Source organism: Mauremys reevesii, linkage group 2 (genome assembly GCF_016161935.1).
Source record: "Mauremys reevesii isolate NIE-2019 linkage group 2, ASM1616193v1, whole genome shotgun sequence".
NCBI lineage: Eukaryota > Metazoa > Chordata > Testudines > Geoemydidae > Mauremys > Mauremys reevesii.
In genome coordinates this window covers 224,028,949-224,150,844 of record NC_052624.1, presented here as the reverse complement: position 1 = coordinate 224,150,844, position 121,896 = coordinate 224,028,949, and the positions used below count along the sequence as shown (strand labels likewise).

At 42.0% G+C, this 121,896-nt stretch overlaps 1 protein-coding gene across 1 annotated transcript; it reads right to left on the bottom strand.

Annotated features, from left to right (window-relative positions):
• Positions 1-23,550: 23,550 nt before the first annotated feature.
• On the bottom strand, positions 23,551-105,156 carry RAB2A (RAB2A, member RAS oncogene family). Its single transcript, XM_039523538.1, has 8 exons — positions 104,814-105,156; positions 81,147-81,218; positions 77,507-77,574; positions 59,557-59,639; positions 53,957-54,049; positions 48,624-48,735; positions 33,984-34,052; positions 23,551-25,172 (listed from the first exon to the last, which is right to left on the bottom strand). The coding sequence occupies exons 1-8, from the start codon at positions 104,857-104,859 to the stop codon at positions 25,077-25,079; spliced, it is 639 nt and encodes a 212-aa protein (XP_039379472.1). The 5' UTR covers positions 104,860-105,156; the 3' UTR covers positions 23,551-25,076.
• Positions 105,157-121,896: the final 16,740 nt, after the last annotated feature.

Below are 121,896 nucleotides of genomic sequence, written 5' to 3'. Positions count from 1 at the left end.
CTGACGGCAATTTCCTCGTCGCGCTGATTGGCTGGAATCTCCGGCCAATGGGAACGGCGCAGCCCTCCCCCCATCCCGTGCTGGGCTGGTGCAGCGCGGGCAGGTTCTCCGCTCCCTAGGGAGGGGGCGTCAGGCGGGAGGGGCGAGCGAGCGAGCGAGCTCAGGCACCAGGTGGCCCAGGCCTAATCCCGTAAATGCCCGAGCAGCTGCCCAGCGCCATTTAAAGCGACAGGGCCGCGCCGCGCGTGAGTGGGGCAGCGAGGGCAGGACAATGAGTCTCGCTGCGGCGCGCGGCCCGGGGAGGTCCCGCTCCGCGTGGCGCGAGCAATTCCCGCTGTGCCCCTCCAGGCGTGGCGCGGAGCCGTCCCCGCGCTGCGACGGTCCCCTTCACTGTACCCCATGGGGACGAGTCAGGGCCCTGCGTCCTTCCTCCCACTCCTGCGACAGCACCTGGGGGAGGGAGCCCGGCCTTTGTCCGGCTCCGGCCCTGGCCCTGGCAGCCTGTGTGCATCCCTTGGCGCCCTGAGCCCCCCTGGCAGTGGGGAGGATAATACATGATAGCCCCACCCCCTTCCCCAGTCTATTCAGACTGAAAGCCCTTCCCTGTGCCTGTGCCCCATGCAGGACAACAGGCCCTGACCTCAGCGAGGGCCTCCTGCAACTGCCTAGGCCAGTGTCTAACAACATAATAGGAGCCTCCTCCTTCAGCTCTGCCAGGAGGGAAGATGGCCCTCGTGCAGCCAGGGTCCTTTCCTTTCCTGTGAGGAATCCTAGCGGGGGGGGGAGTGAGGCCCTGGGGCTGGCACCTACGTACTTAATGGGAAAGAAAAAACAGGAAACGACACGTGGGGGAAGACGAGTTCACGTCTAACCAGGAAAGCAGGATGCCACAGTAACAGGGTGCCACAGAAACAGGGACCTTAAAGACTTAAAAAGCTAAAGTAGGGTGACCAGATGTCCTGATTTTATAGGGACAGGCCCGATTTTGGGGACTTTTTCCTATACAGGCTCCTATTACACCCCCACCCCGTCCCGATTTTTCACACTTGCTGGCTGGTCACCCTAAGCTAGAGACATACTCTTACTGCCCGTTAGTCTAAACCTGGTCCTAATCAGCCTAAGCTAAATCAAATGAAAGCAGCTTTAGATCATTCTAAGAGTGCCACAGAGCCGTCTGTACCAGGTTAACTAAACTGATTTTAAATCTCACTGTTAGTTTAACTGCTGCAATTGTGCATGTAGACAAGTCTGTGGTCCCATTTTCTCCCATCCCACAAAAGAGATGGTCAGGGACAGATAGTTTTACCACTCCACCTACCAGGAAGCAAAGGAGGGAAAAACTGGAATGGATTTATTGTATATAAACACAAGTCCACCCCTTCCTCCTCCAATTATCTACTGCTATAGTAATAAGGTAAAGAAAAAATGGAGAAGTATGCAAAAAGCAGCAGCACCCTTCCTTGGCAGGGTGTAGGATGGAAAAGAAAGTTATGGTAAATGGAAACATTGATTTGTAATTTTTGCTTGTCTCATGTTTCACTTTTCTGACTTTATGAAAGTCCATCAGGAACAGATGATGGATGTAAGAAACATCATGTAGGAGAAGGAATTATTTAATGGAACTTAAACACTTTCCAAGTAAAGGTGGGGTCTGGAGTTAGCACACAGCAGATCCAGCTGATAGCATGTTATAAATGTATGGAGTGTCACTTGCCACTTTATATACCTCAAAGGAGTGGCACTAATATGAGGGTTGCTTCCACTTCTGCCCCCAGTGTTTTTAAGCTTCTCAAAGTTGCTCAAAGTTCCATAGGCTGTGTAGCCAGGGGAGAGGAAAGCACATGGCCCATCCACTTTCAATTAGCAGTCCCATACTAAATCAGTATGGGTGCTGTCAGAGTGGATTTGCGCACTGTTCTGGCTGTGTGGTCACCACACTGTACAGATGGAGGGGCAGTTGGGCCAGATTTCAGTGAATGGTATTGTGATCTGGCACATGAGGAGTCTGTTCCTGTATGATGGCACATAAGAGGGGGAGGGATAGCTCAATGGTTTGAGCATTGGCCTGCTAAACCCAGGGTTGTAAGCTCAATCCTTGAGGTGGGCCATTTAGGGATCTGGGGCAAAAATGTGTCTGGGGATTGGTCCTTCTTTGAGTAGGGTGTTGGACTAGATGACCTCCTGAGGTCCCTTCCAACCCTGATATTCTATGATTTCTAAGAGAGTCTGCTGAGAACTTTAATTGCTCCCATGGCCCTGCTTTGAGACTATGGGAGCCAATTCTTTAAAATCTATTACTATCAAAGATGTTTTGGGGCTGGCGGTTACTAAGTCCAGAAGGACTGAAAAATTGGGCTCTCTCTCACCAATACCTCTCCATATCTACAATTCTTTCCAGGCAAAGTGATGCTTTTTTAGCCTTTTTCACAAAGATAAACACAAAATTTCATATTAATGAACATATTGTTCTTCCAGACTTCTATACTACTCAGGACACAAAGCTATTTTCTTGGATGTCAAATTAACTAACTGTGTTAATAGGGTAGTGCTAGACCTTTATATTAAGAATGTAACAAAGATGGGAGCTAATAAGGCCATGTGAACCATGAGATGGCTGAGGCATGAACTCTTAAGTGCTCTAAAGTCCTTTCTTAAATCTTGACTTCTTACTGACAAGGCCATTCTCCAGGTTTAAGAATGAGCTTCTCTAGAGCACCACCCAGAGTGGGTGGGACTTAGGGCAGGTCTACACTATAGCAGGGATCGATGCTCTGAGATCGATCCACCGGTGGTTGACTTAGCGGGTCTAGTAAAGACCCACCAAATCACTCTCCAGTCAACCCCTGGGCTCTACCCCCAACAAGAAGAGTAAGGTAAGTCTCCCGTCAACCCCCCACGGTGTAGACCCTGCGGTAACTCGACCTAAGGTATGTAGCTGGAGTTGCGTAGCGTAGGTCGACTTACTGCGGTAGTGTAAACCTAGCCTTGGTAGGAGTTTAGAAGGGAGGAGATGGCAACATTCCTGGAAAGACGGGGGCTAGAGGTAATCCAAGATGACAATCTGGGAGCAGAAGTAGACAGAGGTTTCTGAAGGAGAAATCACTGCTCTTCTCCAAGCTCCGCCCTGCAGAGGATGCTATTACAGGAAAACTGAAAGGTTAACAGGTCCCTGAGCAGACAGAACAGCTTGCTCCATTAGCAGATGTGAGATCAGACCCTGCAACAACCCAGAAAAATGAAGATTGGTACTGGATCCCTAAATTGCTCCCTCTGTGAAATCCGTTGCTCTCAGCAAAGGACTTACATCCAGAGTGAGTACCAGCTTCCCCATATGCTTGGATCCTAACTGGCTTCAATTGGGGGTAGGGGGGAAGGAAGGAGGTTCTGGAATACCTATTCTCTCTCTCTCTCTCTCTCTCTCTCTCTCTTTCCTTTAAAACTTATAGGGGAAATAAAAAAGAATGCAAATCAGAAGGAAGAGAGTAGGCAGAGCAGGAAAAGTGAGGCAAGGGCTCCTTTCAAGTTGCAGGATGCACAGGAACTGGAGGGAGGAAGCAGATGGGGGCTGTTCTCGGGTGAGTTTCACTCAGAATTTCTTTGCATCATTGCTTTCTGATAAATGGAGTCCTAATATGTATATATTCCTGACAGTATCTTATGTAGGATGAGAGAAGATGGATACCCAACAATTTTGTATATAGAATCTGCCATGCAAAGTATCTTTAAGAAAAAATGCTCTATATAGATTGCAAAACAAAAAGATGGAATGGAGTAAAAAAAAACAACTTGCACACAGACAACTGTGACTTTAATGAAGATGCAGATATGAACTATTAGAGAGAAGGCAAAAATCACATCTCTGTAGGGCAGGGACTGTCCTGTTATGTGTTTGTACAGTGCCCAGCACCACGGAGGCAAGGACCATTAGGTGCTACAGTAATACAAATAATAGTAGATTCATAGATTCCAAGGCCAGAAGGGACCATTGTCATAATTTAATCTTACCTCTTGTATAACACAGGACACATAATTTCCCCAAAATAATTCCTAGAGAATATATTTTAGAAAAACATCCAATCTTGGAGAATCCACCACAACCCTTGGAATATTGTTCTATTGGTTAATTACACACTGTCAAAAATGTATGTCTTATTTCCAGTCTGAATTTGTCTAAGTTCCAGCCATTGCACTGTGTTACGCCTTTCTCTTTTAGATGGAGTCCATTATTAAATATTTGTTCCCCAGGTAGATACTTAAAGACTAAGCAAGTCATCCCTTAACCTTCTCTTTGTTAAACTAAATAGATTGAGTTCTTTGAGTCTATCAATATAAGGCATGTTTTCTAATCCTTTGATTATTCTCATGACTCCTCTCTGCACCTGTCCAATTTATCAACATCCTTCTTGAATTGTGGGCACAAGAACTGGACACAGTATTCCAGAAGCAGTTGCATCAGTGCCAAATATTTCTGTTCGAGATTCCCCTGTTTATACATCCTACCCAGTACCCAATTAGCTGTTTTGGCCACAGTGTTGCACTGGGGATTCATATTCAGCTGATTATCCATCACGACCCCCAAATCTTTTTCAGAGTCAACACTTTCAAGGATAGAGTCCCCCATTCTGTAAGTATGGCCTACATTCTTTGTTCCTAGATGTATACATTTATATTTAGCCATGTTAAAATGCATGTTGCTTGTTTGTGCCCATTTTTCCAAGTTATTCAGATTGCTCTGAATCAGTGACCTGTCCTTTTGATTATTTACCATTCCCCCAATTTTTGTGTAATCTTTATTCGTGATGGTTTTCTTCCAGGTCATTAATAAAACTGTTAAATGCCATAGAGCCAAGAACTTAGCCCTGCAGAACCCCACTGGAAACACCCCTACTTGATGATTCCCCATTTACAATTCCTTTTTGAAATCATCAGTTAGCCAATTTTTAATCCATTTAATGTGCAATGTTAATTTCATATTCTATTTTTTTAATCAAAATGTGTAGCACTAAGTCAAACACCTTGGAGAACACTAATACCATTATCAACCAAACTTGTAATCTCATAAAACAAAGATATCAAATTAGTTTATCAGGATCTATTTACCATAAAATCATGTTGATTGGCATTAATTACATTACCGTCCCATAATTCTTTAATAATCAAGTCCCATATGAGCTGCTCCATTATCTTGTCCAAAATCGATGTCAGGCTGATAGGCCTATATTTACTTGGGTCATCCTGTTTACTCTTTTAAAAATTGACACAGCATTAGCTTTCTTCCAGTCTTCTAAAAGTCTTCCCCAATGTGCTAAGACTTATTGAAAAGTCAGCATTATTAGTTGAGTAAGCTCCTCAGTCAGCTCTTATAAAACTCTGGATGCAGGTTATTTGGATCTGGTTATTTCAAAATGTCTAACTTCAGTAGCTTCTGTTTAAGATCTTCCAAAGATACTAGTGGAATGGAATGTGTGTTATCACCACAAGGAGACTATATCATCTGTTTTTCTCCATATACAGAATATAAATATTTATTAAACATTTCTGCCTTTTCTGCATTATTATTGATAATTCTGTCTTTTCTATCTAGTAATGGACTTACACCATTGTCAGGATTCTTGTTCCTAATATATTTAAAAACCTCTTTATTGTTTTTATCACTGCTGTCCCTATATGTCTCCTTTTATCTGTTTGCCTCCCTTATCAGTTTGCTACAATTCCTAACTTCTGATTTATATTCATTACTATCAACTTCTCCCTTTCTTCCATTTGTTACATATTTTTCTTTTTTATTTATTTTTATAGCTATCTTCACTTCCCCTCTAAAGACACTTGTGGGATTGTGTCTTTTTGGGCAGCTAATAAGGTATTCTTAAACGATTCCCAATTATCATAAACATTTTTCTGATTAAGTTCTTCCTCCCAGCTGATTTGGCTTATAATTGGTTTCAGCTTTGTGAAATTGGCCCTACTACACCACCAATTATATATATTACTGGTCTGGAGTTCATTCAGGTTGCAAACTATAACTGTGATCAAGTCTCAGAGTAGCAGCCGTGTTAGTCTGTATCCGCAGAAAGAACAAGAGTACTTGTGACACCTTAGAGACTAACAAATTTATTTGAGCATAAGCTTTCGTGGGCTACAGCCCACTTCATTGGATTCATAGACTGGAACAACAAGTCATGATCTTTGTACCTAAGTTACTATTAATATTTACTTCTGTGATTGGAAATAAATGGGTGGAGGAAGAGAAATGGCAGAAGTCCCTCACTGCCAATGTAAAACCCACAGGAAAGAAAAAGAGGAATCAGAAAACTCCACAAAATTCACCCACAGGAGAGATGGGTTTGTGGTTTCACACAGGACAAGGGATGTGCCTTTGAATCCCAACCTTAGAAATCCTAGAGGATGTGTGTCAATGGGCTAACACCTTCAGCATTGTTACTGGGTACCTTACAGCACAGCTTCATCAGGTGCTGCTAATTACTAGCCCTTGTGCCCTACTCCCCCCTTTGAGGTTTTGTCTATAATTTAGACTTTCATCACAGTGGTAAGACTGCTAGTGCTTACAGTGCAGCTGCACTGTTGCAAAAAAAAAAAAAAGAGGTACCAATTACTCTCATGTATTCACAACTTGAATGAAGTAGGCAATGCAGTTGAATACCCCTAGATTTGGAGGAGAGCAGACTCAGGGTTTTCTGAGGGGAAGAAGAACAGACCACTTTGGCTCCAAGTCCTTTGAACCTTTTAATCAAGCATCTTTTCTCCTCTCCACATAGCAGAGAAAGATGGGACCCCATTCACAGTGTAAACTAAAAAGGTGTTGTTTCGTGTGATATTGGAATACAACCCTTTCAGAGAGCTAGGGCACTACAAGTAAAACCCCCTGCCCCGTGTTGCCTCACTTCTGCCCCCTGTCCTTTAACAACCCCCTCCAAAAAGCAGTTGGACAGAGAGGGTCCAATTGACAGCGGACAGGGGAGAGCAAATAATGGAGAAGAGTGACATGCAGAAGATGCAATGGGGAACACAGGATGAAGAATCTTTGGAGTTTGGAAAACCAGGAGGATCATCTGAGTTAGATTCAGAAATGCAGATAAAGCCAGTGAAAGTACTAGAATTATTTAGTTAATCAGCACCACAGATCACTATTGTTTCTGCCTTCCATGAAGTGCTGATGTAGCAGGGCAAAGCCCACCCAATCCCCTGCCATCTCTAGGTGCAGTGGGATGTGTGTGCTCAGCCCCTTCCTATAGGTGCTGGAACTAAGGGTGCAGAGGGTGCTGCCACACCCCCTGGCTTGAAGTGGTTTCCATTATATACAGGGATTACAGTTTGGTTCAGTGGCTCTCAGCAACCCCACTGTACAAATTGTTCCAGCACCCCATCCCTTCCCCTCTCTGCGTTCTCCACTGTGGCATGAAGCATCTGGTCTAATGGGACTGCAGTCTGCATTGAGCTCCCTGGATCGGGCTCTTTTCCATCGCCACTCCCAATTTCACATCTGCCTGTAAAACAGCTCCTGCCTACCTGCCTCGCCCAGCCAGCCCGCTGGCTGGTCCCTCCGCAGGACAGGATGTCTCCTGTGTGAACAGCTCTATTCCAGCTGCCAGCCAAAGTCAGCAAGTAAGTTTCAACTTTCCCCATGTCTCTCTCCCCCGCATCCCTGAGGTGATGTGTGGGGTGGTCATGTGCCCCCCCAACCTTTACATTATGGCCTCCCCACCATCAGGATTTAAGCATCGTCTCTGCTAAAAGGTTTTCGGTAGTAGAATTTGGCATCTGTATAAAGTTAGCATAGATTTACAAAATAAATAATCTTATTCTTTTATTTAATTTTAAACAGTATGCGCCATATCTTGTCTCATGGACATCCTTTCCCTCATAACATATACTACATCCCACTTTCCCAAATCAAACCAAAATGAAGGTGGTACAAGAAGCCATTTACTGCCAAATACATACAAAGCAAGTAAAACATTACAGTACATGGAAATAAAATTACTTTGTAGAACACTTTGAAAATGTAAAGTGTTCTATAAGTATAAGTATAATTCATTCTATTGAAGCTTCCTTAATTTAAAGTAATGAATTTAAGAAACCTTTCTTAGATCATGACTAGATCTAGAATTTAGCTTATGAACATTTTGTGATCAACTAGTTGTCCAACTTTTTATGAACACATGTAATATGTTCATATGTTTCTTTTTCAGGAAGCTATTGGAAAAAAGAGGTTACTTATTTTATGTAATTGATGTTCAAATGATTGTCTATTTGTATTCCAGTCTTGGGTATCTGCACATCCCTGCACCAGGGTTTAGAATTGTTTAGATCAGCAGTGATTGTTGGCCCATGTCTGTGCCCTACCTGCCCTGATGCCCCTCTACTGAGGGTATAGAGGGGCAGGATATTTAAAGGGAGTATTGAACTATTGGAATATCTGGTTTCCAGCCACTCTGCTGCTACCAAAGAAGGCGAACATCCTTGAGTTTAATATAACATGGCACTCCTGTTTCCATTAATTAGTATGGCTACAGATAGATCTGCTAAAATGTTTCCATTGCTATAATTCTGTAAAGCTAGCTTTGTGTTTATATCCTTCTAGGCCACAGCTTTCTATAGTGAAAATGATTTCAAAGGTTAAAAGGGGGGAGAATACCAGTGTAAAGAGAGGTCAACACGTTTTAAGATAGAGTGGTTTAGAACTAAAATACATTTATTTATATTATATATATTTTTCTGACCACAGACTTGTACAGACTCTGCCCCTGAAATTCTTCTTGCTGTCAAGCTTCACAAACAAACAAGTACCTAGAAATTAATTATGCACATCATCACTTGGATGTAGAGGCCAAGTGTTCCTCATGCACTTTGCTATTTAGAGCAGTGGCTCTCAAGCAGGGGTACACGTCCCCCGGGGAGGTACTAAGAGGTCTTCCAGGGGATACATCAACTCATCTAGATATTTGCCTAGTTTTACAACAGGCTGCATAAAAAGCACTAGTGAAGCCAGTACAAACTAAAATTTCATAGGGACAATGACTTGTTTATACTGCTCTATATACTATACACTGAAATGTAAGTACAATATTTATATTCTAGTTGATTTTATAATTATATGGTAAAAATGAGAACGTGAGCAATTTTTCAATAACAGTGTGCAGTGACACTTTAGTATTTTTATGCCTGATTTTGTAAGCAAGTAGTTTTTAAGTGAGGTGAAACTTAGGGGTATGCAAGACAGATCAGACACGTGAAAGGGGTACAATAGTCTGGAAAGGTTGAGAGCCACTGATTTAGCATACTTTAGTACATTTTTTCAATATCCTCACCTAACTTGTTCACAGCTGTGCCTTTTTAAATGGTTCCAATGCTTGAACAGAAAAAATTCAACAAGTCCTTTTTTATCTTTTATTAAAGATTTTAAATAAATTAGTTTAACAAAACTCTTTCAATAAAGAGTTGATCTCTTCCATCTTTTACTTATCTTCTCTAAACGGAAGCTGTTTCTGAGGGCCCAGGAGCGCTAATCCTTCCTTAGGGTACGTCTACACTACCCACCAGATCGGCAGGCAGACATCGATCCAGCAGACTAGACACGATAAAATCGACCCCCGAACACTCTCCCGTCGATTCCTGTACTCAACCACCACAAGAGGCGCAGGCAGAGTCAATGGGGGAGCGGCAACAGTCGACTCACTGCAGTGAAGACACCACGGTGAGTAGGTCAGAGTACGTTGACTTCAGCTACATTATTCACATAGCTGAAGTTGTGTAACTTAGATCGATTCTCCCCTCCTCACCCCCCAGTGTAGACCAGGCCTTAGTTTCAGTTTCTGCCTCCAGGAGTAAGGAGAAAGTTTAGCTACAGTGTTGTCCTCTTGAATACTTTTCTGTTAGCCACCTTTATACACAATCTCATATAGGTGAAGGATGACCTCTCCTACATCTAAACTTAGTTTCTGTAATTGCTCTTCCATTATCCCGTATCCTGTCTGCTCAATTAATAGTTCCCTCATAGTTGCCTTAGTTTCTTCTGATCTGTTCTCTTTAGCTTCCTGCCTCCTAATATGTTTGTGACCAACCCTGACAAATAGTGAGCACCCTCAGTTTCCACCAAAGTCAGTCCATATTTGTGGGCTTTCCTTAGCACACAGAAATGAGGGGGGACCATTGAGGCCTAGCAGATTACATTAAGTACACCATAACCCTTCCTACTCTCCCTCCCACAAGAGATGAAAGACTGACTTCCTCCCCATTTATAAATATGTCCATCAGTGGCTCCAACCTCTATGGGAGGTATACTGTGAGCAACTCCATCTACATTCTAGAAAAAATAGGGCTCTGTGAATTCAACACACATTGATACATTGCTTCACATACACCTGCATACTGACAAAGATGTAGTTTTACAGATAAGAGAAACAGGTAAGGTACCTCCAAACTAATTTGTAACAACAGTTTGAATGGGGGGTGTTGATCTAACTTACACTACACGCTGGTTAAAACTATAATGATTTTCTCCTCTCCTTATTTTACCTCTTTCAAAAATATAGGATCAAATTATTATCTGTCAAGTCAGGAGATCAGACATATTCCATTTTATTTCCTATAGCAAGTTTCAGAAGTATTCACTACCCTGATAGAAAGGCCTAAAGTGTGAAGGTTACAACCAAGGGCACTATTTTTTAAGTGAGCAATATATCTATATAGAATAGTGATTTCCTTAATCAAAGCTCCCCTGACAGCAGTATACTCCTTTAGATTTAGATAAAGCTGATTGCCTAGTGTGTCATTTTACCTTCCCCAGCTTGGAGTGCCTGCAATAAGGCTGTCATAGTTATAGTCTCTTTCCTCAAGCTGATCCTCCAGCAGAACACTTTTTCAGCTGTTAAGGAAAGCAGGCAATAAATGCCTGGCTTAGCCCCTCCTTTTCTGGAGCCAGAGTAGAGTAATATGCTGTAATTGGTTTTCCACGTTTGCCAAGAGTCTGTTTCCTCTTATCCACAATATTTAACACAGGTCTTGTAATAGCTCCAAAAATAATAAAATCTGTCCCAAGAATAAAAACGATAGATCGACAACATGCTGCTTTTGTCATGGTCTTGGTTTGGTTAGATTCTGTTAGTAGTTTTTATTGCCAAATGGTGTGGTTTCTTTCATGCTCAGCAAGCCTAGTAAAGACATTTCATCAGCTACTTATATGGCAGTGACGTGGATTATTTACAAACTGAGACTTCAATACTATAATAAAACAAATTACTACTGTATATTGTTAATAAGGTTAGCACATAGCTATACGGCAAAGGAATTGTAGTTTGGCAGGGGTCAGGGAGGCATTAACTCTCTAGGAATATAGGTGTTTATAGTGTAGTCTTCTGCATGGTTCCTAACAAGTAACATTAGTGCAGGTTTACATTAAAGAAAACTCTGATCCTTCCAGTACTGAATGGGAAAAACAGAAGGAAATAGATTATGTTCCACACACAAGCAAAATCACGCATACATGATAGGAGAACAAATAGCATCTATGCAATTCTTTATCTGCTACATGATTACAACCAGGAGGAGAAAGGTGCATTCCTTGTCTCACATGCTAAATTGGAATATGGGTAACGTTACCTACAAAGCATAGGTGTAATTGGTTTATTGGAGCAGGGTTGTAGAATAACATTTTACTGGTTGGACTCCAGCTCCCTGGCTCTGGTGTGGGAGTTCTTATACTTCCCAAAAATCAGCCATTTCAGTGTCTTCTTCTGACTGGCTTTTAGAACATAAGAGTATAAGAATGGCCATACTGAGTCAGACCAAAGGTCCATTCAGCCCAGTAGCCTGTCTACTGACAGTGACCAATGGCAGGTGTCCCAGAGGGAGTGAACCTAACAGGTAATGATCAAGTGATCTCTCTCCTGCCATCCTTCTCCATCCTCTGACAAACAGAGGCTAGGGACACCATTCTTTTCCCATCCTGGCTACTAGCCATTAATAGACTTAACCTCCATTAATTTATCTAGTTCTCTTTTAAACCCTGTTATAGTCCAAACCTCCTCAGGCAAGGAGTTCCACAGGTTGACTGTGGGCTGTGTGAAGAACTTCCTTTTATTTGTTTTAAACCTGCTGCCCATTAATTTCATTTGGTGGCCCCTAGTTCTTATATTATGGGAACAAGTAAATAACTTTTCTTTATTCACTTTTTCCACACAACTCCTGATTTTATATACCTCTATCATATCGCCCCCCTTAGTCTCCTCTTTTCCAAGATGAAAAGTCCTAGCCTCTTTAATCTCACCTCATATGGGACCCGTTCCAAACCCCTAATCATTTTAGTTGCCCTTCTCTGAACCTTTTCTAATGCCAGTACATCTTTTTTGAGATGAGGAGACCACATCTGTACGCAGTATTCAAGATGTGGGCATATCATGGATTTATATAAGGGCAATAAGATATTCTCAGTCTTATTCTCTATCCTTTTTTGAATGATTCCTAACATCCTGTTTGCTTTTTTGTCTGCTGCTGCACACTGTGTGGATGTCTTCAGAAAACTATCCACGATGACGCCAAGATCTTTTTCCTGATTAGTTGTAGCTAAATTAGCCCCCATTATATTGTATGTATAGTTGGGGTTATTTTTTCCAATGCGCATTACTTTACGTTTATCCACATTAAATTTCAGTTGCCATTTTGTTGCCCAATCACTTAGTTTTGTGAGATCTTTTTGAAGTTCTTCATAGTCTGCTTTGGTCTTAACTATCTTGAGCAGTTTAGTATCATCTGCAAACTTTGCCACCTCACTGTTTACCACTTTCTCCAGATGATTTATGAATAAGTTGAATAGGATTGGTCCGAGGACTGACCCTTGGGGAACACCACTAGTTACCCCTTTCCATTCTGAAAATTTACCATTTATTCCTACCCTTTGTTCCTGGTCTTTTAACCAGTTCTCAGTCCATGAAAGGACCTTCCCTCTTATCCCATGACAACTTAATTTACGTAAAAGCCTTTGGTGGGGGACCTTGTCAAAGGCTTTCTGGAAATCGAAGAACCATAATAGATTAGTAAGACATGATTTCCCTTTGCAGAAACCGTGTTGACTTTTGCCGAATAATTTATGTTCTTCTACGTGTCTGACAATTTTATTCTTTACTATTGTTTCAACTAATTTGCCCGGTACAGACGTTAGACTTACCAGTCTATAATTGCCGGGATCACTTCTAGAGCCCTTTTTAAATATTGGCATTACATTAGCTATCTTACAGTCACTGGGTACAGAAGCTGATTTAAAAGGACAGGTTACAAACCATAGTTAATAGTTCCACAATTTCACATTTGAGTTCTTTCAGAACTCTTGGGTGAATGCCATCTGGTCCCAGTGACTTGTTACTGTTAAGTTTATCAATTAATTCCAAAACCTCCTCTAGTGACACTTCAATCTGTGACAATTCCTCAGATTTGTCACCTACAAAGGACAGCTCGGGTTTGGGAATCTCCCTAACATCCTCAGCTGTGAAGACCGAAGCAAAGAATTCATTTAGTTTCTCCGCAATGACTATCGTCTTTAAGTGCTCCTTTTGTATCTTGATCGTCCAGGGGCCCCACTGGTTGTTTAGCAGGCTTCCTGCTTCTGATATACTTAAAAAACATTTTATTACCTTTTGAGTTTTTGGCTAGATGTTCTTCAAACTCCTTTTTGTCTTTTCTTATTACATCTTTACACTTAATTTGGCAGTGTTTATGCTCCTTTCTATTTACCTCACTAGGCTTTGACTTCCACTTTTTAAAAGATGCCTTTTTATCTCTCACTGCTTCTTGTACATGGTGGTTAAGCCACGGTGGCTCTTTTTTAGTTCTTTTGCTGTGGTTTTTTTTAATTTGAGGTATACATTTAAGTTGGGCCTCTATATGGTGTCTTTGAAAAGTGTCCATGCAGCTTGCCACTTTGCATAAGTCACATAGGAAGAACATTGAACAGAGGTACGATTGGAATTGCAGAGCAGTAGGTGTGTGAGCAGGGCAAAAGCTCCTAAGCTGTAATAAGGCAGGATCAGCCAAAGGAAAAGGACTATTTTTGCAGGGGAAAGAAAGGGGCTTGAAGGAATGGTAGAATGGGGGCAGAATGGAAGAGGATAAACAGAGTAAGTTGAAGATGAATAGGAGAGTATGTAGGAAGAAAATAAAGTGGAAATAGGAGACAAAACAAGAAGAAAGCGGTGACTAAATTCATCCTGCCGGAAAAAGAACCTTTAGGGTAATTGACAGAAGTGCCACTCACACAAAGCTAATTGAGGCCCTGGGAACTGTGGGAGCACTTGACCCAAGGTAAGAAAACGGAAGGCAAAAAGTAGTAGGGGTACAGAGTAGTTGGGGTGTTCTTACATTTGGATTAAAATGCTTCAATTGTAATCAATTTTTAAACCATCATCTACTTCAGAAGCCACTATCCCTTCCCTAGAAAGCCAACTCCAGTTCTTCTGTTGATATTTCTGTTTTCTCTCCTACATATCCTCTCAGTTTTGTAATTATAAGCAAGCTACACTGTTGGCGTCTGAGTATAGCTCTGCCAGCCTAGGTTCCCATTTCTTTCCAAAGGGGGATTTGGCACCCCAACTCTATCATAATTTAAGACTACTGTATACAAGAATTCAGAACACCCTTCTTAAAGAGTGGGGCAGTGATTGAGCATTGTCAGTCTTCAGGAACTTCACCCTTTGTTGAAATGAGGCTGAATAGTTTGCAAAGGCGCATGAGTGTGCCTCTTCCTCCATGTTTTAACACTTCAGGTGGTATGCCATCTGGACCTGACTGCAACTTCAATTTCCATTTCCAATACGTGCTGCTGTTCTTCATGGTAGCCCTCACAGTTGATGGCCTCAAGGACCTAGAAATTAAATAGCATCAAGGGGCTGGGGGCACATTTGGGTAAGGAATGGGGTATTCCTTTGTAATTGATTTGAGATGGATTGAAGTCATGAGGGCCCAGCAGTAAATACTGACACCCATTTAGTGTAAAAACCTAAATATGCAATTTGATTTTACTCTGTTATGCATGGGATTATAAGTAGGACAAACTACTTCACAAAAAAGCAGCCTCTCCTAGTTATATCTATGTATCTCTAACCAAAAGTTTAGAGACAGAAGAGCCATTCTATTGTAGAGATTGGGTTTGGGATTAATCTGGTGGTGTGTGAAGCTTTTAAAAACACGTTTGCTCTTAAACTGAAAACCAGGAGCAGGTTTGTTAGTTTGTCTTAAGTAAAAGTGAGTTAGCAAGCATGAATTATGAACAGCTCAAGAAAGAGCAGCTCCTAGGCTTCTGTGTGCTGTGAGATCTGACAGCTGATGATCAAAAGAAATCAGAGCTGGTGACCATGCTGCACTTGTATATCATGAGTCATGATGGAGCATGTGCTCCAGATATTGGGCCAGAAGGGGTCCCTTTTTCTCCTGAAGGGCTTGCAGATGAAGAGGACAGGGCCACAAAGGATCTAGTAGATGTAGCAGTGATGGTAAGAGGTCCAAAGCAATGGAGGCTGGAGTAGAAGGGTGGATGGAGCTGGGGGCCAGACATCAGAGTGAGCAGACAGAGCTGGAGCAAGAGAAGCTTGCTAACCAGGACAAACAGGCTGCTCAAACAGGAGAAGACAGTCAAGTCATGCCCATGGGACCCAAGACATAAGGGTGTGCCTGATCAGAGGCTAGCAAGCAAACAGCTATGGGTATAATACCTGCAGCCCTTAGTCAACGTGTACACTACAGAAGGTTCTAGGATTCTGACTGTAGGAATCTGGGGAAGTTATTTTTCTTGATATTTAATTTTCTGTAATTATGTAACAGGGTGAAACCCTGAGGGCTCTGGTGGAAACCCGCCATAGTCAGACTCAGTGGCCAAAGGGGCAAACTTGATGTCTACCCTCACCAGGGAAACCGAGTCAGTGCTGAATGTTTGTGGCCAAGAATCCTGCTAGGAGCAGTGAGATAGTGGTTCAGCTAAGATGTTATGGGTAAGGCTATGTTTTGGTTATGGGTATTTTTAGTAAAAGTCATGGATAGGTCATGGGCAGTAAACAAAAATTCACAGCCCATGACCTGTCCATGACTTTTACTATATACCCTGGATTAAAACTTGGGTGGGGGGGAGGTATGGCCCTGAGGGGCACTGTCAGTGCTCGGGGCGGGGAAGCCTTGGTGGGGACTGGGGCAGGGTTTCCTACCTAGCACCTGGGAAGCAGCCACCTCCAGCTCCTAGTTCCAGATGCTGCCTCTGCTCCACCCCAACCCTGGTTCTGTAGCTCCCATTGGCTGGGAACCGCGGCCAATGGGAGCTGCAGGGGCAGTGCCAGATGCAACAGGTGGAGCTAGGCACTGAGGGAGGGGAGTTTCTGTCACCCAATGGGTAAGCACTGCCCCATATCCCAATCTCCAGCTCTGAAACCCCCCCCCCCACTCCTGCTGTGGGGCAGGAGGGGCCCAAGACTGCCCCAGCAGCAACTGGTGTGGCTGGCCCAGGGGCTGCCTGAGCTGCTCAGGTAGCTCCCAGGCCAGCCGCATGGGCCACTGCAGAAGTTACAAAGGTCATGGAATCCATGACTTCCAAGACCTCCGTGACAAACACAGAGGCTTTGTTAGGGTTTTTTTTTCCGGTTGCACAGTTCCCTGCCTACACAAGAATATCTCCAGCAAGCCACAATGCCTAAAAGGCCAGTGTCTGTGCTTTGTTTTCTCTATGAAGGCAGTGAAGAGGGTAATTGCCCTCGGCTACAAGTTAACTCACAGCTCTTCCTAAGTACACACAGTTATTCTTAAGGTGAAGGCATTAAAGGAAAAACATATTTTAAAAAAGTGTGTTCCTATATGCATGTTAACAGCTTACAAGAGGTCATTGCTCAGTCTTATGGGACCCCAGTAGCTCAAATCCTTCCAACCCCTCTCCAAGGTTTGGGATCCCTGGGACAGAAGGGCCTGTTTGCTGGATCAGAAAGAAAGCCCTGAGTCAGTGTAAACTCAGGCTATTTATCCAAAAGGCCTGCCTTTGTCTATTGGTCTCTGCAGAATCCAGTTTAAACTAGTATATGCAAACCTCTCCAGGTGCTGCTACTAGTCTGGTGGTGTTACAACCTGAGTCGTCTTAGCATATGCCCAACATGCCTCAGGTGACACACAACCAGCACTCATCACTGAATTTGGTGCAGTGATTGAATCATTCGCTTCCCTGGCTTGGGCTGGGTACTGATGAGGAGTACAACATGAATGCTGATCCATGCCCCGCACAACCCGAGTCAACGTGCCTAATCACCCCCAATGTGCAGAGTTCCTGACAGAGCTGTTCCCGCCTGGAATACAATCCCTCATCCACAATGATAGAGTAACTTAATGCAGTAAAATCTTCCAAAGATATGCAGGAAATTGCCATATTGTTCACAGGCCAGAACAGGGAAGACTATAGCACAACCAGAAGGTGTGGTGGCCAACAATCCTGCTGGGAGTGGTGAACCACTGGTACAGTTAGAAGATGCCAGAACTCCACTGGAGCTGAGAAAGTGGGTACAGCTAAAAGGTGCTGAGATTCAGATTTCCACAGGGAAAGGCAAAGTGAGCCAGGGCCAAAAGATGATGTATGCCAGCGCTCCCCTGGAATGAGGGAGACTCTGGGTAGTAAAGAGTGCTAACAAATTCATGATACCTGGCAAAGGATGGAGGAAGCCCCAGAAGGATGTGAGGCAACCGTTAGGGGAAGTTTAGATGGAAAAGATGCCTTTTACTTACTGAAACTTGATAGCTTCAGTGTGGTCATTTGAGATAATAATTAAACCTGAGGGGGATGGAACACATCTCACCTCTCCCCACAGGGGTATGAACAGGCACCGACCTACAATGGCATGAAACTGCGTATTGGAATTGTTTAATGCCTGAATGAACAGGCATTAATAAGTAGTAACAGCAGATGCTCTGTCTGGAAGTAGAGTGCCCGTTCATCCCTGGGATACTTGTCACATCCCCTGCTTTATTCTCGTTTGAAAGGGAGAGAAAAGTGACCAATTGTGGGTTTTGTCTGGACAATCATAATAGTGAATGATTTTATGAAGTTGTGCTATGATAGAAAGCAGGGGTACTGGAACCAGGGGGGCCATGTTCCCTCCTTTAAAAAGTGGGAGAGCCGTGCTTATACAATTTTTAATATGGGCATAGTTTTGAGGGCACAAGCTGCAAATCTCAGGCAGGAACAGAGCACCACTGGCAGCTCCTACACAGTGCCAACCTCTTCCTGGTGTGCATGGGGGGTGAAGGGAGCCTTATGCCCCCCACGCCATGAGGCCCAGCCCCTCCTTTTCCACCCAAGGCCAGGCCAGAAGCTGGAGCTGTGCAGTGATAAGAGCTGCCCAGGGAGCCCAGGCTACTGTAGGGAACCCTGGACCCTCCAGCTGCTGTGGGTGGTGTGCCTCAGGGGGCCATCCTCCATTAGAGCAGGTGGAGGCTCCAGGGCTCCCCATAGCAGGTCCCTGGGTGGCTCTTACCATGGACCAGCTCTAGCTTGCTTATGGCTTTGGGGGGGGGGGAGGAGGGGGAGGAGGAGCAGAGGGTGGGGCCACAGAGAGGAGCAGGACATCATGGCCTTCCCCCGATCAATATTCCAGCCATCTTGATAGAAAGCCTATATGTACGTAGATCCACCTGAGTTAGCAGGATTGCATCATGTCTCTGCCAGGCCACAGCTAATGATGAATTATCAGCATTCAACAATGGTCCATTCAAAGTAAACCACTTTGGCACAGTGGGTTTGCTGCAGCTGGGAGGAGACACTGCCTCTTCTTAACTGAAAGGAGATGGGGTTGGAATGTAATGGAAAGTTAGCAGGTGACCACAGCAGGAGTCTATAAAGGGACTCAGAGGTGAACAGGGGAGAAGAGCCATTATGCCCCAGATTAAGATGAGGAAGGCTAGTGCAGGGGCAGAATAGGCAAGGGAACTGACAACCCTGCCTGCCTACTATAACAGATAGATGCCCCAAGGAAAGGCTGGGCTATGGAGGGGGATTGCAGTTCTGAATGTTTTCTGTGATCGGTACTTTCCTGTGCTTTCCAGGATTAAATATAACACAGCATGAAGACTGGGCGAGGTGCACACCTGTGCTGTTTCACAACTACTACATGCTCCTGCCAGAGTTACACTGTAAATTAGAAGCTTTGCACCACTGGGTGGAGTTCTGGGAGGTATGTGTAAGTAACTAGGTAGTCTGTCCCCAGAGGGCTTATGGAGCTAGACAGTGGGTTCCAGCAATTGGAAGGGTCTGTGGCAGAGACTGTGCCTAGGGCCCCTGAGATCAGGGCAGGGGCTGGACTTTAATCAGCCTCAAAGATCTTGAAACAGTCCTGGGAATCCAGAGCGCAGCAGCTTAGATGCCCCTCACAGCAAACCCAGGGGGTGGCCAAGAAGCAGCTGAGACAGAATGGTGATGAGGAATTAAAAAAAAAAAGTAAGTCCCTTCCCCCCCCTTTTAAAAAATAACTGTTGTGAGGTAGGTGCACCCCGTTGCAGGGTGTCAGGTCACACAGTCAAAAACAAGTGAGCCTGATTAAAAGCAGGGTAGTATGGTCCAGTGACCAGAGTCCCTTGGACTGCCCTCACTCAAAGGGTAGTGGCCTGATGGCCCAAGTCAATAGGGGATCCTTCCTTACAGGGCTGAATGGCCAGAGTCATTACAGCGGCCCATCCTTACAGGGCTGCAGTGGCCTATTGGGCGGAGTCACTAAAGTTACCCACCTCTGTGGGGCTGTGTGGCCTATTGGCCCATCAGGGAAGTGGGACACCACCTAGGGAATTGTGGCATCTGGAGTAGAGGGACTCAGGCCCTCCCTGCTTCTCCAAGTCCCATCCCAGGGACCTGGCAACAGCAAGGGTACTCACCAATGAGTCAAAAGTAACCAGAGCAATGTCTAAGTCCCCTGGGCTGCTTTCTACCCTGTCTTCCGCTGCAGTGGTCCACAGTTCCCCTGGGTCTCTGGGGTCCTTAGCTGGTGCAGCTCCTGACTGCTTGGTTCCCACTCTGGGTTCTGCAGGCAGGCTAGGATTTCTCTGGGGCTAGGTCTACTTTGGTTCTGTGGTCCAGAGGCTGTATCAGCTCCTGGGAGAGAGCTTGTAATCTGCATATTTCCCCTACAGCAACCTGCCTAGAGTGACCTGGGCTGCTTCCTTTTATAGCCTATCTCCAGCCTGAGCATGCCTAGGAGGGGTGGAGGGGCATGGCCTCCTCAGCCTGCAATGCACAGTTAACCCTTTCTGGGACAGGGTGGGGTAGGTACACCCTGTCACAATAACCAAAAAATCAGAAGAACAGTATTTTTCTTAGAAGTAGTATTTTAGAATATCACTTAATATATTATCAACATTCACCAAAAAGGGTGGGGCTGACGACAAAGAAAGGAATGACACAGAATGCTCCTCTAACCAAAATGAAGTTACTAAGCTGTATGAAGAAGAAAAAACAAAGACTAATTTTGTGAGGAGCTTTTGTTCGATGAAATTGACAAAAGCACCACCCTATGTTTAAATAAATGTTTGCAATATTAAATCATTTCTAAGGAACTCTGAGAAAATTATTTGGCAGATCACAGGTTTCTTCATCTATTAAATGCTACTTAAGCCATGTCTTGTACAACAGCACTGTTTAAGACACCTGTAAGGGTTCATGCCCCTCACTGAAGGGCAGTATGGCCTAGTGGCCAGGGTCTATAGAGTTGCCCCTTGTTGTGGGGCAGCACAGACGAGCGGCCAGAGTCCATAGGATTGCCCCAGGTTACAGGGCAGCATGGCCAGAGTCCATAGAATTGCCCCTGGTTACAGGGTGGCATGGCTTACCAGGGACTAGGTACCAGTCCATCACTCCCTTCCCTGGGTCGCTTGCTACCGGGTTGGGAGTTGGGGGCTCCCATGAAGCCCCAGGTCCCCCACACGTCTCCAGGTACACTGCCTTGTCTGGCTCCTCCTGGAATATGTCTTCGTGCCAGCAAGGAGAAGCTTCAGGTCTCAGCAACTTCAAAAGTGGTGGCTGGTCCTTCCCCTGCGGCCACCAGCCCAGATGGAGCTGAGTTCCCTCCTTTTATACTCCCAGAGCACTTGGAGCATGCCCAGTACGAGCGGGGTGGGACTTCCGCTGCCAGAGCTACTGGTCTTACGGTGCTGGAGCTAGTGCCAGGCGGGGCTGCCCCATCACATAACCCATAAAAGACTCCCTCTAAAACATTTTGTACTAATTAGTAGAAGCAAAAGCCATTAAAAAGTGGTGTCTATCACTAAATTCTATAATGGTATCTACTGAAAAACTCCATGGCACTAACAACAGAGCATAAAAACAGTATACCACTATGGAACAAAATGTAATGCCTGGTCACTGTGTGAAGCTACACAAAGTTTCTATAAAACAGTTGATGCCGATCCCTGGCAGAGTCATACTTGAAGTGTTTTTGAAGCAGACCTTGCTATTCTAGAACATCCAGAGTCAACTGGCTTTCAGGATGCTTGCGGCCTCATAACCTCTAACTTCCTTAATTTGTTGTCCTAACCTCCCCCCCCCCCCACCAATGTATAGACTATCTAGAGGTCAAACTTTTGGAGGTAAATGTAAAAGTATACATGTGGAATAAATTACTTAGAGTTATTTTCTTTTCCTGGTAATTATTCAGCAGATGGTCTATTCATTGACATCTATAACACTATTCTCTGTAACGAATAAGCCCAACAATTTGGTGTATTTAACAGTGTTGAGGGAACACTGCTACCTTTAACTAACAAAGGGCCTGAGTCTGATCTCACTGTGGTGTAAAATCAGAGCTAACTATTGAAGTTGTTGGAATTACACTGGCATAAAACCATTGTGGGCAAGATCAGAATCTGTGAGTGTTCCTAAACTCCAGGAGGTTGGTTACTATTTGTATTAGGAATGATATAGAAGAGCCTAGAAGTTGCTTGAGGGAATTTGCCATCCTGAATTTACCATTTCTGTAATCAGCAGTATTTCTACTCCATACTGTAAGTTAGGAGAGGAACAGAAATAGTTAGCAAGTTGCATAATAGTGTACCTTGGTAGGACTTTTCCATGGCTAGTAGTGGTTTTTCCACTAGATTACAGCAGCTGTTCATGTCCCTGGTGTACAATGAAATATTTAAATTCTATTGTCATCCAAGCAATTTCTTGGCCATAAAAAGGCAATGGGTTTCTTGAATGCAACTAGGAAATTAGACAAATTATCACAGCCAATACAGTGTAAATAAAGTTGCAAAATTTGCCACAGAGTTGTCATAACCTTGGTAAAGTGTGCTGTGGAATTACAACCACCATAGTCCAGCCTACTGCTGGTGGCTCACTCCAGTAGCTATACTTGGAAGTGTTGAATAGCCACACACACACAAAAAGATAATTCCTCAAAACAGAAAAGCAACAAAAGGCTGCAGATGGTGTATTACAGTGCAAAGTATTTGTTTTAAGGATAAGTTTCACACTAAACTGGTGGCCAACGCAGGGCAGCAGGACACCCCCCACGAACTAACATCCCTTTTCTAGCGCCTCCTTGAAAGTACCAGATTATGAGCAGTAACAGGCCTAGGAGAGGAGTGGATTCTGTAGCAGAACTTCTACTACATCCGTCTACTGGAGTAGTATTAGCAGCATGATCAAAGTGAAGATTTTATTCCAATCTGCAGCCTTCTGAATACTACTACTATAGTCTGAAAACTAAGGTTGGCGCTCTGCAAGAGTGGCTGATTTCCAATCCTATAAAATGGAGAGTCCACTAAGCCTTCAGCAGGTAAAATGGTTGTCAGATGCTTCTTTAGTTCTATCCCAAAACCTATCACTCATAGAGGACATTATCACCCCCTGCCCTTTTCCTGGGGGTAAGGCTGTACTGGAGAAGGGGAATCTCTTGTCCATAAGACTTAGTATACTAACAATTGCTATGGCCAAGGACGGCTGGCTCCAATTTCCAAAATGGCCTGAGGTTACTATGGAGCACAGTATTCCTTTCTCACATCTCCAGGATCAAGCATTTTATCTTTGCAGCACTGGCAGCCCCCAATATCCTGGGAGCAAAAGACTCTTGGCTCACATTAGGTAGCAAATTGTACTGCTAGACTACCAGTCAGATCCAAGGTAGATGTTTATTCTTAGATTTCTTATGTAGCTACCCAATCATCACATTGAATCCATTCTAATCAGTTATATGGGTAATGGTGGTAAACAATCACTGTAGTACCTCTGAGTCAGCACAAGTGAAATCTTTTCTTTTGTGTGCTTTATAAATGCTTCAAGTTGTACACAATTTTGGTTTCAAATGTTATATTACAAATAATTAATATTCATAACTGAGATAAGTATGAATGACATTATAATGGTCTTACAATGTTCACTAGTTGAAAATATAGGTGAAGGACAATGTATTACAGACAGATTCCAATACTTCTACAACCATAATTGGATAGAAAGAGGTCTAAAATTAGAATCAGTGATGATCATTTGCTCATTAACAACACCCCCCTCTAATAAAAATTGCAAAAGACCCCACATACTTTTAAACTTTATTTAATCTCAGAACCATTGCTATGTTACACTTCTCAGGTTGAGCATTACTTTTGATGTTAATGTTCCCTTTTGTAGCTTGACAGTAAGTGTAGAAGAATTGAGGGGGACTCCGTGCCCCCCGATTTATGCCTCAGTCTCTCCTGGTCCACTAAGACAAAACTTGTGGCTGAAATTCTTTTCTTTAGAGAGGTATATGAAGCATGAGCTAGCATCAGTGTCACCCCTTTATTTTTGAATGTGTGTGTGTGTGTGTAAAATATATATGAAAAATAATGGGAAGTTGTTTCCTCATTTGCAGTCAGACCAACATTAATATTCTGCACCTTAACCAATTTAAATACTTAAACACAGAATTTTATTTTGCACTATTAACTATTTCATTGTGAGAAAAAATAAAATAAACCACCACATTGAGTAAAGTACCAAAGCATTTCCAGTTCTGGCTTTTATCAAGATTTTCAATCTGGCTGATTTATTGTCACACCTCTTTCACAACAGAGAAGATGCTTACCATATATTTAGGATTACAAGTTGCCACTGAAAGAAAACTTTACACAGTCACTGTACAACTAGGTTGAAAAACTGTCCTGCATGAAAAATATACTGAGAAATCAAGCAGTAAACAAGAAAAAAAATAAGAAAAGATCAGTCTTCATAATGTGCCATTTTAAAAGGGTATCAATTCCGCCTGTATTTTTCATTCATTATACTGTGTTTTTACCTACAGTATTCATTAAGGCAAACAACTATCCATTTCCGAAGAGGTGCTGTGGAAATTGTGGACAAACAGCAAACATTTGGCATTAAAATAGTTAACACATATGTAGCTTCCAGTAATATACATTAAGCATTTTTCTTGGACTTGAGGATAATGGCAGGAGGATGAACATGCTAACAATGTCAAAAAGGTTTAAAATTCAGCATCCAAGCGATTTCTAATAATGTTTCTGTAGTTTTCAAGCTCTAAATAGTATAGAATTTATGCAAATGCATTAAAGAATTCTAGCTTGGCAAATACACCCAAGCAGGTTATTAAACTATATATACAGAAAGTAAATGATAAATACAGAATTAAAAGAGTCCTTCTGCTTTTCTTTATAGCCTTGAAAATTGACAAAAACTTGGACAGCTCTACAATATTAAACATTAGGTAACCACAGTAGCTGGGAAACCTAACTACACAAACTGATTAAAATACTCAGATGACTTTGTAGTGTTTAATACAATTCAGTTTGTAGTCAAGGGCACAAGACAACATTTAACAAAAATAATCACATCAATTGAACTAGAAATCAAATGTAAATAGATATGAATACAATCTCCAAAATCTGTCTTTAAGTGAACATTAACCATTTATTCAAAGTTATACAAGAAGTTGAAGGATAAAGTCTTCTTCTGCCACATGAAACCAACTTACAATAGTTTCATGTCTCAGTTGAGCTGCAGTGGGGGGAGGGTGAAAGAACAAGTTAGTGGGCCCCATTTGGGCAGCTAGAAAGTAAAAATAGGTTCAACAGCAGCCTCCACCAGCTTGTTGTCCTCCCTGATTGCCTGCAAGTGTTGCATTACTAGCAGCATGCTGAGGGCCAATTTTAATACCATTTGCCTGAAATAAAGTTGAATACACAACAATTATTATTTAAAAAACATTTCAATATGCTAGAAAATACTAAAATTAGTCCATTAATTTTTGTTTATGCACATGTCTAAAAGTAGTTCTCCTTTTAGTTTCACATACAATAAACCACAGAAAAAAATCCTATTTAAAACTGTGCCTGGATGCAAATAAGGAAGTAAAATTAAGGGAAAGATGCTTTTTCTTGTTTCAGTTTTTCTCCATTTCATTGCTATAAACAGAACTCTGCCTGTTCTCAAACTGTTAACATAAACACACAGGAAGAATAGTATTTAAATGCTATTCCACATAAAGTAGCAAACTTTTAAAAATACATATATACATTTCTAATACACACTTGAGAGATTCAAAACCTCCACTGGTTTAATACAATGTAAAAACTTTCCCTCTCTAGACAGCATTTATTTCCATGTTGAATCAGCTGTACAGGCTAAGGGCATACGAGTGTTCTGTGTCATCAATAATTTCTATGATCCCCAAAGACATGGCAACTTGCCAAGAACCCACACACAGCGTAGCTCTTTCATTCATCAAACTCACACTTATATCTTAACCCTCACTCCCTCAAGTGGATTTTACCTAAAAATACAGCACTTTGAGAAAAGTAATACAGTAGCTTCAGAAATTAAGCTCTTAAGGAAACTTTGCGTCACAGTAAATCTCAGATTTATAGTGCTTGGCAGTTGTTCTGCAACAGTAGTAGCCTTGGGGTTTCTGGCACTAGCTCAGTATTGACAGCAGCTGATGTGGTTTCTTTTCGCTCTTTGACTCCTCTTTAATAAAAAGCATGCCCTATGGCTCATTGGTTTTGCCCCCTCTGGGCTGGTAGCAACTTCTTGAAGAATCAAGGAGCCAGACTTGGCATTAAGCCAAATAAATAGCATGGACTGTTGGCTCTTGACAGCATATTGCAATCAAAGCTCCATAAGGCACAGTAAAGCAGTCAGCTAGTATATGAAACTCGACAGATACAATGAGCATGCCTCTTCAGAGGCCCTGATTACTGTCCAATTTATAAAGCATCAGTTTCTAACTGAATGGCATCTCCTTTAAACCAACTCAAGACTTTGTTATATTACCCCTGAAGAATTTTGAAAAACTGAACAAGCTGGATGAAAAAAGGATATTAACAATGAAATATTAATTACAATTTATAAATAATTTGAGAAGTTGGGATCTTTTGTTTTAAGAACCTATGCTTAATACTGAAGGTCTTAGCTACAGGTCACAGTTTAAGCAGCTGGAGTGGTAGTGAAGCTTCTCTCTAATGCCTTACTAATAATGTCTATTACTATAACTAGAAGTAACTTTTTACTTTTTAATGCAGTTCTGCTAATTCCTTTGCCCCATCTTCCCCAACAATTCAGTGACTTTCATGTCTATTAAAAGCAGTCAGATTGACACTGCTAGAAAATGAAAGCCCTATTCACAGAACAGATACAGAATGGCTGGTGGCAGTGCACAATCCTCTGTGTGGTTCCAACCAACTGGCCTTTGCACTGATCTCAAGGGACACCTCTATGGGTGAAAGAAAAGGCTATGTGACAAGGACTAAAAGGACATCTCAGACTGCCAACAAGGTGCCCCATTAGTGCTGATTGTGCTGTTGCTTTGTGATGTGGACATTAGTCCACCGAGAACATGACTGATCCCACCAACTTACTTCAAAAGAGGAATGAAGAGCTATATTAGATGATAACTTTGATTACTAACCTGTACTGAATTTGAACCAGTGATCAGACATGAAAGGCTCTATCTCCCTGAGCTACTCAGAGTACTCTCACATAGTCATTTTCAATGTAAGGGCATATGATGTATTTGAGAATTTAAGGACAAACATCACAAAGATCTACTCAGACAGTACACATCGATCCAGAGCAGAAATGTTTAGTTGTTCCAAGACATAAAATGGGTTTTTTTGGCTCTAAGAATTTCTTCACTACAGAACAAGAACAAGCCATAATCTTTACTTTGCCTACACAAATTCCTAACAGTGGGCAGTATTTTACTCCTTATAATATCCAGCTACCTAAATCTGATTATTTAGTCATATTTCATGTAGTTCTCAAAGTTAATTCTCCCCCCGCCCCCTCAGTCTAGAAGTACATGAAATTACTGGACAAATTATAGGAAGGTGTAATTTGATTTTAAAAAATCTACAGAATCATAATTTCAGTGGTATCATCCTATCCTGAGTGAATGGGTGTATTTGCTAATCCCCCGGTTGGTGGAAATTACCACGTCAGCAGAAATGGGTCAAGCTTGGTAACATTCAAAAGCCCTGTCTCCCATTCTGTAGATATACATTTGAGAAAATGTTAAAAAAAAAATCAATGCTTTTTAAATTATACTTTAACAGAGGTGTGTCAAACATGCAGTCCTCTCAAAGTTAAATTGTGGTCCTGGACTAACAGTACTCTTATCAGTTAATGCTCAGAACACGATACCCGATTATATTTTTTAATGTTACGGATTACTAGAAATGGAAGAAGTATCTCAAGTTTATTTGCTATCATTGTTAAAAAAGAAGCAGTTCAGTGGTACTGATTATCAGCTTGGTTTATTATGCCAACACAGTTGTAATGAGTAAGGCTTCATGTTTATCACTGATTCTGTGACTTTCCATGACGTCCGTGACTTCTGCAGAAGCTGGTGCACCTGCCCCGGGGGCTGCCTGGCCAGCTTGAGCAGCCCCTGGGCGAGGCACACTGGCCACTGTTGGGGCAGTCTCAAGCTCCCCTGCCCCCCCAGCAGCAGGAGTTTGGGGGGTCTCAGGGCTGGGAGCTAGGGTGCGGGTCAGTGCTTACCTGGGTGGTGGTGGTGTCTCGCCAGAAGGGTGACAGGAACTCCCCATCTTCAGCTCCTAGCTCCACGTGCATCTTCCACCTGCAGGCACTGCCCCCACAGCTCCCATTGGCCGCAGTTCCCAGCCAATGGGAGCTGCAGAACCAAGGCTTAGGGCGGGGGCAGCACGTGGAGCCTGTCCCCCCCACCCCCCAAATCAGCCCCTCTCAGCACCCGCGGCACCTCCCCCTGCTCCCCAAGTTTTAGTTAGGGGTATATAGCAGAAGTCATGGACAGGTCATGGGCCATGATTTTTTGTTTCCTGGCCGTGATCTGTCCATGACTTTTACTAAAAATACCCGTGACTAAAACGTAGCCTCAGTAATGAGACACCGGTTAAGATGTCAGCATCCAGCCAGAAATTACTGGAATCCATCTGCAAACGGTATGCACATAATTATATAACATAATTAATTACAATCCCGAAGTAATTTATTACAAAATCCTTGGTTTTACTTTGGTCTTGATCATTTTTAGGCATCAATGGGGAGATGAAGAGTAGCTGACTCTTTGGAGAATAACTAGGTCCTCTGCAGTGGTAAACACAATGCTCAGTGGCACCTTACATGCTGTAAGAAGTGCACCCATAAAGTGAATCTGACAATGTTAGAGAGGAAGTACGTTGAGCATCAGGAAAAAGTTGAGGATGCTGGGACAAGTGCCAGTTGTGGGCGAGACACCTAATAATAGGTCCCAAGACATACTGTATATACTCGTTCATTAGCCCGTTCATTTATAAGCTGACCCCCCCAAGATGGGTAAGTAAAAATAGCAAAAACTGCATGAACCTTTCATAAGATGACCCTATATTTCCAGGGATTGGAAAACTTTGGCTCCCAGCCCGTCAGGGTAAGCTGCTGGCGGGTCGGGATGTTTTGTTTACCTGGAGCGTCTGCAGGCATGGAGCCCCTCAGCTCCCTGTGGCCGCAGTTCGCCATTCCCAGCCAATGGGAGCTGCGGGAACCACTTCCCATAGCTCCCATTGGCTGGTAATGGCAAACTGCAGCCACAGGGAGCTGAGGGGCTCCATGCCTGCAGACACTCCAGGTAAACGAAACAACAATGTATTAGATATTCAATTAAATGATTCCATAGAGTTTAAAATCAAATTTTGGTGTAGACCCATTTATAAGCCGACCCCCACTCTTTGATGGGTCACTTTTTCACCAAAAATATTCAGCTTATGAATAAGCATATACGGTACATTTTGAGAAGAACAACTACTTCTTCTGCAGTAAGCTCAAAGGCATCCCTTGAGCATGTTTCAACAGATGAGAAACTACATGAAGGAGTCACTCTTAGCACGAGCACTGCAGGGAAAGTAAAGTGGGTACATTGACCCAAAAGACACCCACGCACATGACATTGCATATCACATCCTACGCCAGAAATGTATGTAATGTGTTACACCAATCCCTACACCAGTAATGTATACAATATGTTATGTCAAAAGGGCGAAGCAACAGAAACCAATACTGATTTTACTACTGCAAACTGTGCGACTCAGCTGGAGTTCATAAATTGCCTCAAAAGGGCTGTAATGGATGGGAAAGTGGTGCTGATGGCCAACGCAGAGCTAAGTAGAGAGTGTGCTTTGAATGGGATTGAAGAGGCACAAGTGCTTAGCAGAAAGGCTCTTAAAAAGTTATTGACGATGAACAGTGGGATATGGACGTAGTTTTTGCAATCCTATCCGGAGAAATGAATCATAGCACATAGCACCACATCTTTTGCAGCTTTTAAGGATACCAAAAGCAGAAGAAAGCACTGATGTTAATTGTAATATGAAAACTGTTTGCAGCTGCTAAATTTATATGGAAAACTATTCTGTCCTGGAGTATATGGGAGTTTCAGGGATCCGTAGTGGATGACAAACCTAAAAAAAATAGTGTGACCTGTTCTACTTCTTTAAGAAGTGCATCAGTAGTTTCAATGACTTCAGCACAAGTATATTAATAAGCAAGCATAGCACAAGCCTCATGTACGTGTGTTTGAGTGAAAGGCAGGTTTCCAACACATGCATGACAACTTTGAGACATATAGTGGTATATTACACATAAGTAGCTATTGGTTTATCAATTCATTCCAAAACAGAGTACTTCCCCTGGAGACTGCAATTGAAAATGAGGTTCTTTGCCACATGGAACTGAATGAAGAATTGTGTCTTCCTCCAGACCCTGTTTAGGACAGTTTTATATTTAGTGCTGTTGAGAACTTGGACTTCCTTGAAGATACAGCAGATGGCAAAGATATTTTTTATGCTACTGTGATGGTCTGCTATTAGAAGTGAATTAATGGGGATCAGTCCCCTCCTCAAGTGCTATAGGAACCAGCAAAAAACTGTGTCCTTGAAGGAGCTTACTAACTTCCTAACTCACTCACTTTCCTATCAAGATCCAAAAATTCTGAAGCCAAGGAGTCCAGTTTTCAATGAAGTAGCAGTTAAATAGGCTATAGCAGAGTTTTCTACATTGACTAACCTTGACCTCACTTGGTTTGTGCTAAAGTCAGATGCACTTCAAAGGCAAAAAATCATTGAGTACGGCTTTGGCTGAAGAGATAGAACATGCACCCTCAAATGAGTTGGAAACCCAGGACAGCATACCACAACATTTCAGGAGAAAGATACATTCTCCAACATGGTCAGCCTTTAATACGACATTACAAATGGGGCCAGAGAAAAAGACCCACGTATGCATCCTGCCAATCATAACTGAGCAATCAGTGGGCCAGCAGGTAACATTCTTTATGCAGCTGGAATACATGAACAAATATTTGCATAACTGAATCAAATGTGTCATGACATTAGACATGGGCCTTTACAGGCCTGTTCGACATCAAATAATGTCCTGTGATGATCTTCGAGGATGGTGGAGTCTGTCCTGGTGAATCGTATATATTCTTTACAGTGATACATATAATTGGATCCTTTGTTGATGGCACTGGTATTCCTGAGATCTGGGGGGGATTTTGAACAGTGACAGTACTGTAAACCAAATTTTTGCAGGGCAAATGATGTGATGCGCTATGGAAGCACACACCCGAATGCTTGTTGCCCTTCAAAAATGCTACTTACATGTCGTCTTTGAAAAGCATACTGATGTGTCTGAAGTCATTTCCCAATGGATACAGGACTTGCAAGACCAGTTCCACAAATCCAGTGCACATTCTGCTCATAATGATCTATTGAGCACAATGGAGAGCTGCAACATCATCACAGAACAGATGAAGCAATTCAATGAGGTTGAATTGATAACAAAGCCAACTTTCAGGATGGTGCAGCAATACATGTAGATGATTGAATCTTTGCTGCTCTAGTCAATATCTCAGGACTTCTAATTAGCATGTTCACCTTGCAGTACTCCAAGATGTTGTGAAATACTTTTTTGCTTCGATCTAACCAACTATTCTGTGATGATGTCCTTGGTACCTTGCTGAAATAAAAGGTGTAGAAAAACATCTGACTGACATATGGGAGGAATTTTGAAAAGGAAACTGGGTTGTTAAAAGGTCGCCAGTACCCTTAAGAACATAGGAACAGCCATACCACGTCAGACCAAAGGTCCATCTAGCCCATTATCCTGTCTTCTGACAGTGGCCAATGCCAGGTGCTTCAGAGTTGCTTCTGTGCACTTGGTTCAGATGAAGCACTGGAATGCAAAAATAGAGCAATGAAAATAATTGGGTGGTTGGGGAGGCTGGTGGGCGTAACACAGCTTCCAATTACTCTTTCCCAGTTTTTCCTGACAACCCCAGAGCTCCATCAAATTTAAAATGACACATTAAGCATGGCTAGGATGACTTCCTCAGACATATCCAAGATTTCAGTTGAATGGATACTTTGGGTCATGACTTGTATGTGGCCTTCAAACCCCAAAGAATTATCCAAGGCTCTGTCAATCTATGGGCTCCAATCAAGGAGAACAGACTAAAGCTGTGCTTGAATGCAAAGAAAGTCAGAGTGAAGGTGGCAGGGACTATTACAGAGCTAACTACAGACAAGTCACTGTTTGCTCATCTCCAGATCATGTCCAGATTGTAGCAAGATGTTGATCTGTGTCAGACACTGGAAAGTATGAGTTCTCTGTGGCAGCATGATGGATGTATATGGTCATAGAACAATGCATGTGCATCAGGCGAAAAGCAAATGAACAAACATTTTGCATGGTCTTCCTAAGCCAGCATCTACTGACAATGTGACTGACAGCTTATGCCAGCAGAAACCTTTCAGATTCATAGATGGTATGGTTGAGGTACAAGCTCTAGATAAACCTGCTGAGACTTGGCTGAGCACCTCATTATGAGGCTACAAAGAAAAATACTGTACCTATGACGAAGTCCACCTCATGTTTGACACATTTGCAGAGGAGTCAACTGAAAATATTACTAGAAAGAAGAGACTTCAAGGTATTGCACTGCCTTGTACAAAATCTGTGACTCCACAAACATCTCCAATGTCACAATGAGTGTGAGACACTAGCTTCTTCACATGAAGGATGAGTTAACCGAATACCTTGCAGAAAAATGCTCCAGCATGTGAAAAATTATTCAACAAATGCTCTGTGAGGATGACACACTACTGGAAGGTTGGCTGGAAAGAGGAAATTCTCTTACTGAAAGGCATCTGATTCAGCCTTTGAAGACTCTCTCCTCATTGTGAAGGTGCTCAGAATGGCTGAGCAGTCATTGGTGAGGTCATAAATGGACTGGAGGCGTTCGTGTACCAAGTTTACCATTTGAAGACCAACATTATGACACCTTGCAGAGCTATGTCGGTGAATGTTTTCCAAGAAGCAGACAAACTGACCAAGGGTGCATTTATACCTGCTATGAAGAGAGCAAATTATCAAGTAATAGAATGGCCAATGGAAAATTGAGCACATCCAAAACTACTCTCCCTATTACTCCTGGATGGGTCTTGGAGGATGGACTAGTCACACCAGTTATGTGTGAAATACCACGTGCTCATGAATCAATTCTTCAGCTAATCAAATGATTGTGTAAAACACCAGATGCTCATCATGCTGCACGTGTTTGGCCAGCAGCTTGTCTTGTACAGAGATGTGCAAGTGTAATGTGGATGATGATCAGTGTGACCTGTGTCTAGCAGTGATGTCCTAGATAGAAACACTGATGATGACTTTGAAGAATAAATGTTTTCAGTCCTACATGTCAAGACTAACTTCCCTAGAATTAACAAAGATCAATGTCTTTTATGTGAACAATGCATCCCCATGTTAACAGAGTTAACAAAAAAAATTATGTTTAAACATTTTCTCAAACATAAATTGTTCTAGGTTTGTCATGTGTGATACCACTGTTTTCATTGGAGAAATGGCTTTTGAATGATAGACAACTTGACCTATTTCTGATGACACTGTACTATCAAAATTTCCACAAATCGGAGGACCTGGAGCTGGGAGGGCAGCGAGTCCCCATTATTGAAAATATGATTCTGTAAGATTTTTACAAATCAAATGACATCTCTCCCTTATTTTTCCAATCACTAATTTGCCCACGGAATGAGATTTTACTACATTATGCTCCACACCAGCTCTTCCACATTGGACAGCTCATTTAGTATATCTGGCACATTAACATGGTCTCCCCGTTTGCATAGTGAAAAATTATCTTTGAAAGCAGATGACACCATATGGGGAAGTGAATGAAAGTGGATTTTCTTCTCTCTTTTGGGGATTTACATGATTTTGTGATGCTTCATGAACGGATAGGGTCACTTAATTCTAATCTGTTTTCATCACAATAGTAAGTGAATCTGTGTAAAAACGGGATGTACAAATGTTTTACTGCAGTGTGTGCAGAATACTGTAATACACGTGTTACAAAAAGCGATCCAAGGTCTTGTAATTTTGTGCTTTTTAAAAAAATAATAAAGTAACTCACTAGAGCATGCTATCAGAATACTATAAATGTTACCTCATTATTAATATCAAAGACTCCTTCTTGGATTTTCTCATAGATTTCTTTTGCTGTATTAATAAATGCCTGAAATGGAAACAATATAAAATTAGATCATATTAATGAGACAAAACAAATATGGACATAAGATACTTTACAAATCCCAATACTCTCATGAAAGGTCAAATTCTGCTCCCACTAAATTCAGTGGGAGTTTTACCACAGACCTCAATAAGGTATGAAGATTTGGGCTGTCAAGTGATTAAAAAAAATTAATCACGATTAATCTCACTGTTATTGTTTAACAGAATAACATTTAATTTTTTTGATGTTTTCTACATTTTCAAATATAAGTAATTTCAACTACAACACAGAATACAAATATCAGAGGGGTAGCCGTGTTAGTCTGGTTCTGTAGAAGCAGCAAAGAATCCTGTGGCACCTTATACACTAACAGACATTTTGCAGCATGAGCTTTCGTGGGTGAATACCCACTTCTTCGGATGCAAGCAGTGGAAATTTCTATAAGGTGCCACAGGATTCTTTGCTGCTTCTACAGAATACAAAGTGTACAGTGCTCACTTTTTATTTATTTTTGATTACAAGTATTTGCACTGTAAAAAAACAAAGAAATAGTATTTTTCAATTCACCTAATACAAGTACTGTAGTGCAATCTCTATCATGAAAGTTGAACTTACAAATGTAGAATTATGTACAAAAAATGCATTCAAACATAAAAATATAAAATTTTAGAGTATGCAAGTCCACTCAGTCCTACTTCTTGTTCAGCCAATCGCTCAAACAAGTTTGTTTACATTTGCAGGAGATAATGCTGCCCGCTTCTTGTTTACAATGTCACTTAGAAGTGAGAACAGGTGTTCTCCTGGCAGTGTTGTAGCTGGCGTAGCAAGATATTTATGTGCCAGATGCGCTAAAGATTCATATGTCCCTTCCTGCTTCAACCACCATTCCAGAGGACATGCGTCCATGCTGATGACTGGTTCTGCTCGATAACAATCCAAAGTAGTAAGGACTGATGCATGTTCATTTTCATTATCTGAGTCTGATACCATCAGCAGAAGGTTAATTTTCTTTTTTGGTGGTTCAAGTTCTGTAGTTTATGCATTGGAGTGTTGCTCTTTTAAGACTTCTGAAAGCATGCTTCATACCTCATCCCTCAGATTTTGAAAGGCACTTCAGATTCTTAAACCTTGGGTCGAATGCTGTAGCTATTTTTAGAAATCTCACATCGGTACTATCTTTGTGTTTTGTCAAATCTGCAGTGAAAGTGTTAAAACGAACAACATGTGCTGGGTCATCATCCGAGACTGCAATGTAAATATTTTGTGATGCTGCCTACAACAGTGCTATGTGAACACCTGTTCTCACTTTCAGGTGACATTGTAAACAAGCAGCAGGCAGCATTACCTCCTGTAAATGGAAACAAACTTGTTTGTCTTAGCGATTAGTTGAACTAGAAGTAGGACTGAGTGGACTTGTAGGCTTTGAAGTTTTACATTGTTTTGTTTTTGAGTGCAGTTATATAACAAAAAGATCTACATTTGTAAGTTACATGTTCACAACAAAGACTGCACTACAGTACTTGTATGAAGTGAAGTAAAAAATACTATTTATTATTTTTACAAATATTTGTAATGAAAAATAACGTGTACCTTGATTTCAATTACAACACAGAATACAGTATATATGAAAGTATAGAAAAACATCCAAAATCTTTAATAAATTTCAATTGGTATTCTATTGTTTAACAGTACGAATAAAACTGTGATTAATAGACGGCCCTAATGAAGATCATGTCCATTACCCATCCGAAATAGCATGTATCATATACACAGCTTACAAAAAACAGTGGTTTTTGTAGTAGCACATGTAGCCCAAAACCTGGTGTCCAATAATTACTGAGAAAAGTTGTTTTTAAAATATATATAAATTACTCTTAAATAATTTATTTCTGACCCTTATGGACAGATAATGTGGCAGATGGTTCTCCCACCCTTAATATCTTTGTAATATTCCACTCTAGATTAGAGTGCTTAGCAATGTAAAACTGCAGGGTGCTTACGATATGTTGTAAGGATGCTTTCTGCCTGTTGTACAAAACCTTATACTATCATTTAATATTCATCCAATTTTAAGTTTTTTCTCTTAATTAATCTTGTACTTGGGAGGCTATAGGCAGTCATTTGAATATTAAAAAGCTAAAAACCTGGGCTTTTTATACTGTATTCAGAAAATGTATCTTTGAATTCAAAGTAATGACTTAGTTATACTACAGTTAAGGTCAGAACTAACACATTAGTCAAATGAAAGGGAGTTACTGGAGAAAGATTAGCATTAGTATTGAGATACAAAATGTAATCTTGCCCTATTTATCTTTATAGGGCAAGTAACTCCTGAAAGACAATGTATAATTTAAGGTTTGATTGACGATAATATCTACAATCAATATTACAAATCAAATTCTCTTCAGCTTGAAACACCATCACTGTACAATCATAAAAGGGATTCTGTCTTCTGCACAAGCCCACCACAGCTGATGTGGATCTAATTCAAATATAAAAAAGTAAACAGGGTTCATGGAGAGGAACAAATCATACCTTTCCTCATTTCTACACTGGAAGCATTTGACTGCTGAACTTGCCACCAGAGCTTTGTTTCCTAATTAACAGGACTGATATGTTTTCACCTTTAAAGGCCTTACAGCTCCCCAGAGTAATCAATCTACTGCAGCTCAATTACTGCACCAAGCACACACCACAGCCAGTGAAGGAGACTTGAACGACTGCAGCAGGAGTGGAAAGATATGAATATGCATAAACTCTAAGTGGGTGATCGAATCATCACAGAGGGTCATGAGAATTTGCAGCAAAATAATGAGAAGAATTAATCATTGCAGATTCACAAGGCACTTAGGAAGAGAGTACGTTTTTCAAACATGTGTTAGAGTTGAGGAGAAGAAACTGGCTTTCAGCCAACTATGAACTGATTCACATTCCTCAGAAATTGAAGTTTTCAATATAAAGAAGAAACTTATATTTGTTTCTGATAACGGACCAATTATTGCAATGGCCACATACACTGGACTAATTGAAAACAATTGTCAGAGCTTGAGAAATTCACACAGCTGGAAGCTCTTATGCGGATATTCACTTGTTCCCATTAAACTAGAACATTAAACAGAACCATGAAGTCCTGAAAATGTGTTATGATAACTTCATGTAAACAAGCACTTAACAATTGGAACATACAAGACGACTAGTCCTAGAAGTCACTATCTGAGCATGCCTACCTCTTACTGTTAATTCTATTAAAATAAAAGGTAATCTATCAAAATTAAGTTCCAAGGGCTTAGTTTATTTTAGACAAAGAAAACTGCATTGTAATTTATGAGCATAAAAGTTACAAAATACAGTGGTAAGTCTCTCTAAAGAAAATACAGATATTTCAAACTTAACATTCAGCAGATAACTGTTTTAGGAGTACTTTGTCACTCTCATGAAATAATCAAAAATAAAACATTTTTGTTCAGTGACCTTGCGATCCGGATCACAACCAGGGCTCCTACTCAGCAAGGTACTTAAGCATGCGCCTAACATTAAGAATGTGAGTAGTCCTTTTGACTTCAATGTGACTACTCATGTGCTTCACGTTAGGCACACACTTGCTGAACTGAGGCCTACAACAGTGTGTGATTAACAATGGTAGGAAAAAGTAATAAAAATATTCTAATTCAACTGGTTATCTTTAGAAAAAATTAAGTAACAGATTAACCACTTGGCACTGGTGGTTCTGCAGCACCAACTATTAGTGGTAATACATTGCAGCAGGCTAATGCACATTGGGAAATAACCACTTCTATGAAGTTATATATTAACTTTAATCCTGATTTGAAAAAAAAAAAAGTTGTTTTTTCATGTACTATAACAATACTTGGTAAGTTTACTTTTTAAAATGTTCTTCACTGGCACTGATTCTGAAAGAACTAGTCAGCTATGGAAGTGAAACACTTCATATCTACCACTAAAAAATAAATAAAATAAAGAAACCTACAATTTTCAGTTAGATTCCTAGAAAATCATACTTTAAGTCAGCCCATGGTTCAAACCATAGGTTGACTTAAAAATATGAGTCTTAAAAAAAATTAACTAAAAATTGTAGTTGACTCACATTAAGAACTCTATACCAATTTCAGTATTCTATAGTGCCCCAATTAGCAAGGGAAAGTGGGTGAACTCGGCATAACTGACTTTCTACCAAAAGTCATTTATATGCTGATTGTACTATGTGGAACATTTAATATATATTTTGAAATTTCATGTATTTATGTAACCTCCATTTGACTAAAATGTCCCACAACTATTGCAAAAATAATTACAACCAGGGATCTCCATGTGCAAGTTTAAGCCTCAGTTTTTCATCTTCATAATTAAGCATGAAGTCATCAGTGAGATTATTTGAACAGTGTTAGTTTTCCAATACAGACTGATCTATCTTGGGGTGAAAATAAAAAACAACAACAACAACAACAAGATATTTCATGAATTTATGGAGCACATTGACCTTCTGATTCCCTTAAAGCAAAACACACACAAATGCTTACTGGATAAGCAATGTGAGATCAATATTTCCAACAATCCAACTCACCTTAATAATCATCTAGGACATCAAGTGCAATAAGTATCTACACTCTGTCTACCACACACAAGCAAGACAGGTAGCCTTTGCTCACTGGACCCTACCACTAACAAGCAGGAAGCATGAACTCGCTCTGCCTATTACTAGTGGGAGTCTAGATCTGGAGTAAGTAAATAGCTTGCCTGCAGCTGTCTTAATACTTCATGAGTCCACAAATAAAGAAGAATCCATTAATTGAGAGATCTTGAGGTTAAGGCACTGACTGGGACTCAGGAAATCTGGATTCTATTCCTAACTTTGCTGCAGCTGAGAGATACATTGGGCAAGTCACTTAAAACAGTGCCTTGGTTTTCCAATTTGTAAAGTGGAGATAATATCACCTCTCTACCCTAGAAGTTGATGGCAAGGAAAAATCCTGCATAGTGTTTGTGAGGGTCTCAGATGCTAAGATGAGAGCTACAGAAAAGCCTATAAATATATGAATCAATCACTGCTGATTTTTGAAGCTTCAAGAACACAAAAGTAGTGGAAAAATTAAACAGAAATACAGCAGTAAAAGGAATCAAACTCTTCCTTTGCTTAAAACTGAAATACATCAACCTGTTTTCTGTTCATGTAACATGCTGCCATCTGGTGGCCACATTAAAGGTATCAATTGTTAATTCAAATTTTCAGCTGACCGGGTCAACAATCTGATATACTGTCAAAAATGTATAGGTAATGTGCTATTAAATTTGAGAATATATAATCAAGAAAATTTAAAAATAAAGTCGGAATTTTAGTCAGCCAGAAATAAATGTGAAATATGGTATTCATCTCTATTCAGCCAATTCCTGGAATTAAAGTTTCATTCTTATTTTCCACCATTAAATAATAAGATGCAATTAAGCACAGATTGTCATACATTAATTCTAGAACAAAAGGGTGTGCTTGGAAGGAGAAGTGAAGTCAAATATATCTTCATATTGGAAATCGAGATAACTTGTCAATGAACATGCGTATGCATTGTCACTACAAATCTTAAGTGTCCCCTATTCTGTAAAAAGTGAATTTAGTATGTCTAGCTATGAAGTTTAAGACCCCTAATGTTAGCATGGGGTTCTGCAAGTTACATTAACTAGAATCTCTGCTAGCCAAATCAAGATGTCTAACAGATGTTTATTACTCTCTGATTAAAGTTTAAAAGACGTATCCTATCACCCAACCAAGCAAGCTTAACTGGCAGAAGTGGAATATAGCATGCTTTTAAAAAATAAGTTTACTTTGGAAAAAGACTCATTTCTGAGAGCAGTTCAGTCTTGTTCAGGGGTTGTCAATTTCCCCCTCTTTTTAAATAATATGCATCACTTCTTAATGGAGAGTTTCTAGGGCCACCTTCCAACCCATTTGTTATCAGATATTATCCTTGTGGAAGCTACACTAATTTACTTACATGGATAATTAATATTAGAAAAGAGTAAGTTTTTTTTAAGCTTCCTTTAGTGCAATTTAAAAGCTGGAAACAAGGAGAACCAGCATCATGTGACCAGTCAGTTCTCCACTATCAATCTGATAATTACCCAGGTGATTGGTGCCAAGATCTGAGTACCTGGGTTAGACCAGCCTGAGTATGAGCATTCCCACAGCAAAGCCCTCTCCATGTTTCTGTGTCTGGGGGCATATGCCATGGTTCTCTGTGTTGAGATAGTCTAGGATTCTTTCCAGTCAATTGTCAGTTGCAGGAGAACTTGCCTGAGCTCCTGGGAGAGGGGAAACAGTATGAAGGGCACTGGAGGACTGGCACTTGCCTGCATTCTCACTGCAAAGTAGGCGCATTCTGGCCAAAGCTAAAAAGTGCAGTTTAGGCTTTTACCCCCAGCCATGAAAGCAAGCATGGGTTCAAAGCACAAATGAGCACATACTCGAAAGTTGTGTGTGTAGACAGAAGGAAAGTTTGCGCAAATACATGAAGGAGCGCAGGCTAAGACTAAAATGCAGACATACCATGCACTTGATCCTAGACAATGAATCCACTAATAAGACGTTACTGATACAAAACAACCTCTGAAAAGCTGACTGACCCAGCCTGGAACTCAAGGTCTATTTCCCTTAAACAACTCCTTAATATTAACTTATTAACACCCCCAAGAGAGACAATCCTTTACCTTGGGAGACTTCAATATCCATATTGACAAACCACTTTGCCTTTAAAGTCTATTCCCACTGGACACTGGGTTCCTCATAGTTCATCTCCAACTCCCCTATCTACTCTAGGAGGAATATATTCCATCTAACAATATCAAATGTTACTCTCATCTTGCCCATCTCACTTGCAACTCACTCATTTAACTTGGGGGGAGGGAAAGGAAGGAAGAAGGGTACTAGCTTAGGATGAACAGTCCCTTTATTGTCCCATAAAATAATGGAACCTAGAACCTGACATCTCCATAATTTTCTAAATATGAAAGTAGTACTTGTGAAGACAGTTGGAGCAGCAGCTCTGGAGCCAGAAGTACCCATAAAATATGACCAGCATAGACAAATCTTCAATAAACATCCCTATTTCACCCTGTGAATGTGCATCAACGCTGTCCCCGTATACTTCAGAGTGAAAGACAGTTCAGTCCCCAAGACCATGACTCATGACTGTGCCCTCTCTCCCTGCACCGTCCACAAGTGTACTGTACTAGTAGAAGCAGCAAAGAGTCCTGTGGCACCTTATAGACTAACAGACATATTGGAGCATGAGTTTTCGTGGGTGAATACCCACTTAGTCGGATGCCAGACTAACACGGCTACCCCTCTGTACTAGTAGGTGGCGATTGCAATTCTTGTGATGACCTTAACAGGAAGTACAGACCACTAATTTGTTTCACAGTAGCCACTGTGCAGAAGTAAGATACTAGCAGCTTTTGGACATTAATGAATTGGGTTGTGTTCAAACAAACTAGATTTTGTACGTGTTACTAGGCCACTGAACCATCCATTCCTCCCTCACAGCTCTGCTATTTGTCTCTCAATGAATCATCTGCTGATCCCTCATTTGCAGATACTATCCCACCATTCGATATGTCAATAACTGCTGTAAAACTCTATCCCTTCTTGGGCTCTGCTAACTTTGTCCCCCTTCTTCCTTACCACCTGATCATGGTAACATGAAGAGACAATGGCATGAGACAGAACGTACCGTTCGTCATTACTTGGGATTACCCAGTGCACTAACCAACACTCTTGGGAGCAGAGACCCAGTCCCTTGAAAGTTCAGTTGGTGTGAGAGACTCAGTATGTTCAGGACTAAACATTTCTCTCTCCATTAGATGCTAGGAGGAATTTGTTACTTCACTTTTTAAAAAGAGAGGATATTTAGTTCTTATAAAACACTTTTCACCTATAGCTCTCAAAGAATTTCAAAGCAGGGTAAAGCATTATCTCCTTTTTACGTATGAGGAAACTGAAGCACAGAGAGGTGAAGCAACTTGCCCAAGATCACACAGTAGGTCAGTAGCAGACCAGGAAATATAACCAGAGTCCCCTGATTCCTAGTCTAATGGACCATGCTGCTTCCCATTAAAATGAGACTATTACTGCTTACTGCTTACAGCTAAGACCAACAACTCAACCTGGTGCTCCCTTTATCCAAAATTATGTTAAATGCATAATGCCGTGCTAATTCAAGATTATAGCTGTACAGTGCACACTCAAGAAGGTTTGAAGTTAAATTTTACCCTTTGAATATGTGCATTATATACACGTTCACACACATATCAAAGACCACAATACATATCTAAGGTAATGTGATCAAGAATTGAAAGATCCAGTTGTAATGCATATGTGAGGGAGGAAAAAAGTTAAGGATTAACATTACATTTTAACACAACTGTATGACCTTAATGTGGCATTAGTGTAATTTTTTTTTTTTTTAAAAGGGAAAACAGAAAACTCCCTGGCTCTATAACTAGACAAAGGACAACTAGTACATTAGTATAGTGGACTAACTGTGCATTTCCACACCTATGTGGAAAAGATGGTGAACCACCTCTGTAGGGGCTACAATAGCTCTTGGCATAGTTATGGTTAATAAGGTAAAAACATATCTTGGTTCAATAGTCATTTTGACAATGTCTCTGATAGACATAAAAAGTGGAAAGAGTAGTGTAAATCTGTTTTGACACTTATTTGATGTGAGTTAATTTGGAAATTAGACGTTACTGTAACAATCCAGACACTTAAGGAAGTTAAATGTGGAAAATCTGTTAGGTCATCACATCCATCTCTCTGTCAATGCAGAACTGTTCCAAACAGTACATATACTAAGGCATTTTATAGTCCAAATTTATTTTTCAAGCAATGACGTTTCCACTATTCCCTTTGGAAAAATAATCTATAGGTCACCATTAAGATAAACATTCCTGATATCTGGCCCACATGACTTTTGCTTTGTTTCATCTCATTAATTCTAGTTGGATCATCTTCAAATACACGTAAACTATCATTTCACCACCTTTTAGTTGTGAAGTCAACTGAAGTCAGTGGGAGCTCTGAGTAAAGAGGGCTTGCAAGACCTTGTCCCTCTAGTTCTTTATAATTCCTTCCTCATAATTTAATCCCTCCAGGCCAGAAATACCACCTTTTTGGACACCCTTCAATTTCTTGACATCTTTTTGTTACTGACTGGTATCTAGAATTGAATGCAGATAAGTGCAGCCTCAACAATGTTTTATGGAAAGCCATTATTCACCTCACTTCTTCATAATGTGACACCTTCTGCCTATGCAGCTCAAAACAGCACTGCATGCCCATCCTTCAACGTAAAATCTAATTTTACTTGTGTTCACCATCTCATCTAGACTTATTTTAGCATCATGCTTTCTTAAGTATTTCCCTAATTTTTCCCATATCCATTATCTTGTGTGTTATAAGCCAAAGTTCATTATTTCCTGCTTACAGTTTTAACTTCTCTAGATCCTTTGGATTATTTCCTGTTCATGCCACCTCTTAATTTAGTACTGCATGAAAAGATAATTTAAAAGTGTTCTTTATCTCCTTTAGGAAACTCTGCAAAGCCTTCCTATTTCATAAAGCATTCCTATTATAACTAGTAGTGTCAAGCGATTAAAAAAAATGAATCGCGATTAATCACGCTGTTAAACAACAACAGAAAACAACTTATTTAAATATTTTTGGGTGCTTTATAAATTTTCAAATATGTTGATTTCAATCAACACAGAACACAAAGTGTACAGTGCTCACTTTATATTTATTTTTTATTACAAATATTTGTGCTATAAAAAAACCAAAAGAAATAGTATTTTTCAATTCACCTCATAAAAGTCCTGTAATACTATCTATTAAAAAGTTGAACTTACAAATGTAGAATTATGTACCAAAAAACCTGCATTTAAAAAAATGTAAAACTTTACAGCCTACAAATCCACTCAGTCCTACCAATTGAAATTTAAAGATTTTGGATGTTTTTCTACATTTTGACATATATATGTGTTGTAACTGAAATCAAAGTGTAGATGTTTTATTACAAATATTTGCACTGTAAAAATGATAAACAAAAGAAACAGTATTTTTCAATTCACCTCATACAAGTACCACAGTGCAATTTAAGTTAAGTAACTGCACTCAAAACCAAAATAATGTAAAACTTCAGAGCCTACATGTCCACTCAGTCCTACTTCTTAGTCAGCCAATTGCTCAGACAAACAAGTTTGTTTACATTTGCAGGAGATAATGCTGCTCACTTCTTGTTTACAATGTCACCTGAAAGTGAGAACAGGTGTTCACATGGCACTGTTGTAGGCAGCATCACAAAATATTTACATGCCAGATGCATTAAAGATTCATATGTCCCTTCATGCTTCAATCACCATTCCAGGAGACATGCATCCATGCTAATAAGGAGCTCTGCTCGATAACGATCCAAATCAATGAAGACCAATACATGTTCACTTTCATCATCTGAGTCAGATGCCACCAGCAGAAGGTTGATTTTCTTTTTTGATGGTTTGGGTTCTGTAGTTTACACACTGGAGTGTTGCTCTTTTAAGACTTCAGAAAGCATGCTCCACACCTCATCCTTCTCAGATTTTGGAAGGCACTTCAAATTCTTAAACTCTGGGTCGAGTGCTGTAGCTATCTTTAGAAATTTCACATTGATGCCTTCTTTGCGTTTTGTCAAATCTGCAGTGAAAGTGTTCTTAAAATGAACATGTGCTAGGTCATGAAATATATGGCAGAATGCCCATAAAACAGAGCAGGAGACATACTATTCTCCCCCAAGGAGTTCAGTCACAAATTTAATTAATGCTCGTTTAAAAAAAAAAAAAAAAAAGTATCATCAGCATGGAAGCATGTCCTCTGGAATGGTGGCAGAAGCATAAAGGGGCACACTAATGTTTAGCATATCTGGCACGTAAATAGCTTTCAATGCCAGCTACAAAAGTGCCATGTGAACGCCTGTTCTTACTTTCAGGTGACATTGTAAATAAGAAGCCAGCAGCATTGTCTCTCATAAATGTAAAGACACTTGTTTATCTTAGTGATTGGCTGAACAAGAAGTAGGACCAAGTGGACTTGTAGACTCTAAAGATTTATATTGTTTTGTTTTTGAGTGCAGTTACGTAACAAAAAACAAAAACAAAAACACAATTGTAAGTTGCACTTTCACGATAAAGAGAGTGCACTATGGTACTTGTATGAGGTGAATTGAAAAATACTATTTCTTTTGTTTCTATTATTTTTATTACAAATATCTGCACTGTAAAAATGATCAAGTGAGCACTGTACACTTTGTATTCGGTGTTGTAATTGAAATCAATGTATTTGAAAATGTAGAAAAACCATCTAAAAATATTTAATACATTGGTATTCTATTGTTTAACAGTGCGATTAAAACTGCAGTTAGTTACGATTAATTTTTTTAATTGCGTTTTTTTTAGTTAATTGCGTGAGTTAACTGTGATTAATCGACAACCCTAATTATAACCCTGTTCATCCTCCTGACCCTTGAAGACAGACATCCTGACCCAAACAGAAATTTCAGAACTCAGAAGGACATCTGCAAAGGAGTCCACAAAGTCCTCTAGAGACTTTGCTATTGCCAATCTATTTTATGTGGAAGGCATTAAGATGCTATAGTGAGGTGCAACATTAAGATAGACAGATGGAGATACTCACTCTTCTAAAGTATCTATAAATGGAAGGAACCCTAATCTACCAAATGTGGTTGTGGTAAGGGAATAGAATGAGGGAAGGGTGTGCTCACTCCTTGGCACCTCTCCTTCTCTATTTTTGACCCACAGAAGGATAATTGGGAGCTCACTGAGTTTCTTGTGCAGTTCCTCTTCCCCAGGGGTTGATTGAGTCCATCAATAAAGATTGGGCCCAACCTTGATGCCCCACTAGATTCCTCCTCTCAATTTGATACATTACAGCTTACAACTATAATAATTTGACTTTTAGATAGAATGAAAACTATGTATTCTTGCTCACATCCAAGTCACAATGAAAATATTTCTGGTACGATTTTTGAGACCATTTACTAAATTCTACGGGTGTCAAGCGATTAAAACCATTAATTGCGATTAATCGCACGGACAGACAATAGAATAGCATTTATTTAAATATTTTTGGATGTTTTCTACATTTTCAAATATATTGATTTCAATTACCACGCAGAATACAAGGTGTACTGTTAATTTAATTAACACTTTTTAAACAAGCGTCATCAGCATGGAAGCATGTCCTCTGGAATGGTGGTGAAGCATGAAGGGGCATACAAATGTTTAGCATATCTGGCATGTAAATACCTTGCAATGTTGGCCACAAAAGTGCCATGCAAATATCTGTTCTCACTTTCTTGGTGACATTGTAAATAAGAAGAGGGCAGCATTATCTCCTGTAAATGTAAACAAACTTGTTGGTCTTAGCGACTGGCTGAACAAGAAGTAGGACTGAGTGGACTTGTAGGCGCTGAAGTTTTACATTGTTTTGGTTTTGAGTGCAGTTATTTAACCAAAAAAACCCTACATTTGTAAATTGCACTTTCACGACAAAGATTGCACTATGGTACTTGTATGAGGTGAATAGAAAAATACTGTTTCTTTTATCATTTTTACATGCAAAGATTTGTAATAAAAAACATACACTTTGATTTCAATTACAACACAGAATACAATATATGTCAAAATGTAGAAAAACATCCAAAATCTTTAATAAATTTCAATTGGTATTCTATTAAACAGTGCAATTAAAACGGCGATTAATCACAATTTTTTTTTGAGTTAATCATGAATTAACTGCGATTAATCGACAGCGCTACTAAATTCACTAGGGACCATTAATAGCCTAATTCTGTTTTTAAAATGTCTATTTTATGAATGCATGCTGTTTATTGTTCATGGCACCATTATCCCCTAGAGGCTTACTGATCTCAATATTTCTTCCATTGTGTTACTAGCAACTGAAATCGGATTTCCTGGATGATTATCATCAGGCTAACTACCCCAAAATTCTTTTGAGGGATTATGTGGGGGTGGAGAAGAATTATCAGTGTCACACTGCTTCCCCCACATTCTTCTAGTGCCTCCCCATTTTCAGAAATTCTTGCCACTGATGAGGTAAATATATTACAAAATTTGTTTACCTTGAGATGCACATCCTCTATATCTGCATATTATGAAGATATGCCGGGTTAGTTAAAGCTGAAGCAAGTCTTCACTTATAAACCCGATTTAACATTCACCCTCACACTTTCACCTCAATTTTGCCATTGTGAAACCAAATTCACCTGAAATTTCACAGGCATTGAATTTGCACCATTGTGAAAAAGTTTCTGTAAATTTAAAGTTTATTTTGGTGAATACATGTGCCTTAGACCACAGGAAACATTGACCAATCTGGGAAAATATAAATAGGATCCTGTTTAGTGGCTCTAGATGTGAGCTTGACTCATACAAGGTATGGATCCCTTCAGCAGGCAGAGAGAATTTATATCTTACATGGTTTAGGAAGTTTGTATTCAACTTCCCTAGACAGGACTGTACTACTTCTGATTGCAGCACATGAAAGCCCTACGCCTCAACTGGGAGTAAGGCAGCTGTGGGTTCTATTTCCAGCTTCCTTCTACGGGAAGTAGTTTTACCTTGTTTTTCCTTTTGATATCAGACAGCTAATGGGCAACAAATCCACTATCAAAAGTGAACACAATATGAAAAGTACCAAAATCAGACTAAACAGTCAGAAATACATACTAGAACAGAAGAGTCTGAGCACGGTCCCAGTATCCTGTCTCCAACAATGGCCTATATCAGAACTTCAGGGGGAGCATACTGATCAGGACAAGTAGAGAGTGATCCATTCCTAGCTTCCACTCCTAGATTCTGGTAATCAGAGGTTTAGGGTCATTCCTGACCATCTTGGCTACTAGCCATTGATGGATCTATCCTCCATCAACTTATCCAGTTCTTTTTTTAACCCAATTATACTCTTGGCCATCACTACATCCCATGGCAATGAGTTCCAAATATTAGCTGTGAATTGTGTGGAAAAAGTACTTCCTCTCTTTGTATTAAACCTTCTGCCTATTACTTTCATCAGGTGACCCATGATTTTTGCTAACAAAAACTCAAAGAAGAGGCACAGTATTACAACACTCAGTATTTTGACACTATTTGAAATGCTGTAAATGTACATCTTAGCTTTCTTAAGCTGATAAATATCTGTAAATTCTTGTAGAAAGGTAGTATAGCAGAGAAGTTAAACACTGCAACCTCACCAATTTACTCAGTCTGATGTGTTCACTACATTTTACTGAAAATCATCTCAGAATATTTAAAAAAACAAAATAGAAAAATGAAGAGTAGGGTTCAAGTTATATTTCTAAAAGGGAGAGTAAAATGAGATTCAAAAAAAACTTTCAGTATAAAGCAGCGGGAAAGTATGTTAAAAGATTAAAAGCTTAAAACCAACTGTTTAATTAAAACGTTATCAAGAGCAATTGTAAGTGCAGTTACCTCCTCGACATTAGAAGCAGTTTTGGCAGATGTCTCCATAAAAATAAGTCCATGCTCTCGTGCAAATGCTTCACCTTCTTCTTTTTTCACTTCTCTTCTAGATTCTAAGTCACTAAGATGACCAAACAAGAGATAGAGTTACTTACCTGGACAAGTAAAAAGACTCCAAAAGCAGTTTCTTTAGAGACGTACCTCACATGGCTTTCATGTGCTTCCCATCAAGGGAACTATTCACATCTATTAGTTGGAATCTTTACTTCAAGTCAAATATGCAGCAGTGGTACCATAAGTGATAGTCATACCACATCTGTTTGAAGTAATAAGTTATTTTTGACCCAGACATAGCATGAACTTTATAATGAACCAGCTTCCAGAAGGAAAATATAGAGGAGCATGTATGCATAGACACTAACTTTAGAGAACTATTGTTAGAGGCAAGTATCTCTCCTCTCAAATGTAGCATCATCAATTGATCCACCCTCCAGAAATTTAAACTGGTAAAAAGCATGTATTTATACAAATAAACTTTTTGTGAAATAAAAAGGGATCAGTCAGCTTCATTTTCTGGGATTCACATGCAACAACACAACACTGGCATTTAGGGATTGCAAATGCAACAAAATAAATCTTATATTCAGACAAAAAAACGTATTACAAATCATAAAGAGAAACATTTCTAAATGATTCTATGTTGCATTAAACCTTGTTTCTTACAAAACCTAATTTTTGGTCTTGAAGTTGCATACTCATAAAGACTCCTTTGCAACAGACAGGTGAAATTGAGTGACTGATACACAAAACTACTCATTTTCTACTTCCTAAGAAGTCTAAGTGAAAATGTATTATTGTAGGTTAGGAAATAGCGTACTTGGATTGGACAACTAAAAAAAAATGACATCACATGTTGTGAGTTACATAAGGTAATTTTAATAGCTGTGGCTATTTCATTCTTAAGAACTCAGATTTTGTTAGTGTGCAGAGTGATATATTTACTTCCTGTCTATTCTGCTTACCTTCATTTTGGACAGGAGGGATTACACTTTTTAAAAGTTGTACCTAAACTGTTCATGTAAAATATGTTTGCAAACAGTGTTCCAAGTAAAATAGCTAACTGTAAACTGAACACCCATTTAAAAAGGTAAAATCTTGTAGTGGTCAGCCATGGATAATATTAGTGCCGTATTGACTTTATAATGACAATTTTGATGAACACAATGTATACAAGAGTGAAGTATCTATATAATATTTTATTTTCATGTTTACTTTTTAATCCTGCCCACTGCACTTATATTTTGCATCACAAGACAGGTATCTGTTATTTTGACTGTCTTGTGTTAATACAACAATTTTGATTGTATTCTTTGACTAAGTACATGTACTAAGACTATAGCTGCATTTATAAAGATACTAAGAGATACTGTGTAATGAATATGACTTATGAAAAAACAAACAATTTCATCAAATTAAACATTTGACTCAAAGTTTGGGGCAAGTTAGCACGGTGTTTGTTCTGGAAGTCCTGGAATACCTGCCCTGATAATGACTTTGAGGCTTGAGCTAATATGTACATGCAGTGTCTGTCAGTCAGTTGAGATCTGCAAGTTTCAAAAGTGGTTTAGAATTTGTAGGATATTTTAAAATGTCCTTACAATTAATGTGTTAAAACACATATGCAGAACAAAGCTCTAAATTTAAGTAACCATTTCAAATATTCAAGCAAATATCTGATAGAAAAGGTTGCTGCCTTGATATTACATACCCACCCACACGCACCCCTGTGTGTGCGCATCATTATAAAAATAATTATAAAGACTGAAAATTCTCCTGTACTTTGTCTTCTTAACTCAATGAGTTAAGGCTTCTTTGTTTCCAACTTAATTTTCCTAAGGAGACGTCAGAGTTATTCCCCAAAATTCTACTTATTCCCTTTTTTGAAAGACTAAAGTAAAGGAACATTTCCTAAAACCTGAGGAATGGGGAGGAGAAAGGGGTAAAGAAAAGAAATGCTGGATATTAAGTCTCAGCCACTATAATACAAGATTAACCCACAGCAGGGTTATGCCAGTTTTAAACTAGTACAACTCCTCCATTAATTTCAATGCAGTTGCACCAGTTTAAAACTGGAGTAAGCCGAGGGGTGAATCCAGTCCAAACCCACTATTTCTCAACTTTTTTTTTTGGAAGTGAAGTCTTATCTGTATCTTCTGGTACCCCAGGTCGCAACCCTATCCCTACCCACCCATTCCAGTGATTTAAAGTATTTGGTCTTGTCAGACTAGTACAGCTGTAAAGGTTTGCCATTATTTCTTCTTTTGAAAGGATTAAGTGATAGGACCTGTATTGTTTTGGTGCTTTGTTACTGCGAAGATGTAACAATGCAGTTTGCACTGTACAGTCTTATTCTGACTATATTATTTGCATATACTTTATCAAATGTTTACAATGAAACATTAATTTAAGCAATATCTTGGATTATGGTGTTAGGGATACTTACATAATTTAAGTAATCTTCCCCATTACCAGAATTAAAGAAATAAAACCACTGTTGTAGTATATACATTTCAGCTGGGTGTATTTTTTCCTTTAAAGCCTAGTGAAATCTAAAGAAAAATTAGAAAGGTTGTTTCTTGAAGATTACTGCTCCTTTTGCTTTAGGACTGTAGCTTTCTAAAGGCATTTAAAAAAATCTCACCACATTGTAAAGTAACAATGTTATGAGATATCTGTACATTAACAGATTATGTTTAAGCAATAGGAGTTTTAAGTGTGATATTAATGATTGTGGCACACAAACTAATGGATCATCACACTCCTAATTATGTGTTATAGTAAACATATTAGCAATTAACTGCAAAAGAATACATTCGAAATATGCAGTATATTTTAGCAGGAGAAAAACAAACAGATGAGTCCCCTAGCAGCTTGGAAAAACGTGCTCACGGTAGCCTTCATGCAAGAGGTCTTTATCTTGCTGGTCGGTGGAAAAGGGATGCTGCCCCTTTAAGGGTTTCCCCTACAATGGGTGGGAAGGAGGCGGAAAGTTTACATGAGGGGCAGAAAGCAGCTGGGGCCAAGTCAGTGTTGGGTCACTGGTTTTCCTGCTGACGAGATGAGTGTATATGGGGGTTATTTATACCACAGGCAGCTCCAGAAAAGCACTTACCAACAGGATTGAGCTTGTAGCACCCATCCACAACTATGAAAAAAGGATCAGGTGTTTTTCTCATGACCCGCTGTGGGGATTACAATAGTCACCCATTTCTTTGGGGGTTGGGAATGAATATTTTCCTCACTGCCAGACTGGCTGGGACAGGACGTTTTCCTTTGCCTTTCCCACCAGCAGGTCTGGGACCCAGTGAGGTAGACAGGGGATTTATGGTACAATATTGCAACACAGTACATAAAACTCATGGCAGAAGTCTAGTGCAGGTCTTTGGCATGCAAGGGATATGATTATCGGACAAAATGGACTGGAAAAAAGGATTTGAAGGAAAGCATCCCTTACGGGACCTGAGAAAGGGGGTTTTGGGGCTCCTAATGACTTGAACAGCAGGGCGCTGATCTTTTATAGCCTCCATTTCATCTTATATGAGGTGATGGAAGCAGAGTCCCAGCAATGGGATGGCTGGGACAAGGTTGGGGATTACGTGGAAATTATTAAGAAAGTGATGACCTGCACTGTACAATTTATTGCCAGGTACTCCTGGATATTTTAAGTGAATGAAACTGCAGCCTGCCACATTTATCATCGCTTGTCTTTCTTCTAACATGGCTGGACAAAGAGAAGTTATATTATGCAAACTGATGTGGTATTTATCTCTCACATACACACAATGCAGATCTAATTTGCCACACGATACGCTAATTCCCTCACTGCCATATTTTAGCTCACATGACCAGAAGAATGTGTGACCACTCATTTAAGTAAAATGGGTGTAGTTTGTACATTTAATTCAGAAAAGTTAGCGTTTGCCAGTTTGACTACTCAATCCATTTCACTGGCTAATGGAAAATTGTCAGTTAGCCGTACAGTCCTTTTTCCAGATTATATGCAATAATAAAACTTTTAGGCAGCTTTCAAATTACTTGACTTCAGAGCATGTTAAAAGTTAATTTTACATGGAAATAAGATTTCATGGAAAAATATTAGATGAATGAGCCAGATTGTGAAATGAGCTGGTAGTCAGTTCAATTGAGTGGACACGTATCCACATTACAAAAATTACCATTACAACTGACACCTTTGTAGAATTGCTCAGTCATAGAGATGGGTTGATCTCAGACCAGGAAAAGGCAGCTGTAACATAGCTGACAGATCACTTAAACCCTGAACTTCTATCTTCTTCTTTAGTATTTGAAATTGAAGTTCCAGATTTTTACCAAAAAATCTGTTTGCTAATATGCTGTCACAGTTTGCTGAATCAAAATGGTAGAAAACTCAAAAAACGTGCTGATTTAATAATTATCATTTTTCTAAAGACCTACGTTCCTGTTCAACCATTTCAGAATCAAGAGAGCATTTTTAGCACATTTGGATTGCTTTGGCTGAAAATTAATAGGCTAGGCGTTGAAAATGCAAGTAAGTAGGATAAAAAGTACATCGCATCTAATGCCAGACACAAGAAAAATAGGTCTAGATAATCACTTACTGTATCAGTTTGTTGCAAACATTTTTATTTTTCCAACTAGCTTATAGAAACCTACATGTTTTTTAAAAGTGTAACCAGATCTACTTTAGTTTCACTTACTGAACACACTTTCCGTTTTGGATAGTGAGCGTGTCTTTAATTTTTGCAGCATAAATGTGCTTATGAAGTGAACCGCATAGTATGAGTTTCGAGTTTTATATATAAAAATGCTTTTTCTCCCCCTTCTCACCATTCTTTCAGGAAAAGACACAGATTTTTGTCAAATTTAGGGAAAAACTGTAACCACTCTGGCATACACATGCAAAAATTTACATTTCAAGTAGTATTAGAAAGAAATGCAAATAAGCTCAGTTAATTAATTAACAGCATCAAAAACTAAACCTAAACAAATTACTGGACTTTGTCTTTTTAAATTAAAATTACTTCTGAATGATCTAGACAGAGCAGGAGTGCATATAGCTCATCCATGAATGAGGTTATTACATCCAGACTATTTAGAAATGTACTTTTTTTGTGCACTGAAAAATCTTTATGTTCATTAAAGTTTAAAAATTATCTAAAATTAGTACATTGATTACAAAGAATCACAAATATCAGAGGAGAACTATTACCTAAACAAGCAGGTCATAAAGCTTTATTACCTGCAAACTCATTAGCTTCTATTTCATAAAGGATTATTTTTACCTTTTATTTCCAATAAGCATAATGACCATGTTGGAATTGGAATGCTGGCGAGCATCTTCTAACCAGGTTGTCAAGTGATTAAAAGTGTCTCTCCTGAGTTTGAACAAGAATGAAAATTAAGAGTGATGCTTCAAGAAAAAAAGTATTTGCCCAAATACTATCACCCACAGATTTTTCTTTAGTAATTTACTTCAATGATAAGATTTCTTACATTAATTTCACACACAAGCCAATATACTATAAGCATAATCAAAGTTCAATATATTCTGAGACACAAAAGACATAAAGGGTGAAATCCTGGCCCCGATGAAGTCAATGGCAAAGCTTCCACTGACGTCAATGGAGCCAAGATTTCACCCATATTCTGTGGCAAGTACACCCTGGCATTTGGGGGGGGGGGGTACACGACAAAAAAACCAAAACACTTTTATATTAGCATGAAATGCATTGAAAAGAATGCAGAAAATGAAGGTTTGTTGAACTAATATACATGTATTAATTTTGTTATTCATTTATGTAGTTTTAATGACGATTTCCAGTTTGAGCTATGCCACAGGCTGCTGCTCCATTCTGCTGCAAGATCCACTATTTGCCATACCTACCTTTCCCTTTTCTCAGCAATAAGGAGTATGGGAGGTTTTAACCGCATCTTTCCTTCTTTCTGATAGCTAGAATGTTATCAGCTTAAAGGAGCCGGGGTAAAGGGATGGATGAAGGAGGTGGATGATGGAAAGGAAAGCTCATCAAGTTCAAAGACACCTCAAGCTCAACGATTAAAGGTTTTTGTTGTTTCATTATTGGCAGAGTCAGCATGCAAGGTTCAGGGTTCAGAGTGCCAGTTAGAAGACTGCTGCCTCCAAAGCTCCACCTCATGACTCAAGCAGTGAACTCACTGAGCTCTGAAACATGTCTGCTGAAAACAGCTAGAATTCCCCCTGGGGGAAAGGAACAGGCAGACAAGTAGTAGTAAACAGGGAAGCAAGAACAAAATGGTGGCTGTCTTCACCTAAAAATCAGCAAGTTCACACAGGATGCTTTCAGCAATATAACTGTAGATTTCATGACTATAACTTTCATTAAGAGTAATCAATAAAAGGCCCCACACATTGTAAAGAATTCTTCTAAACGATGTAAATAATTCAAAAACTTTAAAAACAAAAAACACCACAACACACTAATGCAGTGGATACAATAGCAACTGCTACAGTCAAGATTTCCAGGTTCAGTCTCTGCCTAAAAGAATACATATTTTAGGAAGTTTAAGTAAAAAAGTTTTTAAAGAAAAATGAAAAAAATATATAGTCTTCACTCTCTTTGTACTACCCGCCCCCACAAAAACAGTTTTTGCACGAAGATGCTTGTTCCATCATAAGCAAAATCACAAAAAAAAAAACCCTTACAACTCTTTTTGAACAGATGTACAACTGAGGCTGCAAAAGATGAAACTTAGCATGGAAACAGCCCTTACTGAAAAAGCTGCTACCCATTGTGATGAAATTTGTTTCAACTCAGTAGTAATGACCCTTGAAAAAAAATTACATACTGCACTTTTCAACTATTAGCTTGTAAATGTGAATAAGTTAGATCTGTAGTGAAAAAGTGTAATGAAAACATGCATGAACCACAGCAAGGATTCTGCAAAGGTTGTAAGGTGCAAAGGGAGGTCTGCTGCACACTTTGAAAACACTAATGCAGGGGGAAGGCAACCTATGGCACATGTGCCGAAGGCAGCACGCGAGCTGATTTTCAGTGGCACTGACACTGCCCGGGTCCTGGCCACCGGTCCGGGGGGCTCTGCATTTTAATTGAATTTTAAATAAAGTTTCTTAAACATTTTAAAAACCTTGTTTTCTTTACATACAAAAACAACAATTTAGTTATATATTATAGACTTATAGAAAGAGACCTTCTAAAAACATTACAATTTATTACTGGCATGCGAAACCTTAAATTAGAGTGAATAAATGAAGACTCAGCACACCACTTCTGAAAGGCTGCCGACCCCTGCACTAATGCTTTAATCCTGAATTCAGAAACTCATGTCCACCTACACAGTTTTCAGGCAGTAAGCACTTCAGTAGCCTGCGATGTGTCTTAGGGTATATCTAAAATGCAACTGGGAGGTATATAGACTGACTTTATAATGGACACATACAGAGAGCAGCAGTAAAGTTCTGCTTTCAGCACAAACTTTGGTATTTTCATAGGGCTTGGCTACACTTGAAAGTTGCAGCGCTGGTGGAGGCTTTCCAGCGCTGCAATTAGTAACCGTCCACACCTGCAAGGCACATCCAGCGCTGCAACTCCCTGGCTGCAGCGCTGGCTGTACACCTGGTCTGGTTGGGGTGTAGCGATTGCAGCGCTGGTGATCCAGTGCTGCTCGTCAAGTGTGGACACACACCAGCGCTGTTATTGGCCTCCAGGGTATTAGCAGATATCCCACAATGCTTTTAACTAAATTACTCTTTGTTTTGTTATGCTGCTTCTCTTTGATTTGTTGTGAACTCGGAGTTCCGCGCATTGCTCCCGGAGCTGCTTATCTAAAAAACAAACACAGCGCCTGTTTGCTGTGATCAATCTGTACCTGGCTGTGAACAATCAAATGAGATAATGAGGCAGGCAGGGAAACAGCGGGGAGTCCGTTGGATGCAGGCTGTTTGCAATTAAGAGTTAAGACTAAGGGGTCGGGAACATTTTCTGATTTTTCAAGTCAGGAAGCTAACACAGTGTTGGCTCCAAAAATCCACTCTCTCTCTCTCCTCCCGCTCCCTGTCACACTACACCACCCTCCACCCCCCTCTTTTGAAAAGCACGTTGCTGCCACTTGAACGCTGGGATAGCTGCCCATAATGCATCACTCCCAACAGCGCTGCAAATGTGGCCACACACCAGCGCTGGTAGCTGTGAGTGTGGCCACACACCAGCGCTGTCCCTACACAGCTGCACGACCAGCGCTGTAACTCCCAGCGCTGCAACTTTCAAGTGTAGCCAAGCCCTCAGTGCTTACCCATGCAGCTGTAACAACTTTTAAAAGATCTTGTACAGAATTTCCTATAGGGCTGTCATATTATTAAAAAAAATAATCACAATTAATCGAAGCTTTAATCATACTGTTAAACAACAGAACACCAATTACAATTTATTAAATATTTTTGGATATTTTTCTACATTTTCAAATATACTGATATCAATGACAACACAGAATACAAGTGTACAGTGCTCACTTTATATTATTTTTAATGACAAATATTTGCACTGTAAAAAGATCTGAAAAATACTATTTATTTTGTTTTTCACCTCATACAAGTACTATAGTGCAATCTCTATTGTTAAAGTGCAGCTTACAAATGTATAAAATAATAATAATTCTACAACTGCACTCACAAACAAAACAATATAAAACTTTAGCATCTACAAGTGGAAGCATGAAGGGGCATACGAATGTTTAGCATATCTGGTACATAAATACCTTGCAATGCCAGCTACAACAGTGCCATGTGAATGCCTGTTTTCACTTTCAGGTGACCTTGTAAATAAGAAGTGGGCAGCATTATCTTCCATAAATATAAACAGACTTATTTGTCTTATCGATTGGCTGAACAAGGAGGACTGAGTGGACTTGTAGGCTCTAAAGTTTTATATTGTTTTGAGTGCAGTTATGTAAAAAAATAATTCTACATTTGAAAGTTGCACTTTCACGATAAAGAGATTGCACTACAGCACTTGTATGAGGTGAATTAAATATACTATTTATTTTGTTTATCTTTTTTACAACGCAAATATTTGTAAGAAAAAAATATAAAGTAAGCACTGTACACTTTGTATTCTGTGTTGTAATCAAAATCAATATATTTGAAAATGTAGTAAAACATCCAAAAATATTTATCATAAAACTTAAATTGGTATTCTATTAACAGTGTGATTAAAACTGATTAATCACGACTTTTTTTAATCTAGTTAATTTGTTTTGAGTTAATCACTTGTGTTAACTGTGATTGACAGTCCTAATTTTCTGGCTTAAAAAAAAAAAGGGCAAAAGAAAAGCTACTGATGAGCACTTTACTCTCCCTAACTTGGAAGCTCCACTGGTTTGCAATAAATGAGTAAATACCACATGTAAATTCCATAATTGGAAATTATTTGATTATACATCCTGCAGGCCTTCTAAGGATACAGAAACACCTTGTTTAACGTTGTAGTTATGTTCCTGAAAAAATGTGACTTTAAACGAAACGATGTTAAGCGAATCCAATTTTCCCATAAGAATTAATGTAAATCGGGGGGAGGGAGGGTTAGGTTCCATAGAAATTTCTTTCCACCAGACAAAAAACTATATATTGTATAGATATACACACTGTTTGTTTTTAAAAACAAACAATTTAATACTGTTCACAGCTATGATGATTGTGAAGCTTGGTTGAGGTGGTGAAGTTAGAGGGTGGAAAAGGGAGGGATATTTCCCAGGGAATGCCTTGCTTCTAAATGATGAACTAGCACTTGGCTGAGCCCTAAAGGGTTAATACATTGTTGTTAATATAGCCTCTCACACAAAAGGCAGCACGAACACGAGGGAGGGGAGAAAGCATAGCAGACAGAGACAAACACACACCTTGTGTGTGAGAGAGAGATGCACACTGCCCCTTTAAGTAAGCTGACCCACTCTTAAGTGCATTGTCTTTTTAAGTGGATCAGGAAGTTAAGACAGCGGCTGCTGCCCCAGGTGCTCTCTGTCTCTCTCCGTCTGTGTCCCCTCCCTGCCCTATATGGAGAAGGGGTAAGTGGGGTGCAGGAGCAGGGGGGGACACCCTGACATTAGCCTCCCCCCCCACCCCGTTCCCTCCCTGCACAGCAAGCAGAAGTCTCTGGGAGCAGCTCCAAGGCAGAGGGCAGGAGCAGCACATGGCAGTGGGGGGAGGGACAGCTGAACTGCCAGCGATAGCCTGCTGGGCGGCTGCAGCACAAGGGACTTAGGGGAGTGCGGAGCTGATTGATGGGGGGCTGCCAGTCCACCCAGGTTAGAAGCCCCCACCAGCTAGCTGCAACGGGCTGCTCTTCCTGCAAGCAGTGGACAAGGCAAGCGGCTGCCAAACGACATTAGAAGGAAGCATTGCACAACTTTAAACGCGCATATTCCCTAACGGATCAGCAACGTAACATTAACTGGGATGACTTTAAGTGAGGAGTTACTGTATAGCTATACTGCATAGGAGACATGATTACAACACATGCAGGTATACCTGAGCTAGTTTTGATTGTGCTAGCTCACTAAAAATAGGAGTAAAGTTGTGGCAACACAGGTTAGCCACCCAAATACAAGCCCACCTAGGATCTCAGGTGCGTATGTCTTGTAATTGAGGAAAAAAAGTAAATCATGAAATTAAAGATCATATGGTACAGAGGTAAGGTTCAACCTTCACTTGGCATTTCTTAACTTTTGAAGATTTAGACCCGGTGATGTTAATACACCATTTACTACAGTTTTCGCATGTCTTGTATTTCAGTTTATTTTACTGAAACGTATCTATAACATTTTTACAGACAAAAAAAAACCTAATTGTACATTCTAAAATATTTCTCATGTCCTTCATTAAGTTTCTCACCTTGTAATGTCATATACTAGTAAAGCCCCTGCTGCCCCTCTGTAGTATGACCTTGTGATGGAGCGGAAGGACTCTTGCCCTGCCTGTAGGAAAACAAAGTACAGTTATTTCATTTATTAAATTACCATCTGTGACAAAAGCTACCAACTTATTAAATTACATTGAGGTTTTTTTTTTGGTTTTTTTTTTTGTAGGGGGGAGAACTTGGAGAACAAAACCTCACTAGTTCTGGAAAGAAAAGTCACATATAAGAAGATGACTACAGCAGAATGTCATTAATAAAATAAAAAAATAAAAAAAAGAGAAAGAAAGATCAGGAACAAGACCTCTAAACCCTTTTTGGCAATCCCTGACAACCCAATTTACTGAATGGCTTCACAATACATGAATCATTATTAGAACACAGAATGGACTCCTAGCAACTAAGCTCTGAAGACAAATTTGAAAGGAAGCAAATAACCCAGAGCTTCACATTTGAATTCAATAACCCGCTCCCTGGGGCAGCTGTTGACACTAGAATAAATAAAGCCCATTGTAAATAAATGATGAATGACATCTTTACGCCCACCATCTGCTGGTGTAAAGGTTGTTGGAAGGCCAAGGATGCAGATTTTATCCGTTATATCATAAACTGCTGCCAGCTTTCAACAGTCTTCAGATGGAATTCTTTCAGTAATCATTTTATTATGAAAAACAGAAAATGGTTCAGAATTTAATTTCATATCATTCTGCTCTACACTTAATCAGTTTCCTTTCTATTTGATATATAATGCTTGTCAAAAGGCAACAGGATGTAAGAGTCATCTTCATACCCACTGGTGAATCAAACACCAGAGATCCTGCATAAATTAGGCAGTTTCTTTTTTGTAGATAAGAATTTCTGTTACAAAGGTCTCTCAGCACAAGGGATGTGGCCCACTGATTCATATTTATGGTCATAGTTAAGATTCTTCAGTTTGTTTTTACCCCTCTGTGCAGTCCAAAATGTCCCTAACCCCTAGGAAGTGTCATCATTCAGCTTTCAGAGAAGAGTCACCTGTACTATTTCTATTTGGAAAGATCCATTTCTGCATATATAACAGTATTAAATTCTTCAGGGCAAGGGAACTAATGACAAATGTATTTAGTCAACTGTACAGTAAGAAAACAATATACAGAAAGTTAAACAGGTTCAGTGGACAGAAGAGTAGGCCTAATCAAGATTCAGCTCCTGGAAAATGCAGAAATGCACAGCAGCAAACCCTGAGCTCCCTTCCCCCATTTCCCAAGAGAAAGGCTCTCCAGCATCTGACAACCATGTTATAAATGCTGAGATGTGAAATGTTCACCTCCAATTCTAAGCCACATACAATATGTCTTCTAGTAATGTCAGAAAATGCCACTGAGCAGGATTAGGACATACTAACATTTATGTGGAGAAGGCCCTACAGGTAGTAAAATATTGTTACTCAGCTGAAATTAAGAATTATTTTTGAAAAAGGAAACCATGTATCCTTAATCTGTTATTTTATCAAAAGAGAGGCTTCTGCCAGATATACATACTGGGTATGTAGGGAACTTACTCCCACTGAATAAGCTTATCTTCCAAGAAAGGCCCTCTTGAATCAGGGAGAAGAGTTCACTAGCAAGAGTGACATAGGCCGTATCTACTCTACAAAAGAATCCATAATATTAAAAAATAAAAAATAAAAACACACACACATTGTTAAGAATACTTTGGTAGAGTTTTGCTGTGGTGTATATGGGTTTCCTCAACTAACATTATGACCTCCCAGGCTAACCAGTAACTTAAACTGTTTATTGAAAGCTTATGCCCTAACCACACTGCGGGCAACACAAACACACACTTTAAAAATTATATTTTTTAAAATGCTTTCTTGAACAATTGTAACAAAACAGGACTCTAGCCACTCTTCAGGTGCTACGCCCACACATACATCTTTACAAAGTTAAAAAGTGCTACTCTCAGTTTGCTGTTAAAGTTTATATGCACCACAGACAGGATGCCAATAAGATTTTACAACTCTGTCCTTAGTTCTAAACCCAGAAGCTCCATGAACTCTACAAATATATTTTTCCTAGTGAGTGAATAGTTCTCAAACTCACAGAAAGTAAAACACTAGTAAAAAATGGGTTACTTACTGTAACTGATTCTTCGAGATGTGATGCAGATGTGTATTCCACTTGGCGCTCTGGCACAAACACACCTAAGTCAGAGACTTTTGCCTAGCAGTACCCTTCGAGTGGTGGTGCTTGCGCCACATGATGTAGCCCCTCCCCTGGCTATATGAGGTGGTGCCACTCTGATCCCCCCTCAGTTCCTTCACACCAAAAGCTTGAGAGGAGACTCCAACACAAAACTTTTTCTCTTTGAATAGATGCAGGCATGTATTCCAATTAGGTGAGTTGCGAGCAGTACCCCAGTCCAGAGGGGTTTGGAGTTTACTGCAATTAGAAGGGCAGTCCTGCAATTCCTATGCCTGCATCACCCTGGAAGATGCAGAAATAGCATAATGGTCCCATAATATATGCATGGATGACCACATGGCTGCTGACCAAGTGTCCAGTACGAAAATGTCACTGAGGAACGCTATCCATGTCGTTTGTGCTCTTGTGGAGTGAGCCCATGTGCGCTGAGGAGGCGTAGCCAAAGCTATCTCATATCCAGTCTTAATACAGGATGGTATCCATCTAGAGGTGATCTGTGCAGAGATTGCTTGCCTCTTCATGTGATTTGCATCTGACACAAACAAGGAAGGAGAAACACAAAAATGGTTTGGTCCTGTCTAGGTAAAAGGCTAGATATCATCTGACATCCAGAGTATGAAGGCGTTGTTCTTCTGGGGAAGAGTGCATCTCAGGGAAAAACACAGGTAAATACATTGCTTGATTCAGATGCAACTGAGAGACTGCCTTGGATAAAAATTTTGGGTGTGGTCACATTATTTTGTCCTTGGGGAACTGAGTATAAGGTAGCTCAGCCATTAGGGCTTGCAACTCTCACACTCTTCTTTCCAAAGTGATGGCAATCAGGAACATGGTTTTCTGAGACAGGAGGGACTGAATGAAGGGCCTATCATACCTGCCCGGACTGTGTTTATGTCCCACAAGGGAACTGGTTCTTAGACTGGAGGATGTGAGGAGAGAAGCCCCTTCAGAAATCTTGTCAGCATGGCATTGGAAAAAAACGGACTTCCCTTGAGTCAGAGGGTGGAACACAGATATCGTTGTCAAATGCGCTCAATGAACTGAGCACAAGGCCTGATTTCCGAAGATACAGCAGGTACTCCAAGATGTCCCGGATGGGAGCCCTGTCGGTTGGATCCCACAGGTCAAGGACCACACCAAGAACCTCTTGCACTTCGCTAAGTAGGCTGTCCTAGTGAAGCACTTCCTACTGTTGAGGAGGACTTGTCAGACAGCCACCAAGCACTGCTCCTCCTCTTCATTCAGCCATGTAGCATACATGCCATTAGGTGCAGGGAGCTGATTGCAGGATGGAGGGTGCAGTCATGGTCCTGAGTGAGGAGGTTGGGATGGAGAGGAAGCAGTATGGGAGGCTGAACTGATAGAGCAAGGAAGTCTAAGAACCAGTACGGTCTCGGCCAAGCTTGAGCAATGAGAATGACCTTTGGCCCGATCTACCTTGAGCTTGAGGATGACCTGTGGAATGAGCAGAAGGCAGACAAAAGAGCCTACTTCCAGCTGCAGTGGAAGCTGTTGGAGAGGGAGCTTGGACTGAGGCCCCTCCGGGAGCGGAACAGGTGGCACTTTGTTTTCCCCCATCACAAACAACTTGATGACAGGGATGCCCCATGTTGCAAAGACGACCCAGAGAACACTTCAAGGACCACTCGTGGCTGAGAGGGTCTGCAAGATGATTTTACATCCCTGGCAAATGGATTGCTACCGGAGTGATGTCATCTTTGATACAAAACATTGACACAGGTTGACTGCCTCCAGAAACAGTAACATGGAATGTTATCCCTTGCTTGTTCACATGGTGCATTGCATTGTGAGTATGCAAACCACTGAGTGTATGATGAAGTCCCAGAAGGCACAACATGCACTGTGGATGGCTCAAGGTTCCAACATGTTGATATGGATTTAGGCTTCCTGTTCTGAACACAGGCCCTGCACTCTCAATGAGTCCAGATGTGCCCCATCTCCCCCAAACCCAGAAGGGAAGCATTGGTAATCAATGACTTGGTTGGAGAGAGCTGAGTGAAAGGGACTCCTTGGCAACATTATGTGGGAACTCCCACTAGTGCAAGGAATCCAGGACTAGTGGAGGAAGGTGAACCAACCTGTCCAGAGAATGCTGGGGAGGGTGGTAAATTGTCCTCAACCACATCTGAAGAGGGCAAAGGTGCAACCTGGCAAACTGGACCATGTGTGCGCCACATGTCTGCTTGGACAACAGCCTCAGACGCACACAGACTGTTGTTGATGGCTGAGACTGCAGACTGAGGCAGAGCTGTTAATTGCCTGGAAGCGGCTGGTCAGCAGGAATGCCCTCAATCTCATGGACTATAACAGGGCCCCACTGAATTCAAGTTTTTGAGTGGGAGCCAAGGTTGACTTTGTGGAGTTTAAAATGAGTTGGACAGTTGAGCAACACAATGTGGTGTTGACATGGGCGAGACCCGTCTCTTTGGCGCCATCCTTCAGCAACCAATCAGAAAGACGTGGATTCCCTTCCTCTTGAGATATGCCAGGACCATTGCCATGCATTTGGTGAAGACTCAGGGGGAGAAGAGAGGCTGAACAGCAAATCATATACTGAAAGTGGCGTTCGCCTATCGCAAAATGCAAGAACTTCCAGTGACTCAGTAGAATCACATGAAAATAAGCATCCTGAAGATTGAGAGCCATGAACCAGTCATTCTGAGACAGTGTGGGAGGATAGCTGATAGTGACCATGTGGAATCTCATGTACTTGATGAATTTGTTGAGGCCAGAATGGTTGAGAATAGGTCTCATCCTGCCCTTGGATTTCAGTATCAGGAGGTACCCAGAGTAAAAGCCATGGCCCCAGTGTTTCTGGGGAAATTCCTCCACCGCTCCCAACTTCAACAGAGAGCTGACCTGCTTGATGAGCAGTGTCTCATGAGAGGGGTCAGGAAAGGGGTGTGGAGAGGAACTGGATTACACAGCACAATCTGCCAATGTCTAGGTCCCACCTGTTTGAGGTAATCAGCCCCAAGTACTGTAAAGCAGGCCAGGCTGACCCCAAAGGGACGGGGAGCAGGGGAAAAATACAGGGGACAGGGTGATGACTAGACCATTGCTCCGGACAAAAAAAAAAAGAAAAAAGAAAAAAAAGTTAAAATGGATGCTTGGCCTGTGCCTAGGGAAGACATGTGGACTGTCCAAAGTCCAAGCCCGACTGCTTCCTCTTGTGGGATCTCTCTCTCTCTCTAGAGTAGTCAAGTTACTTCAGGGGGAAAAGTTTGCACAAAGCAATGCTGTGGGCAATACTGTTGCTGCTGTACCCCATACTAGCATCTTTGTGTGGATGGCATGTATACTCCTAAGGACCACAAGCTAGCCCTGGAATCCCTGAAGGAGTGCAAAGTGTCATCAGTTTTGTTCAAGAACAAGACTTGGCTGTCAAAGAGCAAGCCCTAGATTGAGATTGCTCCGGACGTCAACCAGGAAGCCCACCCTCTTAGTTACCACTGAAGCCATAACTCTGGCCAAGATGTCTGGAACAACAAGGGTGGACTGCAAGGACGTTTTGTCCATGAAACAGCTTTCTGCAGGGGATGCCTGGAACTTCTCACATGAGGCCTCAGGCAAGTAGTCCTTGAATTTAGCCATGGCTGACCAATTGAGGAAGTTATACTTGGCCAACAAAGCTTGTGATTTTTTATCCTTATCTGTAAGGACTATGAAGTGGAGTGTCTGTCCTTGAGGATAGACTTGAACCTGCCCTGTTGTTTACTGCCATTACGACTAGGAAATTTGGGGTCAGGAGGGAACAGAACCCCTCAAATCCCTGGGAACAAAGTAGCATTTTTCCATGCATTATGCCACTGGTGACACAGAGGCTGGTGTATTCCACAGAGCTCTTGCCGGTTCAAGGAGTGCATCATTGATTGGGAGGGGACACTTTCTGAGGACAATGGGTTGTAAAATGTCCATTAGTTTGTGTTTTGTCTTGGAGAAACTCTACCCAGAGATGCGGCTATGCAGTATAAGTGGTCCTGGTATGCCTTAGATGTCCTTCGGAATAGAAGGGGAGGATGAACCAGGCAGCACGGCATTGTCTGGTTATGAGAATGAAGGTCTTGGCTGAGGCAAAACTGGCTCTCGCTCCCGGGAAGATTTACCCAGGAGGAAAGACTACATTGGCTCCGCATAGAAAGACCACCAATGCTTGGGCTTGCAGTCCAAAGTCACCACTGTCAACCTAGTGAGAGAATTCGGCTTCAAATGAGACAAAGAACAGGATCTCTGCAAATGAGGAGCATCCCACTGAGCCCAAGGCCACTGATATTGGTGGCCAGTAGGGACCAGGGACCAATATTGGTGGCCAGGGACCTCTGTCCTGGACACAGGGCACACGCCAACCTGGGGAACCATACTGGTCCACTGATAGGCCCCCGAGTTCACTGGGTGATGCGGAGTGCGAGGATGACAACTCTGACTTGGACTCAGAGCCTTAGAATCTCAGCAACATGGATGAAGAAACTCCTGAAGGAGCCAACAGGTGGCCCGATTAATCTGACGCCCAGAACAAGGTGTGAATTGGCGCCCTCACTGAAAGTGGTATTGTCAGTACCAAGCATGCTGGTGGACACAAGTAGTTTTGGTCCCTGCAGAAACAGCAGTACTGGAGTGCCCAAATGCATCAAAGGTAGCGAGAGCCGCCATGAGAGCATTTGCATCATCGAATGCCGTGGGGCCAAAGAGTCCTGGTGCCATAGGTCCCCAGCACCGATTCCAGTACCGGCTTCATCGCCATCACAGGAAGGGGAGTATCAGGATGCAGTGTCAACAGACATGGAGGCTCAGTGGATTACTCCATTGGAGGGACCACAGGTGGCATAGCCCTGGGGAATTCCTGGACCAATGGTGACATTGGGACTGAAAGGCAGAGGTCTGCGACTGCCTGGTACACTGATGACATGGACACAATTGTGACTGACATTTCCCTCGTTGGTACCGGACTCAACAGACCCTGGAGGCTGGAATTGGAGTCAATGGTATGGGGTTTCTGCCCTTCCAACCTGGTGCTGGGGAAGGGTCAGAGGTACCCATGCCATCCCACACACTGGAACTAGCTCTATGCCAGTCCATGCTTTTCTTGGGGAAGGCAGAGGTGTCACATTGCAACCTGGAGCAGTCCAGATTGTTTTTAATGAGACCTCTTCCTCAGCACTGACAACAGAGAATGGCTCCTCTGCCCCTTTGGCAAGGCGCATACTCTGGAACAAGAGGTGGCAGCACTCTCTGAGCCAGAGGATGATATTCAGCCCAAGGAAGGCCTCAGTACTGGATCAGGCTGCATAGCCTGTTCAAGCAGGTGCTGTTTCTGACAAAAGGTCCTGCACCACCTGAGTCCATTTTTAAAATGATTTACAAATTGAACACTGCTCTTTAAAGGTGGGCCTCACTGAGACAAAGCAAGCACTGCAAGTGGGGGTAGCTGTTGAGGATCACCCCTACACAGGAAGAACAGTGTTTAAACCGTGGTGAGGGTATCACTGGGCAACACTATTAACTAACACTAACTACAATAAACTAGGCTAAGACTAAATGCAAGGTTGAGAGACTACAACCACAAAGAGCTCCAACTCCAGCCACAGGTGGCGAGAAGGAACTGAGGGGGATCAGGGTGGCACTGCCTTATATAGCCAGAAGAAGGGTCAAAGCCACGAGGTGCGAGTGCTGACCCTCTATAAGTAGTGCTAGGCAAAAGTCTCCAGCTCCTGCATGCTGGGCACATACAGACATATATTTCACTTAGGGATGTATCTACTCAAAGAAATTTTTCTCCCAAACAGAAATATCAGTGTTCCGAAGTACTAGATGTGATATGCTGAAATCACATCAGACTGTATTTATGCTAGTCTGATATGGTTAGGCATTTGCCACAAATACTTGTACATTAAGGTTGCTTGTTTGTCACGATCATAAATGCCATCACAAAAAACGACAGGTTTCTCCATCCTCTACCCCATGAAAAGTCGTAGTCTTTGTCACCCTGTCTAGCCTGCTACTGAGCAAGTGGTTCTATGAAGCTTTACAAATTTGGCTCCATGTACATACAATAACTTCAAACCCCATGTGCTGTAAGTCATATCGTAATTTCCCTTCATGAAAAATATTGTGCGCCATGACTTCCCCTTGGAAAAAAAAGCTACCAAAAGTCTATAATTTTATTTCATTGCCAGAACAGTCATCACTTTTGCCATTTTTTGCCACAAATAATCAACCTTAGTTATTACCAACACCACCTGACAGAGGTGCTAAGTGAATTTACAGCTCAGTACTTAACACTTGTTTGAGGGCACAACCATCAGCCACTACATCAAGCATGCCCTCAGATAGATATATGTTCTCAACACTCTACCTAAATGTAGTTTCTTTTTACCCTAAATAGAATGAGAGTGGATAAATAAGTTTCTATAGAGAAGACCATAAATTTAGATTTATATGCAATTAATTATCTTGCTCTTTAATGAGTAGTGTCTTTTATACTAAAAAAAGTGTATCAAATATACTGCAGAAACACATTTCAAAAAGAAGGCCAAAATAGCAGGTAGATACACACCTACAATTGATTTTTAAATATGTATAATTTTAAGCCCTGCTAATCTGAAACACATACACGTTAAGGCTTCCTGGTACCAGCAAAAAAAAAAAAGAAAAGAAAAGAGAAAAGCAGTGTTTATTAAGCAGCCATAAAATAAGCTTTACATTTTTCCAATAACCTTATATTAAATACATTGATTCACACATTTATAAAAAGACTTCATATTACTACTTTACAAGTCTGATCAGGTGGGACCAATTTGAGTTTAACTACTTATGATGCCAAGAATGACATTTATGAAAAGAGCAGACTGGAAGCTGAATACAAAATTAAAAATGGGTCTGACACTGTATTATACGTTCATATGGAATAGACAAAGAAATAGGATTACTCAGGCTCCTTGTAAAAGCCAATACAGTATATTCCCATTTATCCAAAACCCTATTATCCAAACCTCCACAGCACATATCTTATGCTACAGGACAAGGAAGGGATTTGAATAATACAGAGGTTCGGATAGAGCAGCAATCCCGGCTAGGACTGCGAGGACGACGATGATAAGCCCCCAGCCATGAGGGAAGCTACCCTGCTTTTGAAAGGCTCCTGGGGCAGCACGGGGAGCCCTTTGCAGCACTTCTGTCACAGCCCCACTGACTCAGGTTTTGTCGACAAAAGTCACTAGGGTTGTCCGGTGGCATGGCAAATCAGGACCTCTTTTTGACTCTGGAGGAGTCTAGCCAGTCCCAGCACTCCAGCTCTGATACACATGATTCAGGAAAGGGAAGCTCCGGTAAGTGCTCATTCTGCTTTAATACTGCATGGTGTGTGGAGATTGAGCTCTCATTTACTTTGTTACATGGAAAAAGGATGGATAAGGGTCAGAAATTAACAACAACCTGTGGGGGCCTGGAGGAAAAGTTTGTTAATGTATACTGGGATGTCCTGGGAATCCTCTATAGTGATCTCTAGGAAACTTTCCCATAGGTATTCTGCAATCCTCTGCCTAAGGTTCCTAAGTTTTGCTAGGTTACCATGTAGGGTGACCAGATGTCCTGATTTTATAGGGACAGTCCCGATTTTTGAGTCTTTTTCTTATATAGGCTCCTATTATCCCCCACCCCGTCCCAATTTTTCATACTTGCTGTTTGGTCACCCAACTACCATGCAGACTAGAAACTTTTTAAAATGAAAGATGAGATTTTTATGTATTCCAATAGTCCAAAAAGCCCAAAGATTCAAATAAAACTGTTGGAGTTGGCAATACTGTCAATCTGTTCCTTATGAACTAGACAGGCCATCACTTTGCTTCACACAGGCCCACGGATATCTGTAGAATGGTAACTTCTGATCAAAATAGGATCTTAATTTCAAAATGCTTGAGGCAAGATGCTCCATAGACTACCACCAACCCAATGTCATTAAAGTACCTTAGAAATGTAGGGCCCTTACTAAAGGTTTCAAGAGCTATTAAGCTCTAAACTTTACCACAAAACTAAATAAAAAATTTTTTTTGCGACAAGTTTATTATGTGTCAAAAGTATAGTTAGACTTTTAGGGTTAAATTCACCACCATGCAGAAGGCCAATAAAACACCTACTCATAGATTCCAAGCTCAGAGAGGACCACTGTGATTATCTAGTCTCACCTCTTGTATAGCACAGCCACTGAACTTCCCCAACATAATTCCACGAGCATATCTTTCAGAAAAACATCCAATCTTGATTTAAAAATTGTCAGTGATGGAGAATCCATGATGAACCTTGATGAATTGTTCCAATGGTTAATTACTCAGTTTAAAAAAAATTAAGCCTTCTTTCCAGACTGAATCTGTCTAGCTTCAACTCCTAGCCATTGGATCATGTTACAGGTCTTTCACATCTTACACTGGGGTTACGTTCCGCAGTCAGTGTGTAAAACGAAAATTGCGTATAGTCAAAATTACATTGAATGTGATGGCGGGCGGAATTGCCCGCACTACAGGTACAGTATTAAAATTGTTATTTTTCTCTCTTTTTGTTTTTGTTTTGTTTTTGCCGACTGCGTAAAGCTGAAATCGTAAGATGCAATAGATCTGTATACCTTTATCTGCTAGACTGAAGACCCCATTATTAAATATTTGTTCCCATGTAGGTGTCTATAGACTATAATCAAGTTACCCCATAACCTTTTCTTTATTAAGTTAAATAGATTGAGCTCCTTGAGTCTATCACTATAAGGCATATTTTCTAATTCTTTAATCATTGTCATGGCTCTTCTCTGAATCCTCTCCAAATTATCAACATTTTTCTTGAATTGTGGACACCAGAATGGGAATCAGTATTCCAACTGCAATTGCACCAGTGTCAAATAGATGGATAAAATACCTTCTCTACTCCTATTCAAGATTCCCCCCGTTTATTCATCCAAGGACTGGATTTGCCCTTTCGGCCATAGCATTGCATTACAAACTCACGTTCAGCAGATTATCCACCTCAACTCTCAAATCTTTTTCAGAATCACTTCTTCTGAGGATAGAGTCCTCCATCATGTAAGTACGGCCTACATTTTTTGTTCCTAGATATATACATTTACATTTGGCCATGTTAAAAACACATATTGTTTGCTTGTATCCAGTTTTCCAAGAAATCCAGATCACTTTGAATCAATGATCTGTCCTCTTCATTTTTTTTGTTTTTAAACCACTCCACCAATTTGTGTGTCATCTGCAAATTATATCAAGTGATGATTTTATGTTTTCTTCCAGGTCACTAATAAAGATGTTAAATAGCATAGGACCAAGAACCACAATCCCTGCAGGACCCCTCTAGGAACACACTCATTTGATGATGATTCCCCATTTACATTTACATTTTGAGACCTATCAGTTAGCCAGCTTTTATCCATTTAACATGTGCCATCTTGATTTGATTTTTTTTCTAGTTTTGTGTTTTGTTTTGGGTTTTTTTGGTTTTTTTATTAAATCAAAATGTCCTGCGGTACTATGTCAAATGCCTCACAGAAGTCTAAGTATATTACATCAAAACTCTTACCTTTATCAACCAAACCTGTAACCTCATAAACAAAAAAGATATCAAGTTAGTTTACAGGATTTATTTTCTATAAACCCATGTTGATTGGCATTAAATTATATTTCTTTCCTTTAATTCTTATTAAAGAAGTCCTATATCAGTCACTCCTTTATATTGCCCAGGATTGACGTCAGATTGACAGGCATACAATTACCCAGGTTATCCCATTTACCCTTCTTATGTAATAGCATACAACATTAGCTTTCTTCCAGTCTTCTGGAGCTTCCCCGGTATTCCTAGACGTATTGAAAAATAAACAGTAACGGTCCAGTAAGGTCCTCCACCAGCTCTTTTAGAACTCTTAGATACAAGCCACCTGGACCCACTGATTTCAAGATGTCTAATTTTAGTATCTGCTGTTTAACATCCTCCTGAGATACTAGTGGAATAGAATGAGTGCTATCATATAGGACAACATGATCTATTCCCCCCCCAAACACAGAACAAAAATATTTATTGAACACTTTAGCCTTTTTTGCATTACTATTGATAATTCTACCTTATCCTTATGGCAATGAACCAATACCATGGTTAGAATTCTTTTTTTCCTACTGTACTTAAAGGAACTCCTCCTTTCTGTCCTCAAAGCTGCTGGCCATAGATTTCTTGTTGTGCCCCTTTGCTTCCCTTATCAATTTCCCACAATTTTTAGCTTCTGATTTATATTTATCATCATCAACTTCCCCTTTCTTCCATTTGTTTTTGTTTTTTTAAATATTTTTTAAATATTCCTTCATTTCCCCATCACACATGGCCATCTTCCTTGATTTTGGGATTACGGCTTTTTGGACATCTAGTAAAATGTTCTTAAACAATTCCAAATGGTCATTCACTAATCCTTCACTAAATCCCACCTAAACTCTATTTTGAAGATTTAAGTGGGATATAAGTGGTGCACTAGACATATGCTGGCCCCCTGCACAGCAGTGAACCTTACCCCTCCTACTACGCCAGAAAGATGCTTGTAATCAACCATACTGTACAGTGTATAATACACACCTGCAGTTTTCATTTGAGACCTATAAATGGATCTTATTGCTTGGCTTTATACACCTCTACCCTGATATAACACGGGTTCGCGTATAGTGCGGTAGCAGTGGGGCTCTGGCGGCGCTTTAAAGGGCCTAGGGCTCCGGCTGCTGCGGGGAGCCCCGGGACCTTTAAATCACCGCAGGAGCCCTGCCGCTTCTACCCTGGAGCTGTGGCAGCGGGGCTCCACCGGCGCTTTAGAGGGCCTGGGGCTCCCCAAAGCGGCTGGAGCCCGGAGCTCTTTAAAATCACCGCCAGAGCCCTGCCTCCCCTACCCCGATATAACGGGGTTTCAGCTATAACACGGTAGGGATTTTTGGCTCCCCACGACTGCGCTATGGAATAAAATATTTTAGATGGAGTGAAAGGGGAGACGGATATGTGCCCTTAAACTGTAGTTCTGAAATATTTTTATACCCAAGATGTGTAAATAAATTAGCGAAGCCAACCACACACGAGCCTCACTTTCACACAATGACTACTCCTGGGGGAATTCTGCACCTCTGCGCACTCACAGAATTCATGTCCAGCGCAGACTGTTTTTCTGCGCAGAAAATAGATTCTGCCCAAGAAGTTCCGCAGTTCTGCCTCTCCCCCATTAGAGGCTGCTGTGGCGCCAGAACAGCCAGCAGCCAGTTGATCGTCAGTAACAGCCAGCTGCCAGCTATGGCCATCACAGCTACCTGCCTGTGGAACTCAGGAGCTAGTGGGGTGACAGCATTAAGCCAAGGGCTGAATGGGAGGGGGGCTGCAGGGCCACAAGGGGACAGGGGCAGATGTGCTTGACTGAATGGGAGAAGCTAGAAATCAGTCAAGGTCAGCATGGGCAAGACTCCTCAACTCCTTACCAATCCCTCCCTCCCTCCCCTGCAAAAAAACCTGTTCCATACTTCCCACCCACACCCAACAATCCTCTAGGTTCACTCCCTTTCCCTCAGGGCCTCTGTTACCCCCAACTCCTCCCAAGCCTTTGCACTGCTTCTGAGGGGTGTGGGAAATACCTCTCTGTATTGTAGTTTAAATTAATTACTCAAAGTTCTGTATTAATTTGCCTAGTAAAGAATCTATTTGTCAAAAAAAACATTTCCTGAATCTTTTTTTTTTGCTCTGTACTGTTAGACATACTTGCTGACAGGTATTCTGAAATAAATTACCAAAATAATTGAAAATGGCGTGATTATATTATGTTATTTTGACAAAATATGCAGAATTTTAAAATATTGTGCACAGAATTTTTAATTTTTTGGCACAGAATTCCACCAGGAGTAAATGACAGATCCACCCTGCAATAATTTATTCCAGAAAAATTTGGTTCACTTCCACCTAATTCAGGGCATTCTAGTAAAACCTATGTAAAAGCAATGTAACTTACCTGCAAAGTTATTCAAGACACATTTTTCATAAGAGTAAGCTTTTCCATAAAGATTTGTAAAACAAATAGCTGCTGAATTGTCCACAGATAAAGTTATCTTTTTAGGACACTTTTTAGTACCTAGAAAGTAACATATGAGTTCAGAATAATCCTCAGCATTCTGAGATCCTTATCTCAAAAACAGTTTGGATTTCTAGAGGGAACAAGATATCCAAGTGCAAAATCCAGTGCCCATGCTTCCCACCCTAAATTAGATACATCTGTGCCTATTATGTTCAGGTTGTGAAATTAAAATCCATTCTTTTGAACATATTAAAGAGATCTACTTTAAGTCACAGAAACCAAAAGCTTCTGCTGTTTACTACTGGTAAAATAGACTGAGATCATTGTATGAAAACATGAACACTGCTGAGTTCTTCAGGTTTTAAATAAAGCCTACACTTATCTGCAGAAGCAATTTTAGCTTCCTTAACAAGATCATAAAAACCTGGTAAGGGCAACAGGAAACATTTCCCTCTCTTCTCCCACTTAAACCCACATCTTAAGCAAGGACCTAGTTTACTTCTGTTGCTGCCACACACAGGAGAACTTTGGAGAAATTCCTGATGAACACAAGATACACCACCACTGAAGGAATCAGAAAGAATCTTCTTCCATTGTGAAGGTGTTCAGACAGTTTCTGAAACAGGAACATGTGTGCTCTCAGACACTGAACCTATATTACAACTACAGTGGATGCCAACCTCTCGGTTGCCAGCAAAAAGTTGCCGTTCTCTGAAAGTTGCCATTAAGTGAAGTGGAGGCGGGGCAACAAAAGAGAAGGAGGTTGCAGTCCAAATGCCAGGAGAGCCCCTGATGGAGATCCAGCACTACAGGCTGGAAAAGGAGGCTGCTGGCAAGGGCTCCCAGGGCTTTCCATTGTCTCTCTCCCCCTGCACTCTCTGGAATGCACCTTGCCCTGGCACTGAGGGGCCAGGCGTGGCATGTCCCACTGCTTTCTTTGCTAGCTGCAGCCCTGTAAACCTGCCTGCAGCTGGGGCTTTCAACAGGGAACAGGGACACTTGAGGAACTGTGCAGCCTTGTGCCCCCCCCCTTCTTGTAATCTCCAGGTTGCAGACTCAGAGCCAATAAATTAAATTACATGGGGAACACCTCTTCCAAAGAAGTTGTCAATAAGCAGCATGACAATTGCTAATATCCAAATTCTATTAACATTCAAGTCAATGGGACAGAATTGGTTCTTGGGAAAATGTTGCTAATAACCCAAAGTTGTATTTATCAGGATGGAATCCAATGTATAACCAAACATATGTGAATGCAAAGTTAGAGGATCTCTCAAAAGATAGCTGTGATGGAGGTACTTATAGGTGAAATGGAGATTACAACTTAGCTATAAACCCTCATTGTGGTTCAGATGTTGGTCCTTGCACACAAGGAAAAAACTGGATTGGAAAAAGCTATTTGAAGGTATCGACTACTCCCCTTGTGAACCCAGGTTAAAGACAAAATAAGCTTATAGTTAGGGCCCTACCAAATTCACAGTCCATTTTGGTCAATTTCTACAGTCATAGGATTTTTAAAATCGTAAATTTCATAATTTCAGCTATTTGAATCTGAAATTTCATGGTGTTGTAATTGCAGGGGTCCTGACCCAAAAAGGAGTTGTGGGGCCAGGTATGTAAGGCTACTGTGTGTGTGTGCGCGCACGCGTGGGGGAAGGGGAGAAACTGCTACCCTTACTTCTGCACTGCTGCTGGCGCTGCCTTCAGAGCTGGGCAGCTGCGGAGTGGTGGCTGCTGCCCAGAAGCCCAGCTCTGAAGGCAGAGCTGCCGCCAGCAGCAGCGCAGAATGAAGAATGGCATGGTATGGTATTGCCACCCATACTTCTGTGCTGCTGCCTGCAAAGCTGGGCCCTCAGGCAGCAGCCACCACTCTTCGGCTGTCCAGCTCTGAAGTCAGCGCAGAAGTAAGGATGGCAATACCACAACCCCCAAAAAATAATTCTCTGATCTCCCCTGCAACTTCCTTTTGGGTCAGGACCCAATCTGATAAACACTTGTCTCCCCCTTGAAATCTGTATAGTGTAGGGTAAAAGCACAGAGAAGACCAGATTTCATGGTCCAGGACGCATTTTTCCATGGCTGTGAATTTGGTAGGGCCCTACTTATGGTTAAAGATATGGCCAGCGGGTTCACAACTAAACTTGTCCCCTGGCCTGAGCCTGCCCCACTTTAGACTCTCAGCGTAACTTCTTTATACTAACTGTACAAGCTATAAAGCAGAATTACACTAACTAAATTCAGAGCCTTCCACAGCCATAACTCAGGCCAGAATATTTAGATATAAACCTGTAGTTACCCAAGTTCAGAAGCAAGTCCAAGGCAACAGAGTAGGAGTTCTCAGACTATGGTCTGCAGAACATTTTCTGACAGTGCATATTACTAACAAAACAGGAAGAAAATACCACAAAATAGGTGAAGAATTGTAAAGAGATATTTACAGGAAGATCACAAAAACTGGTTCACAGAATGAAGACTCATCTGTGTGTTAACTTAGTCTTTTTGTTGGTGAACTTTATCTCGTGTTAGTAAACACCTTTTGTTTTTTAGTAATTGATTTTAAGAGACTAGAACTTGAATAACTGACCTGCCAAAGCCAGCACTGGCATTTCCATCCAAACCCAGAGCATTTGCAAAGTATATTCAGAAAAAAAATCCTACTATGGGTCTCATGAATGAAGACATTTGTGATCGTTATGCTTTCTCTTGCAGAAATTCACTTTTTTTAAAAAAAGGTAATAAATACATATAACATTATTCAGTTGGAGAGTCTCTATTTGGAAATACAGGAAATGTTGGGTTTGATGCCACAAGCTCCAAGAACAGGAGGGGATTTATTAAAAGAAAGATATTTTTCTCATTATCTAGTTTATGCAACAAATTCTCACATCACTTATTTCTTAGACTTAGAAAAATATGGGTCCTTAAACTGAGTGCAGTTTTTAAGCCACTGTCACCATAAATAAACCCCTGACCAACACCAATTACTTGTTCCTGAATTTAAGTTATATTTTAACAAATTTCAAATAGAAAATAAAAAAAATAAACACATGAATGATGGAAATATTCACATTTAAGAAAATTTAACCAAATGAGGAAACTTGAACTTAGTAAGGGCCACGTGTCTGTCCATCACAAATATGAGAGGTAGATGAAGGGGGAGACAGAAAAATTCGCTGTCAGTAGCGAGTTTGTAAGTTTAAAAATAAATAAATTGTTGAGCGCCTCCTGGACAGAATCAAGCAGTGAAGGAAACTACACAGTTAAAAAACAAACACTCAGTTATAATTAAATTGGTTATCCTCATAATGAAACAAAAGTGAATATTAAAAATGCAGCCTCTCTCTTTAAATACACAGGGAAAATGATTTCATGTCTATGAAAGGTTCACACTGCCACAACATGCTTCAGAGGTACAAATAGAGATACGATTTATACCTAGCAAGTACTTATTACATATTTCTATTCCTTCCCATCTTCTTATGGAGTTTTGTCTTTGTTCCTGAGTGCTAAATTCATTTAACAGCAGAAACTGCACAATTTTTAAGTAGTACTTTGAATATAAAAATTTATAGGAACCGTAGTGAATATTTAATCTTTACAGAAAATAAATGCATTTAAATATATATACAAAGAACACATTTTTATTATGCTTACCGTATCCCATATCTGAAGTTTTATCTGTTTTCCATCAATTGTTATCATTCGAGCACCAAATTCTACACCTGAAGAGATTTTGAGAGTTACAGTGTTACTACCCAAGAGGGAAAAATCTATCCAACATGAAATTGAACAGGTGGACTTAATTCAACTTTTAACCATAGGAAGCAACCTTGCAGTGCACTTTAACTTTATATTATACTCTAGTTCAGAGGTTCTCAACACACGGCCCAATCAGCACACAGCTACAACTTATCTGACATTCTCAGGGCCACACAATGCATATATATGCAGCCCACAATGTTAAACAGGTTGAGAACCACTGCTCTAATTAAAAAAAACAGGAGTACTTGTGGCACCTTAAAGACTAACAAATGTATTTAAGAATGAGCTTTCGTGAGCTACAGCTCACTTCTTCGGATGCATAGAATGGAACACACATTGTTTTCCTATATTGCTTTTACTGCTTTAAACGTGCATTGCTTTTTCTAAATCTTCTTCTAAATCTTCCAAAAGTCTTAATAAAAAGGTGTTTGTTTCCTTAGTTCAAGTGGGTGAAAAACAAACAAACCACCCATGTATCTGTTTAGGCTAACACAGGAAATTAAACATACAACCCTACTCATTTTTGTTCTCTATACCTAAGATTGTTATTGGAATGCTATAATTTATGTTGATTTTCATTACTTTTTCAAAATATAGATTCATACACATTTTACATAAGCAAGGCTAAACCACAGAAATTCAAACAGTAACAACAAAGACTGAAAGTAAAAATTCTGACCATTTGTCGTTAGTACAGCAATAAAAGCATGAAGTAAATACTGCTACCAAAGTATAATCGATATTTGTAAAGAATCTCATAGTTTCTCACCTGTAAATAGCATTTTTTTTGATGGACAGGGTCAATTTCTAACTAGAGAAGTTTGTGCTTATATTACAATTTAACAGCTTGATGAATCAAAGTAAAATTGTAGAATTTTTGAGCACTAATCAAAGTATCTCAAGGCTCCCGTTAGCTTCCCCAACTGTAACTGCTAAATAGCCAAAATAAAAACAAAAACAATCTGAGTGAGACAGTGGTAAAAATGAGATTAGTTTGAAAAAGAAATGAATTCTGCTCAAGGTTGGATTAAGTTGACAATGTTTATTGGTGAGTGTAAGAGATAGTGAAAGTGACCAAGTGACAGTCAAGGAGCTATATTTCACTAACAGGCCAGTTTAACAAACATTATGAATTGTACCAATAGTACTAACACATCATAACAGCAAAAGATTGATGCTGCCCATCTGAGCAGCACTATTTACATGTGAAAGAGACTTGTTGAGTGGACATGTCACATCAACAAGATGGGATCTCGGGCATTTCTTCAGTACATAAGCACAGGTCTATTTCTTAAGAACAGATGCTTCAGCAGTTTTGGTAATTACTGTGGGCAAAGTTTTCGAACTTGGGTGTCAGATTATGCTCCTCAACTCAGGGTCAGGCACCTAAATAGAAGTGATCTTACTTTTAAAGCTGCTGAACTCTCACTGTCATAACAAAGTCAATGGGTTCTGCAGGTACTCACTACTACTGGAAAATAAGGATTTCGTAGTTTTGTTTTAGGCACTCACTTTGAAAATTTTGGCTAGTGTCTGCAGACACGCAAGGGTGGGATTTTCAAAGGAGTTTAGGGAAGTTATACACCAAATCCCATTGAAAGTTGGAACTTTAATACCCAGAGGCACATTTGAAAATCCCAGCCTAAGTCTTTTTTTTATAGCAGTAAAACTCAGACCTCAGTGGTTCAGGAGCCAAATTAGCAATCAACTTAACCCGAAACAGCCAAGTAGTAGTGTGAAATCATTGTTTCATTTACTATAGTACTAGATATTAATATTTAAATAGTATGACAATGGAAAAATTTAGTTTTTTAATAAATATATTATGCTCACAGCAAAATGACTGACCAAGTATTGCTATTTTATTAACTACAATTGGTTAACATAATAAAAGCATGCTGGGAGAAAGTACACGTGGGTGGCACAGCCTGAGAGAATTGTGGTGGGTGGGTAGGGTACCTGGGGCAAACTCTTCCCATTCTTTCCTTTCGCCATCAGGCTCCTAAGTTCTGTTCCTATCCCCCATTTTGTCCTTCTATAGGCCCAGACATTTTAACAACTCCAGATCTCAACCCGCCGCCACCCCTCCTGTCAGCAGCTGCCTTCTTCCAAGTCTCCAATGCTGGCTGCTGGTGAGGTAGGCAGAGCAGGCACTGTAGTCATCATGGGACCTGCAGCTCTTTACCATCACCCGGACAGAAGCAGAAGAATCCAGCTAGCTGCAGAAATATGTGACAGGGCAGCAAATGCATGAATCTTATTCAAGATTTGACATACTTAACTGCCCTGGTCTTGAAAGAAAGATGACAAGAAGTCTGCCTCCAAAGACAAGTCCTGGTTCTTTATTCAACCAACCTACCTGGTTCCAAAACTAGGGGGAACAAAGCTGCTGCTAAGGCTGACAGTTTGAAGTACTTCAGAGACAGCTGTGTAGAATGACTGGGAGGTCTGTCAAGAGACAGACCATCTTGCACTGTTCTGCTAAAAGAGGAATGGTTGTTTGTTTTGCGCTTGTCCATTTTAAGTACTCCCACAGGAGAGGCGCTTCATTAATCTAAGAGAAACTATGCTAGAGAGCGAAAAGCAAAAGTGGGTACAGACTCATGTTGTCCGTCCTGTGCAAGGCAGAGCATAATTGGGGATGCTACCTTAACAGGAACCTTGAAATAACCTGAATTGTAGTTAAAAGATTCTGCAATTTTATTATTGGCTAGTGCCTGTTCAAGCATAGCTTAAGTAAAACTCATCTGAAGACCAGCCTTCTCCACAAGAGAAAAATTACTTCCCATACCATGCATCAGAAGTATCCATCTGCTTCACAGTGGAAAGTAAAAAATTGCAAAATTTGTTTCATACGGAAAAAATAAAAGTCAAGTCACGGCTAATACATTCCCTCCCAGCTCACTCATTTCATCTACCTCTCCGACCATCGGACACACCTCTTACACGTGCAACCTCCCCATCATGCCTGTCCAGGCCTCAAACCTTCCCCTTCCAGGTGATAATTATATTCACAATTCAACCTTTCACCATCAGGAAACTCTATACAGTTTCTCATCTAGTAAACACAAAGGTTTTTATTTGTTGAAGTCTGCTTTGTTTTTAATCTTAATTTTATGCTCATGGCAAACGGCAGAGAGCCCTGGAGACTGAAGTCTGACCCACTGAGTAAATGCAAGCTCTCCACATCATTCTACTAATGTGCTTCAAGCCTGACCAGTTTCTATGCCCACTCTCTCTATGGCCTTCCTGCAGAGGCAGCCAAGGAGGCTGCAAATTATGATTGTGGAGCACTTTTGTGATGTGAATATTTACCACTAGGAACTGGATTAGCATCTTATTTCACATCAGTTATGATACAGCCAGCAGACAGCAAAGACATAAGATTTGTATCACAAAACAAATGGCAATTAAGTGAAAGGATATACAACCCATAACCAACATGCTGAGGCACCTAGCTGTCCATCACCCTTAAAAATATATCCTTATTTTAAATACCTTTTGAATACAATATTTAATAGGAAGAACTTACCAATAGTAAGGTCATGCACTGGTTGAAACCTCTTGTCTGTAAATTGTAACAATAAACATGATTTCCCAACACCTAAAAGAGAGAATATTTTCTTCAAGCAAATTCAAAAAAACTTTACTTAAGCTGCAGCAATTAAAACCTAATTTATAACTCATTTAAAACAATATATATCATTAGCCAATTTATCATTAGACCCATTTTGATATACAAGACCTGACATTTGTTTATCCTTGTCATATTATATTAGAATATAATTATATCTTTGTCTTACATATTTTTAAAAAAATTCACAAGTGTCTGGAAAGTGACAACCACAATTTTAAGATTAACAGTTAAAATAATACACTTTATCTTTCATTCCCTCATATTGTAATGTGAACGGCACTTTGCCCTCTCAGTGTCCTACAACAGTTTATCACTTCCACTTGTACTTTTACCTTTCACTCTTCCATATCCTTTCCTTCATACATATTGCCAGATACATGCCTGCTACCTTAAAATGTGGCCAGAATAATCTGATTATGAACCTACCAAACAAAGAAAAAGCAGAGCACACCAGGAACTACAGTGATTTTCGGTGTGTCTGGGATAGCGATCCTGGCGGTGGGGGCAAAACAGAGGGAATGTAATTGAACAGCCTACATGAACGTGATGGCAAAAATCACTAGCACTCTTACAAGATTTTGTTGCATTATGGCAAAACAAGGCCATAAGAATGACACCACAAAGTAGAAGGTCCAGGAAAAGAATGCACTTAAGACATAACTTCATCCACAGACACAGCTGCTGCCTACCAACACTGTAGAACACTGACCTTTCAGCTTCCTTTTCTTTAAGTTTTACACACTTCTAGGAAATGTGGTATTTTGCTTTAGTTACATAATTCAGCTAGTTTTAATCAAAAATATCAGGAGGATGTAAATAGGTTTGTGAAAAACTAAGGCAAATTTAAATGTAAGAGGAGTGAAGTCTCTCAGAAAGGGATACAGGGGGACAGTTAAGAGGCAAGATTCCCTAGTTAACACTTGGTTGCAGTTTTTCATTCAATTAGCTGTTAATCTTTGCAGCTGGCTAGGGACACATTTTTATTAATAGATTTATAAAGTCATCTGAAATCCTCCAAGCATTTTGCATGTAGGAATCATAGCAATTGTGCACATCAGGGTAAAGAAAAGTAGCTTGTCTAATTAAAGCCACAGGAAGACTTTTGGTAGAGGATCCTTGTTGGAAATGTAACCCCTCTGTGATGTTAATGCAAGCCTAAGATGCAACAGTCCAAAGGTCTGAGTTGCTAACTGTGTCACTGATCAAGTTTTCACACAAGTCTTGTCCTTGCTCCTTTGTAGCAATGTAAATTAAATTGAAATTTAATTCAGCCTTAGCTAAACAAAGTGACACTATTAGGCAGTTTAAACCACAGCTTGAAAAAAAATCATTTATGGTAAGGAGGAAGTTTTTCCTGGAGAACACAGGAGGCTCAAGCCATTTGTGTCTGCTGAATTTGGGATTACATTTCAAATTAATAAAATTTCTAGAACTTACGATTAAGATATCCTTCCAAATTGAATCTAATATAAAACAATGTAGTTTTGTCTTCCTAAAACTGCGGACAGCTGTAGTCACTCTGCTACTTACTTACTAAGCTCAGACTTACTAAGTAGCAGGAGAATGAAACTCAAGCCTTGTCTACACTGGTAAGTTTCTGTGCAGTAAAGCAGCTTTCTGCGCTGTAACTCCCAAGGTGTACACACTGCCAAGCCACTTAGTGCGTAGAAACTGCGCAGTTGTGGCGCTCTAAAAAAACACCCAAATGAGAGATGTATAGCTTTCTGCGCTGGGGCTACAGTGTTGCAGTGCCAGTATAGACACCATGGTGATTACAACACTGTGATTGGCCTCTGGGAGGTATCCCACGATACCAGTTCTCACCTCCCTGGTCATCGGTTTGAATGCTACTGCCCAGCCCTCAGGTGACCAATCGTCAGCCCCACACCGTACATTCCTTTGCAAAGTTGAAAGTCCCCTTCCTGTTTGCTCTGTAATGCGTACAGTGGTCTCAGTGCATCTTTCCAGGTGATCATGCCTGCTCCACGCACCAGGCGATCCCCTACTTGGAGCAATGCCAAGCTGCTGGACCTCATCAGCATTTGAGGAAAGGAGGCTGTGCAGTCCCAGCTGCGCTCCAGCCGTAGGAATTATGATACCTACAGACAGATTTCATGATGCATAATAGAAAGGGGCCATGATTGGGACACATTGCAGTGTAGGGTAAAAGTGAAGAAGCTGCAGAATGCCTCTGACAAGGCACAGGAGACAAACCACCGCTCCGGTGCTGTGCCCACGAGCTGACGGTTCTACAAAGAGCTGGACGCGATACTCAGTGGCAACCCCACCTTCACTGCGAAGGACCCTGTGGATACTTTGTTGGCTCGTGTGCCAGTTGAGAATGGACTGAGCCAGGAGGAGGAAATCTTGGACGAAGAGAGGGAAGGGGATCCAGAGGCAGAGGATGACTCGCAGGCCAGAGATGCATGCAACCAGGAGCTCTTTTCTACCCTGGAGGAGCCTAGTCACTCACAGCAGTCAGATCTTGACGAAGTGCAAACAGGAGAGGAGGCCCTTGGGTAAGCGGATCTGTTTTTGTGAATTGCTGAGGCAAGTTGTTGGGGATAGGAGGGTTGCAGAAAGAAGGCTTGTATCCTACTGCATGCACAGTCTGAGTGGCAGAACAGGCTGTTGATAGACTCCCTCACTTCACGGGAATCTCCCTCAGAGACCTCCAGGAAACTCTTGCAGAGGTACTGGGCAATCCGCTGCCAGATTCCTCAGCAGTGCTGCTTTGTTTCTTGCCCCATTAATGGTAACTTTCCCACATCACTGTGCCATCACGGGGGGGGGGAATGGATGGGAGAACAGTTGCTGTACACAAGCGAGCTGCATAGGCGCCAGTGCGGAAGCTGGAGGCTTGGAGAAGACCCTCCCTTGATTCCCTGCTCACCCTCAGCAGTGAGATATCTTCCATAATGATCACCTCCTGTGGAAAGTGTGTGAACAGGAGTGATTATTAGCCCCTCTCTACAGTGCTGGCTCTCCCCAAGAGCCCTGTGCACAGCAGGGTCCGGGAAGAGTGATTTACACTGCCCCTGCGGCTACTCACCATTTTGGGGATCTTGTGGCTTGTGTGTGCTTGCCTGGGGTCAGCCAGTTAGTGACAAGTGTGAGAGTACTGGCTGTGTTTTAAAGCACTGAGTCAGTGTTGTCTATCGCAAACAATATTGCTTCTGTAAAATGTTACATTTAAACTTCACAGAGATGACCTTGGGAGCCCAGCCTCCCTCTTTGTTATGGGTGGCAGAATGGCTGTGCAGAATTAGAAAACGGCCAAGAACTAAGGAGGATTTTCTCTGTGAGGTTATGATGCACTCCACCGCCAAGAAAAAGGAATTGAAGGAGTGGTGGGACAGAGAGAAGAAGGACCAAAAGGAGAACATGGAACACTAGAAAGAAGCAAGGGAGCGGCTCTTAAATGTTATGGAGCGCCAACTGGACACGCTTCAGCCAAGAAGTGTGCTGCTTGCCAGGAACTAGGATTCATGATGTGACGGAAAGACTGCCGAGACTCATCAAGCCCTCAGATTGCTACCCCTTCCTGCTTCTCCACGTTGGCACCAATGATACTGCCAAGAATGACCTTGAGCAGATCACTGCAGACTACATGGCTCTGGGAAGAAGGATAAAGGAGTTCGAGGGGCAAGTGGTGTTCTCGTCCATCTTCCCTGTGGAAGGAAAAGGCCTGGGTAGAGACTGTTGAATCACGGTAGTCAACTAATGGCTTCGCAGGTGGTGTCTGAGAGAAGGCTTTGGATTCTTTGACCATGGGATGGTGTTCCAAGAAAAAGGAGTGCTAAGCAGAGATGGGCTCCACCTAACGAAGAGATGGAAGAGCATCTTCACAAGCAGGCTGGCTAACCTAGTGAGGAGGGCTTTAAACTAGGTTCACCAGGGAAATGAGACCAAAGCCCTGAGGTAAGCGGGGAAGTGGGATACTGGGAGGAAGCACGAGCAGGAGAGCACAAGAGGGAAGGACTCCTGTCTCACATTGAGAAAACAGGATGATCAGCGAGTTATCTTAAGTGCCTATACAAAAATGCAAGAAGTCTGGGAAACAAGCAGGGAGAACTGGAAGTCCTGGCACAGTCAAGGAATTATGATGTGATTGGAATAACAGAGACTTGGTGAGATAACTCACACGACTGGAGTACTGTCACGGATGGATGTAAACTGTTCAGGAAGGACAGGCAGGGCAGAAAAGGTGAGGGACTTGAATTGTATGTAAGAGAGCAGTGTGACTGCTCAGAGCTCTCTGGATTAAGTTTAGAAGTGTGAGCAACAAGGTTGATGTCGTGGTGAGAGTCTGCTATAGAGGTGGAAGGGGCTTTCTTCCGGCAACTAACAGAAGTTACTAGATCAGAGGCCTTGGTTCTCATGGGAGACTTCAATCACCCTGATATCTGCTGGGAGAGCAATACTGAGATGCACAGACAATCCAGGAAGTTTTTGGAAATTGTAGGGGACAATTTCCTGATGCAAGTGCTGGAGGAACCAACTGGGGTAGGGTTCTTCTTCGCCTGCTGCTCACAAACAGCAAAGAATTAGTAGGGGAAGCAAAAGTGGATGGGAACCTGGGAGGCAATGAGCATGAGGAAGAAAGGAGAGCAGCAGAATATGGACTCCCTCAGAGAACCGATGGGCAGGATCCCCTGGGAGAATAACATGAGGGAGAAAGGAGTCCAGGAGAGCTGTATTTTAAAGAATCCTTATTGAGGTTGTAGGAACAAACCATCCCGATGTGTAGAAAGAATAATAAATATGGCAGGCGACCAGCGTGGCTTAACAGTGAAATCCTTGCTGATCTTAAACACAAAAAAGAAGCTTACAAGAAGTGGAAGATTGGACAAATGACCAGGGAGGCGTATAAAAATATTGCTCAGGCATGCAGGAGTGAAATCAGGAAGGCCAAAGCACACCTGGAGTTGCAGCTAGTAAGAGATGTTAAGAGTAACAAGAAGTGTTGCTTCAGGTATGTTAGCAACAAGAAGAAAGTCAAGGAAAGTGTGGGCCCCTTACTGAACGAGGGAGGCAACCTAGTGACAGCGGATGTGGCAAAAGCTAATGTACCCAAGGCTTTTTTTTGCCTCCGTCTTCACGAATAAGGTCAGCTCTCACACTGCTGCACTGGGCAGCGCAGCACAGCACGGGGAAAGGGTGACCAGCCCTCTGTGGAGAAAGAAGTGGTTCAGGACTATTTAGAAAAGCTGGACAAGCACAAGTCCATGGGGCCGGATGCGCTGCATCCAAGGGTGCTAAAGGAGTTAGTGGATGTGACTGCAGAGCCATCGGCCATTATCTTTGAAAACTCATGGTGATTGGGGGAGGTCCTGGATGACTGGAAAAAGACTAATGTAGTGCCCATCTTTAAAAAAAGAGAAGGATCCAGGGAACTACAGGTCAGTCAGCCTTACCTCAGTCCCTGGAAAAATCATGCAGCAGGTCCTCAAGGAATCAATTCTGAAGCACTTAGACGAAAGTGATCAGGAACAGTCAGCATGGATTTACCAAGGGCAAGTCAGACCTGACTAACATAATTGCCTTCTATGACAAGATAACTAGCTCTGTGGACGAGGGGGAAAGCAGTGGACAGGTTATTCCTTGACTTTAGCAATGCTTTTGATAGGGTCTCCCACAGTATTCTTGCCAACAAGTTAAAGTAGTATGGGCTGGATGAATGGACTATAAGGTGGATAGAAAGCTGGTTAAATCGTCAGGGTCAACGGGTAGTGATCAATGGCTCCATGTCTAGTTGGCAGCTGGTATCAGGTGGAGTGCTCCAAGGGTTGGACCTGGGGCCAATTTTGTTCAATATCTTCATTAATGATCTGGAGGATGGCGTGGACTGCACCCTCAGCAAGTTTGCAGATGACACTAATCTGGGAGGAGTGGTAGATATGCTGGAGGGTAGAGATAGGATACAGAGGGATCTAGACAAATTAGAGGATTGGGCCAAAAGAAATATGATGAGGTTCAACAAGGACAAGTGCAGAGTTCTGCAATCAGGACGGAAGAATCCCATGCACTGCTACAGACTAGGGACCGAATGGATAGGCAGCAGTTCTTCAGAAAAGGACCTAGGGGTTACAGTGGACGAGAAGCTGGATATGAGTCAACAGTGTGCCCTTGTTGCCAAGAAGGCTAACGGCATTTTGGGCTGTATAAGTAGGGGCATTGCCAGCAGATCGAGGGACATGATCATTCCTCTCTAGTCTGCATTGGTGAGGCCTCATCTGAAGTATTGTGTCCAGTTTTGGGCCCCACACTACAAGGAGGATGTGGAAAAATTGGAAAGAGTCCAGCGGAGGGCAACAAAAATTATTAGGGGTCTGGAGCACATGACTTATGAGGAGAAGTTGAGGGAACTGGGATTGTTTAGTCTGCAGAAGAGAAGAATGAGGGGGGATTTGATAGTTGCTTTCAACTACCTGAAAGGGGGGTTCCAAAGAGGATGGATATAGACTGTTCTCAGTGGTACCAGATGACAGAACAAGGAGGAATGGTCTTGAGTTGCAGTGGGGGAGGTTCAGGTTGGATATTAGGAAAAACTTTTTCATTAGGAGGGTGGTGAAGCATTGGAATGGGTTCCTTAGGGAGGTGATGGAATCTCCTTCCTTAGAGTTTTTAGTTGGGGATTGGTCCTGCTTGGAGCAGGGGGTTGGACTAGATGACCTCCTGAGGTCCCTTCCAACCCTGATAGTCTACGATACTAGCTCTTCAAACCGAGCAGCTCCGCACCTGCCCTCCCCTGCAGCTGCTGTCCCAAAATTCTTTCCCATGCAACCCTCACACACCGCCAACACACTATTATCAACCTCCTGGCTCCACTCTCTACCCGCAGCATTCCACTCCTCCCTCCTCACAGTCCAGCACTGTGGACTCCCACTACCCACTGCACTCAACACCCACCCCCTCTGCAGTTTGGCCCTGCTGAAGTACAGCACCCACTGCATTGTACTCCAAAGGAGAAGGTTGGGTATGATCCCTGGACATACACAAATCTGTAGCTGTCCCAGGACCCCTCCTCCTCCTGAGACCTTCCCTTCCTGCATCCCCCTCGCTGCTGATCATTTTTTTCATTTAACTCTCTCCTCTGGTTGTTGTCTTTCAATAAAAGAATTGTGTTTGTTTGAAAACAATCTTTATTCTATTAAGTGACAGCAAAAGGAACACTGCAAAGCAACATACAATAATGTTGAGCCCCTTTCTTGCATCATGTGCACCAATCACCTCCTAGCATTACAAGCACTGCAATCCCGAGCACTGCAACCAATATCAGTGGCTTTCAGGTTCAAATTGCTGCCTCAAGGCATCCCTGATCCTTATGGCCCCACACTGTGCCCCTCTAAAAGCCCTGGTCTCTAGCTGTTCAAACTTAGCCTCCAGGCGCTGAGCATCTGCGGTCAAGCCCTGAGTGAAGCTTTCACCCGTCCCTTCACAAATATTATGGAGTGTACAGCACGCGGCTATAAGCATAGGAATATTGTCATCAGCCACGTCCAGCTTCCCATACAGGCATTGCCAGTGGGCTTTTAAATGGCCAAATGCACACTCAGTCATTCTGCACATGCTCAACCTGTTGAACCAATTCTTGCTGCTGTCAAGTTGCCTCATGTATGGCTTCGTAAACCACAGCATTAAGGGGTAGACGGGGTCTCCCAGGATCACAATGGGCATTTCAACTTCCCCTACTACAGAGGTGGGCAAACTACAGCCCACGGGACCCTCCTGTCCGGCCCCTGAGCTCCTGGCCTGGGAGGCTAGCCCCTGGCCCCTCCCCTGCAGCCTCAGCTCACTGCGCTGCCGGCGCAATGCTCTGAGAGGCGGGGCTGCGACCCCTTGCTGGGCAGTGCAGCTGCAGAGTCGTGGCCTGACCCAGTCCTCTGTGCTGCATGGTGGCGTGGCTAGCTCCAGCTGGACAGTGAGGCTGTAGCACCACCAGCCACCGGTGCTCCAGGCAGCGCAGTAAGGGGCAGGGAGCAGAGGGGGTTGGATACAGGGCAGGGGAGTTTGGAGTGGTGGTCAGGGGGCGGGTGTGTGGACAGGGGTCGGGACAGTCCGTGGGCAGGGAACAGGGGTGTTGAATGGGGCTAGAGGTCCCAGGGGGGCAGTCAGGAAGGTGGGGGCTGGATGAGGTGGTGGGGAACAGTCAGGGGCAGGGGTTCCGGGAGTGGTCAGGGGACAGGGGGGGTGTCTGTGTGTGGATGGGGCAGGGGTTCCGGGGAGGGGTGTCAGGGGGCAAGAAGCAGTCAGGGGGTGGGGCCGGGCCACACCTGGCTGTTTGGGGAGGCACAGCCTCCCCTAACCAGCCCTCCACACAATTTCGGAAACCCGATGTGGCCCTCAGGCCAAAAAGTTTGCCCACCCCTGCCCTACAGTGATCTTCTGGTCTGTGAAGGAAGTCCCTGCTTGCAGCTTCTTGAACAGCCCACTGTTCTGAAAGATGCATTTGTCATGCACCTTAACGCAGGCTGGTCCGGAAATGTCTGTGAAATGCACACGGTGATCCACAAGTGCCTGGAGAACCACCGAGAAATACCCCTTGTGATTAACGTACTTGGTGGCTAGGTGATCTGGTACCAGAATTGGAATGTGCGTGCCATCTATCGCTCCTCCGCGGTTAGAGAAGCCCATTTGTACAAAGCCATCCACAATGTCACACACGCTGCCCAGAGTCACGGTATTTTGGAGCAGGATGTGATTAATGGCCCTGCATATTTCCATCAACACGACTTCAACGGTCGACTTTCCCACTCCAAACTGGTTAGCGACCGATTGGTAGCAATCTGGAGTAGCCAGCTTCCACAGTGCAATCGCCACGTACTTCTCCAGCGATAGGGCAGTTCTCATTCTCATGTCCTAGTGCCGCAGGGCTGGGGTGAGCTCATCATGCGAAAGTTCTGCAGCCACAGACGTGCATCACCATGTGATCCTACCATTCAGTGCTTGTTTCCCAAGCCCCAGAGCGGCGTTCCACTGTGGTCAGCACCTCCGTGAATGCCACAAGCAATCTTGTGTCACAGCTCCTATACGTGGCGAGATCAATGTCACACTCTTCTTGCTTTTGTAGTTTAAGGAATAACTCCATTGCCACTTGTGACGTGTTGATCAGAGCGAGCAGCATACCGATCAGTAGTTTGGGATCTATTTCTGCAGCCCGAAAAAGGCAGGGTGCGCAGTACACAAACAGTTGAAAATTGGTGCCAAATGCAGACGGAAGCACAGAGATTGCTGGGATGTGAAGCAATCACGGGGCATTGGGACAGGACCAAGAATGCCACGCGACCCCCTCCAACTTCCCACAACTCTTAGCAGCAAAAGAGAAAGAGGTGCTCTGTGGGATAGCTGCCCAGAGTGCACCACTCCGAATAGCGCTGCAAGAGTGAACACGCTATTGCGCAGGCAGCTGTCAGTGACACAACAGCGATTTTCCTTCTGCGCTCTCTGAGTGGCGCTGTAACTTTGCCAGTGTAGACGTGCCCTAACAAAACTCCAGTTAGTTCCATGCTTGCTATTCAAAATCCTGTGGACAGCAGTGAAACTGCCAAAAAAATCACATGAAACAATCACAAGATGAAAGGCCTGCAAGGAAACTACTTTAAAACACATAATATAGGCTCAAACTAAACACATACCCCAAATAAAAAACAAAAAAACCCCAAACAAACAAAAACAGTAAGAGGAGCAAAAAATGTAATCATCGCTAAACAGCAGAGTAAACAAGGGGATTAAAGGCAAAAAGGCATCCCTTAAAAATGGGAAATTAAATACTACTGAGGAAAACAGAAAGGAACAAACTCTAGCAAGTCAAACATAAAAGTATAATTAGGCAGGCCAAAGAAGAATTTGAGGAGCAAATAGCAAAAGACACAAAAATTAAAATGTTTTTTTTGGTTTGTTTTTAAAAAGTACACCAGAAGCAGGAAGCCTGTCAAACAATCAGTGGGGACACTGGACGATAAAGGTGCTAATGGAGAACTTAAGGAAGACAAGGCCATTGAGAAGCTAAATGAAATCTTTGCATCAGTCTTCATTGCAGAGTATGTGAGGAAGATTCCCACAGTAGGCCTAACTTCAGTAATAGGCAAATTAGCGGAAACTGTAGTACGCAACAGAATTATCAGACACATAGATTAACATGATATGTTGGGGGAAGAGTCAACATGGCTCTTGTAAAGGGAAATCATGCCTCGCCAATCTATTAGAATTCTTTGAATGTCAACAAGTGTGATTCAATTGATATAATATACCTGGACTTTCAGAAAGCCTGTCATAAGGTCCCACATCAAAAGCTCTTAAGCAAAGTAAGCAGTCATGGGAGAAGACAGAAGCTCCTCTCATGGGTCAGTAACTGGTTAAAAGATAGGAAAGAGAGGGTAGGAACAAATGGTCAGTTTTCAAACTACAAAGTGATAACTGGGATCTGTACTGGGACCAGCGCTGTTCAACATGTTCATAAATGATCTGGAAAAAGAGTAAACAGTGCAGATGACAATAACTTATTCAAGATCATTAAGTCCAAAGCTGACTGCAAATAATTACAAAGGCATCTCACAAAAGCGGGTGACTGGGCAACAAAATGGCAGATGAAATTCAGTGTTCATAAGTGCAAAGTAGTGCACACTGGAAAACAATCCAAACTATACATACAAAATGATGGGTTCTAAATTAGCTGCTACTACTCAAGAAAGATCTTGGAGTCATCATGGATAGCTCTCTGAGAACATCTGCTCAATATCCAGCGGCAGTCAAAAAAACTAACAATATTAGGAACCATTAGGAAAGAGAAACTAAGATAGAAAATATCAGAATGCCATGCCTTGAATGTAACCTAAACATTGTAGCATCACAGATGCTCCCTGACTTACGCAAGCGTTCCATTCCGAAACGCCTTGCATAAGTCGAATTTTGCGTAGTTTGGGAATGTATACCCAATTATGCACCAAAAAAAAAAAAAAAAGCATATGGAACTTATTCCATGAGTGCGGATTTGTGTAAATCGGGTTTGCGTAACCCAGGGAGCATCTGTAATCTATCCCATGAAGACAAGAAAGTGAAACTAACTAGTGTGCGTTTTTATTGTCAAACTGATTGAAAGGCAAAACACCAACAGCATACATAGTGAAAAGTAAATGAGTTTTCAACATAGACATTCCATTTTAATAACAGGAAATTTTAGAAATGACGTATCCTCTCCCCATTCCACGTGTTTCTCTAAAGTATAAAGACAACATGAAAGGTTTGGTGGGAGCCCTACTTGTTTTGATGGAAGACTTGGAGACATCGTTTGTTCTGCCACCTCAACTAAAAGGGCAAATGTGCTGAATCTTCAGCCAAGACTTCCTTTTTTATCATATTAGTCATTCAATCAAGTAAAAGTGTTTAAAAGAAATTACAAAAACCAAAATGTTTAAGTCTGACTAAAAATCTCTTTCCCTCAACTGCTCAGTTTCCACTCTTGGCTCTTGTGGAGACATCTGACTAGCTCTCCAGTCAGAGTATTCTAGACTACACTGTACCTAAATTTACAATGTAAAACAAGCAGAAAACACTTAAAAACCAGCTTTTTAGGTATCTGCCCTTTTTTGTTTATGATCGATATCAGTGGTGGGCAACCTGCTGTGGCCGCAAGACAGTTTGTTTATATTGACCGCCCACAGGCACGGCCGCCCACAACTCCCAGTGGCTGCTGTTCGCCGTTCCCCACCAAAAGTATGATATGGTATTTTTGGTACAGAGGTGAGGGGGCCTCAGCAGGGGATCTGGTTGCTGGGGGAGTGGGGCTTGGTGGGGTGGTGGTCAGGGTGCAGTTGGCTGGGGCTAACTGGGGTGGAGGACTCCTGATGCAGGGGGTGAGGCTCTGTTCGGGGAGGGGGTTCTGGGTGTCAAAGGCTCCTGATGCAGGGGTGAGGCTCGGCAGGGGGATTCCACTTGCGGGGGGAGGTGAGGCTCAGCAGGAGGGGTTGGGTGCAGAGGGAGATGTCCAGATGCTCGGGGGTTGGGTGGACAGGACGAGCAGCTCTCCATACAGTGACCCCCTCCTTCCGTAGCTGAGGAGCAATAGGGCAAGGAAGTGGGGGAAAGGGTCACTGTATAGGGAGCTGCTCCCGCTCTCCGCCCAACCCCTATGCATCTGGACCTCCCCGCCCCGCTGAGTCTCACCCCTAGCACTCAGACCTCCCTGCCAAATCCCACCACTCCCCCATGATGCAGAGCATCCTGCAGCCAGGGGAGGTTTCTGGAGTTGATCTGACCCAGCCCAGCTGCTCTGTGCAGGGGAGGGGGAACTCCGACATCCTCCTCATCCCTTTCTCCCCCCAGTTGGGACTAATGTTCCTGGGCAGCTGAGGCATCCACAGAACTCCCTTCCTTCTCTCCCCCACAGTGACTTATCTCTCCCCTGCCTGTGCTGCTTGGGAGGGGTGAATGAGCACTGTTGCAGCTTCTCTTTGCTTCCCCACAGAAACCATTTTTCTGCAGGGAAGCAAAGAGAATCTATGGGGGGAAGAAGGGGGAGTTTCTGCATATGCACAGTGGTGCAGAATTCCCCCAGGAGAACAATACCATCAAATCTATGGAAAGGACACTGGCCAAGTGGAAATCCACTGAAATGAAGCATTTCTTCTCTAAAGATATACAAGTAATTCTCTTCTCTCAAGAAAATAAACCAATTTCAGTGGATTCCTCATCCTCAAGATTAAAGTCTACACTATGTTAATAATTACTTTGCTACAGTAATGTCTAGATGCCTCAGCTTAGATCAGGCCCCATTATGCTAGGCACTATTGAGATGCAGAGTAAAAAAAACAGTTTCTACCCTGCAGATGGACAAGACAAAAGATGGGGAAAAAAGTATCTTTATAGATAGGAAACAGACAGAGATGTGAGTGACTTATCCAAGGTCACACACTGAGTCTGTAGCAGAGCCAGGAACTGAACACAGATCTCCCGATTCCCAGCCCAGAGTCTTAACTACAAGACAGTCCTTCCGCTCATTATTAGCATTTATACTAGTAAGTGACACACATAATTAAAGATGCACAAGCGTTTCTATTCTGAGGGATCACTTACATTTTCAACTGCTTATAATTTAAAACAATAAATCAAAGTTTGAACAAAAGTGGAGTAAAAATATACGATAGCTAGTTAGCTACTTTTGGGGTGGGACAGCTATAGTGACTTGGCAATTTGAAAAAAAAATTCAATTTGTATAAGTGTCTATGGAACATATATGCCTTTCTTTAGTCCAGGAAAAGTTAACTGCAATTTTTGAAAATTATAAAGGTTTTTAAGAAGGATGTTGCACATATTCACTAGATCAGTGGTGGGCAACCTGTGGCCCATCAGGGTAATCTCATTGAGGGCCGCGAGACATTTTGTTGATGTTGACTGTCCGCAGGCACGGCCCCCCGCAGCTCCCAGTGGCAGGGACATGCTGGCCGCTGCTTCCCGCATCTTCTATTGGACAGGAATGGCAAACCGCGGCCACTGGGAACTGCAGGGAGACGTGCTAGTGGACAGTCAACATCAGCAAAGTGTCTCAAGGCCCGCAATGAGATTACCCTGATGGGCCACAGGTTGATCACCACTGCACTAGATTTTATAATACACATAAGAACATAAGAATGGCCATACTGGGTCAGACCAAAGGTGCATCCAGCCCAGTATCCTGTCTTGAGACAGTGGCAAATGCCAGGTGCCCCAGAGGGAGCGAACCTAACAGGTAATGATCAAGTGATCTGTCTCCTGCCATCCATCTCCACCCTCTGGCAAACAGGATCTAGGGACACCATTCCTTACCCATTCTGGCTAATAGCTATTAATGGACTTAACCTCCATGAATTTATCCAGTTCTCTTTTAAACCCTGTTATAGTCCTAGCCTTCACAACCTCCTCAGGCAAGGAGTTCCACAAGTTGACTCTGCACCGTGTGAAGAACTTCCTTTTATTTGTTTTAAACCTGCTGCCCATTAGTTTCATTTGGTGGCCCCTAGTTCTTATATTATGGGAACAAGTAAATATCTTTTCCTTATTCACTTTCTCCACACCACTCATGATTTTATATACCTCTATCATATCCCCCGCTTAGTCTCCTCTTTTGCAAGCTGAAAAGTCCTAGCCTCTTTAATCTCTCCTCTTATGGGATCCATTCCAAACCCCCAATCATTTTAGTTGCCCTTCTCTGAACCTTTTCTAATGCAAGTACATCTTTTTTTGAGATGCAGAGACCACATCCGTACGCAGTATTCGAGATGTGGGCATACCATGGATTTATAAGGGCAATAAGATATTCTCCGTCTTATTCTCTATCCCTTTTTGAATGATTCCTAACATCCTGTTTGCTTTTTTGACTGCTGCTGCACACTGTGCGGACGTCTTCAGAGAACTACCCACGATGACCACAAGATCTCTTTCCTGATTAGTTGTAGCTAAATTAGCCCCCATCATATTGTATGTATAGTTGGGGTTATTTTTTCCCAATGTGCATTACTTTACATTTATCCACATTACATTTCATTTTCCCCCTTGTCCACATGTTTGTTGACCCCTTCAAAGAACTCTAATAGATTTAGTAAGACATGATTTGCCTTTGCAGAAACCATGTTGACTTTGCCCAACAATTTATGTTCTATTTGTCTGACCATTTTATTCTTTACTATTTTTGTAACTAATTTGCCCGGTAATGATGTTAGACTTACCGGTCTGTATTTGCCAGGATCACCTCTAGAGCCCTTTTTAAATATTGGCGCTACATTAGCTATCTTACAGTCATTGGATACAGAAGATGATTTGAAGGACAGGTTACAAAACAATAGAAATATCTCTGCAATTTCACATTTGAGGTCTTTCAGAACTCGGGTGAATGCCATCTGGTCCCTGTGACTTTTTACTGTTAAGTTTATCAATTAATTCCAAAACCTCCTCTAGTGACACTTCCATCTGAGGAACTGTCACAGATTGGTCACCTACAAAGGACGGCTCAGGTTTGGGAATCTCCCTAACACCTTAAGCCGTGAAGACTGAAGCAAAGAATTAATTAGGTTTCTCCGCAATGACTATTGTCTTTAAGTGCTCCTTTTGTATCTCTATCATCCAGGGGCCCCACTGGTTCTTTAGCAGGCTAACTGCTTCTGATGTACTTAAAAAACATTGTTATTACCTTTGGAGTTTTTGGCTAGATGTTCTTCAAACTCCTTTTTGGCTTCTCTTATTATATTTTTACACTTAATTTGGCAGTGTTTATGCTCCTTTCTATTTACCTCACTAGGATCTGACTTCCACTTTTAAAAAGATGCCTTTTAATCTCTCACTGCTTCTTTTACATGGTTAAGCCAAGCCACGGTGGCTCTTTTTTAGTTCTTTTACTGTGTTTTTTAATTTGGGATATACATTTAAGTTGGGCCTCTATTATGGTGTCTTTGAAAAGAATCCATGCAGCTTGCAGGGATTTCACTCTAGTCACTGTACCTTTTAATTTCTGTTTAACTAACCTCCTCATTTTTGCATAGTTCCCCTTTCTGAAATTAAATGCCACAATGTTGGGCTGTTCAGATGTTCTTCCCACCACAGGAATGTTAAATGTTGTTATATTATGGTCACTATTTCCAAGCAGTCCTGTTATAGTTACCTCTTGGACCAGACCCTGCGCTCCACTCAGGTCTAAATCTAGAATTGCCTCTCCCCTTGTGGGTGCCTGTACGAGCTGCTCCAAGAAGCAGTCATTTAAAGTATCAAGAAATTTTGTTTCTGCATTTTGTCCTGAGGTGACATGTACCCAGTCAATATGGGGATAACGGAAATCCCCTCCCACCCTTATTGTGTTCTTTATTTCGATAGCCTCTCTAAGCTCCCTTAGCATTTCAGCATCACTATCACTGTCCTGGTCAGGTGGTCGATAGTAGATCCCTACTGTTATATTCTTATTAGAGCATGGAATTACTATCCATAGAGATTCTATGGAACATGTGGATTAAGATTTTTACTTCATTTGATTTTACATTTTCTTTCACATATAATGCCACTCCCCCCCCCCCCCCCCCCCGCCAACCTGTTCTGTCCTTCCGATATATTTTGTGCCACGGAATGACTGTCCCATTGATTATCCCCACTCCATCAGGTTTCTGTAATGCCTATTATATCAATAGCCTCCTTTAACATGAGTCACTCTAGTTCACCCATCTTATTATTTAGACTTCTAGTATTTGTGTACAAGCACTTTAAAAACCTGTCACTGTTTGTTTGCCCTTTTCTGATGTGTCAGATATTTTTATGTGAATGTTTCTCATCTGACCTAGCCCAGACTTTATCCTCTTCCATCCTCTCCTCCTGACTAAAACCTAGAGAATCTCTATCAGTAGGCTCCCCTTCTTAAGAGAAGCCTCTGTCCGATCCACGTGCTCCTCTGCAGCAATCAGCTTTCCCCCATCTCTTAACATTAAAAAGATTGCAGAGCAGTTTTTAAACTAAGTGCCAGCAGTCTGGATCCTCTTTGGTTTAGGTGGAGCCCATCTTTCCTGTATAGGCTCCCCCTACATCAAAAGTTTCCCCAGTTCCTAATAAATCTAAACACCTCCTCTCTACACCATTGTCTCATCCATGCATTGAGGCTCTGAAGCTCTGCCTGGCCCTGCGCGTGGAACTGGAAGCATTTCTGAGAATGCTACCATAGAGGTCTTGGATTTCAGTCTCCTTCCTAGCAACCTAAATTTGGCCTCCTAGACATCTCATACCCTTTCCTATGTCATTGGTACCTACATGTACCACGAACACCGGCTCCTCCCCAGCACTACATATAAGTCTATCTAGATGCCTCGAGAGATCCACAACCTTCTCAACCAGGCAGGCAAGTCACCATACGGTTCTCCCACTCATCACAAACCCAGCTATCTATGTTTCTAATGATCAAATCTCCCATTACTAACACCTGCCTTTTCCTAATGAGTGGAGTTCCCTCTCCCGGAGAGGTAACCTCACTGCAAGATGATATCCCAACATCATCCGGAAGGAGGGTCCCAACTATGGGAAGGTTTCCCTCTACTCCCATTGAAAGGCTCAGGGAAGGAGAGGAGTCATCCTTCTTAACAGTGCACGAGCTGTCTGACCGGAGTTGGGACAATTCTACAGTGTCCTGGAAAGGCTCATCAATATACCTCTCCGTCTCCCTTAGGTCCTCCAGTTCCGCCACCCTGGCCTCCAAAGCCCCTACGGCAGTGGTCCCCAACCTTTTTGTGGCCAGTAGCACATTCATATTTTCAGAAGAGTGTGGCGGGCGCCAACAATTTTTCAAGGCTTATTTTGTATTTGCATGTTAAATAATACGAAAATCATATTAAATATACCTAATATATGATTCCATTAGATAAAAAGGGTAATTTTACATGTAAAAGGTATTAATTAAATTATTCGGCAATTACTCTTTCACCTTACCATGTGAATTTGCTCTTTTTTATCTACCTGTAAGAAAAATTAAGGAGTTTTAACAAAATAATTATAAACAGTTTTCATCTTATTTATTTTTAAAAAGTTAAACATGTTGAATTGCTGGTCCAAATATATTTATTATTCTTACTTTAACACAGAATGAAGCCTGCAGCCCCAGAGTTCTCTGTCCCCGGCGGGGGCGGGGCCGTGGCTTCTCTCCGGCTTCGAAGCCGGAGAGAAGCCGCGGCCCAGCGCCTGCCAGGGACAGAGAACACCAGGGCCCGCAGCCTGCAGCCCCGGAGAAGCCAGAGAGAAGCCACAGCCCCGCGCCTGCCAGGGACAGAGAACGCCGGCGCCCGCAGCCTACAGCCCCGGAGTTCTTTGTCCCCGGCAGGCACTGGGCCACGGCTTCTCTCTCCTGCTGGGCACTAGGCGGGCACACATAAATGCCGCGCGGGCACCACGTTGGAGACCACTGCCCTATGCAGTCTCTGAGGGTCAGGAGCTCTTTGCACCGAATGCACACATACACTACAGGGCAGGTAATCATACATGTTACACTGAGTGCAATAAACAGGACAGCCCCCACTCTGCTGCTGGGCTTCTGGCTGCATTCTCTCCTACAGCTATCTGGGTTAATGATAACGTTTTTGTTTAAATCAAGAAGTTTTGATTATAGTTTAGTTTAAAGGCTTTAAAGATTGGCAAGTATACCTTGTCCCCTTCCCACTCCCCTTCCAAACTCCCCCTTAAAACTCCCTGTTAGTGGCCCCTGTTCACAAACCACCTCCCAGTGGTTTGTCAACATTCTACGCAAATATTGTTTAAGCAAATTTGAATGAAGATATGCAGGGAAGAAGGCAGATCTCAAATGAGAATTGGTGCAGAAAAGTGTGCAAGGAACAAGATAAAATCTTTTGCCTCATTAACTGCACAGCTAGATTGGGTATAAAATTTTGTGGGGTTTACCCTAAGACCGCAAATGAACATTAAGTTTGCAAAATGAAGCAGTCAAAAGTCAGGACATAACGAAGATAAGGTGGCCTACCCAAACTTAACTCTGCCCTTTTGTATGTATATACGACACAATCCTTAAAATTACATAATCACATAAGACCAAGAATTAGGCAGGGCTGCACAGTGAATTGTTCCAAGATGCAGAGCATGTCTGCCACATTTGTTACAGTTGTATTCTGGATACAAGAGGTTGAGAACAATCCACAGATAATATACTAGACTGGAACCCAGAAAAAACATGTTCTATCCCAGCCTCTCCAACAGACTCCCCATGCAACTTGGGAGTCAATTTTCCTGTGCCTCATTTAAGCATCTGTAAAATGATGACTGCATTTCATGACCTGATCATAGAATCATAGGGTTGAAAGGGACCTCAGGAAGTCATCTAGTCCAACCCCCTGCTTGAGGCAGGACCAAACCCCAGACAGATTTTTACCCCAGTTCCTTAAGTGTCCCCCTCAAGGATTGAACTCATAACCGTGGGTTTAGCAGGCCAATGCTCAAACCACTGAGCTATGCCTCCCCCTCACAGGGGTGTCATGAGAATAGATTCATTAGTGTTTGTGAGGCAGCAAACTATATGGCCCAGCAGTGTTTGGATGGTATGCTATAATAATGCATGGGGCACAGGGAACAATGAGGACCAAAAAAATTTTTGAACAGCTGTCTCATTCATTCAGCACTGTTTTGTAGTATGTGAAATGAAGCAGAGGTCCTAGGGAAAAATAGTATGTGGTCTTGTAATAAATTATCATAATACATAAAAACAAAGGGGCAAATTGAAAATTGCACAGGCCTTAACTCTGTTATTTCCTAATTGGTGTGCTCTTCACTTTGTTGCCATAACATTATTTTAATGTTGTTATACATATTTGGTTAAGACATCTTGAAGGGGGTAACATTTGAGATAGCCTGAGTTCCTGCTTAATTCAAGATAGAGACCAACAGTTTGGATACACCTTGCCAAGAAAGAAAGTAAACCTGAACTCGTTTACAAGCCAAATCTAAACAATGCTTGGTTACATACTACGAGACGACTACTTGGCATCACTGAAATCTATTGAACAGACTTGAGGCTAGCAGCTGAAGCATATTCAATCATGTTCTTGAGTAGTCTCCCATTAGTCCCTCAATAATGAGGGCAGAAGGAAATTCCAACTAACTTTATAGCTTGCAGTTCTAGTGTCTGCAACTAGTGTCTAGTTGCCTGAATTCAAGGCAACAGTCTTTTTTGTTCCCTGAACTCTCCTGCCTGCCTACAACTACTTCCTCCTCCTCAGTCTCTGCTTCTCTTGGTCTCTGTCCCATAATATATGTAACTTCAAATGTGCTGAAACAACATTTCTTTTCCTCTTCGGAACAAGTAAAAAGTATTTAAATCAGGCAGCAAACAGTCTTTGTATTGCCTCTTTCAGAAAGAGAGAAAAAACAAAACTTTCAAAGACTACCAAACAAAACAGTTTATAATAAACACTAAATTGACTTTAAACAAAACCAGATTAGTAGTGATATCTTCATGAAAAGTAGATTTCCAGTACAGTTGCTGAAGCTTGGTCTACACTTAAAAGTTATGTCAGCAGGTACATCTGTCAGGGGTGTGAAAAAACCACACCCTGGACAAACATAGCTATGCCGACAAAACCTCTAGTGTAGACACAGTCATGTTGGTGGTAGAGGACTTTTGTCAATGTAGCAAATGTCATCCAGGGAGGTCAATGACATTTCTACACCAACAGAAAACTCTTGTTGGCATGGGCCACGTCTTTACTAAGGAGCTACACACGCACAGCTATGTCAGTATGGGTTCTGTAGTGCAGACGTAGCCTGAGATACCCATACTCCCAAGCTCCTTATTAGCTTGCACTACCTCTCCTTTGCTCCAGGCTGGCTTTCTGTGAAGCTAATGCACTCTAGGTGTTGCATGATCCTCCTAGCTAACTCTTGCTTCCTTGCATAGAAACCAGGAGGTCCCCCAATGCTTTCTAACCTGGTCACTTGTCTGGAATGCAGAGAGATAGTATAACCTCTCACAGCCCCAAATGGAATGAGACTTGACATGATGCTCAAGTTATAAGACTGTCAGGTTGAAAAAGAAAGAAACAATCAGCAGCTGTTTACAGATGTTCCTCTTGGAAACAGGAAATCCAAATTTTTTATCTGATGTTAAAAAGCTGGGTAGACTCCAGGATTTCAATTAACCTATTGATAAAAGTGAAGGGACCTTCAAGCTTATGGCAGGGGAGGGGAGAAGTACCTTTCCAGGATGAATGACTCTATAAGATGGGACTCCATCACCATATTTGGAAGGAATTCACAACGTATCCACAGAACCTTGAAAAGGTTAGTGTAAGATGATCAATCACTACGACACATTATGCACTGTAAGATGAAGTCACTGCCATCAGGAAAATAACTGTTCTACATGAGGAACTTAATGCCTATGTCACATGTAAACTTAAAAGGAGTTTCTTCATCTTAATTGGGTCTGATTTAATATGTGCTCTTTAAAACGAGATGTTCAATAGTTTTTTTTTTTTTTAAATATACATCAGGCCCCTCATGCACTGACATGGAGCGCAGAGAAACTAGAAACTAGTCTACGTTTGATGTGTCCATGATACATCCTGTGTCACAGATTCAAATGTAAAACAACTGAAACAGAACACTATTCAATAACCACCTGCCAGTTTAAAAGTCTGATTGAAATGATCTTATACAGTGCGCTTAGTTATCCATTAATATAGAAGCACAATGTTATTTTACCTTAAATGTTTACTACCTGCTTCACAGTTCATGGTCTACAGCTAGCTAATTCAATGTATTTGAAAACTGAATCTAAGTATTTCTAGAATGCCGTAAAAGAGAGGCCCATTTCCTCTAGTGATTGCTGTTTAAAGTATCATTGCTTCTAAGTATCTCTTCTGAAAAATAACTAAAAATTACATCATAGGGTTCCATGCTTGCTGCCTCACTTATTCCAGATAAAATCTGTTCAGTTTTATAAATACGTTCTCTTTTCCTAGCTCACAGTCCTTCCAACACAACCTGGGCTCTGAAAGCCAAGATACATTATTTTTGGCATGTGCCTCACCCACAACAGAAACTCTGCAACTGGACATTAACAATTCTGTCTAAGATATGATCTAGAACAGAATCCATATCACTCTACCAAAGCTCTTGCTTCTGTTAGCTTCAGACAGTAAGAAGCCACTAGAGTAAGCAGAACACAAACGGATGAGATCGGCTGAGTAAGAAGTGCCAGTTTTAGTCAATTTTCTGTAGCTGCAATTTAATTTTTTTTTTAAAAAAGCACTTATGATACCTGCACTTAAGTGAATAAAAGCACTCGGCATCACAATTCAGATCAGAGACATGCAGTTTTGGTATAACTGCATATCATTTTTGTTACTACTTGCATAACCTGATTTCCATTATGAAGTAATGAGCAGTGGAGAGCAACTTAATTTTAATCTTTTGATAGGGTTCAATAATGTCTCCCTTTAACTTTTCTTTCTACAACACACTGAAAAATAATTGCCGAATCACCATCCAACTTTGAAGACTCTACATGGAAATCCTTGAAATAATCTCTGGATCAGTATGAAAATACTAGTGCAGATAAGCCAGTTCTTTGATGCCATACTAGAATTCTTGAAGTGCTCACAAGAGGTCTAATAACCACAAATTCACAAAAGATTTTCCACAATAAACCTGTTTTAGCCATTTACAGAAATATGGCTCCCCTTCCTTTATAAGCGGAATGCCTCATTTTAAAAGCAATTTTTTTTAGCCATGATTGTGTCCTTTATAAGCTTCCATCAGAAATTCTGAATCCTGAAACTGAAGTTATAAGAAATAGTTTTAAATTAATAACTTGTTTCCGTCATACATTTATTTCCCTCCATCTTAGAGTTTTGTCATATTGTGCCACATTCAGCATTTAAAGTTAAAACAGACTCAGGCTTGGGTGAGCTCAGGCTTCAGTCCCCCCTTCTGGGGTCATGTAGTAATTGTAATTGTCAGAAGGGGGTTGCAGTGCAATAAAGTTTGAGAATCCCTGGTCTAAATGCCTTTTTATATTTAGTAAAGTATTTTAGAGCACTTACATGTTTGTTAAAATATCAAAGAAAATCTTTCCAGGTAGATACACCATAGATTTTTTTTTTAAAGTTAGCCATGACTATAGTGAAATCGATTTTAATACAATCAAAATAAACTAAATAATTTTGGGGAATTTTGATTAGCTGTAGGCCCTGCCCACACTGGGGAGGAAAGCACATTCACTTGGGAAGCTTGATTTTAACACTTGTGGCTAGCTGTTTTCAGCCCCATAGAGAGTGGCCTCATATATTAAGGCCTCTCAAAGCTAGAGATGAACCCACACTGGCCACAGGGCTATGGGAAGGAGCAAGGGTGTGCCTAACCAAGAGAAAGGGACCAAGCCAGACAGTGACCTGGCAGAAGGCAACATTTGAAGTCTATTTATAGGGACATTTAGTGACAGAAGCAGAGGTGCATTTTAGTTGCCCTCAAGTAGCTGGACTAGGCACTTAGTGGTGCCAGCTGGAGAAAACAACATGCCTGGTTAAATGGCTGGTTTCCATGGCGGCCTGGTGCTGAGGTTACACTGCATGTGGGGGGCTAGTGGCCTTAAGCGCCAAGGCTCTCGCGCATGGAGGCTCGTTGGGGCAGAGACCTAGACACACGCTCCTGCAAGGCCCCTAGGAGCCGAACAGCATCAGCCACCACCTGAGCCCGGGGAAGGCAGCTCCCCACTCGTATGTTCCGGCCTGACGCCCTTCCCGCCCCCAGCACTCGCGTTCCCAGCGCCCCGGGCCGGGCCCGCAGCAGTCAGGCCCCGCACAAGCCTCGGACGGACAGCAGGCCCCAGCGACGGGCACCGCGAGCTCTTGCGGGCCCGGGACAGCCGGGCACAGGCCAAAGCCACGTCGGGCGGGGCCCTCCGCCGAGCGCAGGGCGGGGGAAGTTACCACGTCGGCGACGCCACCACTGCGGAAATGGGTCAGCCGGGGTCGGGCTTAGCGCGGACGCTCTCGCTCTCCCCGCCTCGCAACCCTCCCCCATTTCCGCAGTAAAGGTCTCCGCTCCCCTGCCTCTTACCTGTGTCCCCAATGATGATATATTTGAAGAGATACGCGTAGGCCATGGCCGCCCAATCCCCGCCCTCGCCGCCGCCTCTCGGTCTCTCTCGCTCCTCAGTGACGCGCGCTCTCCCCCCACCCCCGCTGTCAGGGCTCGCGCTGCGGAGAGTTCCAAACCGTTAGCGGCCACCGAGCTGACCCTGCTTCTCAAGCGCTCCGGGCGCTCTCCCCCCTCGCGAGCTGCTCAGCGTCCGCAGGCGGCAACCCCGCACGAGCAGGAACAATAACAGGCGGCGGCGGCGGCAGCCCGAACCCTTCAGCAACGTCACGCAAGGCAACCTCCTCCGCCCCGCCTCCGCCGACCCGGAAGTGCTGAGGCAGCCGCTGCTTGGGGAGGGCCCGTGTGACGGGCAGCTCTTACCCCGGCCCCACCCGCGAGGATCCCTGCGCCTGCCTGAGGCTGGGAGGGAAACGCTCCTGGAGCGGCTGCCCGCCCCCGTGCCCGAGGGGCGAGAGACTCCTTCAGGCGGGCCCCCGTGACTGAGGCAGGTGCCGTGTCTGGCTGTCCCTCCCGGGGCCTGGGCCGGGAGCCTGGCTGCGGTGCCCTACCGCCCTGTGCGTACCCGGCGTTGCCAGGCGCGGTGCATGGGACAAGCGTGGCAGCCCCCGCCCGTGAGCGGAGGGAAGGGGCCGTGGATGTCACTGGTTGGTCTGGCGGCCAAGAGCCGTTATGGGATGTTGTTGGTTGTATTGCAGCGGCGGCCTAGGACACTGTGCGGGGGCCAGGGCCCCACCGTGCTAGGCGCTGGCCACACGCAGACCAAACAGATGGCTCTTGCGCCGGAGCGGCTACACGCTAGGGCCTGGTCAACACCTAAAACTGAGGTCAACCTAGCTCCAGCGCTCAGGGCTGTGAAAACTCTGTGCCCTGTGTGATGTAGGTGGGCGATCGACCCCCCACTGTAAACACAGCTAGGTTGGTGGGTGAATTTTCCCCCTCAAGGGTGTGGATTTACTATAGTGATGGAAAAACCGATTCTGGCGCAGTGGCAATGGACTACACTACAGTGGCGTAGCTGCATCTGTGCTGCTATAGCACATGTAGTGTGGGCATACCCTAAGTGGCCATTCTTTCTGATTTTCCTATCTGGAAGTAAAGAGTTGAACCCTGGTCTTGCAGTTGGATTTTTTCCTACGGCTTTTATGTGGAGGAGGGTGTCATGCTGTCTGGAGTTGCTCACAAATGTGAGTGCCTACATCAGGGCAGACAGCCAAAAACAGGGCAGACACCCCAAACTGGTAGTGTGTTTTATAATTGGATTTCACCAAGCCAGTAATAAATGTGAACTCCTGGATCACTATAACAAGCTTACCATCACAGACAGTCGTTACACTCTCCTGTCTAGTTTGCCACCCACAAAAACTGGATTTAGTGATAGATGGTCATTTACACCAAAAATCACACCACATTTAGGTTACTTCCAGTCCCAAGAGACCAATCACTTGCCCCAGATCAGTTGATACTCTAGATCAGTGATTCTCAAACTTTTTTATTGGTGACCCCTTTCACATATCAAGCCCCTGAGTGTGCCTCCCCCCAATCAATTAAAATGCTTTTAAATATATTTAACAACATTATAAATGCTGGTGGCAAAGCGGGGTTTGCAGTGGAGGCTGACAGCTCATGACTGCCCATGTAAGAATCTTGTGACCCCCTGAGGGATCCTGACCCCCCAATTTGAGAACCCCTCTTCTAGATCCTATACCAAAGACAATGCCTATAGGAAATCCTATAATAACCTATCTAAAGGCTTATTAACGAGGAAAGAGGAAGAAGAGAGTTATTTTCAGGTTAAAGCAAGTAACCATCTCAACACAAATGAGTTACCATTTATCTCTAGCTTGCTTCTTGCTTGCTTATATATACACCTGCCCCTGGAAATTTCCACTGCTTGCATCCGAAGAAGTGGGTATTCACCCACGAAAGCTCATGCTGCAAAACGTCTGTTAGTCTATAAGGTGCCACAGGATTCTTTGCTGCTTCATTTAAATCTTAAGAGTGACAGAGTTGTAGTGGTCTATCTATTCAAAGCAACAAAGAATCCTGTGGCACCTTATAGACTAACAGACGTTCTGCAGCATGAGCTTTCGTGGGTGAATACCCACTTCTTCAGAGGTGGTATTCACCCACGAAAGCTCATGCTGCAGAACGTCTGTTAGTCTATAAGGTGCCACAGGATTCTTTGTTGCTTTTACAGATCCAGACTAACACGGCTACCCCTCTGATACTATCTATTCAAAGTGGCTTTCAGGGCAGATCCGGGAGGCAGCCCCTGGGGATCTCTGGCTTCAGCTTAGAGTCTCTGGCCCTTCAGAGTTCCAACAGCCAAAAAAGATGCAGCTCCTGCTTGTCAGGAATTTTTATTCCCTACCCCCAGAATTCAGGCTGATGGGATGAGTTCATGTGCCCATCTCCTCTTCATTGGGCGGGGGAGGGAAAGGGGGAGAGCAATCAACAAAATCTTTTGTCCTCTGATGTTCCACAATGGTTTGTCTGATGTTTATGGGCCTTCTTTTGTTGAGCCAGAGATAACACCTCTTGTGGCAAACTAGTATTTCACATTTGATAATGGTTCTCTCCTGACTATGGGGGTTTACAGTTTCAGAGCAAACACTTAAATATTACCTTATAACATGGGATATAGATATTACGTGAGATTAATACATGCAGCAACATAGAAGTTTTTCATAGAGTCTAAACACTAAATACATTCTTATAAGGCTAATACCTATTTTGAGGAAAACTAACATAACGGGTGACCTGGTCTGGTCTCCAGCTACGAGTCAGTTCTTAATGCCTGCAGCCTGGGCAGTAACTGACATCTGGCTTGCCAGCATCACAGTGGGATTTGGCTAATGCTTTCATGGCTATACCCCTCCATTCTTCATGTTGATATAAGTTTGCTTTTACCTATAAGGGACAACAATATGCCTTCAGCCGGATTCCCCAAGGTTTCCATTCTTCCCCTAGTATTTGTCATGCCCACATCATTAAATCGTTGAAGCATTTGTGCCCTGACCACCACCCACAAGTAATTTCATTCGTGGATGACATTTTAATACCCACCCCCACTTCAGAAATGAACAAGGAAATCACCAGGGAGGTGTTAATTATAGTGCAGGCAACCGGATTTAAGGTAAATCGAGAAAAGGCTCAGTACAGCAACAAGTGAAATACCTGGGTGTGTGTCTTGGAGAGGATGGCTGGACTCCCGATCAGGAAAGTGTAGAAATTATAGGAAAGTTACTTGTTCCCACCGACACACACACCCTCTGAGCTCTCTTGGGAACTTTCAGTTTCTCCAGAGAGTTCATTGAAATGTTCTCTGACAAAGCCAAGCCTCTGTACCAGTTATTAAAGAAAGACAGGATTTGGGAAAGGGGACCAGACCCAGGGCCAGCTCCAGCGTTTTTGCTGCCCCAAGCGGCAGGGGAAAAAAAAAAAAAGCCATGATCGGCACTTCTACTGCTGCTGCTTCATTTTTTGGCAGGGACTGAGGGACTCACCGCCGAAGAGCCAGATGTGCCGCCCCTTCCCATTGGCCGCCCCAAGCACCTGCTTGCTGCCCTGGTGCCTGGAGCCGGCCCTGATCAGACCAATAGACTGCCCTGGCCACCTTGAAACAAGGTTTGGTTAGTGCTCCTGCCCTGGCTTATCTGGACTCTGCCCTGCTCTTTGTGATTCAATTGGCCTCCTGAGAGACAAGCCTGGGAGCTGCTCTCAACCAAAGGCAATGTGACAAGCTCAGAGTCATCACATATGCCTCCAGGCTCCTGGATCAAACAGAGCAAGGCTTTACCCTCCTGTGAGAAAGTGTGTCTTGTGTTGGTCATACTTGCCCAGGACAGCTTAGTAATTGGCTGTGTGAATCTGAAGAGTTCAAAGTACAGCATCCTGTCCAGGAGATCCAGGCACTTTGCCTTGAGTGTGGTGAGCTAAGATGACTAGTTTGTCTTGACCTCTCATGAGCTACCAGACAACAAGTGTGTGACAAAATACTCAAACTGCTTCTGTGAGACCTGGTAATGGCCTGCCTCTCTGGAAATGGGAGTAATGGGTGCCAGAGTCAGCTAAACGTCCTTTGCTGTTTATAAAATGCCCTAATTGATAGGAAGGACCACTTTCCAATTGCTTGAACTGCAGGATGTTGAAAAGTCAGTAGTATTTTTCAATCACTACTGACAATTCTTAGCCTGGAATGTGCCTCTTCTGAAGATCATGGACTTTTAAAAAAGTATTTCAGGACAGATTTCAGACCATGTAACAGTCTTTGGGGAGGAAGGTGGTGGCACTGACTCATGTGTTGTGGCCTCTTCCACCACATCATATGATGATAAAAATGGCCATACTGGGTCAAACCAATGGTCCATGTAGCCTAGTATCTTGTCATCCAACAGTGGCCAGTGCCAGAAGCTTCAGGGAATGAACAGAATAGGGCAGTTGTCAACTGTTGTCCAGACCTAGCTTCTGGCGGTCTGAGGTTTAGGGACACACAGAGCATGGGATTGCACCCCTGATCATTTTGGCTAACCCATTGTGATTCCCATTTACAGATATAGGGGAGTGAAAACTTTCAGTCAAAGATTTCTTTAAGGGATGCTTAGACCAGCCTTCCATTGCAGAGCTTGTTTTCTTGGTTGACATTGGGGAGTACTTTAGGCATCATGCTCCTTTTAGGGCAACAAAGTTGCCAATTACCAGCACCATATTCAGTGGACCAAAGTAAGTATCTGGACATTGGAATATCTTAGGCCTGGTCTACACTACGGGGGGGGGGGGGGTGGTCGAATTAAGGTACGCGACTTCAGCTACGCGAATAGCGTAGCTGAAGTCGAACTACCTTAGTTCGAATTTCCTACCTGTTCAGACGTCGCGGGATCAAACTCCGCGACTCCCCCGTCGACTCCGCCACCGCCGTTCGTGGTGGTGGAGTTCTGGAGTCGACGGGAGCGTGTTCGGAGTTCGAACTATCGCGTCTAGATTGGACGCGATAGTTCGAACTCCGAGAAGTCGAACTCTCCGCGTCGACCCGGCGGGTAAGTATGGACCTACCCTTAGTATTCAACATGATGGGTAAGGGGGAAATGAAGTCTTCATAGTGATGTCTAACAGGTGAAGTTTGAGGCAGACTTCTTAAGGTCTTTGTGTGGTTAGAGAAGGCCTGACATGAAGCATCAATTGGCAATATGCCCCTCCCTTAGGCAGAACAATAAAAGTGCTCTGGTCCATTTTGGACATAGGTTCCTCACAGGAGACACATGGCAGACTTGATATCAGCCATCTCAATAAGGGTAGGTCTACACTTACCTGCCGGGTCGACGGGCGGCGTTCGACTTCTTGGAGTTCGAACTATCGCATCTAATCTAGACGCGATAGTTGGAACTCCGGACGCGCTCCAGTCGACGGGGGAGCCGCGGACTTCGTTCCCGCGGCGTCTGGACAGGTGAGTAGCCCGAACTAAGGTACTTCGACTTCAGCTACGCTATTCGCGTAGCTGAAGTCGCGTACCTTAGTTCGACCCCCCCCCCCTTAGTGTAGACCAGGCCTAAGAGTAGGTTCGCAATGGAGAGACCGAGGCTCAGCAGGGCCACAAACAATGAAAAAGGAAAGCCCATTAGGGCAAAAACTTGGCAAAATGGAGGCAAAGTTTGTGAACTAGAGCTGGATGGAAAAGGGAATTTCCATTTCACTGGAAATTCTGGATTCTCAACATTTTATTTTATATCAGAACAAAACATCAACATAGCAGAATTTCCCACAGAACAGAAGGATCCATTTTGGCATATGCCTGTCTGCCAGCTGGGAAGCTAACCATCTTGCCTGCTGATTGGCTGCCCAACAAGGTAGCCAGGCAGCTCACGTGCCAGCCAAGAGGCCAGAATGCTGGCTGGGGAGCCAGGAAGCCTGCCTAAGCCAGCTGCCAGGGAGCAGGACAGTTGGCCAGCTTGCTGGCTCTCTGGCAAGCCAGCCAGGGAGCCAAGTGAGGTGCTGGCTAGTTAGCTGGCTCACCAGCCATCAAGTCAGGCAGCTGCCCACCCATTGGGTGGATAGCTTGGGGAGGCAGCAAACCAAGCAGTCCACCTGCCAGGCAGGCAGCTAGGGAGCTGGCCACCTGGAGGTCGGGCTGCCCAGCAAACCTGCTTGGCAAGGAGGTGGGCTGGCCTGCCTGCCTGCCTGATTTCTGCCAAAAGGTTCAGCAGAATAAACATATTCCTGTGAAACATTTCAGTTCTGTCAAATCAATATTTTCCAATGGAAAATTGTTTCATTAGAAAATTTTCAATCTGGTCTATTCTGACTTGCTGAGGACCTGGGTGGTGAACAGGGGTTCTCTGACCCGAGGACCCAGTCTAAAAGTGGGATGAACTGCAGGACTCTGCCCCAAGAGAAGTCCATGTGCGGGCCTATCATTTGGGACAGGGTGCCCACATTGAGACTAAGCGAGGGTGGGGGGTCAAAGGTAGAGCTCTCCATGGAACCATAAAAGTGAATATGTAATTGAAGACATACTGAATACGTACAAGTGGGCAGAATTAAGAATGCATGGGCAACTGTAAATATGGCATTTGCTAACATTTAAATACATTGACTTTACAATCTAAATACCATTCTTTTAAAATAGGGTTTTAAAATGTAATTCTTAAATGTGTGTAGTTTTTTTAAGGAAAAAGGTAAACAGTCCTATTCTGTTCTGCATGTTAGGGTCATATTCTGTTCAACTGTAACAGTCCTCCATCATCACCACTTGGTGTTAACCAGGAATAATCTCTGTTTATATTTTGCCAGTGGTTAGCTGGATGTGCCCTAGGTTCCATACCTTAAAGCCCCACCCAGCAGACTCATTGCCCCAACCCGCATCTATCATCGGCGAGAAATCACAGACAGGCCTAATTATGAAACAGTTTGATTTATTTAACAAAGACTTAAATAGTAACTAATAAGACCCCCAAATAAAACAGTACACAAAGGGTATTCATGTCAGTTTGTTAAGCCAACCTGTACCTGAAGTCAAGGTCCCAAACCCACAAGACAAAGGAGTTTACTGCAGGTAAGGTACAGACATACTACACCAGGTTCCGAGGAATGGACCCATGATAATGGACTTCATGGACCAGGTACAACAGGATTCTTGAACACAGGTAAGACAGGAACTAATCAAGAACAGGTAACTGGAACAGGAGTTTGGATTTTCTTCTATAGATCCCTTATAGTCTTGGCTAGGACATGCACTGCGCTGCTACCAGGAAGGACAGCCCCTTCTCTCAGGTGCAGCAGTCTTTTATGTTCTCCTGTTACTAGGCTGAACAAATACCATGTGACCCTTGGCACCTTTTTCCCTCTGAGGCGGGAAAAGAGTAATTATTTCAAGAAGAAGGTCACCAACATGGTGGACAAACAACAACTATTCACAAACAAAATGGCAAAGTGCCTAAACAAAATGGAACTTGTAGATTTTTCCCTACGTTTGGTTTGAAGTCTGAACCTTCTTCATTATAGAACAGACTTCTACCATATGAGGTACAAGAGAGACTGCTTTAGATGGTAGCAGGTAGCAGGATAAGACAGTGGGGGGATAGGCCATTCGGTGCAGGGATAGAGAGGGAGTTGTGCCCCCATGGGAAGTCATGGGCCTTTGAGGCCATGGGCAAGTCTGGGAGGGGAGCTACAGAATGGTGGCAACTCCCCACCATCTCCAGTAAGGGCATCATCATCATCTGCTGCTGCAGCTGCAGCAGCAGTGGAATGAGCCCAATCTTAGAATGATCATGTTAGTTATTTTGGTGTGCTGCCAAAGATTTCCTGAGGAATGCACATCAGATGGGCAATGGCAATTTAACTTTTTTATATCAGCAAAAAATGAAGAGTGTGTCATACAAAAAAACCTCCACATTTCTGTAGCTTCAGGGCATTCTCCTTGCTAAATGATCAAAGGTCTGCTACAACAATAGAGATGAGAGATTTTCAAAGGAAAGGTTGTAAGAATCTCAGTATACAGGCTTCTACTAGCTCCCCTATAATATTGTTTAAATATATTATTTTAACCTTCTAAAAAAATCTTACACTTCAATTCCTTATATGGACAGAGGCCAAGGGACCTCTGTCATCCATCACAGGCTTCTGTAATTAATTATATATTTGATGCATTATATATGTTTGTATTTTCCAGTTGTATTTCTAAGATGTTCAATTCCATCAGTAGTCTCCATACATTTCAAACACTTCCAACCAGAAATTAATGAAAAATTGATTCTCCTCTACCTTATATATACTTTATCCCTGCATAAAGGGTATTAACTGACTCCCCTGAAAATATGCATTGAATTTGCTTCATTTTTACCCCTGGTTCAAGTTACTGCTAGAGAAATAAGGTGGGTGAAGTAGTGTCTTTTAGTGAGCCAGCTTCTGTTGGTGAAAGAACAGGCTTCTGAGCTTTGTGAAGCTGTTTCTCTGGGCCAATGATTATTAACATGCTTATTCAGAGTGAGAGTGAGCAGAATGATGCTAAAGCCTGGTGGTTAGGGCACCTACCTGGGAGGCTGGAAACCCATAGTCTTGTCCTCCTGCTCCAATGTCTTTATCCAGAGTGGAACAGCTTCAACAGCAGAGAGTGAGGGAACCCCATATCCAAATGGCTAGGGTGTTCCCCTGAGAGATGGTAGACACCTATTAAAATCCCTTCTCATCAAGTAGTGGGGAGGATTGAAACTGGGTCTCCTGCAATCTGGTGAGTGCTCTAACTCCTAGGCTAAGAGTTTGAATCAAGTTCCCTTCAGAAAGTGTGTGAAACAGTGAACATACCTGGAGGCAAAAACTTAGCTCTTAGAACAAAAATGTAGGCACCAAGTCATTTGAGCACATAAAGGGTTCAACAGTAGCCAAGCAGGGTCTTTTTGGATTGCAGTGATGCCTAAAATTGGTATTTATGTGCCTAAATGTTGGGTTTAGGCATCTAAGTCTTCTTGCAGATCTGGGTGCACGTAACTATATTTAATATAAGGACCATGATAGTAGCTTTTCACACGTGTATCATGGTTTCATGTGCAAACTAAAATCAGTGATGGGCTAGTGAAAATGCAGTTCTCTGAAATGTGACTGTGGAAAAAAACCCACCCTGCTACCTTCTTAGTCAAGTGCTCTGTTCCTGTGTGTGTATGGACAGAGCAGAGGCAGCCAAACTTATTGACTGTCCAAACCACATATGACAATCTTCAGAAGTTTGAGAGCTGGGACACACCTGCTGGGGCTCGGAGCTTCAGGCCCACTCCTGATGAAGCCCCAAGCCATGGCAGCTCTGCCCTGTGGGGCTAAAGCCCCAAGACCCCTCTCCCCACTGGGTAGAAGCCAGAGGTGATGTGTGTGGGGGGGGCACATGTGGAAATGTGCTCCCCCAGATTTTTGCCAGGGTTTGCTCGCCCCACTTGATCACGTGGTGCCGCCAGGTCCCCTCCCTGCACAGAAGCTGCTGGAAGCAGCAAGCTGGGAGCTGTGGCCTTGGGGAGAGGCAGCGGCAAACTGCTTTTGTTGCTGTCTCTCCCCATGGAACTAAAGCAGTAGCCCCTTTCTGCAGCTCCCAGCTCTTTGCTGCTACCTCTCCATAAGGAGCTAACACCTGGGAGCTGCAGGGAGGTGCCGCTGAGGGTAAGAGGGGGTGTCTGCCTTGGGGGGCATGATTCAATCTGTTGGAGGGAGCAAACCATTAAATTGTGTCTCCCACTCTCAGGAGGCACCAGTTGTCTCTGGCAAAAGCCCCTAGCCCCAGCACCTTGCTGCAGGGCAGAAGCCCCGAGCCCCTCTAACCCCTAGTCTGGTAGGTGGAGAATAGGCTGCGGGGTTCTGCGAGCTGCACTTTAACTGTAAAAGAGCCACATGAGGCTCGCAAGCCACAGTTTGGCCACCCCTGGTATAAAGTCCTATTTCTTAAGAGAAGTTTCCTTCTTAAGTGAAGAAAGGACATTTTATTGGTTAGTAAAACTCCACACTACACCAGGGCCTTTTCACTCAACTGAAGCTCTAAGTTATGGGACATCTCCAATTCTTTTAATAGCTCTTTTTGAGTTGTAGTTAAACTTGAGTTTTCTGTCCATCAGTCTTTAACAGTTTATCCTGTGCCAGGCCAACTCCCTCCTTCTAAAACATATTTGCCAAAACATATTCAGAAATGCAGACTTGGTAGTTGACATGACAATTCCTGTTGTTGCCCCTAGAATGGAAAGACCAGGTGATTCATAAGGAGCATTGTTAGCATCCTGAATAGATACATAGTTTCAGCTTGTTTGAACACGTCCAAGCTACTGTATAATGTTGGTGCTGTTAGTTTGGAGCTAAAAATATGCCTGAATTAAGTGTTTGTACTTAAAGTTTCCATCCAGAATAATTTGTCTTTGTGTTAAATTGCTAAATTGTAATGCATTCTGAGTGTTAAACATTGTGACAACTTCCCCTTGCTTCAATTTCCTTACTCACTGAAGCTATGGGGGTTCCCAGGGCCAAAATGTCCACTGATTCCCTATTCCAATCCAAATATCAGGTGTTATTCCTGGAGCACTAACAACAAATTGGCTAGGCATACCAGGTGGTCTAATCTCCCAGATGTCACGGTGAATAATCCAGTCCCACATGCATCCTCCCCATGGGCCTAGCAGCATTCGGTATGTGGGAGCCCACACCCCTATGCTTGGCAGGAGTACTGTGAGTACTTGCAACTCCATCCTGAAAATCTCCAAGTATGTATCCATGGCCACAAATCAGATGGTACTCCTGAAGCACTAGTAAGGGAAGTGGGCCATGCCTGATGCTCGAGATCACTCCGAATAGTCATTAGTTGGTCATTCAGGAAATCCTGAATCTCTGAACATGCCAGATCCCACTGCAGTTCCTTTCCTGCCTCAGTGATCTTCAATACCATCTCTGTCAACAGCTCCTGGTTATTGAACTAAGGGCAGAAATAACATGTAATTCACCAACTCCAGCTTGCACCTGGGTCAGCTGTGCTCCAGTAATAAGACCGGTGGCCTTTTCTAGATACCCTAATTTCTCATCATGTTGTTGGCCCTTAAGAATATTACAAATTGCTGCTGCTCTATTTGCACCATCCCATAAGTGTCCGGCTAAGCCTCTTTTCTTCCTAGAGGAGACCCATGCCCTTTGCTGTGCTAGCCAAATAGCAGCCCCCTTTGAGCAATTTGGATACATGAAAGTGATTTGAAAGCTGGATAGGGGCAGGGTAAATTTTACAGTCCCTAATGTGGCATTAATTATTGTTGTTCGATATCCTAGTACATCTCTTTTTCTTTTTTTTTTTAAACTCGTTCTGTTTTTCCTTCTCCCCTTCTTGGCTTCTTTTAACTTACAAAAGAAACTTCTACTTTCCACTCATACACCTTTTCCCAGCAATGAACACATACATATTGCCATTATGCAGTACTTTAGTCTTATTATTCAGTGTATGCCACATACACCCTTCCAGTAAAATGACTTTATTACAGAGCTTTGGAGCAACAAGCCAGGACAAGCACACCCACTTTTGAGGAGTCCACTCGGTACAACCTGTGGTGTCCAATAGCTTTCCGCCCTTTGGCTAGAAATCTGAGGTAGCCAGAAGGATCCCATGTGCAGTATGGGGAGTGGGTTAACCTTTCAGGTTCTTGCTTCCAAAGACTGTTGGTGTGCAAATTTTAACAACAATTTTTCAATTAAAAGATCTGGCCAATGAAGTTTCTTTTTCTTACTTACCCCAATATTCTAACACCGGTGTAATTACTGACTTTTGTGTTTTGTACAATCCATTACTGTTAATAAATTATAGTTTAGAAAGCAAGTCACTTTATTAAAATATGTTGCTTTAAAAGTATAATTTTAAGACCACAATCTCAACCCAGTGCAATGAGAGAGCGCAGTGTAAAAGTATAGTTTTTCTACACAATTTTATGTTTCCTAGCTATTTGAAGCTGTGGAACAACTCTCGAGAGCAACATTAAGCCTACTTATTTACTAATGGATCTTTGAATGTAGTCAGTACATTCCCTTTATCCCTTCAAGTAACCACGTGATTTACTGCCTTGAGATCTATAAACAAACAGTTTGGTAAAACAGCAAAGGAGACATATACTTTAATATTTTCCCCTCCCAAACAGTGGGGAAAACACGAGAGTCCTTGGAATAATCTTTAGATGGCTAACGCGCCAATAGGAAAGGATAGCCTGAGGCTTGGAACCTTAAGATATTTTACTCACAATAGTGTAAGAAAATGATGTGTATTCACATCTTTAAAAAAAATCAGAAGAATATGAGGGATTAGTGTTATGCAGGAGAAACCAGAGATCAATCCAAAATCTACCTATACATTAATCAGGGCAGGTATTAAATTCTTTATTTCCAAACCTCAGGATCTCTAATTTCCTTTTTAATATTGTCCTGGCAAGTCTATGCAAAGGAGTGTGGTGAAGGAGGCAAACAAAAGAACCAAAAGTCACACACATGGTTTGCACAAAGTGGAGTGACCAAAACTTGGTGATTCAGCCATGGAAGGAGCAAGAAGTCTCTAGGGACCTGGTAGCAATAGATTTAAATGAGAAGGTGGAAACTGGTTGTGGTTCTGGCGGGACCATGTTGCATTAGAAGTGAATAGGAGTAACTGGGAAGAAACTGGGTGGAATAAAGATAATTGAAAATGGCAAAGGGTTTCAGAGTTTGCTGCAAGAGAGTGGAGAGTTGCTCAAAGCTTTTTTGGTTTTAAAAAATGGCTTTTAATATTTTGTGAAACTGGATTTGAACTTTTTTCCCTTAGGTTTTTATTTTTATTTTATTTTTTTCCTCATACCAAAAATGCTATTGAGGCTCTCTGTTTACAAAACCCACCTACATCTCTATTGAGTGAGTGGATGTGGTTGCTGCTGCAGGAGTAAGGAATTGTCTAGACTAGGATTTGGGCAATCAATTGAGTTGGTAGAGTACTTGGGACAGGACAATTTTAGGGTATGAATAGGTAAAGTGGCAGTGGAGGGAAGTGACAGGTGAAGCTTTTGTGGACTTACAAGAGGATCTGGATGGGGAAATTAGGCGACTATCTGGTGGATGGATGGTGAAGTAAAATAGGAAATATTTCTGATAACTATGGTACAGTGATAGATGCACCATACTTAAGATAGCATTGCAGAGTTCTGTTCTGACAGGAGCTTTCAACCTTTATTCTGTAAAAATATCATTGAAATGGCCAAAACCAGAACATAGAATTATGTTTAACACTATTTGAATTTTTCATGGTGATTTCATGAAAAACAAATTGATAGAGAATAGTAAGTTTTAACATCACTATTTACAGCAGTTTTTCACTGGATTGATCAAAAGGGGTACAAAGAAAAGTGAGACAATTTCCCAATCTGCAAAATCGGGATGAAACTGACCTCCTTTGTAAACCACTGAGATCTGCTGATAAAAAGAGTGGTGTATAGGTGATATTATTGCAAGAAATGTAAGACACTCTGGGATCTATCTTTTACCATATTGGGACTCCTTGCAGAATTGCACTTGCACTCCACAGCAAACTCCTTGTCTACACAAGGATAAAAACCTCATGGCTGGCCCAAGTCAGCTGACTCAAGTTTGCAGGGCTCAGGCTCTGGGGCTGAAAACTGCTATGTAGACTTTTGGGCTTGCGCTGGAGCCCAAGTTCTGGGACCTTGCAAGGGTGGAGGGTCCCAGAGCACAGGCTCCAGTCCAAGCGTGAACATCTACAGAGCGATTTTTAGCCCCACAAGCCTGAGGTAACTGACTCGAGCCAGCCGTGACTGTACCACAGGGATTTTATCCCTGTGTAGACATACCTAAACAGGGACTTCAGTAGTGTTAAGGAAGAACATGTTCCCAAATGCATGGAATGTGTGTTAATAAAATGTGCTGATCTGTGTATAGCTGATTTCAAAGTATATGAGGTCATTGTTAATCTTTTGCACTGGTATGTTACTTTTTGGTATCTGTTGGAGATGGAAGTGAAAACAATAGGGAATGTTGAACTGAGTTACTGATATACTGATGGTAATACAAAGATGGAAAGGAATGCACCTTTTTCCCTTTAACTTATTTCCATTCTTTTAAAGGGTTGGGTGGATGGAACGTATCCTGCCTCAACCTTCACTGCTACCACACACAATTTTAGTTTGCTAGTGTGTATTCAGAATCCTAATTAACTGTATTTCCTCATTTATATCTCTGCATTTATAATGCAGCAACTTGCAACATTTCAAAATGTGTCATACTATTTCTTTCGACTGTGAAAGGAAAAAAGTGCTCATAAGTTTATAGAGCACTGAATGAGTGTGATGATGAATCCTGTGGTTACACAACAGCAGATACATCAGCTTGCTTCTACATATGGTTCTTATTTAAACATTGACAATGACAACTAGGCTTAATTGTTCCTCATAAATCAATCCTCATAGCCTTCTATTATTTATATTACCAATTATTTGCCGCTCTTCTCTGAATTACCTCCAAGTTTGTCAGTATCTTTCTAGCAATGTAGTGCCCAGATGTAAATGTAATATTCAAGATGCGATTGCATCATTACCAATGTCCTCTGATGGAGGATATCTTTGTGTTTGCAGCCCAAGTTTGCTTCCCTCTCCTCCTCCCCCACCAGCCATATTGCATTGTAACCCATGTCTAATTAAATTTGTGTGCTCAGAAGCAATCATTCCACATACAGAAACACCTCATCCTTAAGTCTCTTTTCAGCACTTCAGCTTCTTAGGGTTCTCCCTTCCATTGCATATACTTTCTTTGGATTATTTTTCCTTTTCTAAAGTTGAATCTCATTTTTAGAATTGCAAAACTTTTTTAAAGTGAAAGATGACTTTTCAGGCAAAACAAAGTTTCCACGGAAAATTTTCATTTTGGTAAAGTTTAACAATATTTTTGTATGAAAAACTGAAAACCAAAAACTTCAGTAAACATTTTTGGTTAAAAATAGGGTTTTGGTAGGTTTGTCTTTCAGCAAAATAGTTTTTGAAGGACATTTAGAAAAAAACATGTTTATCACAAAATAAGGGATGTGACCAGCTACACTCATTTGTTATTTCTGCCCATATTTCTTGCTAGTGACCAGAAGATAAAATTCAGTCTGATAAAAACCAGAACTCCCTTGTATCACATGAAAATAGTAGGGCTATCAAGCGATTAAAAAATTTAATCACGATTAATTGCACTGTTAAATAATAATAGAATACCATTTATTTAAATGTTTTTGGATGTTTTCTACATTTTCAAATATATTGATTTCAATTATAACACAGAATACAAAGTGTATAGTGCTCACTTGATATTTATTTTTTATTACAAGTATTTGCACTGTAAAAATAAAAAAATAGTATTTTTCAATTCAGCTAGTACACTTATTGTACTGCAATCTCTATCATGAAAGTTGAACGTACAAATGTAGAATTATGTACAAAAATAACTGCATTCAAAAATAAAACAATGTAAAATTTTAAAGCCTGCAAGTCCACTCAGTCCTACTTTTTGTTCAGCCAATCGCTCAGACAGACAAGTGTTACATTTGCAGGAGATAATGCTGTCCGCTTCTTGTTTACAATATCACCTGAAAGTGAGAACAGGCATTCGCATGACACTGTTGTAGTCAGCCTCACAATATATTTACATGCTTCAACCAACCTTCCAGGTGACGTGCGTCCATACTGATGACAGGTTCTGCTCAATAACAATCCAAAGCAATGCAGACTGACGCATGTTCATTTTCATTATCTTAGTCGTCATGCCACCAGCAGAAGATTGATTTTCTTTTTTGGTCGTACGGGTTCTGTACTTGCCACATTGGAGTGTTGCTCTGTTAAGACTTCTGAAAGCATGCTTCACACCTCGTCCCTCTCAGATTTTGGAAGGCACTTCAGATTCTTAAACCTTGGGTCGAGTGCTGTAGCTATCTTTAGAAATCTCATATTGGCACCTTCTTTGTGTTTTGTCAGATCTGCAGTGAAAGTGTTCTTAAAATGAACATGTGCTGGGTCATCATCCAAGACTGTTATAACATGAAATATATGGCAGAATGTAGGTAAAACAGAGCAGGAGATATTCTCCCCAAGGAGTTCAGTCACAAATTTAATTAACATACTTTTTTTTTTAAAACAAGCATTATTAGCATGGAAGCATGTCCTCTGGAATGGTGGCTGAAGCAAGAAGGGGCATATGAATGTTTAGCATATCTGGCACATAAATAGCTTGAAATGCCGGCTACAAAAGTGCCTGCAAATGCCTGTTCTCACTTCTTGGTGACACTGTAAATAAGAAGAGGGAAGCATTCTCACATAAATGTGAACAAACTTGTTTGTCTTAGCTATTGGCTGACTAAGAAGTAGGACTGAGTGGACTTGTAGGGTCTGAAGTTTTACATTGTTTTGTTTTTTGAGTGAAGTAATGTAACAAAAAATCTACATTTGTAAATTGCAGTTTCATGACAAAGATTGTGGGATGAAGTGGGATGAACTCTGCTGTCTCGCTCAAGAACAAAATGAATGGAGGAGAGTGGTTGGCGCCTTATGCTCCACAGGGAGTGAATAATAAGAAGAACTTGTATGAGGTGAATTGAAAAATACTATTTTTATTTATCATTTTATAGTGCAAATATTTCTAATAAAAATATACACTTTGATTTCAATTACAACACAGAATGCAGTATCTATGAAAATGTAGAAAAACATCCAAAATATTTAATAAATTTCAATTGGTATTCTATAGTTTAACAGTGTGATTAAAACTACGATTAATCACAATTAATTTTTTTGAGTTAGTTGCATGAGTTAACTGCTAATAATCGACAGCCCTAGAAAACAGACATTTGGCAAAAAAAGAGCAAAGGAAATTAACTGATTCCCTTGGTCTGGAAGGACACCTGAGTGACCTGACAGAGAACTGGAGGACATGGTTGCAGTTCTAAGTTTTGCTGGAAGGAAGTGATATTGAAGAGAAATCCCCCCGCCCACACTAGTACATGTGGTGTGTTCAGAAGCACTGCAGATCTATAATGCGT

Bases quoted from the DNA above. Each gene is read 5' to 3' on its own strand.
- RAB2A (XM_039523538.1), bottom strand. From the start codon at position 104,859: ATGGCCTACGCGTATCTCTTCAAATATATCATCATTGGGGACACAG. The intron at 81,219-104,813 runs GTAAGAGGCAGG...TCTCTCTTTTAG, and splicing joins TATCATCATTGGGGACACAG to GTGTTGGGAAATCATGTTTA. The intron at 54,050-59,556 runs GTGAGAAACTTA...GTTCAAACTCAG, and splicing joins CTAGTATATGACATTACAAG to GAGAGACACTTTTAATCACT.